General features: G+C 41.1%; 7 protein-coding genes and 6 long non-coding RNA genes across 15 annotated transcripts in view; 10 read left to right on the plus strand and 3 right to left on the minus strand.

Moving 5' to 3' along the window:
* The first annotated feature begins 3606 nt into the window (after positions 1-3606).
* Positions 3607-7811, plus strand: LOC128628618 (B-cell receptor CD22). The gene is made up of 6 exons (XM_053681826.1): positions 3607-3673; positions 5327-5362; positions 5698-5964; positions 6603-6887; positions 7038-7307; positions 7413-7811. Exons 1-6 carry the CDS (start codon positions 3607-3609, stop codon positions 7751-7753), a joined length of 1266 nt encoding a protein of 421 aa, XP_053537801.1. The 3' UTR covers positions 7754-7811.
* A 46-nt stretch (positions 7812-7857) lies between these two features.
* LOC128633100 (high affinity immunoglobulin gamma Fc receptor I-like) lies at positions 7858-10657 on the plus strand. The gene is made up of 5 exons (XM_053681827.1): positions 7858-7861; positions 8025-8318; positions 8975-9223; positions 9469-9585; positions 9977-10657. The coding sequence occupies exons 1-5, from the start codon at positions 7858-7860 to the stop codon at positions 10021-10023; spliced, it is 711 nt and encodes a 236-aa protein (XP_053537802.1). The 3' UTR covers positions 10024-10657.
* Positions 10658-12561: 1904 nt separating this feature from the next.
* si:cabz01036022.1 (carcinoembryonic antigen-related cell adhesion molecule 5) lies at positions 12562-21974 on the plus strand. Its single transcript, XM_053681828.1, has 7 exons — positions 12562-12589; positions 16690-16956; positions 17089-17361; positions 17916-18167; positions 19558-19824; positions 20496-20780; positions 20943-21974. The coding sequence occupies exons 1-7, from the start codon at positions 12562-12564 to the stop codon at positions 21260-21262; spliced, it is 1692 nt and encodes a 563-aa protein (XP_053537803.1). The 3' UTR covers positions 21263-21974.
* On the plus strand, positions 21316-44350 carry LOC108267273 (Fc receptor-like protein 5). Its single transcript, XM_053681829.1, has 20 exons — positions 21316-21329; positions 21412-21606; positions 21941-22221; positions 22938-23186; positions 23432-23548; positions 23931-23962; positions 31811-31959; positions 32542-32601; positions 36265-36353; positions 36492-36743; positions 36876-37148; positions 37710-37961; positions 39365-39631; positions 40269-40547; positions 40710-40982; positions 41088-41405; positions 41727-41993; positions 42685-42933; positions 43179-43295; positions 43672-44350. The coding sequence occupies exons 1-20, from the start codon at positions 21316-21318 to the stop codon at positions 43716-43718; spliced, it is 3780 nt and encodes a 1259-aa protein (XP_053537804.1). The 3' UTR covers positions 43719-44350.
* Positions 44351-45605: 1255 nt separating this feature from the next.
* Positions 45606-46173, plus strand: LOC128633019 (uncharacterized). Its single transcript, XR_008396706.1, has 3 exons — positions 45606-45722; positions 45818-45883; positions 46037-46173. It is a non-coding gene; the product is annotated as an uncharacterized LOC128633019 (long non-coding RNA).
* Positions 46174-49515: 3342 nt separating this feature from the next.
* On the plus strand, positions 49516-50697 carry LOC128633018 (uncharacterized). Of its 2 annotated transcripts, none has more exons than XR_008396704.1 (2): positions 49516-49974; positions 50229-50697. It is a non-coding gene; the product is annotated as an uncharacterized LOC128633018 (long non-coding RNA). The 2 variants fall into 2 exon arrangements; XR_008396705.1 differs by having other exon boundaries at positions 49516-49808.
* Positions 50698-56739: 6042 nt separating this feature from the next.
* LOC128633014 (Fc receptor-like protein 5) lies at positions 56740-67694 on the plus strand. The gene is made up of 8 exons (XM_053681494.1): positions 56740-59499; positions 62516-62551; positions 62690-62941; positions 63074-63346; positions 63918-64169; positions 67127-67243; positions 67339-67404; positions 67558-67694. The coding sequence occupies exons 1-7, from the start codon at positions 59469-59471 to the stop codon at positions 67395-67397; spliced, it is 1020 nt and encodes a 339-aa protein (XP_053537469.1). The 5' UTR covers positions 56740-59468; the 3' UTR covers positions 67398-67404; positions 67558-67694.
* LOC128633026 (uncharacterized) lies at positions 67639-71013 on the minus strand. Its single transcript, XR_008396715.1, has 2 exons — positions 70235-71013; positions 67639-70098 (listed from the first exon to the last, which is right to left on the minus strand). It is a non-coding gene; the product is annotated as an uncharacterized LOC128633026 (long non-coding RNA).
* Positions 71014-71145: 132 nt separating this feature from the next.
* Positions 71146-72209, plus strand: LOC128633017 (uncharacterized). Of its 2 annotated transcripts, none has more exons than XR_008396703.1 (2): positions 71146-71320; positions 71741-72209. It is a non-coding gene; the product is annotated as an uncharacterized LOC128633017 (long non-coding RNA). The 2 variants fall into 2 exon arrangements; XR_008396702.1 differs by lacking the exon at positions 71146-71320 and adding an exon at positions 71327-71486.
* A 24284-nt stretch (positions 72210-96493) lies between these two features.
* LOC128633021 (uncharacterized) lies at positions 96494-100272 on the minus strand. Its single transcript, XR_008396708.1, has 2 exons — positions 100083-100272; positions 96494-96931 (listed from the first exon to the last, which is right to left on the minus strand). It is a non-coding gene; the product is annotated as an uncharacterized LOC128633021 (long non-coding RNA).
* Positions 100273-114071: 13799 nt separating this feature from the next.
* On the plus strand, positions 114072-123386 carry LOC128628715 (Fc receptor-like protein 3; the record flags this gene model as incomplete). Its single annotated transcript, XM_053681499.1, has 9 exons — positions 114072-114318; positions 115479-115745; positions 116380-116664; positions 116844-117119; positions 117437-117754; positions 118133-118399; positions 122206-122454; positions 122700-122816; positions 123198-123386. Coding segments are annotated over 9 exons (2073 nt in total), but the record flags the coding sequence as incomplete, so codon positions are not given.
* Positions 123387-127187: 3801 nt separating this feature from the next.
* capn1 (calpain 1) overlaps positions 127188-144179 on the plus strand; it is a 24268-nt gene continuing 7276 nt past the window's right edge. The window contains 7 exon segments of the mRNA NM_001329270.1: positions 127188-127308; positions 133267-133691; positions 135981-136050; positions 137452-137570; positions 142120-142253; positions 143293-143461; positions 143826-143909. Coding sequence (NP_001316199.1) covers positions 133440-133691; positions 135981-136050; positions 137452-137570; positions 142120-142253; positions 143293-143461; positions 143826-143909 — 828 coding nt within the window. The 5' untranslated portion in view covers positions 127188-127308; positions 133267-133439.
* Positions 127307-129878, minus strand: LOC128633025 (uncharacterized). Its single transcript, XR_008396714.1, has 3 exons — positions 128380-129878; positions 127886-127948; positions 127307-127562 (listed from the first exon to the last, which is right to left on the minus strand). It is a non-coding gene; the product is annotated as an uncharacterized LOC128633025 (long non-coding RNA).

Here is a 144179-nt window from a genome sequence, read left to right on the forward strand (position 1 = left end):
AACAGAGGGGGTTGGTAACCGAGCACGCACTGGAAGGGGGTGAGATTGGTGGCCGAATGACGTTAGTGAGTTCTGGGCGTATTCAGCCCATGGCAAGAACTTGCTCCAGTCCTCTGGGTTGTTGGCACAAAAGGTGCGGAGGAAACGTCCCAGTTCCTGATTGACTCGTTCGGCTTGCCCATTGGCTTGTGGGTGATACTAGGAGGTGAGATTCACTGTTACTCCCAGCTTGGTCATGAAACTGGACCACACTCTGGAGGTGAACTGCGGGCCCCTGTCACTGACAATCTCCTCCGGAATGCCGTAATACCTGAACACATGCTGGAATAGCACTTCAGCTGTCCTGAATGCAGTGGGGAGAGCGGGTAAGGGAATGAAGCGTACGGACTTGGAGAACCGGTCCACTGCGACTAGATTAGTGGTATCTCCTTAGGATCTAGGCAGGTCTATTACGAAATCTACAGATATGTGTGACCATGGGCGTTCGGGGATAGGTAAAGGCTTGAGCCTCCCGGCGGGGAGGGTCCGAGGTACTTTACTTTGTGCGCACGATGAACAGGACTTCACCACCTTGTGTATGTCTCCTATCATGTTGGGCCACCAGTATTTCTCTTCCAGGAGATGGTGTGTGCGTTGTGTCCCAGGATGCCCCGTACCGAGTACCGTGTGTGCCCAGATGATGAGTTCTTGGCGGTACTCTTCAGGTACAAAGAGTCTGTCGGGAGGACACTTTACAGGAACTTGGGACTGGGGAATCTGCTCTAGTTCCACGTCCAGCTCCCACTCTAGTGCACTGATAACACATGAGGGATGAATGATGTATTCCTCCTGCTCGTCGATCCGTTCTGTCTGATCAAGACGAGACAGGGCATCCGCCTTTGTGTTCTTGGACCCGGGTCTGTAGGATAACGTGAATTGAAATCTAGTGAAAAATAGGGCCCATCGGGCCTGGCGTGGTGTGAGTCGCTTTGCCGTGTGAAGGTACTCCAGGTTCTTATGGTCCGTGAAGATAACAAATTGATGAGTAGCCCCCTCTAACCAGTGTCTCCACTCTTCCAGCGCTAACTTAACTGCCAAGAGCTCCCGATTCCCCACATCGTAGTTTCTCTCAGCTGGGGAAAGTTTTCGCGAGAAGAAGGCCACCGGGTGAAGTTCTGGTTTTTCTCCAAATCGTTGGGACAGAATGGCTCCTACCCCGGTTTCTGATGCGTCCACCTCCACTATAAACGGTCTGGATGGGTCTGGATGTTTGATGAGGGGTGCAGTGGTGAAGGCCTTCTTGAGCTTGTCGAAGGCAGATTGGGCAGTTGGATTCCATGCCAGACGCTTGGGTCTCCCCTTCAGCAGGGATGTGAGGGGGTTGGCGACGACACTGAAATTCCTGATAAATCTCCTGTAGAAGTTTGCAAATCCCAGAAACCTCTGTAGTTCCTTGATGGTCGTGGGTGTGGGCCAGCTTACGACCGCCTGGACCTTTTCTTGGTCCATGGAGATTCCCTCGGAGCTGATGACGTAGCCCAGAAACGTGATGGTGGTTTTGTGGAATTCACACTTCTCGGCTTTCACATATAGCTGGTGACGGAGCAGTCGCTGTAGCACTTGGCGAACGTGGTGAACATGGTCTTCCTGGGAGTCAGAGTATATCAGTAGGTCGTCGATGTAGGCGATCACATGGCGTCCCAGCATGTCACGTAACACATCGTTAATTAAACATTGGAAGACCGAGGGGGCGTTCGAGAGCCCATACGGCATGACCTGGTACTCGTAGTGGCCTGAGGTTGTGCTGAATCCAGTCTTCCATTCATCTCCCTCGCGGATCCGGACCAGGTTGTATGCACTGCGCAAGTCCAGTTTCGTGAAAATGGTGGCCGTGCGTAATTGTTCCAAAGCGGCTGGTACTAGAGGGAGTGGGTAGCGGTACTTGACGCAACATTGGTTTAGTCCTCGGTAGTCGATGCACGGTCGTAAACCTCCTCCCTTCTTCTCCACGAAGAAAAATCCCGCGGATGCGGGAGAAGTGGATGGTCGTATATATCCTTGGTGCAACGCCTCCTGAATGTACTCTTCCATGGCCTTTTGCTCAGTGATCGTTAGCGGGTAGACCCTCCCTCGTGGTGGTGTAGTGCCTGGGAGCAAATCAATAGCGCAGTCGTAATCACGGTGGGGAGGTAGTCCGCTCGCTTTCTTCCTACTGAATACCTCCATGAGGTCGTGGTAGACACTGGGGATCGGAATGTGAGCTGCCTTATCTGGGCTTTCAATGGAGGTGGATGCTACGGAGATCACCGGGACTTGAAAGCAGTGAGACATGCAGTGCGCTGACCGCGTGTGATCTCCCTTTGGTCCCACGAAATTTGGGGATTGTGATGTTCGAGCCAAGGGAGACCGAGTACCACGGGGTGTCGAGCCATCACTATGACATGGAACGTGATCGTCTCCTGATGAAGGGCGCTGGTTCGGAGGTTAACAGGTTTGGTGCAGTGGGTGATTATGCCATCTCCTATGGGGGCCCCATCAATGGCTTGATACGCGGCGGGGGGTGCGGAGAGGACGAACGGGGATATTATATTGGTGTATGGTCTCTTGGCTAATGAAGTTCCCCGCCGCTCCCGAGTCGATCAGTGCTTCTAAAACACAAGAAACCCTTGAATAACCCACAATAACGGGCAATACGAAGGCAGACTGAATACAGTGCTGGGTAATGGGTTCGGGACTCACCCCTGACTGAAGTGGTCTGGCAGTTTTGGCTTCCCCTTGGGTGGAGCCCTGTTTGAGAGGGCATTGCGGCACGAAGTGGCCCCTCTCACCACAGTAGAAACAACGGTGTTCACGGCGCCGTCGTTCTCGTTCCTGCGTGCTCACCCGAGTCTGTCCCAGCTGCATGGGTTCACTAGAGTACTCAGGTGTTGGTGCTTCCGCCTCACCACCTCCGGGGCAGCAGCTACGTAGTAGACGATCCAGGCGGATAGCTACGCTGATGAGTGAGTCAAGGGTCAAAAGGTCATCGCGGCACGCCAGCTCCGTTAGGATGTCAGCATTTAATCCCCGGCGGAACATGGCTTTGAGATTCCATCCGCTCCGGGCGGCGACAGTGCGAAATTCGAGGGCGTAATCCGCCACACTCTGTGATCCCTGCGCCATGGACAATAACTCCTCCCCAGTCTTCCGGCCATCTGGAGAGTGATCGAATACCGTGCGGAAGCGTGACGTCAGCTGCTCATACGTGCTGATGCTGTTCCCTTCCTGTTCCCATTCCGTGGTGGCCCAGAGGAGAGCTTTCCCGGTTAAAAGTTCCATGAAATGGATGATCTTCTGATTCTCCGTCATGTCTGGGTACTTGGAAAAAAACAGGGAGCACTGGAGTAAAAAACCCCGGCAGCGTGCGGGATCTCCATCATACTTCTCCGGCGCTGGAGTGGGAGGGAAGCGTGAGGTCGGCACCGTAGCAGGCTGCGCAGCCTGATTTAGCCGAGCTACCTGCTCAGTTAGGTAGGCGAGACGTTGATCATGTTCGCTAAGCATCCGGCCATGTCCCTCGATGGCGTTCGGCCAGCGATTTCCCGCTGCCTCCATTAATAGGCGAAGTATTCTGTCACGAACCTTGAGATGGTACGGAAGCAGGCGCGGGAGGCGAGTGAACCGAGTAGAGTCGGGAAGTTCCGGAAGCGTAGTGGTAGAGTCAGCAAGGGTCAAGCGATCGGGCGAACAATCCAAATGGGGATATCCAGATAGCGTAGTCGAGACGAGAAGCGAGGGTCGAAGATCATAAGAAACAATGAACTAGAAGAGCTTGGTAACGCAGCAAACTAAGTTACTGAGCGTATACTTCGCGCAGATCCCGGGTGGATGTCCTTCCTAAGTACTAGTGTGTGTGTGTGATAGGTGCCAGGTGTGTCTGATCAGAACTCCGGGGATGGTGAGCGCATACGTGCCTGAGAAGTGAGCATTGCATCTTGGGAATTTGAGTTCTGATCGGACCGCGCTGTGACAGTCACAGATTTGTGGTAACACAGACTTAACATAATATACTAGAGTAAATAATTTCAGAATATAATCAAGTCTAAAAAAGAAGAAATACATTCAGCATTACATTACCAATCAAATTCAAACCATAATAATACAACAAAGTCAAAACTTGCCAATACCTGGCATAGAAAACTACACACAGTGATTGTGTGGGAGATCTGCCTACAGATTCCCCGAATCTTTGCCCAGCTCTGCCCTAAATACCCAGACGCTCTGTGGTCCACCAAATGCTGCTGTTTGTGATTATAATTTGATGTTTGTGGAAGGATGTACCTTATTTACATACAGGAGGTAATTTTAGTGAGGGTCTTGGGAGGGTATGCCTTTAACGGCATGCAGTATTTTGCTTTGAACTGCTGTTGAGCGAATGAGACCATATTTTCCAGATGCACCGAGACCTTTTATATGATAGCAAACATGTATAGTCAACATCTTATTCACATTAAAACATGTTATGTAATGCATACAGATCTTGGGTGTGTTTAAGGTGATCTCGACACCGAGAGAGAAGGGTGTGAGGAGAGGAAGAAGGAAACAGTGTAGTGAGGATCTTCCAGTCTCCACTCATCATGATGTGCTAATTCTGTGAGAGAGATTGAGTTTTCATTCCCGTAGTAGTCCTTTGTCCTCAGAGAGTAGTTCTCTCCAGGTTCAGACATCTCACTACAAGCCTTACAGCGTGTTTAGCCATACTTTTTACCAAAATTGTTTTTGTAGTGCCTTCAAATATAGAAATGATTTAGGCACAGCCATTTGCTGGGAGCAAATTATACAAGTGGGGTTGTGGTTTATTTCCTAGAAGAAATATACAGTTGTATTTCCTCTGAAACACTCGAGAGTTATTGTCACAAATGTTTCTCTGACAGACATTTTTCAGCACGTTGCACAATCCTAGCCAGAGTGTGTTCATTAACCTGTGTGTGCTACTGAGATTGGGTTTTTCCTCATATATGACACATCATCCTGCAGGCTGTATGTATTACACCACAGCTTTAGTGCACAGGAGTGCCTTTCTCATGTGAGACACAGAGAAGGAAGTGTGTAATCCAGCTTCAGATTAGCAGATGTGGATCAGATTAAACATGAGACAGTAATGAGCAGCATAGTGACCTGAGTGAAAATAACTTTTTCTAAACTCCATTCATTATTGAAACAGGTCGATATATTGCATTTCTTATAGCTGAAGTGAAACTGAATATAGATTTTTGTTGCAGTATATGACATTGTTCTCATTTGTCTTCTTAAATAAAAGAATCAAGTCAGTGTTACATCATTTTCTCTGTTCCTCTTCCCTTTTTAGTGCTTATTTCACTTATCCGAGTCGGACAAGCTCAAGGTGAGACCTGGAGCCAGATCACATCAGGATCTCGAGTAATTGTAGGATTTTTTTTAAAGGATTAAAGGAATCTCCTGTTCATTTTATTAAATAAATCTGAATAATACTGTACTATAAATACATCTAACACAATACCAAATGATTATAATCAGGATCTGTAGAAGACGCTGGATTTTTTGGTGCAAGTGGTTATAACTTGTCCAAAACATTTTTCAGAGTTCCATGTGTAATGTTACATTCTTTTCCAAAATCTTCTAAACTCTCTACACTCATGAAAACCAATCAATCAAAAGCATACTAATTATTTCAGGAAATATTTTATTATCTTTGTACAGCGCTCCCAAAACTTGTGGTGTCCATAAATCCTGATGAACAGGTGTACAGAGGAGAGACTGTCACTCTCAGATGTGACATACAGGATGAAGAGGACTCTGACTGGATCTACAGCTGGAATAAAGATGGTTCTGGTGTCAGTATTGAACAGGAGTACAGAATCAGTAGTGCTGAAACATCTCATGCAGGTAAATACACCTGTAGAGGAAGAGAGAGAGGAGGCTCACACTCCTCACACACCAGTGATGCTGTTACACTGACTGTATCAGGTGAGTGTGATCATCTCTTCAGTACTCATTAACCTCAGGTTCACCTCAGCACTCAGTACTGGTGTAGATTAGAGCTGCACAATATGCATACAAAGTGTGATCTGCAGTAAAGATGTTGGACTTTGAGATGATGATGTGAAATGCAGTCGATGAAGACTAAAGATGTGATTTTTATTTATTTGCTGACTCAATGTGCTGCAAAATGCTGAACATGAAAATGCCCCAGGTTTATCCAATAATAAATAATATTAATGACAATATGTCTCTTCTTTTATTATTATTGCATTAAGTGTAAAATGAAATAATAAAATGCATTCTGCTGGTTCAAATATTTTCTATTGAAGGATGTTTTAAATAACAGTCAAACATAATGCAGTACATTTTGTCTTTACACTTTTTCTTGAATAAGAGAACAATGTACTTCACATTAAATCTACTCTCACAAAAACTAAATTACTTTGATAAATACCATAAAATATTTTGACAGATATTCATGAATAATTTGGCTGTGAGAGGAGTCTTTACAGTGTATCAGTAATAGTGTGTTTGTCTGTAGTAGTGATTAGTGTGTTAAACACTCTGAGAGCAGAACATGAACAGTTAACATCCTGAACTGTGTGTTTCATCTCCAACTGCAGAAAAACCTAAACCTGAACTCACACCAAGTCTCAAAGGAGCTGTACTGAAAGGAAACTCAGTGATTCTGTTCTGTACACTGAAGCTGCAGTCTGCTGGATGGAAGTTTTACTGGATCAAACCCACACAGAGCACTGAGACTGAAACTGAAGCTGAAACAGACTACTACACTAAAACATACAGTGCAGTTAGAATCTTTGATGGAGGTCAGTACAGGTGCAGAGCTGGAAGAGGAAACCCAGTCTACTACACACACTACAGTGATGCACTCTGGGTAAATGTTACTGGTGAGTAAAAACAGGTTGCAAAACACGGCATCATCACTAATCACTTAAATATATAGCAGTTGTAGTATTAGAACTGTACATTATTGAAGTGTGTTTGTATTTGGGTTAATAATAAAATAAAAATAAAATAATAAAATTATGTTTCTGTAGAGAGTCCTAAAGCTGTGGTGACCATAAAGCCTGATAAACATGTGTTCAGAGGAGAGACTGTGACTCTCAGATGTGAAATACAGGGAGGAGGAGACACTGAGTGGACATACAGCTGGTATAAGAAAGATAAAACATTCTACCCCACAACACAGGAGTTCAGCTTCAGCTCAGTTATAAATGATGACAGTGGTGAATACACCTGCAGAGGGAGGAGAAGCAGTGACTCTCAGAGCTCAGAGATCAGTGATGCTGTTACACTCACTGTATCAGGTGAGTGTGTGAGTTTGTTTTATCTCGTCATTAATTATATATAACAAGATTACCACTCTGTATGACTTTATTTGATTTTATTTATTTACATTTGTTGTCCATCAGATGCAGCAGAGGCAGTAGTGAGTGTGTCTCCACTGCGCTGGCTGACTGAAGGAGACTCAGTGACTCTAAGCTGTGAGGTTAAACACTCCTCTACAGGCTGGACATTCAGCTGGTACACAGAGGTTCCCTCCAGAGACAGTCAGGGTTCCCTCAGGTACAGTACAGCGCTCCTCTCAGACAGCAGCAGAGGATCTGGAGGCTCCTACACTCTCAGTCCTGTTACTGTGAATCACAGAGGAGTTTATATGTGCAGAGCAGAGAGAGGAGAACCAGTCTTTCACACACGGTTCAGCAACCTACAGCCACTGTGCATCACTGGTGAGGAAATAAATCAACAATAGTGTTGAGTTGGAGTGTAGCAAATGTCCATTTATTAATATTAAGTGTTGTATATGTGCTAATGTATTGTGTAATAACTGTTTATATTTAAACTCCTTAGTGAGGAATGTGTAAAGCAGCAGAATAAGCACCTGATAGTAGATTTTTATTCAGATATCATTGTCTAATCAGAGCAAGTATTAGTCCTGTGGTAATTTTAATGTTACACATGTTTACTAAACTGTACACTGAAATTAACATCATGATAAAATACATGTTAATTTTCAGAATAAGATCTGAATTGTAATGTGTGTGTTTCAGGTGAATCTCCTCCAGTGTCTCTGATCATCAATCCCAGCAGAACTCAACACTTTACTGCTGACTCTCTCTCACTGAGCTGTGAGGACCAGAGTGACTCTACTGGATGGACAGTGAGAAGATACACACACAGTGAGACAGTGTCTGACTGTCCTTCCGTTTCAGGATCTACATGTAACATCAGCTTCCTCTCTACATCACACACTGGAGTTTACTGGTGTCAGTCTGAATCTGGAGGACGCAGTAATCCTGTCAACATCACAGTGCACAGTGAGTCTTCAATGTTCTCATCAGTAATAGATGTACAATATACAGGAATAAAGATAACACTTTTATAATCTACTGAATTGTTGAAAAGAAATTATAATATTGTTATAAAGAAACTGAGTGCAGTTTCTAGGGTGACACAGATTTGATGTTATTCAGTCGATTCTAACAAAAGACCAACAGATAGCGCTGTGTTCAGGGCTGCAGAGATCTGAGACACAGGTTTATACACACATCTGCACACAAAGATCAGACTCAGAATAAAAAAGAGGAAAAAAGAATACAGAGAGATGAGACCTTTTGGATGTCAGTATCACCTTTATCACTAGCATAAAGAACAAGGTAGACAGAGATGAGCAGAACACACACACACACACACACACAGAGAGAGAGAGAGAGAGAGAGAGAGACTCGTGAAGACTAGTTTAGTTTCAGGATGTTAAGAATATTAGAGTGAAAGCTGCTTTCACATCTGAATGTTCCTGATAAAACTGGCATTTAAGCATATCTTCTCCTTCACACATGAAGACTCTGTGAGCGCTGCACTGTGTACACTCTCTCTGATATCTACCACTGATTTACTGTAGCTCTCTGTGTTAAAATCATTACTGTATTTTACACACTTTCTGATTTCAGTGTCTTCTTTCTCTTTCCTACAGATGGTGATGTGATCCTGGACAGTCCTGTCCATCCTGTGACTGAGGGACATCCTCTGACTTTACATTGTTTATCTCGCAACTCAAAGACCTCAGATTCTGGTGTTGATTTCTATAAAGATGGTTCAGTCCTGCAGAACAAGACTACAGGAGAGATGACCATCAGTTCTGTCTCAAAGTCAGATGAAGGTTTCTACCACTGTAAACACCCAGAGAGAGGAGAGTCACCCAAAAGCTGGGTTTCAGTCAGAGGTGAGAAATCACTTTATTTAGTTTATTTAGTAAGTAAACCTGACAGGGTTATGGGAAAATAATCAATGATGAGGTGATGTGACGCAGCCCAGTGTGAATCTGAGTTACTGTTTCCACCCTGAAGTTGATTATTTTCCAGTAACAGCATTTTTTATTAATAAGATTAGTTTTATCTTTAGACTATGTGGAGTGTTTAAGAATATTATCTTACACAATATTATAATGATTATTTTACTCCGTATCAGGTCGGTCACATGCAGAAGCTCCAATGTCAGTGCTCAGACTGATCAGTAGTCTAGTGACGGTCTCTGTGTATCTGCAGCTGACCATCATTCTGGCAGTGAAGTGTTACAGAGCTCGCGGTAAGAACATTTTCAATCACGTACATGATTCAGAAATAGTGCAGAAGGATATTGAATGATTTTGTAAACTCCATTACGCTGCCATGGAAATGTGTGTTATGTAATGAAGCTATTTTTGTACGATTTAGAAGGCAGGATGTTGATATGGCTTTAGGCAATCATTAAAAATGGGATGTTATAATTAAAAGAGAGTCACTGATCAACATTATTAATATAATTATTGTTTATTTTCAAACACTTAGTTCAACACATTCTCTTAGTACATTCCTAAAAAATATTCATGCTCAGGAATTGTGCTTAGAATAATATCAAATGCCATTTGAGGACTTTTATTTCATAAATACCTGTAATAAACTTTATGTGAACTCTTTTTTATTTCTTTATTCGACAGTTCAGACTGAGGAAGACAACACACAGAACGCTGTTATAGAGGAGTGAACAATGGTCATCTATAAAAAAAGAGGTTTTGTGATTGTGAAATAATATTGATTTGTCACTTGATAAATTATTTTCTCTACACTTTAGTTTTTCTGAAGCCTACACACCTCCTCATGGGGTCACGGTGGAACTAATTACATTGTGTGAACTCAATATTAAGGCCTACATGTTGCTAATGTCAAATTCCAAGTATTGAATAAAAGAAAAACAAATAGTAATAGTTAGTTTTTATAATTCGTGAGGCTTGTGCTGTGCTTCTCCAAAATACCCAGACAAAAGTCACCCAACATGGCTGTTGGGTGTGTTATAATTTTCCATATAGATATTTTTAAGTACTAACATAATCTTGGTTATCAATCTTGTTTAATATGTTTCATTATTATAATTGTAATAATAATAATAATAAGATTTTTTTTATCATCATCATCATCATTATTGTTATTGTTGTTATTTTTATTGTTATTATTACATGTTTATCCATCCATCCATCCATTTTTGATACTGCTTATCCTACAGGGTCGTGGGGAACCTCGAGCCTATCCCAGGAAGCATGGGGCACAAGGCGGGTACACCCTGGATGGGGTTATTATATGTTTGTTTTATTAAAAAGTTATTAAAAAGATTTGTTTATCAACTGTGTTGTCTTTGTGATGTTTCTCTATCTATCTGTCTATCTATCTATTTATCTACACACACACACACACACACACACACACACGCACACACACATTTGACAGTTGACCTGTAGACCCTGTTTTTATTTTAAATACAAAAACTAAAAGAGGCAAAAGTTTTGCATTGCTGTATTATACCCAGCATTATTTTTCTAGCCAGAATATTTTTTTTTATCTCTTTAGAATTTCTAGAGACTATTTTTAGTTAAAGCAGCCAAACAAACAAAGAATCACTTTGTTTGTACAAGCAAACAAATTTGCTTGTATTTTCTCATTTGTAAGTCGCTTTGAATGAAAGCATCTGCTAAATGAATAAATATAAATGTATCAACCTTGACAATGTCGGTACTTAAACAAGTCACTGTCTCCACTTAGCGTTTAATTGAGGAAGTGCAGGGTCCTGTAACTGCAACTGCGAGACTACTGACTGCAGGGCCACTGGATCAGTGGGAGGGCGAGCTGGCATTTGACCTGGCACTTTTCAAACTATTGGGGTGGTGACCCAGCACTTCAGGTAATAACAGACAGGTCTGATTTGGTTAAAAAACAATCAAAACTTCCAGTTCAGCTGTGGGGTGGGACATTCCTCCTAATGGGGATCTCTTATGAGTGATAAAGGCATGAATGCCAACATAGCAATTTTGTTTAGCGATGTTTAGCAACTCTTCAGACTACCCTGACAAATTATTTCCCCCCAAAAGCCCTTAGCAACAAATTTAGCTACTTTTGAACTTAACAACTTTTGAAAAGTGACTCAAACGCTAAAATTCACATTTTCTCTTTAAATGAAGCAAAAACCATTTTCTCTGCCACACACTCGGTCACAACACACGGTCTGTCTGCCTGTCTGTAAAAGTGCATTAGTGACACCAGCAGTAGTAACATCTGAGCTAGCTCAATAGCCAGGCACAGAGGCAGCAGCAGCAATCAATGTTAGCTGACTGCAGCTGCAACAGCATGTGTAGAATGAGACAAACTTCATTTTTTTGGTCAAATCTTTTAAACACATTCAGTTCAGACTACAATTGTTTGGTTGGGAAGTCACAATAAATTTAGAATTTCCTCCACAAAGTAGCATTAACAACCTGAAAAGGGCCAAAGCCTTCAGTAACATTATTACATGCTAGCACACTCACCTCAGATGAACATGACGCTAGTCTTGAAAAAGGTTTTCAACATTTCAAGAAAAATGTATTTCTCTGGTGTTTTGTTTGCTAAACTTACTTGATATGTTTGAATAGTTCACCAACCACAGTTAAAACTCAATGAATATAGTTGGTCATGAATGTTTGATCTTGAACAGAACTTACAACATCAGTAAACACGTCTCAATCAAAAGTGTACAGTCAGAAGTATGGAAAAGAGTGGGAGTCTGTAGCTGAATTTAAATGCTGGCTGAAGCCAGTAATTGAGGATGAGTCAGGCATACTGTGCGTACTGCAAATCAGATATGCTTGCAAAAATGTATGACATCAACAAACTGTGCTTGTGCTACAGCAAAGCATATAAATAAATAAAAAATGCAGAACTCTGCAAGCCAGTCTACATTATCACAGTTGGGTAAAAAAGTGGATAACTGCAAAAACACAGAAGTTACTATGGCGATGAGCACTGTTCACTCCTCAGATAGAAACTTGGCTTGAGAGGCCATCTCTTCGACCTCGAACAGGAACTTGGTTGAGAGGTCGCCTCTTCAACCTCGGACAGGGACTTGGCTTAAGAGGTTGTCCCTTTGACCTCAAACAGAAACATGGCTTGGGAGGACACCTCATTGACCTCTAGCAGGAACCTGACTTTATGCTGGAGCTCTGGGGATGAGACCACCTCATGGGTCTCACGTTGGAGCTCTGGGGAGGAGATCGCCATGTTGACCTCCGGTTGGAGATTGGCAGGTGAGACCACTTCTCGGGTCTCATGCTGGAGCTCTGGGGATGAGACCGCCTTGTGGGTCACCCAGTTTATCTGCTCATAATAGGTGGTGAACGGCAAGGCAGGTGTTTCTGTGAGGCAGGCCTCCTCCAAAAGATCCTCCAGGGTGGCCCCGGATTCTGGACTGCCGAACACCATTTCGAATAGTCCCACAGTCTGAGTTACATTTTCAAGTCTCCTGGATCCCATGGCTACTAGATGCTGTGCCCACTGGCAGGCTGGGCCAAAAACCCGGGACAACATGAACCTTAGCCATTGCTTCTTGCCGGGCTTTGGGTCTGCTAGGCATGAAAAACAGAGCTGAGAGTCAACAAGAAAATATACAGGGTAGGCAAAAATCCCATCATACAGATCTTGGAGATCTAGGAAAGCCCACTGAGGAAACTGGATTGAGTCCAAAGCTGAGATGGGTCGCTTGGTTTCCTTAGCGTGACGTCTCCTCCATCTTCCTACTGCATCCATGGTATGGTGAGGTATACTGTCACTTTTATAACGTAATGCAGGTTAGGACTGATGCAAATACAGATAAGAGGTTATTTAGAGAGAGACAGGCAGACAAATCCAATACATGAGACAATAGCATGGTCAAGAAACAGGCAATGGGTCAGGCGATTGGCAAACAGGCCTAAACTGAGCAAGGTTAGAATGGAGAACGAGAAATGAGAAGCAAGATCAAAGAACATGAAATAAAATGAGGAACAGGATACAAACGTTTTGGACAGTGATAACACTCAATACTTCGTGAAGTGCAAAGAGACACGAGGGGTTTAAATGACAAACGTAATCATGGGTGAAACACAAGACAGCTGAGGACAAAGTGACACCTATGGGAAACAACCAATGACAATACAGGGGCAGAGACAGGACATAAACCGTAACAAAAGCATGTGTCGAAAGTAAACAAAGTCAATGTCACTGAAGACCCAAAAGCGTGTATTCGCTAAGAGCTTGCGCATCAGGCTCGTGCTTCGGGTTTCTGAGGAGAAATCGTGACAATACCCAATAAGGACAAAGGTTCAATATTTCTTATTTTACAAATTTTACAAAGTTATCTTTAAAATACAGTCTCCTAAAAAAAGGATGTTTCTTTTTTTACTGAGTATATATTCATTAGTCCTCACTGAGCATTTTATCTTGGTCAGGGTCGCAGTGGATCTGGAGCCTATCCCAGGAACACTGGATGTGATTCAGGAATACACCCTCGATGGGACGTCAGCCCAGTGCAGGGCAACATGAACACACATTCACACCTAGGGGCAATTTAATGTATCCAATCTACCCGCCAGAATGTTTTCGGGAGATGGGAGGAAACCGGAGGAGCCCCCCCCCCCCCCCCCCCCCCAAAAAAAAAAAAAAAAAACCCCAGCAAAATTACAAAAACAACAAACCAATATGAACTTGAGGAGAACATGCAGTAACTCCACACAGACAGTATCCTGAGCTCAGGGTCGAACAGGAGATGCTGGAGCTGTGAGGTGGCAACTGCTACCTTCTGCACCACTGTGCCACCCACTGACACGCCTTAAATCTAAACCTAACTTAAATCTAACCTTAACCATAACCTTCACCTCAGTAACTAAATAGCTATTTCATATAGTTCATGCAGACCACACACTGTGCACAGGGCAGCATATCTCTGCTGGGGCCTCAAAAATAATCAGTTCATTAATTTAAAAAAAATTAATTAAAATATATATATATATTAATTTGTATGTTTAGTATGCATGTTTTCTTCATTTTTTTAACAATGTCCTCCATCAGTAATAAAAGAAAATGCCATTTCACTACCCCATTTTGTGACTAGCAGAAGCCCTGCCTCCCAGCTTCAGAGGAGGTTCTGACATCATGTCCAGTGAACTTTTCTGATCTTTATGGTCTGCATCAAACCCAAAACCTGAAGTAAATCTGACAGAATAGAAAAATTTCTTGATTTAGGAAAGACCTCATTCTTTTAAAAGAGTTAGCTTGCTTATTCAATCAAACAAGATAGAAAGCTTTCCAGAAAGTTCCACTGGATGTCTTGTTGAGATCAATTATGAACCTGAGTGAAGTAGCAGAGGAACTGTACAAGTTGAGGAGTTGAATAAAGTTATGTTCTGAAAATTGTTGGAATCACATAAAAAGTTGCATCAGATCAACTTGCATCAGAACGGAAGTCTTTCTCTCTATGTATAAGAACACAGGAAGTGTAGTGGCTTTAACACAGACCACTGATCAGTCAGTCCTTCATCAGTGTGACAGGATGGAGCTCCGTCCACTCCGTGTGATGATCTGTGAGTAAATGTTTCTTTGTGTCTTCATTAGAGTGAGTGGCGGCTTAAAACAATATGTTCAGATGAAGTCTAATGTCCTGTGTGATGAGATTAATATGTGATTTATACTTTAGAAAGATCACTTGGTCGTATCTGTGTATATCCATATCAGTTATGTGAGTTAGTTTATAGTTTATTGAGCCCTTGTGAGAATTTTTTATTTTAAAAAGCTTTTATTTTGGTTACTGAGGTTGAGGTGAGGCTTAGATTTATGTGTAGAATATTATTAATTACCTGTGGGAATTTGAGACAAACACGCATGCGTGTGTGTGTGTGTGTGTAGAACTTACATGTACTGAATGGTACAGTCTGTGTCACTGTTTTTACGCTCTCTTAATATCTGGTCAGTGTGATGACTAATTATCCATACTTAAGTTTCATGCCAGTTTGAATTCATCTGTTTCCATGGCACAGACTAAAGGACAATCGACATGTGATGGTATTAATTCTGCTGATGCAGGCATATAAGATTGTCTGAGTGTATAGACTGCTTTGTTTCTGCTAATGTTCTCCGTGACAGTGCTGCTGTTTAACAGATCCATGATGTGTCTCACAATAAAGGGGCTGCACCAATATATCCCATCCCTAGTCATTACCAATATGTGTTGTTAATTTTATAAGGTTTATACAAATCTGTGTAATTTTTTTAACAATAAACACAATGCAAATAAATTGCTTTAATCTTTTGGTTCATATTTGCTAGCCTTCACAGCAGCAGTTATTCATCTCATAATGATGAGTGAAAATCGACCGCTTCTGTCTGAGAGCTGCAGTTAGCTTTGTAAGGGTCCACTCACTGGTCCAACGACGCTATCCAGTGACGTAGTAGAAGGATTCCTGCGTGTTTCTGTCTTTTCGAAGCGATGTGAATACATTTAGATGATTAAATTTGTCATTCCAAATCTGTTTGACTCTCTCTTAAATTAAATCTGACTCCAACTGTAAAAACCTCAATGTTGTATTTGTTTCCTAGTTATTTGTAGATCACAGATCTGTAAATACTTTCGATCGTTTACATTTAATTAATTCTAGTCTCGCGCTGGTCGTGTACGCGGATGTCACGGTCACAAACTCACCAAGTGGGGTTGTGGTTTATTTCCTAAAAGAAATATACAGTTGTATTTCCTCTGAAACACTCGAGAGTTATTGTCACAGATGTTTCTCTGACAGACATTTTTCAGCACGTTGCACAATCCTAGCCAGAGTGTGTTCATTAGCATGTGTGTGCTACTGAGATTGGGTTTTTCATCATATATGACACATCATCCTGCAGGCTGTATGTATTACACCACAGCTTTAGTGAACAGGAACGCCTTTCTCATGTGAGACACAGAGAAGGAAATGTGTAATCCAGCTTCAGATTAGCAGATGTGGATCAGATTAAACATGAGACAGTAATGAGCAGCATAGTGACCTGAGTGAAAATAGCTTTTTCTAAACTCCATTCATTATTGAAACAGGTCGATATATTGCATTTCTTATAGCTGAAGTGAAACTAAATATAGATTTTTGTTGCAGTATATGACATTGTTCTCATTTGTCTTCTTAAAGAAAAGAATCAAGTCAGCGTTACATCATATTCTCTGTTCCTCTTCCCTTTTTAGTGCTTATTTCACTTATCCGAGTCGGACAAGCTCAAGGTGATTTATACATATTTTATTGCCTATGTTGTGTACATGCTGGATTTTTATTAAAGTGGAGAAGATTGTTTGTACATTGTCATGCAGAATTTAAGTCATTTACATTGACAGTGTGTGTTTGCTTTTTGACTTTTTTTCCAGTTCTGTCTGTGGAGCCGAATTCACCACAGATATTCAGAGGAGAGACGGTTACACTCACATGTAGGATTTCAGGAGGAAATGGACCGTACTACTGGAACAAAGATGGTGTTAATGTTCACAGTTCTGCTGAAAATTTCTACACTATAAAAGTAGATCAGAGTCACAAATACAGATGTTTCGGGTCTGTTGATGGACGGACAACAACAGGGAGTAATGAAGTGACTCTCTCAGTGATAGGTACATGTCTGATCTTACACTCCTGTAACATGCACTGATGCACATAATCATTACAAAACACACTGATTAAATATCAGATGGTCAGAGAAGTGTGTGTTTGATTGATTTGATGTATTTGTTGTAACTGTACAGAGAGACCAAAAGCCGTTCTGACTCTGCAGCCTGATGGACAGATATTCAGTGGACAGGAAGTCACTTTCACATGTGAAATACGAGGACATGTAGAGACTGAGTGGACGTACAACTGGTATAAAGATGGTGGCCAAATATTCTTCTACACTAAGAGCAGGCAATATTCATTCCGTCCTGTAGAGTCTCTCAGCGCTAAATACACCTGCACCGGATGGAGAAGAAGCGACTCTCAGACCTCAGAGACCAGCAACACTGTTACACTCACTGTGTCAGGTGTGTGTGTGTGTGTGTGTGTGTGTGTGTGTGTGTGTGTGTGTGTTTTAATCTCTTCCTCACACCAATATTTATTAACTTCAGCATCACATCACTACATGCAGTGTGGATTAAAGTCACAAGATTTATTTAAAATGTCACAGATCCGGAAAAAACCCCCCAATGTTTTCGTTACTTATCCTGTGTCTAGTATTGATTAATAGTGTAGTTGTACATTCACTGTGTTCAACATTCATAATCGTGAACACACTGATGAAGATGAATTCATTAAGAGTGTGAATTTATGCACCAATCATAAAGTACAATTTTTTAAGAAATTGTGTTTGTTCAGTTATGAACAATTTATTAAATTAATTCCATGTACAGTATATGTAGAGTATAATGATATTATAAGACCATGTTGTCCATGTAATAAAGTCGCACAACTGTAACTGTTTAACAAATGCAGAATATAAATGCATTATTAGACACAAATCATCTGATTAAGATGATAAAACTATTGTTTATGTTGTAAAGAGGAAAACTTTAATATCATCATCATTTCATATCAACAGAAAAACCCAAACTGACTGTGAGAGTGAATCCTCAGAGCTCCGTCTACACTGGAGACAGAGTTACTCTGAACTGTAATCTGCTGTCTAATGGATGGACTTTTCTCTGGTACAAAGATCGAGTCCAAGTAGCTGAAGACACCGACACACTCCATGATACAGTCTCTAATGCAGGAGAAACAGTGTATCAGTGTAAAGCACGCAGAGGAAACTACGACTCAGAGCTCAGTGATCCAGTTACAGTTACAGTTAGAGGTACGTCATGGTTTCTACTCTTTCACTGCATGTTTTAAGTTATTTCTTATTATATTTTAGATATTTATAAAGCCTGTCATTCATGAACAGTGAGAGCAAAAGTTAAAGTAAAGTACCGCTGAGTGTGTATTCATCAGGAAGAGAATCTCTGTTATAAGAGACACAGACGATCAGATATCAGTGTTATGTAGGGATAATAAATCTCATGGTAGGAGAAAGATGGAAATTATAATTACACAGCACTCATGTTAATCAGACTCATAATGGTGTTTATAACTGTAACTGAAACACAGACATTAGTGCTGAAACACTCACTACAAAATATAAAATTATGATCAATATAGAAAGAATGTACAGCGTGTTCAAGTAGCTTTATTATCATTTCAGTCAGATACAGCTGGTACAGTACACAGTGAAACGAAACAACGTTCCTCTAGGACCATGGTTCTACATAAAACACCACACTAACCACATGAGACGACACAGAACTAAATAAGATCTACAAACATTCTACATAAAGTGCACGTGCAGACGTGTGCTAACAACACAGGACAGTACAGTACAGCCGAACAGTACCCAGTTTTAGTGTGAAAGTTTCTGATATAACAGGTAGTGCAAAAGTTAGATGCCAAGGAGTAACAATATAATGTAAAAATTCTTTAAATGTAAACATAACATGCTATGATTTAGTATTCAGCAGATTAGATTATTCTAAACACGGACATAGCAGTTATAGTGGTAGCAGCCAGGTAAAGTGTATATACAGTGTATATAGTGATAAAAATTAGATACTATATTTTTTTATTATACAGTAGCAGCAAAAAATGCAAGAATGTGCAAATATTTCAAAGAGAGAGTGTGTGTGTGTGTGTCTTTGTGTGTATCAGTCCAGTCTCTGAGTACTGAGTCTGATACCAGAGGCCTTAAAGCTGTAAATAAATCACCTGCTTTGTCTCTATAAGTGCTGACTAATCACTTTGGAAATCATACATAAGAGACCTGGAGCCAGATCACATCAGGATCTCGAATAATTGTAGGATTTTTTTTCTGTTGCTCCACTCTGCTTCCTTATCAATGACCAAAACATGGAATTATACAGAATAAAATGTGATGGCAAATAAATGGGTTAAAGGAATCTCCTGTTCATTTTATTAAACAAATCTGAATAATACTGTACTATAAATACATCTAACACAATACCAAATGATTATAATCAGGATCTGTAGAAGACGCTGGATTTTTGGTGCAAGTGGTTATAACTTGTCCAAAACATTTACATGTGTAATGTTACATTCTTCTCCAAAATCTTCTAAACTCTCTACACTCATGAAAACCAATCAATCAAAAGCATACTAATTATTTCAGGAAATATTTTATTATCTTTGTACAGCGCTCCCAAAACCTGTGGTGTCCATAAATCCTGATGAACAGGTGTACAGAGGAGAGACTGTCACTCTCAGATGTGACATACAGGATGAAGAGGACTCTGACTGGATCTACAGCTGGAATAAAGATCGTTCTTTTGTCAGTAGTGAACAGGAGTACAGAATCAGTAGTGCTGAAACATCTCATGCAGGTAAATACACCTGTAGAGGAAGAGAGAGAGGAGGCTCACACTCCTCACACACCAGTGATGCTGTTACACTGACTGTATCAGGTGAGTGTGATCATCTCTTCAGTACTCATTAACCTCAGGTTCACCTCAGCACTCAGTACTGGTGTAGATTAGAGCTGCACAATATGCATACAAAGTGTGATATGCAGTAAAGATGTTGGACTTTGAGATGATGATGTGAAATGCAGTCGATGAAGACTAAAGATGTGATTATTATTTATTTACTGACTCAATGTGCTGCAAAATGCTGAACATGAAAATGTCCCAGGTTTATCCAATAATAAATAATATTAATGGCAATATGTCTCTTCTTTTATTATCATTGCATTAAGTGTTAAATGAAATAATAAAATGCATTCTGCTGGTTCAAATATTTTATATTGAAGGATGTTTTAAATAACAGTCAAACATAATGCAGTACATTTTGTCTTTACACTTTTACTTGAATAAGAGAACAATGTACTTCACATTAAATGAGAATAAGAGAACAATGTACTTCACATTAAATCTACTCTCACAAAAACTAAATTACTTTCATAAATACCACAAAATATTTTGACAGATATTCATGAATAATTTGGCTGTGAGAGGAGTCTTTACAGTGTATCAGTAATAGTGTGTTTGTCTGTAGTAGTGATTAGTGTGTTAAACACTCTGAGAGCAGAACATGAACAGTTAACATCCTGAACTGTGTGTTTCATCTCCAACTGCAGAAAAACCTAAACCTGAACTCACACCAAGTCTCAAAGGAGCTGTACTGAAAGGAACCTCAGTGACTCTGTCCTGTACACTGAAGCTGCAGTCTGCTGGATGGAAGTTTTACTGGATCAAACCCACACAGAGCACTGAGACTGAGACTGAAGCTGAAACAGACTACTACACTAACACATACAGCGCAGTTAGTGTCTCTGATGGAGGTCAGTACAGGTGCAGAGCTGGAAGAGGAAACCCAGTCTACTACACACACTACAGTGATGCACTCTGGGTAAATGTTTCTGGTGAGTAAAAACAGGTTGCAAAACACGGCATCATCACTAATCACTTAAATATATAGCAGTTGTAGTATTAGAACTGTACATTATTGAAGTGTGTTTGTATTTGGGTTAATAATAAAACAAAAATAAAATAATAAAATTAATAATAAGATTATGTTTCTGTAGAGAGTCCTAAAGCTGTGGTGACCATAAAGCCTGATAAACATGTGTTCAGCGGAGAGACTGTGACTCTCAGATGTGAAATACAGGGAGGAGGAGACACTGAGTGGACATACAGCTGGTATAAGAAAGATAACACATTCTACCCATACCGCACAACACAGGAGTTCAGCTTCAGCTCAGTTAGAAATGATGACAGTGGTGAATACACCTGCAGAGGGAGGAGAAGCAGTGACTCTCAGAGCTCAGAGATCAGTGATGCTGTTACACTCACTGTATCAGGTGAGTGTGTGAGTTTGTTTTATCTTGTCATTAATTACATGTAACAAGATTACCACTCTATGATTTTATTTCTTTTTTTTCATCTGTTGTCCATCAGATGCAGCAGAGGCAGTAGTGAGTGTGTCTCCACTGCGCTGGCTGACTGAAGGAGACTCAGTGACTCTAAGCTGTGAGGTTAAACACTCCTCTACAGGCTGGACATTCAGCTGGTACACAGAGGTTCCCTCCAGAGACAGTCAGGGTTCCCTCAGGTACAGTACAGCGCTCCTCTCAGACAGCAGCAGAGGATCTGGAGGCTCCTACACTCTCAGTCCTGTTACTGTGAATCACACAGGAGTTTATATGTGCAGAGCAGAGAGAGGAGAACCAGTCTTTCACACACGGGACAGTAACCTACAGCCACTGTGGATCACTGGTGAGGAAATAAATCAACAATAGAGTTTAGTTGGAGTGTAGCAAATGTACATTTATTAATATTAAGTGTTGTATATGTGCTAATGTATTGTGTAATAACTGTTTATATTTAAACTCCTTAGTGAGGAATGTGTAAAGCAGCTGAATAAGCACCTGATAGTAGATTTTTATTCAGATATCATTGTCTAATCAGAGCAAGTATTAGTGCTGTGGTAATTTTAATGTTACACATGTTTACTAAACTGTACACTGAAATTAACATCATGATAAAATACATGTTAATTTTCAGAATAAGATCTGAATTATAGTGTGTGTGTTTCAGGTGAATCTCCTCCAGTGTCTCTGATCATCAATCCCAGCAGAACTCAACACTTTACTGCTGACTCTCTCTCACTGAGCTGTGAGGACCAGAGTGACTCTACTGGATGGACAGTGAGAGGATACACACACAGTGAGGCAGTGTCTGATTGTTCATCAGTTTCAGGATCTACATGTAACATCAGCTTCCTCTCTACATCACACACTGGAGTTTACTGGTGTCAGTCTGAATCTGGAGGACACAGTAATCCTGTCAACATCACAGTGCACAGTGAGTCTTCAACGTTCTCATCAGTAATAGATGTACAATATACAGGAATAAAGATAACACTTTTATAATCTACTGAATTGGTGAAAATAAATTATAATATTGTTATAAAGAAACTGAGTGCAGTTTCTAGTGTGACACAGATTTGATGTTTTTATTCAGTCGATTCTAACAAAAGACCAACAGATAGCGCTGTGTTCAGGGCTGCAGAGATCTGAGACACAGAGGTTTATACACACATCTGCACACAAAGATCAGACTCAGAATAAAAAAGAGGAAAAAAAAAATACAGAGAGATGAGACCTTTTGCATGTCAGTATCACCTTTATTACTAGCATAAAGAACAAGGTAGACAGAGATGAGCAGAACACACACACACACACACACACACACACACACACACAGAGAGAGAGAGAGAGAGAGAGAGAGAGAGAGAGAGAGAGAGAGAGAGAGAGAGAGAGAGAGAGAGACTCGTGAAGACTAGTTTAGTTTCAGGATGTTAAGAATATTACAGTGAAAGCTGCTTTCACATCTGAATGTTCCTGATAAAACTGGCATTTAAGCATATCTTCTCCTTCACACATGAAGACTCTGTGAGCGCTGCACTGTGTACACTCTCTCTGATATCTACCACTGATTTACTGTAGCTCTCGGTGTTAAAATCATTACTGTATTTTACACACTTTCAGATTTCAGTGTCTTCTTTCTCTTTCCTACAGATGGTGATGTGATCCTGGACAGTCCTGTCCATCCTGTGACTGAGGGACATCCTCTGACTTTACATTGTTTATCTCGCAACTCAAATATCTCAGCTTCTGGTGTTGATTTCTATAAAGATGGTTCCGTCCTGCAGAAGAAGACTACAGGAGAGATGACCATCAGTTCTGTCTCAAAGTCAGATGAAGGTTTCTACCACTGTAAACACCCAGAGAGAGGAGAGTCACCGAAAAGCTGGGTTTCAGTCAGAGGTGAGAAATCACTTTATTTAGTTTATTTAGTAAGTAAACCTGACAGGGTTATGGGAAAATAATCAATGATGAGGTGATGTGACGCAGCCCAGTGTGAATCTGAGTTACTGTTTCCACCCTGAAGTTGATTATTTTCCAGTAACAGCATTTTTTATTAATAAGATTAGTTTTATCTTTAGACTATGTGGAGTGTTTAAGAATATTATCTTACACAATATTATAATGATTATTTTACTCCGTATCAGGTCGGTCACATGCAGAAGCTCCAATGTCAGTGCTCAGACTGATCAGTAGTCTAGTGACGGTCTCTGTGTATCTGCAGCTGACCATCATTCTGGCAGTGAAGTGTTACAGAGCTCGCGGTAAGAACATTTTCAATCACGTACATGATTCAGAAATAGTGCAGAAGGATATTGAATGATTTTGTAAACTCCATTACGCTGCCATGGAAATGTGTGTTATGTAATGAAGCTATTTTTGTACGATTTAGAAGGCAGGATGTTGATATGGCTTTAGGCAATCATTAAAATGGGATGTTATAATTAAAAGAGAGTCACTGATCAACATTATTAATATAATTATTGTTTATTTTCAAACACAGCATTCTCTTAGTACATTCCTAAAAAAATATTCATGCTCAGGAATTGTGCTTAGAATAATATCAAATGCCATTTGAGGACTTTTATTTCATAAATACCTGTAATAAACTTTATGTGAACTCTTTTTTATTTCTTTATTCGACAGTTCAGACTGAGGAAGACAACACACAGAACGCTGTTATAGAGGAGTGAACAATGGTCATCTATAAAAAAAGAGGTTTTGTGATTGTGAAATAATATTGATTTGTCACTTGATAAATTATTTTCTCTACACTTTTGTTTTTCTGAAGCCTACACACCTCCTCATGGGGTCACGATGGAACTAATTACATTGTGTGAACTCAATATTAAGGCCTACATGTTGCTAATGTCAAATTCCAAGTATTGAATAAAAGAAAAACAAATAGTAATAGTTAGTTTTTATAATTCGTGAGGCTTGTGCTGTGCTTCTCCAAAATACCCAGACAAAAGTCACCCAACATGGCTGTAACTGTGTGTTATAATTTTCCATATAGATATTTTTAAGTACTAACATAATCTTGGTTATCAATCTTGTTTAATATGTTTCATTATTATAATTGTAATAATAATAATAATAAGATTTTTTTAATCATCATCATCATTATTATTATTGTTGTTGTTGTTATTTTTATTGTTATTATTACATGTTTATCCATCCATCCATCCATTTTTAATACTGCTTATCCTACAGGGTCGTGGGGAACCTCGAGCCTATCCCAGGAAGCACGGGGCACAAGGCGGGTACACCCTGGATAGGGCTATTCTATGTTTGTTTTATTAAAAAGTTATTAAAAAGATTTGTTAATCTACTGTGTTGTGTTTGTGATGTTTCTCTATCTATCTGTCTATCTATCTATTTATCCACACACACACACACACACACACACACACACACACACGCACACACATTTGACAGTTGACCTGTAGACCCTGTTTTTATTTTAAATACAAAAACTAAAAGAGGCAAAAGTTTTGCACTGCTGTATTATACCCAGCATTATTTTTCTAGCCAGAATATTTTTTTTTATCTCTTTAGAATTTCTAGAGACTATTTTTAGTTAAAGCAGCCAAACAAACAAAGAATCACCTTGTTTGTACAAGCAAACGTATTTTCTTGTATTCTCTCATTTGTAAGTCGCTTTGGATGAAAGCATCTGCTAAATGAATAAATGTAAATGTAAATGAATCAACCTTGAAAATGTCGGTACTTAAACAAGTCACTGTCTCCACTTAGCGTTTAATTGAGGAAGTGCAGGGTCCTGTAACTGCAACTGCGAGACTACTGACTGCAGGGCCACTGGATCAGTGGGAGGGCGAGCTGGCATTTGACCTGGCACTTTTCAAACTACTGGGGTGGTGACCCAGCACTTCAGGTAATAACAGACAGGTCTGATTTGGTCAAAAAACAATCAAAACTTCCAGTTCAGCTGTGGGGTGGGACATTCCTCCTAATGGGGATCTCTTATGAGTGATAAAGGCATGAATGCCAACATAGCAATTTTGTTTAGCGATGTTTAGCAACTCTTCAGACTACCCTGGCAAATTACTTCCCCCCAAAAGCCCTTAGCAACAAATTTAGCTACTTTTGAACTTAACAACTTTTGAAAAGTGACTCAAACGCTAAAATGCACACATTTTCTCTTTAAATGAAGCAAAAACCATTTTCTCTGCCACACACTCGGTCACAACACACGGTCTGTCTGCCTGTCTGCAAAAGTGCATTAGTGACACCAGCAGTAGTAACATCTGAGCTAGCTCAATAGCCAGGCACAGATGCAGCAGCAGCAATCAATGTTAGCTGACTGCAGCTGCAACAGCATGTGTAGAATGAGACAAACTTCATTTTTTTGGTCAAATCTTTAAAACACATTCAGTTCAGACTACAATTGTTTGGTTGGGAAGTCACAATAAATTTAGAATTTCCTCCACAAAGTAGCATTAACAACCTGAAAAGGGCCAAAGCCTTCAGTAACATTATTACATGCTAGCACACTCACCTCAGATGAACATGACGCTAGTCTTGAAAAAGGTTTTCAACATTTCAAGAAAAATGTATTTCTCTGGTGTTTTGTTTGCTAAACTTACTTGATATGTTTGAATAGTTCAACAACCACAGTTAAAACTCAATGAATATAGTTGGTCATGAATGTTTGATCTTGAACAGAACTTACAACATCAGTAAACACGTCTCAATCAAAAGTGTACAGTCAGAAGTATGGAAAAGAGTGGGAGTCTGTAGCTGAATTTAAATGCTGGCTGAAGCCAGTAATTGAGGATGAGTCAGGCATACTGTGCGTACTGCAAATCAGATATGCTTGCAAAAATGTATGACATCAACAAACTGTGCTTGTGCTACAGCAAAGCATATAAATAAATAAAAAATGCAGAACTCTGCAAGCCAGTCTACATTATCACAGTTGGGTAAAAAAGTGGATAACTGCAAAAACACAGAAGTTACTATGGCGATGAGCACTGTTCACTCCTCGGATAGAAACTTGGCTTGAGAGGCCATCTCTTCGACCTCGAACAGGAACTTGGTTGAGAGGTCGCCTCTTCAACCTCGGACAGGGACTTGGCTTAAGAGGTTGTCCCTTTGACCTCAAACAGAAACATGGCTTGGGAGGACACCTCATTGACCTCTAGCAGGAACCTGACTTTATGCTGGAGCTCTGGGGATGAGACCACCTCATGGGTCTCACGTTGGAGCTCTGGGGAGGAGATCGCCATGTTGACCTCCGGTTGGAGATTGGCAGGTGAGACCACTTCTCGGGTCTCATGCTGGAGCTCTGGGGATGAGACCGCCTTGTGGGTCACCCAGTTTACCTGCTCATAATAGGTGGTGAACGGCAAGGCAGGTGTTTCTGTGAGGCAGGCCTCCTCCAAAAGATCCTCCAGGGTGGCCCCGGATTCTGGACTGCCGAACCCCATTTCGAATAGTCCCACAGTCTGAGTTACATTTTCAAGTCTCCTGGATCCCATGGCTACTAGATGCTGTGCCCACTGGCAGGCTGGGCCAAAAACCCGGGACAACATGAACCTTAGCCATTGCTTCTTGCCGGGCTTTGGGTCTGCTAGGCATGAAAAACAGAGCTGAGAGTCAACAAGAAAATATACAGGGTAGGCAAAAATCCCATCATACAGATCTTGGAGATCTAGGAAAGCCCACTGAGGAAACTGGATTGAGTCCAAAGCTGAGATGGGTCGCTTGGTTTCCTTAGCGTGACGTCTCCTCCATCTTCCTACTGCATCCATGGTATGGTGAGGTATACTGTCACTTTTATAACGTAATGCAGGTTAGGACTGATGCAAATACAGATAAGAGGTTATTTAGAGAGAGACAGGCAGACAAATCCAATACATGAGACAATAGCATGGTCAAGAAACAGGCAATGGGTCAGGCGATTGGCAAACAGGCCTAAACTGAGCAAGGTTAGAATGGAGAACGAGAAATGAGAAGCAAGATCAAAGAACATGAAATAAAATGAGGAACAGGATACAAACGTTTTGGACAGTGATAACACTCAATACTTCGTGAAGTGCAAAGAGACACGAGGGGTTTAAATGACAAACGTAATCATGGGTGAAACACAAGACAGCTGAGGACAAAGTGACACCTATGGGAAACAACCAACGACAATACAGGGGCAGAGACAGGACATAAACCGTAACAAAAGCATGTGTCGAAAGTAAACAAAGTCAATGTCACTGAAGACCCAAAAGCGTGTATTCGCTAAGAGCTTGCGCATCAGGCTCGTGCTTCAGGTTTCTGAGGAGAAATCGTGACAATACCCAATAAGGACAAAGGTTCAATATTTCTTATTTTACAAATTTTACAAAGTTATCTTTAAAATACAGTCTCCTAAAAAAAGGATGTTTCTTTTTTTACTGAGTATATATTCATTAGTCCTCACTGAGCATTTTATCTTGGTCAGGGTCACAGTGGATCTGGAGCCTATCCCAGGAACACTGGATGTGATTCAGGAATACACCCTCGATGGGACGTCAGCCCAGTGCAGGGCAACATGCACACACATTCACACCTAGGGGCAATTTAATGTATCCAATCTACCCGCCAGAATGTTTTCGGAAGATGGGAGGAAACCGGACGACCCCCCCCCCCCCCAAAAAAAAAACAAAAAACAAAAAACAAAACAAAAACAAAACAAAACAAAAAAAAACAGCAAAATTACAAAAACAACAAACCAATGTGAACTTGAGGAGAACATGCAGTAACTCCACACAGACAGTATCCTGAGCTCAGGGTCGAACAGGAGATGCTGGAGCTGTGAGGTGGCAACTGCTACCTTCTGCACCACTGTGCCACCCACTGACATGCCTTAAATCTAAACCTAACTTAAATCTAACCTTAACCATAACCTTCACCTCAGTAACTAAATAGCTATTTCATATAGTTCATGCAGACCACACACTGTGCACAGGGCAGCATATCTCTGCTGGGGCCTCAAAAATAATCAGTTCATTAATTTAAAAAAAATTAATTAAAATATATATATATTAATTTGTATGTTTAGTATGCATGTTTTCTTCATTTTTTAAACAATGTCCTCCTTCAGTAATAAAAGAAAATGCCATTTAACTACCCCATTTTGTGACTAGCAGAAGCCCTGCCTCCCAGCTTCAGAGGAGGTTCTGACATCATGTCCAGTGAACTTTTCTGATCTTTATGGAATGCATCAAACCCAAAACCTGAAGTAAATCTGACAGAATAGAAAAGTTTCTTGATTTAGGAAAGACCTCATTCTTTTAAAGGAGTTAGCTTGCTTATTCAATCAAACAAGATAGAAAGCTTTCCAGAAAGGTCCACTGGATGTCTTGTTGAGATCAATCATGAACCTGAGTGAAGTAGCAGAGAAACTGTACAAGTTCAGGGGTTGAATAAAGTTATGTTCTGAAAATTGTTGGATTCACATAAAAAGTTGCATCAGATCAACTTGCATCAGAACGGAAGTCTTTCCCTCTATGTGTAAGAACACAGGAAGTTTAGTGGCTTTAACACAGACCACTGATCAGTCAGTCCTTCATCAGTGTGACAGGATGGAGCTCCGTCCACTCCGTGTGATGATCTGTGAGTAAATGTTTTCTTTGTGTCTTCATTAGAGTGAGTGGTGGTTTAAAACAATATGTTCAGATGAAGTCTAATGTCCTGTGTGATGAGGTTAATATGTGATTTATACTTTAGAAAGATCACTTAGTCGTATCTGTGTATATCCATATCAGTTATGTGAGTTAGTTTATATGAGTTGAGCCCTTGTGAGAATTTTTTATTTTAAAAAGCTTTTATTTTGGTTACTGAGGTTGAGGTAAGGGTTAGATTTATGTGTAGAATATTATTAATTACCTGTGGGAATTTGAGACAAACACGCATGCGTGTGTGTGTGTGTGTGTGTGTGTGTGTGTGTGTGTGTGTGTGTGCGTGTATGTAGAACTTACATGTACTGAATGGTACAGTCTGTGTCACTGTTTTTACGCTCTCTTAATATCTGGTCAGTGTGATGACTAATTATCCATACTTAAGTTTCATGCCAGTTTGAATTCAGCTGTTTCCATGGCACAGACTAAAGGACAATCGACATGTGATGGTATTAATTCTGCTGATGCAGGCACATAAGATTGTCTGAGTGTATAGACTGCTTTGTTTCTGCTAATGTTCTCCGTGACAGTGCTGCTGTTTAACAGATCCCTGATGTGTCTCACAATAAAGGGGCTGCACCAATATATCCCATCCCTAGTTATTAACAATATGTGTTGTTAATTTTATAAGGTTTATTCAAATCTGTGTAATTTTTTAACAATAAACACAATGCAAATAAATTGCTTTAATCTTTTGGCTGATATTTGCTAGCCTTCACAGCAGCAGTTATTCATCTCATAATGATGAGTGAAAATCGACTGCTTCTGTCTCAGAGCTGCAGTTAGCTTTGTAAGGGTCCACTCACTGGTCCAACGATGCTATCCAGCGACGTAGTAGAAGGATTCCTGCGTGTTTCTGTCTTTTCGAAGCGATGTGAATACATTTAGATGATTCAATTTCTATTTCCAAATCTGTTTGACTCTCTCTTAAATTAAATCTGACTCCAACTGTAAAAACCTCAATGTTGTATTTGTTTCCTAGTTATTTGTAGATCACAGATCTGTAAATACTTTTGATCTTTTACATGTAATTAATTCTAGTTTATTCTATACTCTAAATTGTGCTCATTCATTCGGATTCGATGTCGCTCAGTCTCGCGCTGGTCGTGTACGCGGATGTCACGGTCACAAACTCGCCAGTCTTGGTCATTAGCCAGAGGTAATTGACTAATACTATTTACATGGCTGCCCATGCTTGCCCTTTTCTAAAAAATTGTTTTTGTAGTGCCTTCAAATATAGAAATTATTTAGGCACAGCCATTTGCTGGGAGCAAATTAAACAAGTGGGGTTGTGGTTTATTTCCTAGCAGAAATATACAGTTGTATTTCCTCTGAAACACTCGAGAGTTATTGTCACAGATGTTTCTCTGACAGACATTTTTCAGCACGTTGCACAATCCTAGCCAGAGTGTGGTCGTGTACGCGGATGTCACGGTCACAAACTCGCCAGTCTTGGTCATTAGCCAGAGGTAATTGACTAATACTATTTACATGGCTGCCCATGCTTGTCCTTTTCTAAAACGTAGTTTGTTAAGTCCCCTTAGATAGTAACGCTTAATTATTGTAACGTTATTTCTAGCCAGAGGTCATGACCAATAAAATTTACAGAGATAAACCAATAATATCGGAGTTAAAATTAGCTTTATATAATCATGCCGCAGTTTCCTATGTACACATTAACTAGGAAATATTACAATAATCAGAGGTTTAGACTTCACCCTATTTAGATTTGGTCAATCAACTTTACGTTGTCCTAAATGGAAATTTCCTATCGAGTCTGTAGAATCTACGTACACTTAACTAAAGTCATTAGCCTGGACTCTAAAATCTCAGTTGGCGTGCCCCAATGCTCCACCTACACCTGGATTTTAGCCTGTACTAACCTGGTCACTGTCACGAACCTTGAGATGGTACGGAAGCAGGCGCGGGAGGCGAGTGAACCGAGTAGAGTCGGGAAGTTCCGGAAGCGTAGTCGTAGAGTCAGCAAGGGTCAAGCGATCGGGCGAACAATCCAAATGGGGATATCCAGATAGCGTAGTCGAGACGAGAAGCGAGGGTCGAAGATCATAAGAAACAATGAACTAGAAGAGCTTGGTAACGCAGCAAACTAAGTTACTGAGCGTATACTTCGCGCAGATCCCGGGTGGATGTCCTTCCTAAGTACTAGTGTGTGTGTGTGATAGGTGCCAGGTGTGTCTGATCAGAACTCCGGGGATGGTGAGCGCATGCGTGCCTGAGAAGTGAGCATTGCATCTTGGGAATTTGAGTTCTGATCGGACCGCGCTGTGACAGAACCCCCCCCAAAGGGCTCACTCCGGGAGCCGAGTTCTTTCTTGGCCTCCCCCGGGATCGTGGACCTGGGAGATGAGGATGAGTGACGTGAAAGTCCTTGGTGAGCTGTGGATCCAGTATATCCTGTTTGGGCACCCAGCACTGTTCCTCCGGTCCGTAACCCTCCCACTCGACCAAATACTCCAGCTTGCCCCTCCTGCGTCTAGATTTGAGGATGTTTTTGACGCGGTAAGCCGGTTGTCCATCAATCTCCAGAGGATTCGGAGGAGTCTCAGCTGGTACTTCGGTGGCTAGAGGACCGTTAACAACAGGTTTGAGACGTGATACGTGGAATGAAGGGGAGATGCGGCTGTGCCGTGGCAGTTCCAGACGGTAGGTGACCCCATTGACCCGCTTGAGGATCTTGAATGGTCCAGTATACCTTGGCGCTAGTTTTTTACAACCGTGGGCTTGTCTCAAGTCTCTTGTGGACAACCATACCCGGTCGCCTGGTTGGTAGTTAGGGTGTTCTTTGCGGCGGCGATCTGCCTTGTGTTTATACGTCTCTGTCGTCTCCTTCAGGCATCGATGGGTGTCAGCCCAGACATGCTCACTACGTTTGAACCAGTGGTCAACGGCCGGAGCTGCGGTGGGGGTTGCGTTCCACGGGAACAGAGGGGGTTGGTAACCGAGCACGCACTGGAAGGGGGTGAGATTGGTGGCCGAATGACGTAATGAGTTCTGGCCGTACTCAGCCCATGGCAAGAACTTGCTCCACTCCTCTGGGTTGTTGGCACAAAAGGTGCGGAGGAAACGTCCCAGTTCCTGATTGACTCGTTCGGCTTGCCCATTGGCTTGTGGGTGATACCCGGAGGTGAGATTCACTGTTACTCCCAGCTTGGTCATGAAACTGGACCACACTCTGGAGGTGAACTGCGGGCCCCTGTCACTGACAATCTCCTCCGGAATGCCGTAATACCTGAACACATGCTGGAATAGCACTTCAGCTGTCCTGAATGCAGTGGGGAGAGCGGGTAAGGGAATGAAGCGTACGGACTTGGAGAACCGGTCCACTGCGACTAGAATAGTGGTATCTCCTTGGGATCTAGGCAGGTCTGTTACGAAATCTACAGATATGTGTGACCATGGGCGTTCGGGGATAGGTAAAGGCTTGAGCCTCCCGGCGGGGAGGGTCCGAGGTACTTTACTCTGTGCGCACGATGAACAGGACTTCACCACCTTGTGTATGTCTCCTATCATGTTGGGCCACCAGTATTTCTCTTCCAGGAGATGGTGTGTGCGTTGTGTCCCAGGATGCCCCGTACCGAGTACCGTGTGTGCCCAGATGATGAGTTCTTGGCGGTACTCTTCAGGTACAAAGAGTCTGTCGGGAGGACACTTTACAGGAACTTGGGACTGGGGAATCTGCTCTAGTTCCACGTCCAGCTCCCACTCTAGCGCACTGATAACACATGAGGGATGAATGATGTATTCCTCCTGCTCGTCGGTCCGTTCTGTCTGATCAAGACGAGACAGGGCATCCGCCTTTGTGTTCTTGGACCCGGGTCTGTAGGATAACGTGAATTGAAATCTAGTGAAAAATAGGGCCCATCGGGCCTGGCGGGGTGTGAGTCGCTTTGCCGTGCGAAGGTACTCCAGGTTCTTATGGTCCGTGAAGATGACAAATTGATGAGTAGCCCCCTCTAACCAGTGTCTCCACTCTTCCAGCGCTAACTTAACTGCCAAGAGCTCCCGATTCCCCACATCGTAGTTTCTCTCAGCTGGGGAAAGTTTTCGCGAGAAGAAGGCCACCGGGTGAAGTTTTGGTTTTTCTCCAAATCGTTGGGACAGAATGGCTCCTACCCCGGTTTCTGATGCGTCCACCTCCACTATAAACGGTCTGGATGGGTCTGGATGTTTGATGAGGGGTGCAGTGGTGAAGGCCTTCTTGAGCTTGTCGAAGGCAGATTGGGCAGTTGGATTCCATGCCAGACGCTTGGGTCTCCCCTTTAGCAGGGATGTGAGGGGGTTGGCGACGACACTGAAATTCCTGATAAATCTCCTGTAGAAGTTTGCAAATCCCAGAAACCTCTGTAGTTCCTTGATGGTCGTGGGTGTGGGCCAGCTTACGACCGCCTGGACCTTTTCTTGGTCCATGGAGATTCCCTCGGAGCTGATGACGTAGCCCAGAAACGTGATGGTGGTTTTGTGGAATTCACACTTCTCGGCTTTCACATATAGCTGGTGACGGAGCAGTCGCTGTAGCACTTGGCGAACGTGGTGAACATGGTCTTCCCGGGAGTCAGAGTATATCAGTAGGTCGTCGATGTAGGCGATCACATGGCGTCCCAGCATGTCACGTAACACATCGTTAATTAAACATTGGAAGACCGAGGGGGCGTTCGAGAGCCCATACGGCATGACCTGGTACTCGTAGTGGCCTGAGGTTGTGCTGAATCCAGTCTTCCATTCATCTCCCTCGCGGATCCGGACCAGGTTGTATGCACTGCGCAAGTCCAGTTTCGTGAAAATGGTGGCCGTGCGTAATTGTTCCAAAGCCGTCGTTCTCGTTCCTGCGTGCTCACCCGAGTCTGTCCCAGCTGCATGGGTTCACTAGAGTGCTCAGGTGTTGGTGCTTCCGCCTCACCACCTCCGGGGCAGCGGCTACGTAGTAGACGATCCAGGCGGATAGCTACGCTGATGAGTGATGAGTGAGTCGAGGGTCAAAAGGTCATCGCGGCACGCCAGCTCCGTTAGGATGTCAGCATTTAATCCCCGGCGGAACATGGCTTTGAGAGCGGGTTGATTCCATCCGCTCCGGGCGGCGACAGTGCGAAATTCGAGGGCGTAATCCGCCACACTCCGTGATCCCTGCGCCATGGACAATAACTCCTCCCCAGTCTCCCGGCCATCTGGAGAGTGATCGAATACCGTGCGGAAGCGTGACGTCAGCTGCTCATACGTGCTGATGCTGTTCCCTTCCTGTTCCCATTCCGCGGTGGCCCAGAGGAGAGCTTTCCCGGTTAAAAGTTCCATGAAATGGATGATCTTCTGATTCTCCGTCATGTCTGGGTACATGGAAAAAAACAGGGAGCACTGGAGTAAAAAACCCCGGCAGCGTGCGGGATCTCCATCATACTTCTCCGGCGCTGGAGTGGGAGGGAAGCGTGAGGTCGGCACCGTAGCAGGCTGCGCAGCTTGATTTAGCCGAGCTACCTGCTCAGTTAGGTAGGCGAGACGTTGATCATGTTCGCTAAGCATCCGGCCGTGTCCCTCGATGGCGTTCGGCCAGCGATTTCCCGGTGCCTCCATTAATAAGCGAAGTATTCTGTCACGAACCTTGAGATGGTACGGAAGCAGGCGCGGGAGGCGAGTGAACCGAGTAGAGTCGGGAAGTTCCGGAAGCGTAGTCGTAGAGTCAGCAAGGGTCAAGCGATCGGGCGAACAATCCAAATGGGGATATCCAGATAGCGTAGTCGAGACGAGAAGCGAGGGTCGAAGATCATAAGAAACAATGAACTAGAAGAGCTTGGTAACGCAGCAAACTAAGTTACTGAGAGTATACTTCGCGCAGATCCCGGGTGGATGTCCTTCCTAAGTACTAGTGTGTGTGTGTGATAGGTGCCAGGTGTGTCTGATCAGAACTCCGGGGATGGTGAGCGCATGCGTGCCTGAGAAGTGAGCATTGCATCTTGGGAATTTGAGTTCTGATCGGACCGCACTGTGACAGTCACAGATTTGTGGTAACACGGACTTAACATAATATACTAGAGTAAATAATTTCAGAATATAATCAAGTCTAAAAAAGAAGAAATACATTCAGCATTACATTACCAATCAAATTCAAACCATAATAATACAACAAAGTCAAAACTTGCCAATACCTGGCATAGAAAACTACACACAGTGATCGTGTGGGAGATCTGCCTACAGATTCCCCGAATCTTTGCCCAGCTCTGCCCTAAATACCCAGACGCTCTGTGGTCCACCAAATGCTGCTGTTTGTGATTATAATTTGATGTTTGTGGAAGGATGTACCTTATTTACATACAGGAGGTAATTTTAGTGAGGGTCTTGGGAGGGTATGCCTTTAACGGCATGCAGTATTTTGCTTTGAACTGCTGTTGAGGGAATGAGACCATATTTTCCAGATGCACCGAGACCTTTTATATGATAGCAAACATGTATAGTCAACATCTTATTCACATTAAAACATGTTATGTAATGCATACAGATCTTGGGTGTGTTTAAGGTGATCTCGACACCGAGAGAGAAGGGTGTGAGGAGAGGAAGAAGGAAACAGTGTAGTGAGGATCTTCCAGTCTCCACTCATCATGATGTGCTAATTCAGATGGAGTTGCTAATTCTGTGAGAGAGATTGAGTTTTCATTCCCGTAGTAGTCCTTTGTCCTCAGAGAGTAGTTCTCTCCAGGTTCAGACATCTCACTACAAGCCTTACAGCGTGTTTAGCCATACTTTTTACCAAAATTGTTTTTGTAGTGCCTTCAAATATAGAAATGATTTAGGCACAGCCATTTGCTGGGAGCAAATTATACAAGTGGGGTTGTGGTTTATTTCCTAAAAGAAATATACAGTTGTATTTCCTCTGAAACACTCGAGAGTTATTGTCACAGATGTTTCTCTGACAGACATTTTTCAGCACGTTGCACAATCCTAGCCAGAGTGTGTTCATTAACCTGTGTGTGCTACTGAGATCGGGTTTTTCATCATATATGACACATCATCCTGCAGGCTGTATGTATTACACCACAGCTTTAGTGAACAGGAGCGCCTTTCTCATGTGAGACACAGAGAAGGAAGTGTGTAATCCAGTTTCAGATTAGCAGATGTGGATCAGATTAAACATGAGACAGTAATGAGCAGCATAGTGACCTGAGTGAAAATAACTTTTTCTAAACTCCATTCATTATTGAAACAGGTCGATATATTGCATTTCTTATAGCTGAAGTGAAACTGAATATAGATTTTTTTTTTTGTTGCAGTATATGACATTGTTCTCATTTGTCTTCTTAAAGAAAAGAATCGAGTCAGCGTTACATCATATTCTCTGTTCCTCTTCCCTTTTTAGTGCTTATTCCACTTATCCGAGTCGGACAAGCTCAAGGTGATTTATACATATTTTATTGCCTATGTTTTGTACATGCTGGATTTGTATTAAAGTGGAGAAGATTGTTTGTACATTGTCATGCAGAATTTAAGTTATTTACATTGACAGTGTGTGTTTGCTTTTTGACTTTTCCAGCAGAGATTATACCAGTTCTGTCTGTGGAGCCGAATTCACCTCAAATATTCAGAGGAGAGACGGTTACACTCACATGTAGGATTTCAGGAGGAAATGGACCGTACCACTGGTACAAAGATGGTGTTAATGTTCACAGTTCTGCTGAAAATTACTACACTATAAATGTAGATCACAGTCACAAATACAGATGTTACGGGTCTATTAATGGACGGTCAACACCACTGAGTAATGAAGTGACTCTCTCAGTGATAGGTACATGTCTGATCTTACACTCCTGTAACATGCACTGATACACATAATCATTACAAAACACACTGATTAAATATCAGATGGTCAGAGAAGGGTGTGTTTGGCTGATTTGATGTATTTGTTGTAACTGTACAGAGAGACCAAAAGCCGTTCTGACTCTGCAGCCTGATGGACAGATATTCAGTGGACAGGAAGTCACTTTCACATGTGAAATACGAGGACATGCAGACAATGAGTGGATGTACCACTGGTATAAAGATGGTGTCCAAATATTCTTCTACACTGAGAACAGTAAATATTCATTCACTGCTGTAGAGTCTCTCAGCACTAAATACACCTGCAGCGGACGGAGAAGAAGCGACTCTCAGACCTCAGAGACCAGCAACGCTGTTACACTCACTGTGTCAGGTGTGTGTGTGTGTGTGTGTGTGTGTGTGTGTGTGTGTGTGTGTGTGTGTGTGTGTGTTAATCTCTTCCTCACACCAATATTTAGTAACTTCAGCATCACATCACTACATGCAGTGTGGATTAAAGTCACAAGATTTATTTAAAATGTCACAGATCCGGAAAAAACCCCAATGTTTAGTTACTTATCCTGTGTCTAGTAATGATTAATGGTGTAGTTGTACATTCACTGTGTTCAACATTCATAATCGTGAACACACTGATGAAGATGAATTCATTAAGAGTGTGTGTTTATGCACCACTCATAAAGTACAATTTTTTAAGAAATTGTGTTTGTTCAATTATGAACAATTTATTAAATTAATTCCATGTACAGTATATATAGAGTATAATGATATTATAAGACCATGGTGTCCATGTAATAAAGTCGCACAACTGTAACTGTTTAACAAATGCAGAATATAAATACATTATTAGACACAAATCGTCTGATTAAGATGATAAAACTATTGTTTATGTTGTAAAGAGGAAAACTTTAATATCATCATCATTTCATATCAACAGAAAAACCCAAACCGACTGTGAGAGTGAATCCTCAGAGCTCCGTCTACACTGGAGACAGAGTTACTCTGAACTGTAATCTGCTGTCTAATGGATGGACTTTTCTCTGGTACAAAGATCGAGTCCAAGTAGCTGAAGACACCGACACACTCCATGATACAGTCTCTAATGCAGGAGAAACAGTGTATCAGTGTAAAGCACGCAGAGGAAACTACGACTCAGAGTTCAGTGATCCAGTTACAGTTACAGTTAGAGGTACGTCATGGTTTCTACTCTTTCACTGCATGTTTTAAGTTATTTCTTCTTATATTTTAGATATTTATAAAGCCTGTCATTCATGAACAGTAGAGCAAAAGTTAAAGTAAAGTACCGCTGAGTGTGTGTTCATCAGGAAGAGAATCTCTGTTGTAAGAGACACAGACGATCAGATATCAGTGTTATGTAGGGATAATAAATCTCATGGTAGGAGAAAGATGGAAATTATAATTACACAGCACTCATGTTAATCAGACTCATAATATATAACTGTTTTTAACTGTAACTGAAACACAGACATTAGTGCTGAAACACTCACTACAAAATATGAAATTATGATCACTATAGAAAGAATGTACAGTGTGTTCAAGTTCAAGTGGCTTTATTATCATTTCAGTCAGATACAGCTGGTACAGTACACAGTGAAACGAAACAACGTTCCTCTAGGACCATGGTTCTACATAAAACACCACACTAACCACATGAGACGACAAAGAACTAAATAAGATCTACAAACATTCTACATAAAGTGCACGTGCAGACGTGTGCTAACAACACAGGACAGTACAGTACAGCCGAACAGTACCCAGTTTTAGTGTGAAAGGTTCTGATATAACAGGTAGTGCAAAAGATAGATGCCAAGGAGTAACAATATAATGTAAAAATTCTTTAAATGTAAACATAACATGCTATGACTTAGTATTCAGCAGATTAGCTTATTCCAAACACGGACATAGCAGTTATAGTGGTAGCAGCAGGTAAAGTGTATATACAGTGTATATAGTGATAAAAAATGAGATACTATATTTTATTTATTATACAGTAGCAGCAAAAAATGCAAGAATGTGCAAATATTTCAAAGAGAGAGTGTGTGTGTGTGTGTCTTTGTGTGTATCAGTCCAGTCTCTGAGTACTGAGTCTGATACCAGAGGCCTTAAAGCTGTAAATAAATCACCTGCTTTGTCTCTATAAGTGCTGACTAATCACTTTGGAAATCATACATAAGAGACCTGGAGCCAGATCACATCAGGATCTCGAGTAATTGTAGGATTTTTTTTTCTGTTGCTCCACTCTGCTTCCTTACCAATGACCAAAACATGGAATTATACAGAATAAAATGTGATGGCAAATAAATGTGTTAAAGGAATCTCCTGTTCATTTTATTAAACAAATCTGAATAATACTTTACTATAAATACATCTAACACAATACCAAATGATTATAATCAGGATCTGTAGAAGACGCTGGACTTTTTGGTGCAAGTGGTTATAACTTGTCCAAAACATTTACATGTGTAATGTTACATTCTTCTCCAAAATCTTCTAAACTCTCTACACTCATGAAAACCAATCAATCAAAAGCATACTAATTATTTCAGGACATATTTTATTATCTTTGTACAGTGCTCCCAAAACCTGTGGTGTCCATAAATCCTGATGAACAGGTGTACAGAGGAGAGACTGTCACTCTCAGATGTGACATACAGGATGAAGAGGACTCTGACTGGATCTACAGCTGGAATAAAGATGGTTCTGTTGTCAGTAGTGAACAGGAGTACAGAATCAGTAGTGCTGAAACATCTCATGCAGGTAAATACACCTGTAGAGGAAGAGAGAGAGGAGGTTCACACTCCTCACACACCAGTGATGCTGTTACACTGACTGTATCAGGTGAGTGTGATCATCTCTTCAGTACTCATTAACCTCAGGTTCACCTCAACACTCAGTACTGGTGTAGATTAGAGCTGCACAATATGCATACAAAGTGTGATCTGCAGTAAAGATGTTGGACTTTGAGATGATGATGTGAAATGCAGTCGATGAAGACTAAAGATGTGATTTTTATTTATTTGCTAACTCAATGTGCTGCAAAATGCTGAACATGAAAATGTCCCAGGTTTATCCAATAATAAATAATATTAATGGCAATATGTCTCTTCTTTTATTATTACTGCATTAAGTGTAAAATGAAATAATAAAATGCATTCTGCTGGTTCAAATATTTTATAATGAAGGATGTTTTAAATAACAGTCAAACATAATGCAGTACATTTTGTCTTTACACTTTTACTTGAATAAGAGAACAATGTACTTCACATTAAATCTACTCTCACAAAAACTAAATTACTTTGATAAATACCATAAAATATTTTGACAGATATTCATGAACAATTTCGCTTTGACAGGAGTCTTTACAGTGTATCAGTAATAGTGTGTTTGTCTGTAGTAGTGATTAGTGTGTTAAACACTCTGAGACAGAACATGAACAGTTAACATCCTGAACTGTGTGTTTCATCTCCAACTGCAGAAAAACCTAAACCTGAACTCACACCAAGTCGTGAAGGAGCTGTACTGAAAGGAACCTCAGGGATTCTGTTCTGTACACTGAAGCTGCAGTCTGCTGGATGGAAGTTTTACTGGATCAAACCCACACAGAGCACTGAGACTGAAGCTGAAACAGACTACTACACTAAAACATACAGTGCAGTTAGTGTCTCTGATGAAGGTCAGTACAGGTGCAGAGCTGGAAGAGGAAACCCAGTCTACTACACACACTACAGTGATGCACTCTGGGTAAATGTTTCTGGTGAGTAAAAACAGGTTGCAAAACACGGCATCATCACTAATCACTTAAATATATAGCAGTTGTAGTATTAGAACTGTACATTATTGAAGTGTGTTTGTATTTGGGTTAATAATAAAACAAAAATAAAATAATAAAATTAATAATAAGATTATGTTTCTGTAGAGAGTCCTAAAGCTGTGGTGACCATAAAGCCTGATAAACATGTGTTCAGAGGAGAGACTGTGACTCTCAGATGTGAAATACAGGGAGGAGGAGACACTGAGTGGACATACAGCTGGTATAAGAAAGATTACACACTCTACCCATACCGCATAACACAGGAGTTCAGCTTCAACTCAGTTATAAATGATAAGAGTGGTGAATACACCTGCAGAGGGAGGAGAAGTGACTCTCAGAGCTCAGAGATCAGTGATGCTGTTACACTCACTGTATCAGGTGAGTGTGTGAGTTTGTTTTATCTTGTCATTAATTATGTATAACAAGATTATCACTCTATATGACTTTATTTGATTTTATTTATTTATATTTGTTGTCCATCAGATGTAGCAGAGGCAGTAGTGAGTGTGTCTCCTCTGCGCTGGCTGACTGAAGGAGACTCAGTGACTCTAAGCTGTGAGGTTAAACACTCCTCTACAGGCTGGACATTCAGCTGGTACACAGAGGTTCCCTCCAGAGACAGTCAGGGTTCCCTCAGGTACAGTACAGCGCTCCTCTCAGACAGCAGCAGAGGATCTGGAGGCTCCTACACTCTCAGTCCTGTTACTGTGAATCACACAGGAGTTTATATGTGCAGAGCAGAGAGAGGAGCACCAGTCTTTCACACACGGTTCAGCAAACTACAGCCACTGTGCATCACTGGTGAGGAAATAAATCAACAATAGTGTTGAGTTGGAGTGTAGCAAATGTCCATTTATTAATATTAAGTGTTGTATATGTGCTAATGTGTTGTGTAATAACTGTTTATATTTAAACTCCTTAGTGAGGAATGTGTAAAGCAGCTGAATAAGCACCTGATAGTAGATTTTTATTCAGATATCATTGTCTAATCAGAGCAAGTATTAGTGCTGTGGTAATTTTAATGTTACACATGTTTACTAAACTGTACACTGAAATTAACATCATGATAAAATACATGTTAATTTTCAGAATAAGATCAGAATTATAATGTGTGTGTTTCAGGTGAATCTCCTCCAGTGTCTCTGATCATCAATCCCAGCAGAACTCAACACTTTACTGCTGACTCTCTCTCACTGAGCTGTGAGGACCAGAGTGACTCTACTGGATGGACAGTGAGCGGATACACACACAGTGAGACAGTGTCTGATTGTTCATCAGTTTCAGGATCTACATGTAACATCAGCTTCCTCTCTACATCACACACTGGAGTTTACTGGTGTCAGTCTGAATCTCGAGGACGCAGCAATCCTGTCAACATCACAGTGCACGGTGAGTCTTCAATGTTCTCATCAGTAATAGATGTACAATATACAGGAATAAAGATAACACTTTTATAATCTACTGAATTGGTGAAAAGAAATTATAATATAGTTATAAAGAAACTGAGTGCAGTTTCTAGTGTGACACAGATTTGATGTTTTTATTCAGTCGATTCAAACAAGAGACCAACAGATAGCGCTGTGTTCAGGGCTGCAGAGATCTGAGACACAGAGGTTTATACACACATCTGCACACAAAGATCAGACTCAGAATAAAAAAGAGGAAAAAAGAATACAGAGAGATGAGATCTTTTGGATGTCAGTATAAACTTTACCACTAGCATAAAGAACAAGGTAGACAGAGTTAAGCAGAACACACACACAAACACACACACACACACACACACACAGAGAGAGAGAGAGAGAGAGAGAGAGAGAGAGAGAGAGAGAGACTCATGAAGACTAGTTTAGTTTCAGGATGTTAAGAATATTACAGTGAAAGCTGCTTTCACATCTGAATGTTCCTGATAAAACTGGCATTTAAGCATATCTTCTCCTTCACACATGAAGACTCTGTGAGCGCTGCACTGTGTACACTCTCTCTGATATCTACCACTGATTTACTGTAGCTCTCGGTGTTAAAATCATTACTGTATTTTACACACTTTCTGATTTCAGTGTCTTCTTTCTCTTTCCTACAGATGGTGATGTGATCCTGGACAGTCCTGTCCATCCTGTGACTGAGGGACATCCTCTGACTTTACATTGTTTATCTCGCAACTCAAATATCTCAGCTTCTGGTGTTGATTTCTATAAAGATGGCTCCGTCCTGCAGAAGAAGACTACAGGAGAGATGACCATCAGTACTGTGTCAAAGTCAGATGAAGGTTTCTACCACTGTAAACACCCAGAGAGAGGAGAGTCACCCAAAAGCTGGGTTTCAGTCAGAGGTGAGAAATCACTTTATTTAGTTTATTTAGTAAGTAAACCTGACAGGGTTATGGGAAAATAATCAATGATGATGTGACGTGACGCAGCCCAGTGTGAATCTGAGTTACTGTTTCCACCCTGAAGTTGATTATTTTCCAGTAACAGCATTTTTTATTAATAAGATTAGTTTTATCTTTAGACTATGTGGAGTGTTTAAGAATATTATCTTACACAATATTATAATGATTATTTTACTCCGTATCAGGTCGGTCACATGCAGAAGCTCCAATGTCAGTGCTCAGACTGATCAGTAGTCTAGTGACGGTCTCTGTGTATCTGCAGCTGACCATCATTCTGGCAGTGAAGTGTTACAGAGCTCGCGGTAAGAACATTTTCAATCACGTACATGATTCAGAAATAGTGCAGAAGGATATTGAATGATTTTGTAAACTCCATTACGCTGCCATGGAAATGTGTGTTATGTAATGAAGCTATTTTTGTACGATTTAGAAGGCAGGATGTTGATATGGCAATCATTAAAAATGGGATGTTATAATTAAAAGAGAGTCACTGATCAACATTATTAATATAATTATTGTTTATTTTCAAACACAGCATTTTCTTAGTACATTCCTAAAAAAATATTCATGCTCAGGAATTGTGCTTAGAATAATATCAAATGCCATTTGAGGACTTTTATTTCATAAATACCTGTAATAAACTTTATGTGAACTCTTTTTTATTTCTTTATTCGACAGTTCAGACTGAGGAAGACAACACACAGAACGCTGTTATAGAGGAGTGAACAATGGTCATCTATAAAAAAAGAGGTTTTGTGATTGTGAAATAATATTGATTTGTCACTTGATAAATTATTTTCTCTACACTTTTGTTTTTCTGAAGCCTACACACCTCCTCATGGGGTCACGGTGGAACTAATTACATTGTGTGAACTCAATATTAAGGCCTACATGTTGCTAATGTCAAATTCCAAGTACTGAATAAAAGAAAAACAAATAGTAATAGTTAGTTTTTATAATTCGTGAGGCTTGTGCTGTGCTTCTCCAAAATACCCAGACAAAAGTCACCCAACATGGCTGTTGGGTGTGTTATAATTTTCCATATAGATATTTTTAAGTACTAACATAATCTTGGTTATCAATCTTGTTTAATATGTTTCATTATTATAATTGTAATAATAATAATAATAAGATTTTTTATCATCATCATCATTATTTTTGTTGTTGTTGTTATTTTTATTGTTATTGTTACATGTTTATCCATCCATCCATCCATTTTTGATACTGCTTATCCTACAGGGTCGTGGGGAACCTCGAGCCTATCCCAGGAAGCACGGGGCACAAGGCGGGTACACCCTGGATAGGGTTATTCTATGTTTGTTTTATTAAAAAGTTATTAAAAAGACTTGTTTATCTACTGTGTTGTCTTTGTGATGTTTCTCTATCTATCTGTCTATCTATCTATCTATCTACACACACACACACACACACACACACACACACACACACACACACACACACACACACACACACACACACACATTTGACAGTTGACCTGTAGACCCTGTTTTTATTTTAAATACAAAAACTAAAAGAGGCAAAAGTTTTGCATTTTGTTGATGAAGCGGTCGAAGGAAGTACAACCTGTGTATTAAGTTGCAATGTAAATTGTGTTCATTTCTATTTTTATGCACCTGTTGTCTGTTCCTTTATTTTTTTTAGTAAGCTTTTGGAATTTGTTTGGCTCCATACTTTCACTTGTAAGTGAACAAGAGTTTTTTATCACAGTGCCCACACTCTCACTGAAGGTTTCTTCGTACCTTTTACATCTCGTGCACTGGTCATTTTTGTAGGCTACATACCGTCTTATTAATTCTTTAATTTTTAACTGTAGGAAGAGCAACAATAGCTTTCTGAATAAAACACAACACAAGCATTATAATAGTGCTGCTGTATTATACCCAGCATTATCTTTCTAGCCAGAATATTTTTTTTTATCTCTTTAGAATTTCTAGAGACTATTTTTAGTTAAAGCAGCCAAACAAACAAAGAATCACGTTGTTTGTACAAGCAAACGTATTTTCTTGTATTCTCTCATTTGTAAGTCGCTTTGAATGAAAGCATCTGCTAAATGAATAAATGTAAATGTAAATATAAATGAATCAACCTTGAAAATGTCGGTACTTAAACAAGTCACTGTCTCCACTTAGCGTTTAATTGAGGAAGTGCAGGGTCCTGTAACTGCAACTGCGAGACTACTGACTGCAGGGCCACTGGATCAGTGGGAGGGCGAGCTGGCATTTGACCTGGCACTTTTCAAACTACTGGGGTGGTGACCCAGCACCGGAGACACAGAGGTTTATAAACACATCTGCACACAAAGATCAGACTCAGAGAATAAAAAAGAGGAAAAAAGAATACAGAGAGATGAGACTTTTTGGATGTCAGTATCACCTTTATTACCAACATAAAGGCAAATATTACTGCCCTAATGTTCAGTTAAATGTATGTGGTTAAAGAAACATTAAGTTACAGACAACTTTTCAGACTCATATCTTCACATGTAACTTAAATGTATGATCTGTAATGTATGCTTTATATATGATTAATTATAATCTATTATTATGATGATTATATAATTATTTTATTATCCATGGTATTTTTCCCTGCAGTTCCATCAGATAGAAAAGTTCCACTGTCGGTACTGAAGCTCCTCAGCAGTGCAGTAGCGGCCTCTCCGTATGTGCTGGTGACCATCATTCTGGCAGTGAAGTGTTACAGAGCTCGAAGTAAGAACTCACAGTGTTCTTCATTAGCCATAAAATTAAACCCTGACATTTAATAAGAGGCTGATTTGAAGTGTTCATGATTGTGTATTTTACAGCTGACCCTGACGAGGACAACAGACCGTATAGAGTGATAGAAGCTGAAGCATCTGTCTGAGTCTCAGGTTTTCACATTATTTTTCATCATCTAGCTTTTAAATAACAGCAGCTCCGAGTGCAGCAGAGAACACTGCATTCAGCCCATGGAGCTGTAACGTGATGAACGAACGACTCTGACCCGAAGACTCGAGAGCTGAACTAATCATTTCTGTTTCCAGGGAACAGACGTGAGAAATGCGACATGACAAAAGAAAGAACGACTCAGATCGGGAGGTGAGGTGAACTAACAGACTGTATAGCCTGAAGACCTAATGCTAAGCTATTAATTAATCATTTCTGTTTCTCATAATTTGGCCTTGGCTGCAATAGCCTATATTTTATTTTTAATTCCAAATGTGATCGTTTGTGCAAGTACTAGATGTGTTGGTGAATTTAATATGTAACATTTTAATTATATTCTGCGGAAATGAAAGAAATGACTTGAAAAAAGATTTGTTAATTTTGCTGAACGAGATTCAAAGATCCGAGTCAGTAAAATGGTCTGAACTTCCCATCACTACTGCTCACTGCAGAGCCAAATAGATGGAGCTGGACGTCTAGCTCCACCTCTCTTGATCTAGTCTAGTAATTTATGGATCTAGTCTAGTTCCACCTCTATGGCTCATTTCGCCATCTACTGGCTGTTAACGTCAATGCAAGCCCTTCATTAGATCAAACTTACTCAAAGGGGAAAAAATGTTGATTGTTAATGCACGAAGGTTAGGTCAAAGTAACCATGAGACTTGCATGGAACTGGAGATGCTGGCATAGCTAATATTGCCTTATCTTTAACATTTTTCATGATTTCATGAATTTTCTGCACTGTTTCTGTGACAAACTGCACGACTAGACTACTTTCTTTTTCCCCACTGTATTAAGGCTATGTAGGCTATTTGTGAATTTCCTAAGTCATATGTGATTCATTAATGTAATAAAGTGTGCTCCTAATATGCTCTTTGCTTTTAAACATGGGAACTGAGTTGCCCTTGCAGGTGTGATAAATAAATAAATAAAATGATCACCTATCTGCTTGTCTTATCTCTTTTGTTGCTTTTAAATGTACACTTCGGGTCTCCCAATCATGAAAGAAAAATGAATGCATGTACAACAAGAGTATCATTGTGAATATAATTTAGATGGAAATATGTGAATATAATGTTGGATGGACTCGGTCCACATGTGATTGTCTTCATCAAATGGTAATAAGTGTCACGAATCGTGACGGAGCAGAGATAGGACGGATGCAAGTGCAGGATGAACAGTTGTTTATTTGAAAGAGAGACAGGCAGACAAATCCAAAACGTGATCCACAAACATGCAAGAGGTCAGGCGATTGGCAAACAGGCAAACAGTGGGCAAGGCTGGAATCTAGGTCGTGGTCACGGAAAACAGGGTCGATAAACAAAACGAGAAACGAACTATGACGAGGGACTGGAAGCGGATAATCCAGCGCGAACGAACTCGTGACTGTGCCACGAACTAAACTAACTCTATGACATTAATCTTCCGCGTTGTGTGCTGGGAGGCGCGCGGTATATATGCGGACATGATCAGCGTCTAAACCGCTAGCAGCTGAGAGCAATACAGACCCACGTGAAATCCCAGCCAATGACAGAACAGGGAGGAGACACGACAGAAACATAAACAAAACACACGTGTCCAGATGTCACTACGGTCAACAACGGAAAAGCAGGTGCTCGCGCATTCGCACATAGAGCACACTGCTTCAAGGGGGAATCGTGACAATAAGCACCTTGTCTTGTAGTCTGAATACAGCCATGTGTCACACTAAAGAACAAAACAAGAGGACATGTGTGCTCTGAGACTGGCAGAAAGACAACCAACTCCATGAACATTTGGTAGTAGACTGGGAGTGTTACTTAATTTACAATTTATTAGTCACATACTCCACTGCCCTCAAGTGTTGCTGAATTTATTTTATTTCTATTCAGCTTTATTAGCTAAATGTACATCTAACATAAAAATCAATCTTCACTCTAGGAAAAAAAAAAAAAAATATGATAAAAGATACAAAATAAAATTTTAGTATATTAGATTTCAAGAACACATTTTTTCCCCACAACACTTTAATGGGTAAAAAAAAACATTTTACAAAACCTAAAACTACACATAAATTTTTTTTTCACAGATCTACCCCACTAATTAGCTTGTTAGCGGTGAGGGTTGTGCAGGCAAGACACATGAATATTTCTTTTATCGTATGTTTCCTGCATGAAAAACTCCATGTCCTCTAATCTCTCGAAGGTGAAAAGGAAGGGAGCCTGGATTTTCTCTTCGTCCATTTCACTTTCATAAAAAATAGTGTTGATAAACAGGTCCTGCATTGTGATGGCCAACAAGGCATCATCCTCGTTCATCCTCATGATCCGTGGTAAGTGAACTTTCCCAGCAAAGTGGAGTCTGTTCTCCTCCACCCACTCACAGGCAAGCAGAGTCTGTTTCATCACCGCCGAGTCCTTTGTACAAAAAGTTAAGACATTTCAATAATCATGTAATTAGTCAAGTGCTGCTCAAACACTTTTATGAAACAAGAAAGGTAATTACATAAACAAACAATAGTCAAACAATACATAAACATTCCCTGTATATACATGGATTCTCTGTGTTGGGGTGACCTCCATGAGGTCTGGCACAGATGGGGTGACCTCCATGATGTTTAGCTCCAGTAAGATTGTTTGTTTGGTGACTGACTGTTGGACTTGACTTTGAAGAAAAAGTGACAAAACAGTAAAAAAAAAATTCCAGTGTACATTATTTTTTATTTATTACAAATGACCTGCATACTGGGAATGCACATAATGGACATCTTCATCCAAACTATAGTTATGAGTATCATACCTTGCCAGAGGAAATGCCTGTAGTAACTGATGGCACCGCCACCTCCTGATTACAGGCATGTCAGAATGATAAACGATGACAATTGAAAATCTTAATCATAAAATTGTAGTTGTGTTTACGGTCCTTTTGCTGAAAAAAATAACCATAAATTGATAAAAACTCACAGCTGAAAAATCAAAGGGCTTTGCAAGGGTCACATACAGGGCGTACTGAAATACAAAATCAAAACTCTGATGTTATATTAACAAATGCAGTGTTTAGCACACACAGAGGCAATGGTATAGCAATTATATGACCACTTACCATCAACATGAATATCCCACAGTCCGTCCCTCCAAGCTGAAGTGGTGTCCCTGTTAATTAAGAGTGGAATAAGAACAGATACTGTACATACAGTCTATAGTGTACTGTGAATGTAGTATATGATGACACTCCACTGCTGATAATAATGGTTTACATGCAAAAAAGTTAAAAGCTGACCCTCACAGTCTCTCAGTAAAGACATAGTCTATAATAAAACAATAAATACAATACATTTCATTATTATACAACAATATATCTTCTGGAGCAGTCACATGTAAGCAGAATACAAAGTTGATCATAATGTATTACACCATGGTCAGTCTCAATACTGGATTCTGATTGGTTAGAAGCTGGTGTGCATTAAGACACCACACTATCTAGCACAGATGGGGTGACCTCCATGAGATATAGCACAGATAGGGTGACCTCCATAATGCTGCACAAAGTTACTGCACAGGCAGTTCCAGAGAGCTTGCATAGACAGATACTGACAGTGTCTTCCCAAAATTAATGAGAGAGAGAGAGAGAGAGAGAGAGAGAGAGAGAGAGAGAGAGAGAGAGTGTGTGTGTGTGTGTGTGTGTGTGTGTGTGTGTGTGTGTGTGTGTGTGGCAGGATAAGTGATCTACCCTATTGACCTGCTCGGGGTATGGCTTTGGCAGATCAATAAGGTCGGAGCTACCCTATTATTTAAGGACCTTTATTTTGGCAGGCGCAACCGTGTATTGGTGATTCAGAATTCCTCGCTCCCTGGCATTTCCGGTTCAGTTTCAGTTCCCGGTTCAGTTCAGGTACGTTGAGGCTTTGCTCAGAGTGTAATGAGGTGAACATCTCAAGGCTAATTTGTTTATTTATAGTTTTGGAGCGGCGCTGGTGGCGCGTGCGTTCAGTGATAGTAACATTAGCCGCGCGTGCGTAATCATACAACTTCGTGTTTGGTGTTTGTTCAACCCAATAGTAAGTGCACCTCTCCCTTTTTCACATTGGGACTTGGTAGATTTAGTTTGACTCTCTGATATTTGTGTTGAGGTGAGAGTGGGGAGTTGGGAGTTGAGCATCTAAATCTCCTCTAAGACAAATCCCTAGCTGAAGACGCTACCTGTGACACTGTTGATGGGGTGTATGTTGTGGCTTTGTCCTATTGTCTCCATACTATAGTGGCTATACTTTTCATTTTATTTAGTGTTAACAATAATTCTGGTTCTGTTCAGGAGCTGTTTAACTTCCTCTATTTCATGTGGTGGTGTCAGTGGGCCTGAGTGTTCTAGCCACCACATCACAGTGTCTGTAATATTTTAGTTTTTCTTTCTTTGCTTATTGTTTAGTGTATTGTGTAATTCTGGGTTAATTGGTGTTTTTCTTTCTCTCCAGGAACCAGTGAGTCTTGGTGGACAGGGGAAGCTAGCTGCCTTCATTCGGTGGTGTGTGCTTCACAGCGTGCTCAGTGTGCCAGCACAACAACTTCCTTATGGTGTAGGTAGTGTTTAATGATTTGGTTTTAATTAAGGTGGGTTTGGATGACCTCCCAGGAAGTAACTGGCCTGCCTTGTTCCCACCAAGCCTGGGCCTGGAGAATTGCTTAGTTTTAAAACTCTTATTGTGCTTCATGGGAGAGCGACTTTATATTTATAAGTTTTAAAGATGCTTAAGTGTGATAATAAAATGTAACTTTTATTGATACTCATGTCTCACTCTCATGTTCTTTGCCTTCAATCGGTAAAACTTATTTGGGAGTATTTCCCTGGTTCTCCCCCAGGGTGGCGTAGTCGGATTTACTAAACTGTGAATAACAGTTCCTTCCGTGCAGGATTGATATACAATATAAATCCAAGAACATTACTGAACTAGAGGCCACTTCTCATGAGGAATGGGCTGAGATTCCTCAGGACCGCCGGCAGAAGCTCTGCATCTCGTTATCAGCAGGTCATAACAGCAAAAGCGTGCTCTACTAAGTACTAAAAATGCCATGAAGGGGTTGAATAATTTTTAGACTGGAGAAGTCATTATAAGTTGCATTTTCTGTTGAATTTGGGGAAACCATTTGAAGCATTCGTTGTGTTGAACTATTTCAATTGCTTTTGTTTGATGTGTTCATTGCAAACAGCTGAAAGTCTGTAAATTTTGACAATAAACCTGATTTGCAATGGAGGTTGAGTAATTTTGATTGCAACTGTACGACTATACTTATCATGATACACAGTGCCTACACTTGCTAAAAGTTGCCAAAGGCAGTGTCCACATGTGTCGGGTTATTGAAGGCCACTGTTTTGGTAGGGGATGGGATGGATGTTAGCTAGCTCATTTAATGCCAATTGTATGAATCGGTTATAATAGACAGTGTTAACATTAGCTGAGACAAAACTTAAAATGTGTCACTGAACCACAAATTATCTATATTTAGCTTCTGATTTTTTGATGCTATGGAAACATTTTACACACGTCTCAAAGTTCAATTTATCTTTAGAGTTCAGTTTTACATACTGCCATTATGTTGAATTGTCTGTGACTGTCAGACTGAGTGAACATTTCCCACAATGTTCATCACTGGGCTTTAAAGCGGTTGTTGTGTTTTGCTTTTCTCAGCAGTGTGAGTTAAACAGTGAGAAAGAGACAGGAGGTGCTAAACTGTTTTTGCACTGCTGATCCATCATTTCACATTCTCAGGCTAAATGAAGAAAAAAAATATTTACATGATGGTGAAAATAAATGAATATTGACAAAATATATATCTTGACTATAACTTGATAATAATTTTATAATTAGACTGGATTGCTTTTTCAAAAAAGTTCACAATATTAATACTTTTGAAGACACTACTCTCACATCTAACTCCACACGAACCAGCAAACTAACCCCTGCATGTAGTGATGGCCAGTTCTTGAATGAATTGTTCTTTTGAGCTGATTCTCCAGAAGTAATCAGTTAAGCTGGTTCACAAAATCAAACTGAATCGAACTTTAATTCCGGGTTGATGACGCAAGATGCACAGCTGTAGTAGCACGCACAGCATGTCCGACTCAAAAAGAACCATATGAGCCGGTTCAACTAACTGTCGAGGTTTGCCGAGGATTACCGAGGATTCAGACAAGTGAGTTGCTGACACTATGCACATGACTTGAACAAGCCTGATGTGAAATGTAAGTTTCTTTAATAACAAACAAAACGTATTGGAAATATGCTTATGACTAGTTTTATTGAATACTTTATTAAAATATGGAAAATCCTTTCTAACAAGAAATATAAATGAATTTTACTATAGCTTATTGTGTATGCAGATTATATTTTAAGTTGTTAAAATAAATCATGGAGTTTATAAGACTAGTTTATTCTTTCCTTATACTTTAGACACGTAGAACATATCTGCGTTTGTACATCAGTGTATGTTATGTGTGCTGTAGGTGCAAAACATTAATGGAGGAAACTTGTCCAAGATGTGGCCTACTCAATATTGGTCAGTCGAATCCGACATGAAGGATCAGCAAATTAAACTGTGAACACAAACACCATTATCTTAGGTTAATAAAAGGCAATAATCAGCAATATGCGTTCACACAAATGACTTTATTTGAAGGTTTCATTGATACAACATGACACTGACACATGCACATCGAAACAAACCGTCCGAAAGAACCGGTTCGTGGAAATGAATCGGACTTTCCATCAGCCCCCGCGTGTAGGGTAGCAGCCCACTTATAAAGCTGAAGCCCCGCCCATTGGGCATGAACCATTATAAAGAATAAATATCAGGTAAGTATGAACACAACAACGTCACACATAAAGATAAGTATACATCATCATAAACATATACATATAAACATATAATATGCTCATAATGTGAACATACACACATATTAACCACCTTCCTCATGTTCATTTCAATAAAAGTTCCCCTTTTCCCCCAGACACATAAACACTGGTGCAGAAATAGGACCGGAGTTTATCTCCTCCCTCTTGCTGTAGTCTCGGCGGACTGGACCCGGAAGACGGACGCGGACAATCTACAGCACAAACAAAGACGGACTATACAAATATACAGATACGTAAAAAGATGTTCTGTTTTAAACTTATCTGGTGTGTGTAGTGTGATTATTGGGGATGTGGATCAGCAGGGAGAAGTAATATGTGATAAAAACCTGTGTGTGTGTGTGTGTGTGTGTGTGTGTGAAATGGAGCTGTAGCGCAGACCCACGTGTGCAGTCTAGACAATGTCTAAACTACTGCGTGTGTGGGGAGATGATGTGAAGTTAACTAGATGGGCGGAGTGTGAGTGCTGTCTTGTCTTCTGTCACACAAACTTCTATGGGAGGTCCAGATGACTTGTAATGAAAAATGAAATAAGAAAAGGAGAATATAATATTATTGTGAATGAAGCAGCTTCACACAGATATAAACCAGTCAAGTTCATTTCACCAAATACTGTAATAAATAAAAGGGATAGATCAGGGGTGCCCAATACGTCCGGTCGATCGCAAAGGAAGTGCTGGTAGATCGCCATTCAAAAAAAAAAAAAAAAAAAAAAAAAAAAAAAGATGTTAGATGATGTAGAGGGCAGCCAGTCTGAGATCTCGTCTTTTCTCTCACCATGCTTGTGCGATCAAACGCGCCGGTGCTAAAGGCTATGGAGCGAAATCACTGAGTTAACTTTCCAATTTATTCCTACTGAAGAAAGGGTACAAAATGAGTGAGGTAGCGGGATCAAGCATGAAACCGAAGACTTATCACTTCCATGCGGAATGGGAGGATGATTTTTTTTCACGATGTTATATTCGAAGTGCGTTTGTCTGATCTGCCAAGCTACCATTGCTATTCCGAAAAAGGGAAATGTGGAGCGGCACTTCAGGACTGTTCATAAAAACTACGATACTGACTACTTTTACATGGACAGCAGTAATCTAATTATCGACCTTACTCTGAGTAAGATAATAATGTGATTAAGGTGTTTACGCTTTTAGGACACTCCTGTCATGTTCCCGTTTTACATGTTATAGAACATAATTAGATTAACGGCCCGCGTCATTACGTCAACGCAACACGCCGTCCGACGTCCCTCCAGAATTTCACGTGTCAACATAGAGTTCGTCTTCGTTATGGTACCGTATACAGTTGTGGGTGTTTTTTATTTTTATTTCACGAACGCTTTAAGTGCAGTTAATTATTTGTCATGGTGTACGTGCTAATAGACAACTGCTTGAAGCCGTGGTCTGCGTCTCAAACCGCGTAGTTACCGTCTATATAGTAGCCGAGATACATGTATTTTTCCCCACTACAGGCCTATAGTAGGAAAGTATGCGGTTTGGGACGCGGCCGAACTCTCTTGTTCGCCGTAAAACGTAAAACTGCCGTGTGTGATCGTGTCCTGTCGCAAAATGCGGTGCAAACTCTCACACGACGTTCATAATGTGATTAAGGTGTTTACATGTCTGTAATACTCGTCCGTAATGCGACTAAAACAGCAGTACTCCACCTGTCTTAATTCGATTAGAGCTTAATTCGAGTATGACCTTAATTAGATTTAGGTAAGTAAAAATTGCTGTTTACATGGTAGTTTCTTAATAAAAGTAGGGTCTTAATCTGTTTAAGAGTGGATTATTGTTGTCCATGTAAACGCAGCTATTTTTCTCACGACTAACTTCAAATGCTAAGGCAGCCACCGAAGCATCGTTCCGGGCGAGTCACTCCATCATTAAACACAAGAAGTCATTCCAAGACGGAGAGATGATAAAGAGGCATTCGTAGACGCAGCTGACTCGTTGTTTCGGGACTTTAAAAACAAAACCGAAATATTATCTTCAATCAAAGCTCTCCAGTTATCAATAAGTACATTTACACGGCGCTGTGAAGTCATGGCCGAGGATTTGACACAACAGCGTTGGAAGGACATCACAGATGGCGCGTGTTTCTCACTGCAATCGGACGAGTCTACGGACGGAAGTGATTCAGCCCAGTTGTGCGTTTTTATTCGGATGTTGTTTACAGATATGACTTCAAAAGAAGAGTTGTTAGCAATACTGCCCATGAAAGAAGACACGTGGGGAGAGGACATTTTTCAGTCTTTTAAAGACTTCACTGACAAAACCCAGCTCCCAGTGTGCAAATTGATATCAGTCACCACGGACGGTGCGCCCGCAATGGTTGGCAGCGCAAATGGATTCATTGCCAAGTGCAGGGAAGACGATGCTTTCCCTGACTTCCTTAACTACCACTGCATAATACACCAACAAGCCTTATGCGCAAAAATGCTAAACATGAAAGAGATCGTGGATGTGGCAACAAAGGTCGCCTGTTCTATACGTGCTAGATCACTTCAAAGACGGCTGTTCGTGCGCATCTGGAGAAGGCAGACTGCGACCACTCTGAGCTCCTGCTACACACTGACGTGAGATGGCTTAGTAGGGGTAAATTCCTGCAGAGATTTCGAGAGCTCTGTCCGGAGATCACGAGTTTCTTTTTGCTGTTAAACATGCAGAATGCACCCAACTCAATGATGATCAGTGGCTGCTGGACTTGGCATTATTAACCGATCTGACCAACATGTTAAATTAGCTTAATTTGGAGCTGCAAGGAAGAGACAAAACCGTGGTCAATATGATCAGCTCATTTAATGCCTTTAAATGAAAAATGCAACTCCTGTCCTCAAAGCTGCAGCGCCATGATTCTGGGAACTTCCGAAACCTCGCGTCAGATCTGGAGACGCAGCGGAATTGCGGCTTGTGCGCAGTTGAACATTGCACGCTGCACGGAGCAGATTGACAGCTGTCGGTCAGAGTTTGACAGACGCTTTCAAGACTTTGCTTTACTGGAACCAGTCGCTACATTCATGTGCTACCCATTCAGGGACAATGTTGAGGTTGATTCACTCGCATCGAAAATTGCAACGCTGTTTCACCTGAACTCGTCTGAAGTGGAGGATGAGATTTTGAAACTACAGACTGACATTCAGCTGAAGTCCAGGGCTCATGGACAGTTTTGGAACTTACTCACAGGGGAAAAGTACCCAAACATGAGGAAATGTGCAACCTCCTTGACTGCATTATTTGGCTCTACTTATTTATGTGAGTCAGTCTTTTCCCACATGAAGATTATTAAGTCCAAATACCGTTCCCCAATGACTGATCATCATTTGGAGGCCTGCTTGAGGCTGGCTACCAGCAGCTACTGTCGGACTATGCAACCCTGGCTGATTCTATTCAGTGCAAGTCATCAGAGTAGGGTAATGACCAAAATGTACTGAATTGTAGTGTGCCATAAGGGCTCATGCAGTTATGCAAGGTACATGAACATATATTGTGTGTGTATACATATTTGAAGTATATTCAGTATATATATATGAGTAAATATATGTTTCGCATTTTTAGCGTAGGTAGATCTCTTGGACTGGTCATGTTAAAAGTAGCTCGCAAGTCAAAAAAGTGTGGGCACCCCTGGGTTAGATTATTAGACATCATACACATTTACCATGACTTCATGAGTATATAGTATATTTAATAAAAAACATAATGATAACTCTCGGTTCATATTTGAAGCTCAGTACCTCAGTAAAGCCACATTCATTGCAGTTACAGTGCCCATTAATATTGGCATCCTTGGTAAATATGAACAAAGAAGGCTGTGAACAATTGTCTTTATTTTTCAACCTTTTGATCTTTTGTTAAAAAAAAATAAAATCACGAAAAATACTCTGCTCTCATGGATATCAAACAATTGCAAACACAGCACAGGTTTATCCAAAATATATCTGTGTTAAATATAGGTGTGCAACAATTATTGCCACCCTTATGAATTCATGTAAGAAAATTATATGTGAAGTATATTCCCGTTGATATTTTACATTTTTAGTACACCTGGGTGAGGTAACACATAGGCCAAATTCAATTAGTCATTCATGACAATTGGTAAGACCAAGCAACATAGCTGGGATGTGCGGCAAAAGGTTGTGGAGCTTCACAAAATGGGAAGTGGCTATTAGAAAATAGCACAAGCATTGAAAATGCCCATTTCCACCATCTGAGCAATAATTAAGAAGTTTCAGTCAACTGGAAATGTTATGAATCAATCTGGAAGAGGACGTGTGTCTATATTGTCTCAGTGCACTGTGAAGAGGACGGTTCGAGCGGCCAAAAAATCTCCAAGGATCACAGCTGGAGAGTTGCGGGAGTTAGTTGCGTCTTTGGAGTCAGAAAGTCTCCAAAACTACAATCCGAAGTCACCTACATCACCACAAGTTGTTTGGAAGGGTTTCAAGAAAAAAGCCTCTACTCTCATCCCAAAACAAACTCAAGCGTCTTCAGTTTACCAGACACCACTGGAACTTCAAATGGGATCAGGTTCTATGGTCAGATGAAACTAAAATAGAGCTTTTTGGTAATAAACACCAGAGGTGGTTTTGGCACACACAGAGAGGTAGACTTATGGAACAGTCCCTCATGCCCACGGTTAGATATGGTGGTGGCTCTTTAATGTTTTGGGGCTGTTTTTCTGCCAGAGAACCTGGACATTTAGTTAGGATACATGGCGTCATGGACTCTATCAAATATCAAGAAATATTGAATGAAAACCTGACTGCCTCTGCCAGAAAGCTTCAAATGGGCTGTGTTTGGATCTTACAGCAAGACAATGATCCAAAACATACATAAACAAAAAAAAAAAACCTGTGGGGTGAACTGAAGAGGAGAGTCCACCAGCGTTTGAAGGATCTGCCGTGATTCTGTACGGAGGAACGGTCTCAGATCCCTTGCCATGTATTCTGCAACCTCATCAGGCATTATAAGAGAAGACTCTTGTCTGTTATCTTGTCAAAGGAGGTAGCACAAAGTATCAACTTAAAGGGTGCCAATAATTGGTGCACACCTATATTTAACAAAGATATTTTTATATGAACCTGTGTTTTGTCTGCAATTGTTTATCCATGATATCCAGAGAATTTTTGTGAATTTCTTTAACAAAATATAAAAGTTTTTCACAGCCTTCTTTGCTCATATTTACCAAGGGTGCCAATATTAGTGGAGGGCACTGTAAATCATGTTTTTACTTGCAGTACCCTGTAGAGCCAGTAGGTTCAAAGAGCACAGCTGAGCTTCCGATGTGCAGACTCTAATCTATGAACGATAATGTTTTTGCAAATGGCAGCAGTGATACAGTTTAAGACTTCCTGCTTCATTATTAGTCTTATCTGAAAACTGTACACAACTGCGAATTAGCTCACATCATTCATTTCAGATTTGATTTACATTTAAAAATAACCATTTATATCTAGCAATGAATGGTGTGATTAATTGACGTTACTACACAGAGTTTATTTGTTCTTATTTGTTCGCCAGCAGATATGTGATTTTAAATGATTTTAATGATTACACATTTTAAATGATTAGCAGTCAAGACATGAAACATTATTGTGGTTTGGTTTCTGTTCTAGCTGAGCTGTGTGAGAAATGAGGAAATGCTGTCTTTCACATTCTCAGTAAAGCGAAAGTTAAAACAGCCACACCTATATGTTCTCACTCTAGTTTCTGTGGCAAACACTAACAGCACTCAGTGAGCTCAAGGTCCTGGTTCGCTATGGTCATTAAAAATCCCAGGACACTTCTTGTAAGGAGTAGGGGTGTAACCCTGGTGTCCCGGTGAAATTCCCTCATTGGCCCTTATCTATCATGACACCCTAATAATCTCCATCTCTGAATTGGCTACATCACTCTCTTCTCCTCTCCACCAGTGGATGATGTGTAGTGGGTGTTCTGTCGCATCATACACACTGGTGGTGGTTGAGAAGACCCCCGCCCCCCCCACACACACAATGTAAAGTGCTTTGAGTGCCTAGTAAAGCGCTATATAAGGAATTATTATTATTATTATTATTATTATTATTATTATTATTATTATTATTATATACAAATAAAATGAATGAAAATACACACAGATTTATTGGAAAAATCTAAGTCTTAGAATCCCTTTCACTGATCACATCTAGGTTGTACATTTAAGAACAACATTTTGTGACTAGCAGAAGCCCTGCCTCCCAGCTTCAGAGGAGGTTCTGACATCATGTCCAGTGAACTTTTCTGATCTTTATGGACTGCATCAAACCCAAAACCTGAAGTAAATCTGACAGAATAGAAAAGTTTCTTGATTTAGGAAAGACCTCATTCTTTTAAAAGAGTTAGCTTGCTTATTCTATCAAACGAGATAAAAAGCTTTCCAGAAAGTTCCACTGGATGTCTTGTTGAGATCAATTATGAACCTGAGTGAAGAAGCAGAGGAACTGTACAAGTTCAGGAGTTGAATAAAGTTATGTTCTGAAAATTGTTGTTGTAATTTCTGGGTTCATATAAAAAGAGCACATCAACTTTGACCAGAACGGAAGTCTTTCTCTCTTTCACTCTGTGTGTAAGAACACAGGAAGTGTAGTGGCTTTAACACAGACCACTGATCAGTCAGTCCTTCATCAGTGTGACAGGATGGAGCTCCGTCCACTGCGTGTGATGATCTGTGAGTAAATGTTTTCTTTGTGTCTTCATTAGAGTGAGTGGTGGTTTAAAACAATATGTTCAGATGAAGTCTAATGTCCTGTGTGATGAGGTTAATATGTGATTTATACTTTAGAAAGATCACTTAGTCGTATCTGTGTATATCCATATCAGTTATGTGAGTTAGTTTATATGAGTTGAGCCCTTGTGAGAATTTTTTATTTTAGCTTTTATTTTGGTTACTGAGGTTGAGGTAAGGGTTAGATTTATGTGTAGAATATTATTAATTACGTGTGGGAATTTGAGACAAACACGCATGCGTGTGTGTGTGTGTGTGTGTGTGTGTGTGTGTGTGTGTGTGTGTGTGTGTGTGTGTGTGTGTGTGTGTGTGTGTATGTAGAACTTACATGTACTGAATGGTACAGTCTGTGTCACTGTTTTTACGCTCTCTTAATATCTGGTCAGTGTGATGACTAATTATCCATACTTAAGTTTCATGCCAGTTTGAATTCAGCTGTTTCCATGGCACAGACTAAAGGACAATCGACATGTGATGGTATTAATTCTGCTGATGCAGGCATATAAGATTGTCTGAGTGTATAGACTGCTTTGTTTCTGCTAATGTTCTCCGTGACAGTGCTGCTGTTTAACAGATCCCTGATGTGTCTCACAATAAAGGGGCTGCACCAATATATCCCATCCCTAGTCATTAACAATATGTGTTGTTAATTTTATAAGGTTTATTCAAATCTGTGTAATTTTTTTAACAATAAACACAATGCAAATAAATTGCTTTAATCTTTTGGCTGATATTTGCTAACCTTCACAGCAGCAGTTATTCATCTCATAATGATGAGTGAAAATCGACTGCTTCTGTCTCAGAGCTGCAGTTAGCTTTGTAAGGGTCCACTCACTGGTCCAACGACGCTATCCAGCGACGTAGTAGAAGGATTCCTGCGTGTTTCTGTCTTTTCGAAGCGATGTGAATACATTTAGATGATTCAATTTCTATTTCCAAATCTGTTTGACTCTCTCTTAAATTAAATCTGACTCCAACTGTAAAAACCTCAATGTTGTATTTGTTTCCTAGTTATTTGTAGATCACAGATCTGTAAATACTTTTGATCTTTTACATTTAATTAATTCTAGTTTATTCTACACTCTAAATTGTGCTCATTCATTCGGATTCGATGTCGCTCAGTCTCGCGCTGGCCGTGTACGCGGATGTCACGGTCACAAACTCGCCAGTCTTGGTCATTAGCCAGAGGTAATTGACTAATACTATTTACATGGCTGCCCATGCTTGCCCTTTTCTAAAACGTAGTTTGTTTAGTCCCCTTTGATAGTAACACTTAATTATAGTAACGTTATTTCTAGCCAGAGGTCATGACCAATAAAATTTACAGAGATAGACCAATAATATCGGAGTTAAAATTAGCTTTATATAATCATGCCGCAGTTTCCTATGTACACATTAACTAGGAAATATTACAATAATCAGAGGTTTAGACTTCACCCTATTTAGATTTGGTCAATCAACTTTACGTTGTCCTAAATGGAAATTTCCTATCGAGTCTGTAGAATCTACCTACACTTAACTAAAGTCATTAGCCTGGACTCTAAAATCTCAGTTGGCGTGCCACAATGCTCCACCTACACCTGGATTTTAGCCTGTACTAACCTGGTCACAGATTTGTGGTAACACGGACTTAACATAATATACTAGAGTAAATAATTTCAGAATATAATCAAGTCTAAAAAAGAAGAAATACATTCAGCATTACATTACCAATCAAATTCAAACCATAATAATACAACAAAGTCAAAACTTGCCAATACCTGGCATAGAAAACTACACACAGTGATCGTGTGGGAGATCTGCCTACAGATTCCCCGAATCTTTGCCCAGCTCTGCCCTAAATACCCAGACGCTCTGTGGTCCACCAAATGCTGCTGTTTGTGATTATAATTTGATGTTTGTGGAAGGATGTACCTTATTTACATACAGGAGGTAATTTTAGTGAGGGTCTTGGGAGGGTATGCCTTTAACGGCATGCAGTATTTTGCTTTGAACTGCTGTTGAGGGAATGAGACCATATTTTCCAGATGCACCGAGACCTTTTATATGATAGCAAACATGTATAGTCAACATCTTATTCACATTAAAACATGTTATGTAATGCATACAGATCTTGGGTGTGTTTAAGGTGATCTCGACACCGAGAGAGAAGGGTGTGAGGAGAGGAAGAAGGAAACAGTGTAGTGAGGATCTTCCAGTCTCCACTCATCATGATGTGCTAATTCAGATGGAGTTGCTAATTCTGTGAGAGAGATTGAGTTTTCATTCCCGTAGTAGTCCTTTGTCCTCAGAGAGTAGTTCTCTCCAGGTTCAGACATCTCACTACAAGCCTTACAGCGTGTTTAGCCATACTTTTTACCAAAATTGTTTTTGTAGTGCCTTCAAATATAGAAATGATTTAGGCACAGCCCTTTGCTGGGAGCAAATTATACAAGTGGGGTTGTGGTTTATTTCCTAAAAGAAATATACAGTTGTATTTCCTCTGAAACACTCGAGAGTTATTGTCACTGATGTTTCTCTGACAGACATTTTTCAGCACGTTGCACAATCCTAGCCAGAGTGTGTTCATTAGCATGTGTGTGCTACTGAGATTGGGTTTTTCATCATATATGACACATCATCCTGCAGGCTGTATGTATTACACCACAGCTTTAGTGAACAGGAGCGCCTTTCTCATGTGAGACACAGAGAAGGAAGTGTGTAATCCAGTTTCAGATTAGCAGATGTGGATCAGATTAAACATGAGACAGTAATGAGCAGCATAGTGACCTGAGTGAAAATAGCTTTTTCTAAACTCCATTCATTATTGAAACAGGTCGATATATTGCATTTCTTATAGCTGAAGTGAAACTGAATATAGATTTTTGTTGCAGTATATGACATTGTTCTCATTTGTCTTCTTAAAGAAAAGAATCAAGTCAGCGTTACATCATATTCTCTGTTCCTCTTCCCTTTTTAGTGCTTATTCCACTTATCCGAGTCGGACAAGCTCAAGGTGATTTATACATATTTTATTGCCTATGTTGTGTACATGCTGGATTTGTATTAAAGTGGAGAAGATTGTTTGTACATTGTCATGCAGAATTTAAGTTATTTACATTGACAGTGTGTGTTTGCTTTTTGACTTTTCCAGCAGTGTTTAAACCAGTTCTGTCTGTGAAGCCGAATTCACCACAAATATTCAGAGGAGAGACGGTTACACTCACATGTAGGATTTCAGGAGGAAGTGGACCGTACTACTGGAACAAAGATGATGATAATGTTCACAGTTCTGCTGAAAATTTCTACACTATAAAAGTAGATCAGAGTCACAAATACAGATGTTACGGGTCTGTTGATGGACGGACAACAACATGGAGTAATGAAGTGACTCTCTCAGTGATAGGTACATGTCTGATCTTACACTCCTGTAACATGCACTGATACACATAATCATTACAAAACACACTGATTAAATATCAGATGGTCAGAGAAGGGTGTGTTTGGCTGATTTGATGTATTTGTTGTAACTGTACAGAGAGACCAAAAGCCGTTCTGACTCTGCAGCCTGATGGACAGATATTCAGTGGACAGGAAGTGACTTTCACATGTGAAATACGAGGACATGCAGACACTGAGTGGATGTACAACTGGAATAAAGATGGTGTCCAAATACTCTCCTCTGTTGAGAACAGTAAATATTCATTCACTGCTGTAGAGTCTCTCAGCGCTAAATACACCTGCAGTGGACGGAGAAGAAGCGACTCTCAGACCTCAGAGACCAGCAACACTGTTACACTCACTGTGTCAGGTGTGTGTGTGTGTGTGTGTGTGTGTGTGTGTGTGTGTGTGTGTGTGTGTGTGTGTGTGTGTATGTGTTAATCTCTTCCTCACACCAATATTTAGTAACTTCAGCATCACATCACTACATGCAGTGTGGATTAAAGTCACAAGATTTATTTAAAATGTCACAGATCCGGAAAAAAACCCAATGTTTAGTTACTTATCCTGTGTCTAGTAATGATTAATAGTGTAGTTGTACATTCACTGTGTTCAACATTCATAATCGTGAACACACTGATGAAGATGAATTCATTAAGAGTGTGTATTTATGCACCACTCATAAAGTACAATTTTTTAAGAAATTGTGTTTGTTCAGTTATGAACAATTTATTAAATTAATTCCATGTACAGTATATATAGAGTATAATGATATTATAAGACCATGTTGTCCATGTAATAAAGTCACACAACTGTAACTGTTTAACAAATGCAGAATATAAATGCATTATTAGACACAAATCATCTGATTAAGATGATAAAACTATTGTTGATGTTGTAAAGAGGAAAACTTTAATATCATCATCATTTCATATCAACAGAAAAACCCAAACCGACTGTGAGAGTGAGTCCTCAGAGCTCCGTCTACACTGGAGACAGAGTTACTCTGAACTGTAATCTGCTGTCTAATGGATGGACTTTTCTCTGGTACAAAGATCGAGTCCAAGTAGCTGAAGACACCGACACATTCCATGATACAGTCTCTAATGCAGGAGAAACAGTGTATCAGTGTAAAGCACGCAGAGGAAACTACGACTCAGAGCTCAGTGATCCAGTTACAGTTACAGTTAGAGGTACGTCATGGTTTCTACTCTTTCACTGCATGTTTTAAGTTATTTCTTATTATATTTTAGATATTTATAAAGCCTGTCATTCATGAACAGTAGAGCAAAAGTTAAAGTAAAGTACAGCTGACTGTGTGTTCATCAGGAAGAGAATCTCTGTTATAAGAGACACAGACGATCAGATATCAGTGTTATGTAGGGATAATAAATCTCATGGTAGGAGAAAGATGGAAATTATAATTACACAGCACTCATGTTAATCAGACTCATAATGGTGTTTATAACTGCAACTGAAACACAGACATTAGTGCTGAAACACTCACTACAAAATATTAAATTATGATCAATATAGAAAGAATGTACAGCGTGTGTCTGATACCAGAGGCCTTAAAGCTACACTGTAAATAAATCACCTGCTTTGTCTCTATAAGTGCTGACTAATCACTTTGGAAATCATACATAAGAGACCTGGAGCCAGATCACATCAGGATCTCGAGTAATTGTATGGTTTTTTTTTCTTTTGCTCCACTCTGCTTCCTTAACAATGACCAAAACATGAAATTATACAGAATAAAATGTGATGGCAAATAAATGGATTTTAAAAACAACAATTACAGTGAGGGAAAAAAGTATTTGATCCTCTGCTGATTTTGTACATTTGCCCACTGACAAAGAAATGATCAGTCTATAATTTTAATGGTAGATTTCTTTGAACAGTGAGAGACAGAATAACAACAAGAAAATCCAGAAAAACGCACATCAAAAATGTTATAAATTGATTTGCATTTTAATGAGGGAAATAAGTATTTGACCCCCTCTCAATCAGAAAGATTTCTGGCTCCCAGGTGTCTTTTAAACCGGTAACGAGCTGAGATTAGGAGCACACTCTTAAAGGGAGTGCTCCTAATATCAGTTTGTTATCTGTATAAAAGACACCTGTCCACTGAAGCAATCAATCAATCAGATTCCAAACTCTCTACCATGGCCAAGACCAAAGAGCTCTCCAAGGATGTCAGGGACATGACTGTAGACCTACACAAGTCTGGAATGGGCTACAAGACCATTGCCAAGCAGCTTGGTGAGAAGGGGACAACAGTTGGTGCGATTATTCGCAAATGGAAGAAACCCAAAAGAACTGTCAATCTCCCTCGGCCTGGGGCTCCATGCAAGATCTCACCTCGTGGAGTTGCATTGATCATGAGAACAGTGAGGAATCAGCCCAGAACTACACGGGAGGATCTTGTCAAGGATCTCAAGACAGCTGGGACCATAGTCACCAAGAAAACAATTGGTAACACACTACGCCGTGAAGGACTGAAATCCTGCAGCGCGCGCAAGATCCCCCTGCTCAAGAAAGCACATATACATGCCCATCTGAAGACTGCCAATGAACATCTGAATGATTCAGAGGACAAACTGGGTGAGAGTGTTGTGGTCAGATGAGACCAAAATGGAGCTCTTTGGCATCAACTCAACTCGCCGTGTTTGGAGGAGGAGGAATGCTGCCTATGACCCCAAGAACGCCATCCCGACCGTCAAACATGGAGGTGGAAACATTATGCTTTGGGGGTGTTTTTCTGCTAAGGGGACAGGACAACTTCACCGCATCAAAGGGACGATGGACGGGGCCATGTACCGTCAAATCTTGGGTGAGAACCTCCTTCCCTCAGCCAGGGCATTGAAAATGGGTCGTGGATGGGTATTCCAGCATGACGATGACCCAAAACACACGGCCAAGGCAACAAAGGAGTGGCTCAAGAAGAAGCACATTAAGGTCCTGGAGTGGCCTAGCCAGTCTCCAGACCTTAATCCCATAGAAAATCTGTGGAGGGAGCTGAAGGTTCGAGTTGCCAAACGTCAGCCTCGAAACCTTAATGACTTGGAGAAGATCTGCAAAGAGGAGTGGGACAAAATCCCTCCTGAGATGTGTGCAAACCTGGTGGCCAACTACAAGAAACGTCTGACCTCTGTGATTGCCAGCAAGGGTTTTGCCACCAAGTACTAAGTCATGTTTTGCAGAGGGGTCAAATACTTATTTCCCTCATTAAAATGCAAATCAATTTATAACATTTTTGACGTGCGTTTTTCTGGATTTTCTTGTTGTTATTCTGTCTCTCACTGTTCAAATAAATCTACCATTAAAATTATAGACTGATCATTTCTTTGTCAGTGGGCAAACGTACAAAATCAGCAGGGGATCAAATACTTTTTTTCCCTCACTGTACTTATTTCGTGTGGTTATATCTTTTTTTTTTTTTTTTTTTTTTTCTATCTTGGCAATTCTTATGTACATGTTTGCACAGAACAAAAAGGAGTGGCTCTTAATTTCATTGTACATGTGTATAGTGACAATAAAAGGCATTCATTCATTTAATGTTATTAATGTCTGAATCTGGAGGACGCAGTAATCCTGTCAACATCACAGTGCACAGTGAGTCTTCAATGTTCTCATCAGTAATAGATGTACAATATACAGGAATAAAGATAACACTTTTAATCTACTGAATTGTTGAAAATAAATTATAATATTGTTATAAAGAAACTGAGTGCAGTTTCTAGGGTGACACAGATTTGATCTTTTTATTCAGTTAATTCTAACAAAAGACCAACAGATAGCGCTGTGTTCAGGGCTGCAGAGATCTGAGACACAGAGGTTTATACACACATCTGCACACAAAGATCAGACTCAGAATAAAAAAGAGGAAAAAAGAATACAGAGAGATGAGACTTTTTGGATGTCAGTATCACCTTTATTACTAACATAAAGGCAAATATTACTGCCCTAATGTTCAGTTAAATGTATGTGGTTAAAGAAACATTAAGTTACAGACAACTTTTCAGACTCATATCTTCACATGTAACTTAAATGTATGATCTGTAATGTATGCTTTATATATGATTAATTATAATCTATTATTATGATGATTATATAATTATTTTATTATCCATGGTATTTTTCCCTGCAGTTCCATCAGATAGAAAAGCTCCACTGTCGGTACTGAAGCTCCTCAGCAGTGCAGTAGCGGCCTCTCCGTATGTGCTGGTGACCATCATTCTGGCAGTGAAGTGTTACAGAGCTCGAAGTAAGAACTCACAGTGTTCTTCATTAGCCATAAAATTAAACCCTGACATTTAATAAGAGGCTGATTTGAAGTGTTCATGATTGTGTATTTTACAGCTGACCCTGACGAGGACAACAGACCGTATAGAGTGATAGAAGCTGAAGCATCTGTCTGAGTCTCAGGTTTTCACATTATTTTTCATCATCTAGCTTTTAAATAACAGCAGCTCCGAGTGCAGCAGAGAACACTGCATTCAGCCCATGGAGCTGTAACGTGATGAACGAACGACTCTGACCCGAAGACTCGAGAGCTGAACTAATCATTTCTGTTTCCAGGGAACAGACGTGAGAAATGCGACATGACAAAAGAAAGAACGACTCAGATCGGGAGGTGAGGTGAACTAACAGACTGTATAGCCTGAAGACCTAATGCTAAGCTATTAATTAATCATTTCTGTTTCTCATAATTTGGCCTTGGCTGCAATAGCCTATATTTTATTTTTAATTCCAAATGTGATCGTTTGTGCAAGTACTAGATGTGTTGGTGAATTTAATATGTAACATTTTAATTATATTCTGCGGAAATGAAAGAAATGACTTGAAAAAAGATTTGTTAATTTTGCTGAACGAGATTCAAAGATCCGAGTCAGTAAAATGGTCTGAACTTCCCATCACTACTGCTCACTGCAGAGCCAAATAGATGGAGCTGGACGTCTAGCTCCACCTCTCTTGATCTAGTCTAGTAATTTATGGATCTAGTCTAGTTCCACCTCTATGGCTCATTTCGCCATCTACTGGCTGTTAACGTCAATGCAAGCCCTTCATTAGATCAAACTTACTCAAAGGGGAAAAAATGTTGATTGTTAATGCACGAAGGTTAGGTCAAAGTAACCATGAGACTTGCATGGAACTGGAGATGCTGGCATAGCTAATATTGCCTTATCTTTAACATTTTTCATGATTTCATGAATTTTCTGCACTGTTTCTGTGACAAACTGCACGACTAGACTACTTTCTTTTTCCCCACTGTATTAAGGCTATGTAGGCTATTTGTGAATTTCCTAAGTCATATGTGATTCATTAATGTAATAAAGTGTGCTCCTAATATGCTCTTTGCTTTTAAACATGGGAACTGAGTTGCCCTTGCAGGTGTGATAAATAAATAAATAAAATGATCACCTATCTGCTTGTCTTATCTCTTTTGTTGCTTTTAAATGTACACTTCGGGTCTCCCAATCATGAAAGAAAAATGAATGCATGTACAACAAGAGTATCATTGTGAATATAATTTAGATGGAAATATGTGAATATAATGTTGGATGGACTCGGTCCACATGTGATTGTCTTCATCAAATGGTAATAAGTGTCACGAATCGTGACGGAGCAGAGATAGGACGGATGCAAGTGCAGGATGAACAGTTGTTTATTTGAAAGAGAGACAGGCAGACAAATCCAAAACGTGATCCACAAACATGCAAGAGGTCAGGCGATTGGCAAACAGGCAAACAGTGGGCAAGGCTGGAATCTAGGTCGTGGTCACGGAAAACAGGGTCGATAAACAAAACGAGAAACGAACTATGACGAGGGACTGGAAGCGGATAATCCAGCGCGAACGAACTCGTGACTGTGCCACGAACTAAACTAACTCTATGACATTAATCTTCCGCGTTGTGTGCTGGGAGGCGCGCGGTATATATGCGGACATGATCAGCGTCTAAACCGCTAGCAGCTGAGAGCAATACAGACCCACGTGAAATCCCAGCCAATGACAGAACAGGGAGGAGACACGACAGAAACATAAACAAAACACACGTGTCCAGATGTCACTACGGTCAACAACGGAAAAGCAGGTGCTCGCGCATTCGCACATAGAGCACACTGCTTCAAGGGGGAATCGTGACAATAAGCACCTTGTCTTGTAGTCTGAATACAGCCATGTGTCACACTAAAGAACAAAACAAGAGGACACATGTGCTCTGAGACTGGCAGAAAGACAACCAACTCCATGAACATTTGGTAGTAGACTGGGAGTGTTACTTAATTTACAATTTATTAGTCACATACTCCACTGCCCTCAAGTGTTGCTGAATTTATTTTATTTCTATTCGGCTTTATTAGCTAAATGTACATCTAACATAAAAATCAATCTTCACTCTAGGAAAAAAAAAAAAAAATATGATAAAAGATACAAAATAAAATTTTAGTATATTAGATTTCAAGAACACATTTTTTCCCCACAACACTTTAATGGGTAAAAAAAAACATTTTACAAAACCTAAAACTACACATAAATTTTTTTTTCACAGATCTACCCCACTAATTAGCTTGTTAGCGGTGAGGGTTGTGCAGGCAAGACACATGAATATTTCTTTTATCGTATGTTTCCTGCATGAAAAACTCCATGTCCTCTAATCTCTCGAAGGTGAAAAGGAAGGGAGCCTGGATTTTCTCTTCGTCCATTTCACTTTCATAAAAAATAGTGTTGATAAACAGGTCCTGCATTGTGATGGCCAACAAGGCATCATCCTCGTTCATCCTCATGATCCGTGGTAAGTGAACTTTCCCAGCAAAGTGGGGTCTGTTCTCCTCCACCCACTCACAGGCAAGCAGAGTTTCATCACCGCCGAGTCCTTTGTACAAAAAGATAAGACATTTCAATAATCATGTAATTAGTCAAGTGCTGCTCAAACACTTTTATGAAACAAGAAAGGTAATTACATAAACAAACAATAGTCAAACAATACATAAACATTCCCTGTATATACATGGATTCTCTGTGTTGGGGTGACCTCCATGAGGTCTGGCACAGATGGGGTGACCTCCATGATGTTTAGCTCCAGTAAGATTGTTTGTTTGGTGACTGACTGTTGGACTTGACTTTGAAGAAAAAGTGACAAAACAGTAAAAAAAAAAATTCCAGTGTACATTATTTTTTATTTATTACAAATGACCTGCATACTGGGAATGCACATAATGGACATCTTCATCCAAACTATAGTTATGAGTATCATACCTTGCCAGAGGAAATGCCTGTAGTAACTGATGGCACCGCCACCTCCTGATTACAGGCATGTCAGAATGATAAACGATGACAATTGAAAATCTTAATCATAAAATTGTAGTTGTGTTTACGGTCCTTTTGCTGAAAAAAATAACCATAAATTGATAAAAACTCACAGCTGAAAAATCAAAGGGCTTTGCAAGGGTCACATACAGGGCGTACTGAAATACAAAATCAAAACTCTGATGTTATATTAACAAATGCAGTGTTTAGCACACACAGAGGCAATGGTATAGCAATTATATGACCACTTACCATCAACATGAATATCCCACAGTCCGTCCCTCCAAGCTGAAGTGGTGTCCCTGTTAATTAAGAGTGGAATAAGACCAGATACTGTACATACAGTCTATAGTGTACTGTGAATGTAGTATATGATGACACTCCACTGCTGATAATAATGGTTTACATGCAAAAAAGTTAAAAGCTGACCCTCACAGTCTCTCAGTAAAGACATAGTCTATAATAAAACAATAAATACAATACATTTCATTATTATACAACAATATATCTTCTGGAGCAGTCACATGTAAGCAGAATACAAAGTTGATCATAATGTATTACACCATGGTCAGTCTCAATACTGGATTCTGATTGGTTAGAAGCTGGTGTGCATTAAGACACCACACTATCTAGCACAGATGGGGTGACCTCCATGAGATATAGCACAGATAGGGTGACCTCCATAATGCTGCACAAAGTTACTGCACAGGCAGTTCCAGAGAGCTTGCATAGACAGATACTGACAGTGTCTTCCCAAAATTAATGAGAGAGAGAGAGAGAGAGAGAGAGAGAGAGAGAGAGAGAGAGAGTGTGTGTGTGTGTGTGTGTGTGTGTGTGTGTGTGTGTGTGTGTGTGGCAGGATAAGTGATCTACCCTATTGACCTGCTCGGGGTATGGCTTTGGCAGATCAATAAGGTCGGAGCTACCCTATTATTTAAGGACCTTTATTTTGGCAGGCGCAACCGTGTATTGGTGATTCAGAATTCCTCGCTCCCTGGCATTTCCGGTTCAGTTTCAGTTCCCGGTTCAGTTCAGGTACGTTGAGGCTTTGCTCAGAGTGTAATGAGGTGAACATCTCAAGGCTAATTTGTTTATTTATAGTTTTGGAGCGGCGCTGGTGGCGCGTGCGTTCAGTGATAGTAACATTAGCCGCGCGTGCGTAATCATACAACTTCGTGTTTGGTGTTTGTTCAACCCAATAGTAAGTGCACCTCTCCCTTTTTCACATTGGGACTTGGTAGATTTAGTTTGACTCTCTGATATTTGTGTTGAGGTGAGAGTGGGGAGTTGGGAGTTGAGCATCTAAATCTCCTCTAAGACAAATCCCTAGCTGAAGACGCTACCTGTGACACTGTTGATGGGGTGTATGTTGTGGCTTTGTCCTATTGTCTCCATACTATAGTGGCTATACTTTTCATTTTATTTAGTGTTAACAATAATTCTGGTTCTGTTCAGGAGCTGTTTAACTTCCTCTATTTCATGTGGTGGTGTCAGTGGGCCTGAGTGTTCTAGCCACCACATCACAGTGTCTGTAATATTTTAGTTTTTCTTTCTTTGCTTATTGTTTAGTGTATTGTGTAATTCTGGGTTAATTGGTGTTTTTCTTTCTCTCCAGGAACCAGTGAGTCTTGGTGGACAGGGGAAGCTAGCTGCCTTCATTCGGTGGTGTGTGCTTCACAGCGTGCTCAGTGTGCCAGCACAACAACTTCCTTATGGTGTAGGTAGTGTTTAATGATTTGGTTTTAATTAAGGTGGGTTTGGATGACCTCCCAGGAAGTAACTGGCCTGCCTTGTTCCCACCAAGCCTGGGCCTGGAGAATTGCTTAGTTTTAAAACTCTTATTGTGCTTCATGGGAGAGCGACTTTATATTTATAAGTTTTAAAGATGCTTAAGTGTGATAATAAAATGTAACTTTTATTGATACTCATGTCTCACTCTCATGTTCTTTGCCTTCAATCGGTAAAACTTATTTGGGAGTATTTCCCTGGTTCTCCCCCAGGGTGGCGTAGTCGGATTTACTAAACTGTGAATAACAGTTCCTTCCGTGCAGGATTGATATACAATATAAATCCAAGAACATTACTGAACTAGAGGCCACTTCTCATGAGGAATGGGCTGAGATTCCTCAGGACCGCCGGCAGAAGCTCTGCATCTCGTTATCAGCAGGTCATAACAGCAAAAGCGTGCTCTACTAAGTACTAAAAATGCCATGAAGGGGTTGAATAATTTTTAGACTGGAGAAGTCATTATAAGTTGCATTTTCTGTTGAATTTGGGGAAACCATTTGAAGCATTCGTTGTGTTGAACTATTTCAATTGCTTTTGTTTGATGTGTTCATTGCAAACAGCTGAAAGTCTGTAAATTTTGACAATAAACCTGATTTGCAATGGAGGTTGAGTAATTTTGATTGCAACTGTACGACTATACTTATCATGATACACAGTGCCTACACTTGCTAAAAGTTGCCAAAGGCAGTGTCCACATGTGTCGGGTTATTGAAGGCCACTGTTTTGGTAGGGGATGGGATGGATGTTAGCTAGCTCATTTAATGCCAATTGTATGAATCGGTTATAATAGACAGTGTTAACATTAGCTGAGACAAAACTTAAAATGTGTCACTGAACCACAAATTATCTATATTTAGCTTCTGATTTTTTGATGCTATGGAAACATTTTACACACGTCTCAAAGTTCAATTTATCTTTAGAGTTCAGTTTTACATACTGCCATTATGTTGAATTGTCTGTGACTGTCAGACTGAGTGAACATTTCCCACAATGTTCATCACTGGGCTTTAAAGCGGTTGTTGTGTTTTGCTTTTCTCAGCAGTGTGAGTTAAACAGTGAGAAAGAGACAGGAGGTGCTAAACTGTTTTTGCACTGCTGATCCATCATTTCACATTCTCAGGCTAAATGAAGAAAAAAAATATTTACATGATGGTGAAAATAAATGAATATTGACAAAATATATATCTTGACTATAACTTGATAATAATTTTATAATTAGACTGGATTGCTTTTTCAAAAAAGTTCACAATATTAATACTTTTGAAGACACTACTCTCACATCTAACTCCACACGAACCAGCAAACTAACCCCTGCATGTAGTGATGGCCAGTTCTTGAATGAATTGTTCTTTTGAGCTGATTCTCCAGAAGTAATCAGTTAAGCTGGTTCACAAAATCAAACTGAATCGAACTTTAATTCCGGGTTGATGACGCAAGATGCACAGCTGTAGTAGCACGCACAGCATGTCCGACTCAAAAAGAACCATATGAGCCGGTTCAACTAACTGTCGAGGTTTGCCGAGGATTACCGAGGATTCAGACAAGTGAGTTGCTGACACTATGCACATGACTTGAACAAGCCTGATGTGAAATGTAAGTTTCTTTAATAACAAACAAAACGTATTGGAAATATGCTTATGACTAGTTTTATTGAATACTTTATTAAAATATGGAAAATCCTTTCTAACAAGAAATATAAATGAATTTTACTATAGCTTATTGTGTATGCAGATTATATTTTAAGTTGTTAAAATAAATCATGGAGTTTATAAGACTAGTTTATTCTTTCCTTATACTTTAGACACGTAGAACATATCTGCGTTTGTACATCAGTGTATGTTATGTGTGCTGTAGGTGCAAAACATTAATGGAGGAAACTTGTCCAAGATGTGGCCTACTCAATATTGGTCAGTCGAATCCGACATGAAGGATCAGCAAATTAAACTGTGAACACAAACACCATTATCTTAGGTTAATAAAAGGCAATAATCAGCAATATGCGTTCACACAAATGACTTTATTTGAAGGTTTCATTGATACAACATGACACTGACACATGCACATCGAAACAAACCGTCCGAAAGAACCGGTTCGTGGAAATGAATCGGACTTTCCATCAGCCCCCGCGTGTAGGGTAGCAGCCCACTTATAAAGCTGAAGCCCCGCCCATTGGGCATGAACCATTATAAAGAATAAATATCAGGTAAGTATGAACACAACAACGTCACACATAAAGATAAGTATACATCATCATAAACATATACATATAAACATATAATATGCTCATAATGTGAACATACACACATATTAACCACCTTCCTCATGTTCATTTCAATAAAAGTTCCCCTTTTCCCCCAGACACATAAACACTGGTGCAGAAATAGGACCGGAGTTTATCTCCTCCCTCATGCTGTAGTCTCGGCGAACTGGACCCGGAAGACGGACGCGGACAATCTACAGCACAAACAAAGACGGACTATACAAATATACAGATACGTAAAAAGATGTTCTGTTTTAAACTTATCTGGTGTGTGTAGTGTGATTATTGGGGATGTGGATCAGCAGGGAGAAGTAATATGTGATAAAAACCTGTGTGTGTGTGTGTGTGTGTGTGTGTGTGTGTGAAATGGAGCTGTAGCGCAGACCCACGTGTGCAGTCTAGACAATGTCTAAACTACTGCGTGTGTGGGGAGATGATGTGAAGTTAACTAGATGGGCGGAGTGTGAGTGCTGTCTTGTCTTCTGTCACACAAACTTCTATGGGAGGTCCAGATGACTTGTAATGAAAAATGAAATAAGAAAAGGAGAATATAATATTATTGTGAATGAAGCAGCTTCACACAGATATAAACCAGTCAAGTTCATTTCACCAAATACTGTAATAAATAAAAGGGATAGATCAGGGGTGCCCAATACGTCCGGTCGATCGCAAAGGAAGTGCTGGTAGATCGCCATTCAAAAAAAAAAAAAAAAAAAAAAAAAAAAAAAAAAAAAAGATGTTAGATGATGTAGAGGGCAGCCAGTCTGAGATCTCGTCTTTTCTCTCACCATGCTTGTGCGATCAAACGCGCCGGTGCTAAAGGCTATGGAGCGAAATCACTGAGTTAACTTTCCAATTTATTCCTACTGAAGAAAGGGTACAAAATGAGTGAGGTAGCGGGATCAAGCATGAAACCGAAGACTTATCACTTCCATGCGGAATGGGAGGATGATTTTTTTTCACGATGTTATATTCGAAGTGCGTTTGTCTGATCTGCCAAGCTACCATTGCTATTCCGAAAAAGGGAAATGTGGAGCGGCACTTCAGGACTGTTCATAAAAACTACGATACTGACTACTTTTACATGGACAGCAGTAATCTAATTATCGACCTTACTCTGAGTAAGATAATAATGTGATTAAGGTGTTTACGCTTTTAGGACACTCCTGTCATGTTCCCGTTTTACATGTTATAGAACATAATTAGATTAACGGCCCGCGTCATTACGTCAACGCAACACGCCGTCCGACGTCCCTCCAGAATTTCACGTGTCAACATAGAGTTCGTCTTCGTTATGGTACCGTATACAGTTGTGGGTGTTTTTTATTTTTATTTCACGAACGCTTTAAGTGCAGTTAATTATTTGTCATGGTGTACGTGCTAATAGACAACTGCTTGAAGCCGTGGGCTGCGTCTCAAACCGCGTAGTTACCGTCTATATAGTAGCCGAGATACATGTATTTTTCCCCACTACAGGCCTATAGTAGGAAAGTATGCGGTTTGGGACGCGGCCGAACTCTCTTGTTCGCCGTAAAACGTAAAACTGCCGTGTGTGATCGTGTCCTGTCGCAAAATGCGGTGCAAACTCTCACACGACGTTCATAATGTGATTAAGGTGTTTACATGTCTGTAATACTCGTCCGTAATGCGACTAAAACAGCAGTACTCCACCTGTCTTAATTCGATTAGAGCTTAATTCGAGTATGACCTTAATTAGATTTAGGTAAGTAAAAATTGCTGTTTACATGGTAGTTTCTTAATAAAAGTAGGGTCTTAATCTGTTTAAGAGTGGATTATTGTTGTCCATGTAAACGCAGCTATTTTTCTCACGACTAACTTCAAATGCTAAGGCAGCCACCGAAGCATCGTTCCGGGCGAGTCACTCCATCATTAAACACAAGAAGTCATTCCAAGACGGAGAGATGATAAAGAGGCATTCGTAGACGCAGCTGACTCGTTGTTTCGGGACTTTAAAAACAAAACCGAAATATTATCTTCAATCAAAGCTCTCCAGTTATCAATAAGTACATTTACACGGCGCTGTGAAGTCATGGCCGAGGATTTGACACAACAGCGTTGGAAGGACATCACAGATGGCGCGTGTTTCTCACTGCAATCGGACGAGTCTACGGACGGAAGTGATTCAGCCCAGTTGTGCGTTTTTATTCGGATGTTGTTTACAGATATGACTTCAAAAGAAGAGTTGTTAGCAATACTGCCCATGAAAGAAGACACGCGGGTAGAGGGCATTTTTCAGTCTTTTAAAGACTTCATTGACAAAACGCAGCTCCCAGTGTGCAAATTGATATCAGTCACCACGGACGATGCGCCCGCAGTGGTTGGCAGCGCAAATGGATTCATTGCCAAGTGCAGGGAAGACGATGCTTTCCCTGACTTCCATAACTACCACTGCATAATACACCAACAAGCCTTATGCGCAAAAATGCTAAACATGAACGAGATCGTGGATGTGGCAACAAAGATCGCCTGTTCTATACGTGCTAGATCACTTCAAAGACGGCTGTTCGTGCGCATCTGGAGAAGGCAGACTGCGACCACTCTGAGCTCCTGCTACACACTGACGTGAGATGGCTTAGTAGGGGTAAATTCCTGCAGAGATTTCGAGAGCTCTGTCCGGAGATAACGAGTTTCTTTTTGCTGTTAAACATGCAGAATGCACCCAACTCAATGATGATCAGTGGCTGCTGGACTTGGCATTATTAACCGATCTGACCAACATGTTAAATTAGCTTAATTTGGAGCTGCAAGGAAGAGACAAAACCGTGGTCAATATGATCAGCTCATTTAATGCCTTTAAATGAAAAATGCAACTCCTGTCCTCAAAGCTGCAGCGCCATGATTCTGGGAACTTCCGAAACCTCGCGTCAGATCTGGAGACGCAGCGGAATTGCGGCTTGTGCGCAGTTGAACATTGCACGCTGCACGGAGCAGATTGACAGCTGTCGGTCAGAGTTTGACAGACGCTTTCAAGACTTTGCTTTACTGGAGCCAGTCGCTACATTCATGTGCTACCCATTCAGGGACAATGTTGAGGTTGATTCACTCGCATCGAAAATTGCAACGCTGTTTCACCTGAACTCGTCTGAAGTGGAGGATGAGATTTTGAAACTACAGACTGACATTCAGCTGAAGTCCAGGGCTCATGGACAGTTTTGGAAATTACTCACAGGGGAAAAGTACCCAAACATGAGGAAATGTGCAACCTCCTTGACTGCATTATTTGGCTCTACTTATTTATGAGAGTCAGCCTTTTCCCACATGAAGATTATTAAGTCCAAATACCGTTCCCCAATGACTGATCATCATTTGGAGGCCTGCTTGAGGCTGGCTACCAGCAGCTACTGTCGGACTATGCAACCCTGGCTGATTCTATTCAGTGCAAGTCATCAGAGTAGGGTAATGACCAAAAATGTACTGAATTGTAGTGTGCCATAAGGGCTCATGCAGTTATGCAAGGTACATGAACATATATTGTGTGTGTATACATATTTGAAGTATATTCAGTATATATATATGAGTAAATATATGTTTCGCATTTTTAGCGTAGGTAGATCTCTTGGACTGGTCATGTTAAAAGTAGCTCGCAAGTCAAAAAAGTGTGGGCACCCCTGGGTTAGATTATTAGACATCATACACATTTACCATGACTTCATGAGTATATAGTATATTTAATAAAAAACATAATGATAACTCTCGGTTCATATTTGAAGCTCAGTACCTCAGTAAAGCCACATTCATTGCAGTTACAGTGCCCATTAATATTGGCATCCTTGGTAAATATGAACAAAGAAGGCTGTGAACAATTGTCTTTATTTTTCAACCTTTTGATCTTTTGTTAAAAAAAAAATAAAATCACGAAAAATACTCTGCTCTCATGGATATCAAACAATTGCAAACACAGCACAGGTTTATCCAAAATATATCTGTGTTAAATATAGGTGTGCAACAATTATTGCCACCCTTATGAATTCATGTAAGAAAATTATATGTGAAGTATATTCCCGTTGATATTTTACATTTTTAGTACACCTGGGTGACTACGAACAGGAAATTGTTCAACCAAGATAAATATGAGGTAACACATAGGCCAAATTCAATTAGTCATTCATGACAATTGGTAAGACCAAGCAACATAGCTGGGATGTGCGGCAAAAGGTTGTGGAGCTTCACAAAATGGGAAGTGGCTATTAGAAAATAGCACAAGCATTGAAAATGCCCATTTCCACCATCTGAGCAATAATTAAGAAGTTTCAGTCAACTGGAAATGTTATGAATCAATCTGGAAGAGGACGTGTGTCTATATTGTCTCAGTGCACTGTGAAGAGGACGGTTCGAGCGGCCAAAAAATCTCCAAGGATCACAGCTGGAGAGTTGCGGGAGTTAGTTGCGTCTTTGGAGTCAGAAAGTCTCCAAAACTACAATTCCGAAGTCACCTACATCACCACAAGTTGTTTGGAAGGGTTTCAAGAAAAAAGCCTCTACTCTCATCCCAAAACAAACTCAAGCGTCTTCAGTTTACCAGGCACCACTGGAACTTCAAATGGGATCAGGTTCTATGGTCAGATGAAACTAAAATAGAGCTTTTTGGTAATAAACACCAGAGGTGGTTTTGGCACACACAGAGAGGTAGACTTATGGAACAGTCCCTCATGCCCACGGTTAGATATGGTGGTGGCTCTTTAATGTTTTGGGGCTGTTTTTCTGTCAGAGAACCTGGACATTTAGTTAGGATACATGGCGTCATGGACTCTATAAAATATCAAGAAATATTGAATGAAAACCTGACTGCCTCTGCCAGAAAGCTTCAAATGGGCTGTGTTTGGATCTTACAGCAAGACAATGATCCAAAACATACATTAAAAAAAAACCTGTGGCGTGAACTGAAGAGGAGAGTCCACCAGCGTTTGAAGGATCTGCTGTGATTCTGTATGGAGGAACGGTCTCAGATCCCTTGCCATGTATTCTGCAACCTCATCAGGCATTATAAGAGAAGACTCTTGTCTGTTATCTTGTCAAAGGAGGTAGCACAAAGTATCAACTTAAAGGGTGCCAATAATTGGTGCACACCTATATTTAACAAAGATATTTTTATATGAACCTGTGTTTTGTCTGCAATTGTTTATCCATGATATCCAGAGAATTTTTGTGAATTTCTTTAATAAAATATAAAAGTTTTTCACAGCCTTCTTTGCTCATATTTACCAAGGGTGCCAATATTAGTGGAGGGCACTGTAAATCATGTTTTTACTTGCAGTACCCTGTAGAGCCAGTAGGTTCAAAGAGCACAGCCGAGCTTCCGATGTGCAGACTCTAATCTATGAACGATAATGTTTTTGCAAATGGCAGCAGTGATACAGTTTAAGACTTCCTGCTTCATTATTAGTCTTATCTGAAAACTGTACACAACTGCGAATTAGCTCACATCATTCATTTCAGATTTGATTTACATTTAAAAATTACCATTTATATCTAGCAATGAATGGTGTGATTAATTGACGTTACTACACAGAGTTTATTTGTTCTTATTTGTTCGCCAGCAGATATGTGATTTTAAATGATTTTAATGATTACACATTTTAAATGATTAGCAGTCAAGACATGAAACATTATTGTGGTTTGGTTTCTGTTCTAGCTGAGCTGTGTGAGAGGTGAGGAAATGCTGTCTTTCACATTCTCAGTAAAGCCAAAATTAAAACAGCCACACCTATATGTTCTCACTCTAGTTTCTGTGGCAAACACTAACAGCACTCAGTGAGCTCAAGGTCCTGGTTCACTACGGTCATTAAAAATCCCAGGACACTTCTTGTAAGGAGTAGGGGTGTAACCCTGGTGTCCCGGTGAAATTCCCTCATTGGCCCTTATCTATCATGGCCCCCTAATAATCTCCATCTCTGAATTGGCTACATCACTCTCCTCTCCTCTCCACCAATGGATGGTGTGCAGTGGGTGTTCTGTAGCATCATACACACTGGTGGTGGTTGAGAAGACACCCCCCCCCCCCCCCCACACACACACACACACACAATGTAAAGTGCTTTGAGTGCCTAGAAAAGCGCTATATTGACCTAAGAAATGATTATTGTTATTATTATTATTATTATTATTATTATTATTATTATTATTATTATTATTATTATTATATACAAATAAAATGAATGAAAATACACACAGATTTATTGGAAAAGTCTAAGTCTTAGAATCCCTTTCACTGATCACATCTAGGTTGTACATTTAAGAACCCCATTTTGTGACTAGCAGAAGCCCTGCCTCCCAGCTTCAGAGGAGGTTCTGACATCATGTCCAGTGAACTTTTCTGATCTTTATGGAATGCATCAAACCCAAAACCTGAAGTAAATCTGACAGAATAGAAAAGTTTCTTGATTTAGGAAAGACCTCATTCTTTTAAAAGAGTTAGCTTGCTTATTCAATCAAACAAGATAGAAATCTTTCCAGAAAGTTCCACTGGATGTCTTGTTGAGATCAATTATGAACCTGAGTGAAGAAGCAGAGGAACTGTACAAGTTCAGGAGTTGAATAAAGTTATGTTCTGAAAATTGTTGTTGTAATTTCTGGGTTCATATAAAAAGAGCACATCAACTTTGACCAGAACGGAAGTCTTTCTCTCTTTCTCTCTGTGTGTAAGAACACAGGAAGTGTAGTGGCTTTAACACAGACCACTGATCAGTCAGTCCTTCATCAGTGTGACAGGATGGAGCTCCGTCCACTGCGTGTGATGATCTGTGAGTAAATGTTTTCTTTGTGTCTTCATTAGAGTGAGTGGTGGTTTAAAACAATATGTTCAGATGAAGTCTAATGTCCTGAGTGATGAGGTTAATATGTGATTTATACTTTAGAAAGATCACTTGGTCGTATCTGTGTATATCCATATCAGTTATGTGAGTTAGTTTATATGAGTTGAGCCCTTGTGAGAATTTTTTATTTTAAAAAGCTTTTATTTTGGTTACTGAGGTTGAGGTAAGGCTTAGATTTATGTGTAGAATATTATTAATTACCTGTGGGAATTTGAGACAAACACGCATGCGTGTGTGTGTGTGTGTGTGTGTGTGTGTGTGTGTGTGTGTGTGTGTGTGTGTGTGTGTGTTGAACTTACTTGTACTGAATGGTACAGTCTGTGTCACTGTTTTTACGCTCTCTTAATATCTGGTCAGTGTGATGACTAATTATCCATACTTAAGTTTCATGCCAATTTGAATTCATCTGTTTCCATGGCACAGACTAAAGGAGAATCGACATGTAATGGTATTAATTCTGCTGATGCAGGCATATAAGATTGTCTGAGTGTATAGACTGCTTTGTTTCTGCTAATGTTCTCAGTGACAGTGCTGCTGTTTAGCAGATCCATGATGTGTCTCACAATAAAGGGGCTACACCAATATATCCCATCCCTAGTCATTACCAATATGTGTTGTTAATTTTATAAGGTTTATTCAAATCTTCGTGATTGCGAGTCGCTATGTCGCTGAAAACACGCACGGAGTCCGTCTTGTCGCTACGATATTCTCCTCTCTCGTACGGCCGGAAGCACGCCCTTTTATCCTCCTCCGCCATCGCCTGAGTGGTTCGGCAGGAAGCTGCCCACGTCGTGCCGGTGCGGCAGTTGGAGAAGGAGCGATTTCCTTCTTGTGTGTGCCGGCACTCTGCCGGTCGCGACGGTACCCCCCCCTCAGCTCCGAGCCTACTGCCGCTCGGTGGTGGGCCCAGAGGGTGTCTCGTCGTGAGAGCCCATCCGCGTTACCATGCTGGGCCCCCGCCCGGTGCTTAACCTGAAAGGAGAAGTCTTGTAAGGCGAGGAACCAGCGAGTTACCCGGGCGTTGGTGTCCTTCGCCTTGGCCATCCACTGCAGGGGGGCGTGGTCTGTTATGAGGACGAAGTGCCTACCCGCCAGGTAGTATCTCAGCTCCTCGATGGCCCATTTTATTGCTAGTGCCTCCCGCTCGACCGCCGCATACCTCCTCTCGGCCAGTGACAGCTTCCGGCTGATGTAGAGGACCGGGTGTTCTTCCCCGTCGAAGGTCTGGGAGAGGACTGCGCCCAGCCCAGTCTCGGAAGCATCATTATGTACGGTGAACGGGAGGTCAAAGTCCGGGTTGCGGAGTACCGGTGTGCTGGTGAGGGCTCCTTTTAGGGTCTGGAAGGCCCTTTCTGCATCGGCTGTCCACCTCACCTGGTCTGGCTGGCCCTTCTTTGTAAGGTCTGAGAGGGGAGAGGCTACAGCAGAAAAATTAGGCATGAACCTGCGGTAGTAGCCCGCCAATCCCAAGAAGGCACGTACCTGTTTTTTCGATGTCGGACGCGGATAGTCCTTCACAGCCTCGATCTTCTTTAGTTGGGACTTCAGCATTCCCCGTCCGATGCGGTATCCCAGGTACTGGGCTTCCGTCAGCCCTAGGTGGCATTTCTTTGGGTTCGCCGTCAGGCCGGCCTCCCGGAGGGCTTTCAGGACCTCCCTGAGGTGGAACAGGTGGTCGGCCCAGGTGGAGGAGTGTATGACCACGTCATCCAGGTAGGCCGCTGCAAACTGTCGGTGGGGCCGCAGGAGGATGTCCATTAGCCGCTGGAACGAAGCCCAAAGGGGAGAACCCGATACTGCCAGTGGCCGGTGGCCGTGCTAAAGGCCGTCTTGGGCCTTGCCTCCGGTGCGAGCGCCACTTGCCAGTAGCCTTTGGTGAGGTCCAGGGTCGATATGAATCGGGCTCTCCCCAGCCTCTCGACCAGGTCGTCCACTCTGGGGAGGGGGTAGCTGTCGAACTCTGACACCTGGTTCAGCCTCCGGAAGTCGTTGCATAGCCTCATGCTCCCATCCGGCTTCGGCACGACGACGATGGGGCTGGACCAGGGGCTGCTGGACTCCTCGATGATGTGGTCCCGCAGCATGCGACTGACTTCCTTCTCGATGGCCTGGCGCAGGGCCTCGGGGACACGGTATGGCCTTTGTCTCACCACTACACCGGGAGGAGTCTTGATTTCATGCTGGACCAGCTGAGTCATCCCCGGGGAAGTCGAAAACACATCTGCAAACTGGTCGATCAGCTCGGTAAGCTCCTGTCTTTGTGCGGGGGTGAGGTCCTCCCCAAAGCCGACCAAGGTACCCTTGCCCTGGTCCGAGTCCTGAGCTGCGAACGGCGACACCACCGGGGCTGGTTCCACCCACTTTTTCAGCAGGTTTACATGGTATAACTTCTCATCCGTCGGCCTACCGGCCTGCTGTAGGCGGTAGTTGACCGGGCCCTGGCGCTTGAGGACGGTGTATGGACCTTGCCACCGGGCGAGGAACTTGCAGGCGCTGCTGGGCACTAACAGGAGGACCCGGTCCCCCGGCTGGAATTCCCGGGGCTGTGCGGGGCCGTGTGCATGTGCTCCTGGACGATGGGGCCCACCCTGTCAATCCTTGCTTGCATGTCCTGCACGTACTCGACGACGGAGCGGAAGGGGGATGGTTGCTCCTCCAAGGCTTCGCGGGCTACGTCCAACAACCCCCGTGGGCGCCGCCCGAGCAGGAGCTCGAAGGGCGTGAAGCCTATGGACGCCTGGGGGCACTCCCGAACGGCGAAAAGTACGTAGGGGAGGAGGAGGTCCCAGTTCCTCCCCTCCTCGTCCACCACCTGGCGCAGCATCCGCTCGAGAGTCTGATTGAACCTCTCGACCAGCCCGTCGGTTTGGGGGTGGTAGACGGACGTCCGGAGGTGCTTCACCTGCAACAGACGACACAAATCCGCCATTAGCTTCGAGACAAAAGGCGTACCTTGGTCGGTCAGCACGTCCTTGGGGATCCCCACTCGACTGAAGAGGAGTACCAGCTCCCTGGTGATGTTTTGCGAGGTGGCCTTGCGGAGTGGCACCGCCTCGGGGTACCGAGTGGCGTAGTCGACGAGGACCAGGATGTACTCATGGCCCCGGGCCGACTTGGGTAAGGGCCCCACGAGGTCCATGCCCACTCGCTCAAACGGGACGCCGATAATGGGCAGTGGGATCAGGGGCGCCGGCGGGGGCCTCCGCGGGGCCGTGCGTTGGCACTGCGGGCACTGTTGGCAAAAGGCCCGGACCTCCGCGTCCATCCCGGGCCACACGAAGCAGTCCCGCAGTTTCTCCAGGGTATTTCGGGCCCCCAGGTGGCCGCCGAGAGGATGAGTGTGGGCTAGGTGTAATAAGACGGCTGTCTTGGCTCGGGGCACCACCAGTAGGTCTACCTGCTCCCCGCGGCAGCAGGCCCGTTGGTATAGGAGCCCCCCTCGGATGAGGAAGTACGATGTGGGGAGCCTCAGGTCTGGACTCTGGTCGATCCCCTCTATCACCCGTACCTGGGCCCAACAGTGCTTCAGCCGGTCGTCCTCCTTCTGCTCCCGGCCGAACTTCCCCTCCCGGTTTACCTGGGGAAAGACAGATGACAGAGGGTTAGTAGTTTGGGGGGTCTTACCTTCTGAGGTGGCCTCTCCGTCGTCCTGGGCCAGATAGGCCGGCCGGGCTGGGATCCCCTTCACACGTCGCCGCGATCTCCGGGGCTCGACTCTCGGTACCACCCGGAATCCGGGCCAGTCTCGTCCCAGGAGGAGGGGCACGGGGAGTTCGGGGATGATTCTGACCTGAAGGGGCCAGGTGCCGGCTTCGCCCCGGATCTGGACCTCAGCTGCGGGGACTTCCCGGGTGTCCCCATGGACGCAGGTCACGGTGAGCGTCCAGCTTGGGCGGTGCCCGTCAGGCAGGATGGAGGGCTGGGCGAGGGTCACCATGCTCCCGGTGTCCAGTAGGGCGGTTACCGGTCTCCCTTCGACCCACACCGTCAAGGAGGGCGCCTCTGGCGGTTGCTGCTGATGGAGGGCGCAGCCTGCGAGCCATGGTTTTGTCAGCAGCCGGGCGGCTTCCCTCTCCGGCTCTGTAGGCATGGGCTCATCTCGGGGGTGTTCACAAGTGGGCGCCCTCTGGGGGTTCCTCCAGGTGCGGGGCCGGGTCTGGCGGTCGGACCGGGGGCCCTGGGCACCGAGGGGCCGATCGAGGTGCTGCTGCTCCCCGGGGTTGAGCTCCAGGGTGGCCAAGGTTCGCTCCAGGACAGTCAGGAGTTCCTGGGGCGTAGTTGTGGCGTGTGCCCCCACGGCCTGTCTCTCTGCCCGTGGTAGCGCCCTCAGGAAACGGTCGACCGCCACTTTCTCTGCCACCTCCGAGGCGGTATGCCGATCCGGCCGGAGCCATCGTTTGGTGATCCGGATGAGGGCGCTCATCTGGCACCGTGGTCGGGCACCTGGTCGATAAACCCAGCGATGGAATTCAGTAGCTGCCTGGCCAGTGGTTCGGCCACACCATGCCAGGACTCCCTCCTTCATCGCCAGGTAGTCTGCGGCCTCCTCCGGCTCGAGGGCATAGTAGGCTGTTCGGGCCTCTCCTGTGAGTAGTGGGCCAAGGGCGCGTGGCCAATCGTCACAGTCCCACCCCTCCCGGCGGGCGATACTCTCGAAGGCTTCGAAGTACGCCTCGAGGTCCTCTCCGGGGCCGAGGGGGGGTAGTAGGCGGCGGATCTCACTGCTTGCGTCGGGGAGAGGCACGGAGGCGGCGGGGGCCTCAGTCCTCATGGCGATCAGTGTCTGTGTGGCGACCTGAAGCTGCTGTGTCACAGCATGCTGCTGGAGGCTGGTCTCCAGCAGGTGTTGCAGGGTGTGGTCCATTCTGTGGGGTTTCCCTCTTGTGTTTTTTTTTTTTTTTTTTTTAATATAATTTTTTTTTTTCTTCTCTCTCTGGTTTTTTTTTTTTTATTTTTTTTTTTATAGGCGAGTCTGTACTATACCTGCATCCTCCACCAGTTGTGAGGGATTAGCCCGGGGAAGGGCGGCGTACAGACCCACAGGAGGCAGAAGAACGTTCAAAACGGTGATTTATTGGTGCAAGGGTGAGGTGAGTGGGGTGTGAGGGGATGTGTGCGGGGTTTTGTGGAGGCATGACTGCCGGTGTACTCGTGGCGGAGGCGGGGGTTTCCCCGGGTCGGCGTCCTCCGCGCTTGCACCTTTTGTAGAGGGAGAGAGCGAGAGAGAGAGAGAGAGAGAGAGAGATTAGCGTGGGGCGTGAGGTTACCGTCGTGGTCGGTGATTGCGAGTCGCTATGTCGCTGAAAACACGCACGGAGTCCGTCTTGTCGCTACGATATTCTCCTCTCTCGTACGGCCGGAAGCACGCCCTTTTATCCTCCTCCGCCATCGCCTGAGTGGTGGCATTTCTCCGTTGGGTCCGCCAATCGCCGGCCGGTGTCGCGTCAGTCCCGCCCTGCCGCGGCGGTCCTTCCGGCTGGCGGAATGTTCGGCGGGAAGCTGCCCACGTCGTGCCGGTGCGGCAGTTGGAGAAGGAGCGATTTCCTTCTTGTGTGCGCCGGCACTCTGCCGGTCGCGACACCAGTTTTAGTGTGAAAGTTTCTGATATAACAGGTAGTGCAAAAGATAGATGCCAAGGAGTAACAATATAATGTAAAAATTCTATAAATGTAAACATAACATGCCATGACTTAGTATTCAACAGATTAGCTTATTCCAAACACAGACATAGCAGTTATAGTGGTAGCAGCCAGGTAAAGTGTATATACAGTGTATATAGTGATAAAAAATGAGATACTATATTTTTATTAATTTTTTTATTTATACAGTAGCAGCAAAAAATGCAAGAATGCGCAAATATTTCAAAGAGAGAGAGAGTGTGTCTTTGTGTGTATCAGTCCAGTCTCTGAGTACTGAGTCTGATACCAGAGGCCTTAAAGCTGTAAATAAATCACCTGCTTTGTCTCTATAAGTGCTGACTAATCACTTTGGAAATCATACATAAGAGACCTGGAGCCAGATCACATCAGGATCTCGAGTAATTGTAGGATTTTTTTTCTGTTGCTCCACTCTGCTTCCTTACCAATGACCAAAACATGGAATTATACAGAATAAAATGTGATGGCAAATAAATGGATTAAAAAAACAACAACAATCAATTATATTAAAAATCTTAACCCCCTGTTCATTTTATTAAACAGATCTGAATAATACTTTACTATAAATACATCTAACACAATACCAAATGATTATAATCAGGATCTGTAGAAGACGCTGGATTTTTTGGTGCAAGTGGTTATAACTTGTCCAAAACATTTTTCAGAGTTACATGTGTAATGTTACATTCTTTTCCAAAATCTTCTAAATTCTATACACTCATGAAAACCAATCAATCAAAAGTATACTAATTATTTCAGGAAATATTTTATTATCTTTGTACAGTGCTCCCAAAACCTGTGGTGTCCATAAATCCTGATGAACAGGTGTACAGAGGAGAGACTGTGACTCTCAGATGTGAAATGCAGGGAGGAGGAGACACTGAGTGGAAATACAGCTGGTATAAGGATGATAAAACACTCTACCCCACAACACAGGAGTTCAGCTTCAGCTCAGTTAGAAACGATAACAGTGGTGAATACACCTGCAGAGGGAGGAGAAGCAGTGACTCTCAGAGATCAGAAATCAGTGATGCTGTTACACTCACTGTATCAGGTGAGTGTGTGAGTTTGTTTTATCCTGTCATTAATTATATATAACAAGATTACCACTCTGTATGACTTTATTTGATTTTATTTATTTACATTTGTTGTCCATCAGATGCAGCAGAGGCAGTAGTGAGTGTGTCTCCACTGCGCTGGCTGACTGAAGGAGACTCAGTGACTCTAAGCTGTGAGGTCAAACATTCCTCTACAGGCTGGACATTCAGCTGGTACACACAGGTTCCCTCCAGAGACAGTCAGGGTTCCCTCAGGTACAGTACAGTGCTCCTCTCAGACAGCAGCAGAGGATCTGGAGGCTCCTACACTCTCAGTCCTGTTACTGTGAATCACAGAGGAGTTTATATGAGCAGAGAGAGGAGAACCAGTCTTTCACACACAGGACAGTAACCTACAGCCACTGTGGATCACTGGTGAGGAAATAAATCAACAACAATGTTGAGTTGGAGTGTAGCAAATGTCCATTTATTAATATTAAGTGTTGTATATGTGCTAATTGTCACAGCGTGGTCCGATCAGAACTCAAATTCCCAAGATGCAATGCTCACTTCTCAGGCACGCATGCGCTCACCATCCCCGGAGTTCTGATCAGACACACCTGGCACCAATCACACACTAGTACTTAGGAAGGACATCCACCCGGGATCTGCGCGAAGTATACGCTCAGTAACTTAGTTTGCTGCGTTACCAAGCTCTTCTAGTTCATTGTTTCTTATGATCTTCGACCCTCGCTTCTCGTCTCGACTACGCTATCTGCTACCTGCTACGCTATCTAACCCTAACCCTAACCCCCATTTGTATTGTTCGCCCGATCGCTTGACCCTTGCTGACTCTACGACTACGCTTCCGGAACTTCCTGACACTACTCGGTTCACTCGCCTCCCGCGCCTGCTTCCGTACCATCTCAAGGTTTGTGACAGAATACTTCGCCTATTAATGGAGGCAGCGGGAAATCGCTGGCCGAACGCCATCGAGGGACACGGCCGGATGCTTAGCAAACATGATCAACGTCTCGCCTACCTAACTGAGCAGGTAGCTCGGCTAAATCAGGCTGCGCAGCCTGCTACGGTGCCGACCTCACGCTTCCCTCCCACTCCAGCGCCGGAGAAGTATGATGGAGATCCCGCACGCTGCCGGGGTTTTTTACTCCAGTGCTCCCTGTTTTTTTCCACGTACCCAGACATGACGGAGAATCAGAAGATCATCCATTTCATGGAACTTTTAACCGGGAAAGCTCTCCTCTGGGCCACCGCGGAATGGGAACAGGAAGGGAACAGCATCAGCACGTATGAGCAGCTGACGTCACGCTTCCGCACGGTATTCGATCACTCTCCAGATGGCCGGGAGACTGGGGAGGAGTTATTGTCCATGGCGCAGGGATCACGGAGTGTGGCGGATTACGCCCTCGAATTTCGCACTGTCGCCGCCCGGAGCGGATGGAATCAACCCGCTCTCAAAGCCATGTTCCGCCGGGGATTAAATGCTGACATCCTAACGGAGCTGGCGTGCCGCGATGACCTTTTGACCCTCGACTCACTCATCAGCGTAGCTATCCGCCTGGATAGTCTACTATGTAGCCGCCGCCCCGGAGGTGGTGAGGCGGAAGCACCAACACCTGAGCACTCTAGTGAACCCATGCAGCTGGGACAGACTTGGGTGAGCACGCAGGAACGAGAACGACGGTGCCGTGAACACCGTTGTTTCTACTGTGGTGAGAGGGGCCACTTCGTGCCGCAATGTCCTCTCAAACAGGGCTCCACCCGAGGGGAAGCCAAAACTGCTAGACCACTTCAGTCAGGGGTGAGTCCCAAACCCATTACCCAGCACTGTATTCAGTCTGCCTTCGTATTGCCCGTTATCGTGGGTTATTCAAGGGTTTCTTGTGTTTTAGAAGCACTGATCGACTCGGGAGCGGCGGGGAACTTCATTAGCCAAGAGACCGTACACCAATATAATATCCCCGTTCGTCCTCTCTGCACCCCCCGCCGCATCCAAGCCATTGATGGGGGCCCCATAGGAGATGGCATAATCACCCACTGCACCGAACCTGTTAACCTCCGAACCAGCGCCCTTCAGCAGGAGACGATCACATTCCATGTCATAGTGACGGCTCAACACCCCGTGGTACTCGGTCTCCCTTGGCTCCCTTAACATCACACTCCCCAAATTTTGTGGGACCAAAGGGAGATCACACGCTGGTCAGCGCACTGCATGTCTCACTGCCTTCAAGTCCCGGTGATCTCCGTAGCATCCACCTCCATTGAAAGCCCAGATAAGGCAGCTCACGTTCCGATCCCCAGTGTCTACCATGACCTCATGGAGGTATTCAGTAGGAAGAAAGCGAGCGGACTACCTCCTCACCGTGATTACGACTGCGCTATTGATTTGCTCCCAGGCTCTACACCACCACGAGGGAGGGTCTACCCGCAAACGATCACTAAGCAAAAGGCCATGGTAGAGTACATTCAGGAGGCGTTGCACCAAGGATATATGCGACCATCCACTTCTCCCGCATCCGCGGGATTTTTCTTCGTGGAGAAGAAGGGAGGAGGTTTACGACCGTGCATCGACTACCGAGGACTAAACCAATGTTGCGTCAAGTACCGCTACCCACTCCCTCTAGTACCAGCCGCTCTGGAACAATTACGCACGGCCACCATTTTCACGAAACTGGACTTGCGCAGTGCATACAACCTGGTCCGGATCCGCGAGGGAGATGAATGGAAGACTGGATTCAGAACAACCTCAGGCCACTACGAGTACCAGGTCATGCCGTATGGGCTCTCGAACGCCCCCCTCGGTCTTCCAATGTTTAATTAACGATGTGTTACGTGACATGCTGGGACGCCATGTGATCGCCTACATCGACGACATACTGATATACTCTGACTCCCGGGAAGACCATGTTCACCACGTTCGCCAAGTGCTACAGCGACTGCTCCGTCACCAGCTATATGTGAAAGCCGAGAAGTGTGAATTCCACAAAACCACCATCACGTTTCTGGGCTACGTCATCAGCTCCGAGGGAATCTCCATGGACCAAGAAAAGGTCCAGGCGGTCGTAAGCTGGCCCACACCCACGACCATCAAGGAACTACAGAGGTTTCTGGGATTTGCAAACTTCTACAGGAGATTTATCAGGAATTTCAGTGTCGTCGCCAACCCCCTCACATCCCTGCTAAAGGGGAGACCCAAGCGTCTGGCATGGAATCCAACTGCCCAATCTGCCTTTGACAAGCTCAAGAAGGCCTTCACCACTGCACCCCTCATCAAACATCCAGACCCATCCAGACCGTTTATAGTGGAGGTGGACGCATCAGAAACCGGGGTAGGTGCCATTCTGTCCCAACGATTTGGAGAAAAACCAAAACTTCACCCGGTGGCTTTCTTCTCGCGAAAACTTTCCCCAGCCGAGAGAAACTACGATGTGGGGAATCGGGAGCTCTTGGCAGTTAAGTTAGCGCTGGAGGAGTGGAGACACTGGTTAGAGGGGGCTACTCATCCATTTGTCATCTTCACGGACCATAAGAACCTGGAGTACCTTCACACGGCAAAGCGACTCACACCACGCCAGGCCCGATGGGCCCTATTTTTCACTAGATTTCAATTCACGTTATCCTACAGACCCGGGTCCAAGAACACAAAGGCGGATGCCCTGTCTCGTCTTGATCAGACAGAACGGATCGATGAGCAGGAGGAATACATCATTCATCCCTCATGTGTTATCAGTGCGCTAGAGTGGGAGCTGGATGTGGAACTAGAGCAGATTCCCCAGTCCCAAGTTCCTGTAAAGTGTCCTCCCGACAGACTCTTTGTACCTGACGAGTACCGCCAAGAACTCATCATCTGGGCACACACGGTACTCGGTACGGGGCATCCTGGGACACAACGCACACACCATCTCCTGGAAGAGAAATACTGGTGGCCCAACATGATAGGAGACATACACAAGGTGGTGAAGTCCTGTTCATCGTGCGCACAGAGTAAAGTACCTCGGACCCTCCCCGCCGGGAGGCTCAAGCCTTTACCTATCCCCGAAAGCCCATGGTCACACATATCTGTAGATTTCGTAACAGACCTGCCTAGATCCCAGGGAGATACCACTATTCTAGTCGCAGTGGACCGGTTCTCAAAGTCCGTACGCTTCATTCCCTTACCCACTCTCCCCACTGCATTCAGGACAGCTGAAGTGCTATTCCAGCATGTGTTCAGGTATTACGGCATTCCGGAGGAGATTGTCAGTGACAGGGGCCCGCAGTTCACCTCCAGAGTGTGGTCCAGTTTCATGACCAAGCTGGGAGTAACAGTGAATCTCACCTCCGGGTATGACCCACAAGCCAATGGGCAAGCCGAACGAGTAAATCAGGAACTGGGACGATTCCTCCGCACCTTTTGTGCCAACAACCCAGAGGACTGGAGCAAGTTCTTGCCATGGGCTGAGTACGCCCAGAACTCACTACGTCATTCGGCCACCAATCTCACCACCTTCCAGTGCGTGCTCGGTTACCAACCCCCTCTGTTCCCGTGGAACGCAACCCCCACCGCAGCTCCGGCCGTTGACCACTGGTTCAAACGTAGTGAGCGTGTCTGGGCTGACACCCATCGACGCCTGAAGGAGACGACAGAGACGTATAAACACAAGGCAGATCGCCGCCGCAAGGAACACCCTAACTACCAACCAGGCGACCGGGTATGGTTGTCCACAAGAGACTTGAGACAAGCCCACGGTTGTAAAAAACTAGTGCCAAGGTATACTGGACCGTTCAAGATCCTCAAGCGGGTCAATGAGGTCACCTACCGTCTGGAACTGCCACGGCACAGCCGCATCTCCCCTTCATTCCACGTATCACGTCTCAAACCTGTTGTTAATGGTCCTCTAGCCACCGAAGTACCAGCTGAGACTCCTCCGAATCCTCTGGAGATTGATGGACAACCGGCTTACCGCGTCAAAAACATCCTCAAATCTAGACGCAGGAGGGGCAAGCTGGAGTATTTGGTCGAGTGGGAGGGTTACGGACCGGAGGAACAGTGCTGGGTGCCCAAACAGGATATACTGGATCCACAGCTCACCAAGGACTTTCACGTCACTCATCCTCATCTCCCAGGTCCACGATCCCGGGGGAGGCCAAGAAAGAACTCGGCTCCCGGAGTGAGCCCTTTGGGGGGGGGTTCTGTCACAGCGCGGTCCGATCAGAACTCAAATTCCCAAGATGCAATGCTCACTTCTCAGGCACGCATGCGCTCACCATCCCCGGAGTTCTGATCAGACACACCTGGCACCAATCACACACTAGTACTTAGGAAGGACATCCACCCGGGATCTGCGCGAAGTATACGCTCAGTAACTTAGTTTGCTGCGTTACCAAGCTCTTCTAGTTCATTGTTTCTTATGATCTTCGACCCTCGCTTCTCGTCTCGACTACGCTATCTGGATATCCCCATTTGTATTGTTCGCCCGATCGCTTGACCCTTGCTGACTCTACGACTACGCTTCCGGAACTTCCCGACACTACTCGGTTCACTTGCCTCCCGCGCCTGCTTCCGTACCATCTCAAGGTTCGTGACACTAATATGTTGTGTAATAACTGTTTATATTTAAACTCCTTAGTGAGGAATGTGTAAAGCAGCTGAATAAGCACCTGATAGTAGATTTTTATTCAGATATCATTGTCTAATCAGAGCAAGTATTAGTCCTGTGGTAATTTTAATGTTACACATGTTTAATTTTCAGAATAAGATCAGAATTATAATGTGTGTGTTTCAGGTGAATCTCCTCCAGTGTCTCTGATCATCAATCCCAGCAGAACTCAACACTTTACTGCTGACTCTCTCTCACTGAGCTGTGAGGACCAGAGTGACTCTACTGGATGGACAGTGAGCGGATACACACACCGTGAGACAGTGTCTGATTGTTCATCAGTTTCAGGATCTACATGTAACATCAGCTCCCTCTCTACATCACACACTGGAGTTTACTGGTGTCAGTCTGAATCTGGAGGACGCAGTAATCCTGTCAACATCACAGTGCACAGTGAGTCTTCAATGTTCTCATCAGTAATAGATGTACAATATACAGGAATAAAGATAACACTTTTATAATCTACTGAATTGGTGAAAATAAATTATAATATAGTTATAAAGAAACTGAGTGCAGTTTCTAGTGTGACACAGATTTGATGTTTTTATTCAGTCGATTCTGACAAAAGACCAACAGATAGTGCTGTGTTCAGGGCTGCAGAGATCTGAGACACAGAGGTTTATACACACATCTGCACACAAAGATCAGACTCAGAGAATAAAATAGAGAAGAAAATGAATACAGAGAGATGAGACCTTTTGGATGTCAATATCACCTTTATCACTAGCATAAAGAACAAGGTAGACAGAGATGAGCAGAACACAAAGAGAGAGAGAGAGAGAGAGAGAGACTCATGAAGACTAGTTTAGTTTCAGGATGTTAAGAATATTAGAGTGAAAGCTGCTTTCACATCTGAATGTTACTGATAAAACTGGCATTTAAGCATATCTTCTCCTTCACACATGAAGACTCTGTGAGCGCTGCACTGTGTACACTCTCTCTGATATCTGCCACTGATTTACTGTAGCTCTCGGTGTTAAAATCATTACTGTATTTTACACACTTTCTGATTTCACTGTCTTCGTTCTCTTTCCTACAGATGGTAATGTGATCCTGGACAGTCCTGTCCATCCTGTGACTGAGGGACGTCCTCTGACTTTACATTGTTTATCTCGCAACTCAAAGACCTCAGCATCTGGTGTTGATTTCTATAAAGATGGTTCAGTCCTGCAGAACAAGACTACAGGAGAGATGACCATCAGTTCTGTCTCAAAGTCAGATGAAGGTTTCTACCACTGTAAACACCCAGAGAGAGGAGAGTCACCGAAAAGCTGGGTTTCAGTCAGAGGTGGGAAATCACTTTATTTAGTTTATTTAGTAAGTAAACCTGACAGGGTTATGGTGTGAATCTGAGTTACTGTTTCCACCCTGAAGTTGATTATTTTCCAGTAACAGCATTTTTTATTAATAAGATTAGTTTTATCTTTAGACTATGCGGAGTGTTTAAGAATATTATCTTACACAATATTATAATGATTATTTTACTCCGTATCAGGTCGGTCACATGCAGAAGCTCCAAAATACCCAGACAAAAGTCACCCAACATGGCTGTAACTGTGTGTTATAATTTTCCATATAGATATTTTTTAGTACTAACATAATTTTGGTTATCAATCTTGTTTAATATGTTTCATTATTATAATTGTAATAATAATAATAATAATAAGATTTTTTTATCATCATCATTATTATTGTTGTTGTTGTTATTTTTATTGTTATTATTACATGTTTATCCATCCGTCCATCCATTTTTGATACTGCTTATCCTACAGGGTCGTGGGGAACCTCGAGCCTATCCCAGGAAGCACGGGGCACAAGGCGGGTACACCCTGGATGGGGTTATTCTATGTTTGTTTTATTAAAAAGTTATTAAAAAGATTTGTTCATCAACTGTGTTGTGTTTGTGATGTTTCTCTATCTATCTGTCTATCTATCTATTTATCTACACACACACACACACACACACACACACGCACACACATTTGACAGTTGACCTGTAGACCCTGTTATTATTTTAAATACAAAAACTAAAAGAGGCAAAAGTTTTGCACTGCTGTATTATACCCAGCATTATCTTTCTAGCCAGAATATTTTTTTTTATCTCTTTAGAATTTCTAGAGACTATTTTTAGTTAAAGCAGCCAAACAAACAAAGAATCACGTTGTTTGTACAAGCAAACGAATTTGCTTGTATTCTCTCATTTGTAAGTCGCTTTGAATGAAAGCATCTGCTAAATGAATAAATGTAAATGTAAATGAATCAACCTTGAAAATGTAGGTACTTAAACAAGTCACTGTCTCCACTTAGCGTTTAATTGAGGAAGTGCAGGGTCCTGTAACTGCAACTGCGAGACTACTGACTGCAGGGCCACTGGATCAGTGGGAGGGCGAGCTGGCATTTGACCTGGCACTTTTCAGTCAGTTTTCGCGGTTATAATGCGACTCAAAAAAAAAAAAAAGGATGAGCCAGTTCAACTAACTGTTGAAGTTTGCCGAGCATTAGCGAGGATTCAGACGAGTGAGTTGCTGACACTATGCACATGACTTGCACGGGCCTGATGCGAAATGTAAGTTTCTTTAATAACAAACAAAACGTTCTGGAAATATGCTTATGGCTAGTTTTATTAAATACATTCTTATTAAAATATGGAAAATCCTTTCTATTGAGAGATATAAATGAATTTGACTATAGTTTATTGTGTAGGCAGATTATATTTTAAGTTGTTAAGCTAAATCATGGAATTTGTAAGAACAGTTTATTCTTTCCTTATACTTTAGACACGTAGAACATATCTGTGTTTGTACATCGATGTCTATTATGTGTGTGTAGGTCCAAAACTGTAATGGAGGAAACTTGTCCAAGATGTAGGCTACTCAATATTGGTCTGTCGAATCCGACATGAAGGATCAGCGAATGAAACTGTGAACACAAACATCATTAACTTAAGTGAATAAAAGGCAATAATCAGAAATATGCGTTCACACACATGACTTTATTTGAAGGTTTCATTGATACAACATTCAATTCAATTCAATTTTATTTGCATAGCGCTTTTTACAATAGACATTGTCAGCTTTACAGAAATATCAACACGGTATACAGATATTAAAAGTGCGAATTTATCCCAACTGAGCAAGCCACTGTGTGGCGACAGTGGCAAGGAAAAACTCCCTAAGATGTTTTAAGAGGAAGAAACCTTGAGAGGAACCCGACTCAGAAGGGAACCCATCCTCATCTGGGTAACAACAGATAGTGTGAAAAAGTTCATTATGGATTTATATGAAGTCTGTTTGGCCTTAGAAGCAGCCGTAGTCCCAGCAGTCTGGAATTGGAATAGATGAGAGCTCCATCCAGAGGTAGGACATCCGAAACGGATCAGGCAGGTCCGGAGAGCAGAAAGGATCAGGATCTCTAGTATCTCCATAAAATTGTGTGTTGCTCGGCAGAAGGAGAGAGAGAGAGAAGAGACTGTTAGGACTGTGCTCAGCATTATAGAAAGTCTAGTCAGGGTAGGCTTGACTAAACAAATAGGTTTTAAGCCCAGACTTAAACACTGAGACTGTGCCTGAGTCCCGAACACTAATTGGAAGACTGTTCCATAACTGTGGGGCTCTATAAGAGAAAGCTCTTCCCCCTGCCGTAGCCTTCGCTATTCGAGGTACCGTCAGATAGCCTGCATCTTTCGATCTAAGTAGGCATGGCGGATCATAGAAAACCAAAAGGTCGCTTAGATACTGTGGCGTGAGACCGTTTAGTGCTTTATAAGTTAATAATAATATTTTATAATCAATGCGAGATTTCACTGGGAGCCAATGCAGTGTTGATAAGATCGGGGTGATGTGGTCGTATCTTCTGGTTCTAGTTAGGACTCTAGCAGCTGCATTCTGGACTAACTGGAGTTTGTTTATGCTCCTACTGGAACATCCAGACAGTAAGGCATTACAGTAATCTAATCTAGAGGTCACGAAAGCATGAACTAGTATTTCTGCATCATGTAGAGACATTCTATTTCTTATCTTTGAAATATTTCTGAGATGAAAGAAGTCTACCCTAGTAATATTATCTACATGAGCATCAGTTGATAAACTGGGGTCAATAATCACTCCAAGGTCTTTTACTGCTGTACATTATGAAACAGAAAGACCATCCAGAGTAACCATGTGATCAGAAATCTTACTTCTAGCTACACGTGGTCCTAATAAAAGCATTTCTGTCTTATCAGAATTAAGTAAAAGGAAGTTAGTTAGCATCCAACGTCTAATGTCCTTTACACATTCTTCATCTTTACTAAGCTTATGTCTGTCCTCTGGCTTCGCTGAAACATACAACTGTGTATCATCAGCATAACAGTGGAATCTAATTCCATGTTTACGAATAATTTGACCTAGAGGTAGCATATATAAGGTAAAAAGCAGTGGGCCTAAAACAGCGCCTTGTGGAACACCAAATTTAACCTCGTTATGCATTAAGAAGTTTCCATTTACATCTATGAACTGATACCGATCTGTCAGATAAGACCTGAGCCAGGAGAGGACTGTTCCCTTAATGCCAACAACATTTTCTAATCTATCAAGGAGAATAGTGTGATCTATAGTATCAAAAGCTGCACTAAGGTCAAGTAACACAAGCAATGAGACACAACCCTGATCAGAGGCCAGTAGTAGGTCATTTACTACTTTAACTAATGCTGTCTCTGTGCTATGACGAGGTCTAAATCCTGACTGATACATTTCATGAATGTTATTCCTATGTAAGTATGAGCATAGCTGCTGTGCTGCAACTTTTTCTAAGATATTGGAGATGAAGGGGAGATTTGATATAGGTCTATAGCTGGACAGTTGAGAGGGGTCAAGGTCAGGTTTTTTAATCAGGGGTTTAATAACTGATAATTTAAGTGATTTTGGTACATAGCCAGTGCTAAGGGAAGAACTGATTATATTTAAAAGTGGTTCAATTACTCCAGGACAAATCTGTTTAAAGAAACATGTAGGTACAGGATCTAGTATGCACGTTGATGAATTTGCTGAAGAGATTAATGAAGCTAGTTCGGTCTCTCTAAGGGGAGCAAAACACTCTAAACATTGATCTGATATTGCTATATTATCATCTAATGGGTTAGTTATAATACTGTCTGATTTTAATTTAATAGCCTGAATTTCACATCTAATATTTTCAATTTTAACAATGAAAAATTTCATGAAATCTTCACTGCTATGTAATGACTGAGTGCTTCTTTCTGTAGTGGTTTTATTCCTAGTTAATTTTGCTACTGTGTTGAATAGAAATCTAGAATTGTTTTTGTTGTCTCCTATCAGGGTGGAGAGATAGACTTTTCTAGCATCGCTAAGAGATTTTCTATAGTTCAGGAGGCTCTCCTTCCATGCTGTTTGAAATATTACCAATTTGGTTTGACGCCATTTACGTTCTAATTGTCGAGTGGTCTGTTTTAAGGTACGCGTTTGATCATTATACCAGGTTGGTAGTTTTTTCTCTCTAATTATTTTTCTTTTGAGTGGAGCCACTCTATCTAGCGTGTAGCGAGGTGTTGACTCTAAGCATTCAGTCGCCTGATCGAGTTCTATAGGATCAGACAGTGATCCAAATCTAATTGATGTCTCTGAGAGGTTATTTATGAAGCTCGGTGCAGTAGCTGATGTGAAAGTACGTTTTACGCAGTAGCAAAGCGAGGTGGAAATATTACGATCAATACGTACTATGAACGAGATAAGATAATGATCTGAGACAACTTCACACTGAATTACAAAAAAAAAAAATTACAATATTTTCTATATTTAATCCATATGTTAGTATGAGGTCAAGAGTATGACCACCATTATGAGTAGGTCCGATTACGTTCTGATTAATCCCTACTGCATCTAAGATGGACACAACCGCTATTCTCAGAGGGTCTTCCAGGTTAGCAAAAAATATTAAAATCACAGACGATTAATGCTTTATTTACAGACACAACCAGGTTTGAGATAAAGTCTGCAAATTCTCTATGAAAATAGAGTGGTCCTGGGGGTCTGTAAATAATAATTAGAGGAATTGACTTATTTTTTGTGGCTACATAAGTTATGCTGGTATAAAGAAGTCCAAAAGAATTAAATTTATGACTAGGTTTTTGTGTGACGCCTAGATTTTGACTATGGATGAGACCAAGACCTCCTCCTCTACCAGTTGAACGAGGCTGATGTAAATAACTGTATCCAGGACGACTGGCTTCATTTAATGCTATGTACTTGTTTGGTTTAATCCAAGTTTCCGTTAAACACATTAAATTACATTCCTGATCGGTAATGATTTTGTTAACAATAAGAGCCTTAGACGCAAGAGATCTAATGTTTAATAGTCCTAGCCTCAGATCAAAAGTGCTGGATGTGCATTCATTATGATCTAATTTTATGTTAATTAGGTTACTAAAAAAGACTTTCCGAAATTTTCTATGTATTTGTATAGCTCGGGGAACAGACACAGTCTCTATAGTATGTACTACAGGTGTTGGACTATTAATTGAAAATTGCTTATTATGAATGTTGTTATTATATAAAGATATACTTACAGTAGGCAGTCACTTGGTGTGTAGCGCCTTGGAAATGTTGCTAGACAGCAGTTCTGCTCCGAGGTTGCTGGGGTGCAGGCCATCAGGATGAAACAACCTAGGATGCTCACAGAACAGATTCCAGTTATTAACAAACACCAGATTCTGTTCAGTACACCAAGAAACTAACCAGTCATTTAAAGCTAGAAGTCTACTGAACTTTTAAGCTCCACGTCTGTATGTGGGAAGAGGTCCAGAGACGATGATCTTCGCGGTGGGTGATCTGCCTCGTACCGTCTCGATCAGGCTGGCGAAGTCCCTCTTCAGAACCTCCGTCTGCCGCAGCCTGATGTCATTCGCCCCCGCGTGCAGCACAACCGCTCCAATGCGCTCGTCCTTCTTCAGGATCCCAGATACCTGCACAGCAAAATCAAGGACAGGAGCATCAGAAAAACAATGTGTGTGCACCTTACTCTTTGTTGAAGCGATGCAGACGTTTTGCACAATGTAGTCCCCGATGATCAGAGCGTTTGGTCTGGTCTGACGGAGAGGGGCGAAGCAGTTCCTGGTTGGGATCTCGAACACTGAAGGGGGGAGGTCCTCGCCCAGGGTAAGGCTCTCGCCTTTCGCAACTGGTGCACCCAAGGTCCGTGGTGAGTCGGCCAAAAGTCTTGGGTGCACGGTCCCTGCAAAGAGAAACACATGGCGTAAAGGGGCTTGGAGTGGAAATACCATGCTGCGTGCTTACAAGATGTTTCTAGCACGGTTCTTTGCTCCAACAGCTGGGCCTGCTTGTCGAGTAGACTGCGGATCTGTTTCTCCACATCCTCCAGTTCCAACAGCACCATGTGAAGCTCGAGAGAATCCTCAGCTGCACTCAAAAGCGGAACGACAACAGACATATTTGCTTTTTAAACAAAACAGCGGTAAATGAGATAGATGTGAAATGTAAACATGGCTAGCGGTAAGGTGTGCTAGAGGGGTACAAGCTAGTTGCGGATGTTTGTAAGAACCGATAAAATTTTGCGACAGCGCAATGTTACGATTGTTTTATCTAAAGTAGTGTCAGTTATATTTGTGCAATGTAAAAAAAAACCCCAAAACTATATATATATATATATATATATATATATATATATATATATATATATATATATATATATATATATATATATATATATATATATATATATATACAGTATCTCACAAAATTGAGTACACCCCTCACATTTTTGTAAATATTTGATTATATCTTTTAATGTGACAACACTGAAGAAATTACACTTTGCTACAATGTAAAGTAATGAGTGTACAGCTTGTGTAACAGTGTAAATTTCCCCTCAAAATAACTCAACACACAGCCATTAATGTCTAAAATGTCTGGCAACAAAAGTGAGTACACCCCTAAGTGAATATATATATATATATATATATATATATATATATATATATATATATATATATATATATATATATATATATAATTTTAAAGTATAGAAATTAGAAGAATAGCCTCAGCTCGAAGGACACTGCTTCCTGCTTCCTGCAACATGACACTGAGCTGTGATACAAGAAATATGTAGTGACGCCATTGCTTGACAAGGTAAAGGAACCAATGAACCGGTTCATTGAAACAAACCGTCCGAAAGAACCGGTTTGCGGAAATGAATCAGACTTTCTATCAGCCCCCGCATGTAGGGTAGCGGCCCGCTTATAAAGCTGAAGCTCCGCCCATTCGGCATGAACCATTACAAAGAATAAATATCAGGTAAGTATGAACACAACAACCTCACACATATAGATAAGTATACATCATCATAAACATATACATATAAACATATAATATGATCATAATATGAACATACACACATATTAACCACCTTCCTCATGTTCATTTCAATAAAAGACCCCCTTTTCCCCCAGACACATAAACACTGGTGCAGAAATAGGACAGGAGTTTATCTCCTCCCTCTTGCTGTAGTCTCGGCGGACTGGACCCGGAAGACTTACATTAAAAATAGCCATATCTAGTAATGAATGTTGTGATTAATTGACATTATTACACAAAGAGTTTATTTGTTTTTCAGCAAATATGTGATTTTCAGTTTAAATGATTAGCAGTTAAGACATGAAACATTATTGTGGTTTGGTTTCTATTCTAGTTGAGCTGTGAGAAATGAGGAAATGCTGTCATTCACATCCTCAGTAATGCCAAAATTAAAACAGTCACACCTACATGTTCTCACTCTAGTTTCTGTGGTAAACACTAACAGCACTCAGTGAGCTGAGCTAATAATAAAAGAAGAACATATTGTTAGATGTCACTGCAGCCTCTTATCTCATCTTATGACACATTACTTTGTGCTACCAATAAATGCATCTAAACACAAACATCGGCTACATCACTCTCCTCTCCTCTCCACCAATAGCTGGTGTGTACTGGGTGTTCTGGCGTATCCAAGTGCTACACACTGGTGGTGGTTGAGGAGATTTGACCCCCCCCCCCCCCCCCCTTAAAATGTAAAGTGCTTTGAGTGCCTAGAAAAGCCCTATATTGATCTAAGGAATTATTATTATTATTATTATTATTATTATTATTATTATTATTATTGTTATTATTATTACTATTATTATTATTATTATTATTATTACTACTACTACTACTACTATCCAAAATAAAATGTAGGAAAATACACACAGATTTATTGGAAAAATCTCAATCTTGGAATCCTTTTCACTAATCACATCTTGGTTGTACATTTAAGAACCCCATTTTGTGACTAGCACAAGTCCTGCCTCCCAGCTTCATAGGAGGTTCTGACATCATGTCCAGTGAACGTTTCTGATTTTTATGGAATGCATCAAACCCAAAACCTGAAGTAAATCTGACAGAATAGAAAAATTTCTTGATTTAGAAAATACCTCATTCTTTTAAAAGAGTTAGCTTGCTTATTCAATCAAACAAGATAGAAAGCTTTCCTCAAAGGTCCACTGGATGTCTTGTTGAGATCAATCATGAACCTGAGTGAAGAAGCAGAGGAACTGTACAAGTTCAGGAGTTGAATAAAGTTATGTTCTGCAATTTGTTGTTATAATTTCTGGGTTCACATGAAAAGAGCACATCAACTTTGACCAGAACGGAAGTCTTTCTCTCTTTCTCTCTGTGTGTAAGAACACAGGAAGTCTAGTGGCTTTAACACAGACCACTGATCAGTCAGTCCTTCATCAGTGTGACAGGATGGAGCTCCGTCCACTCCGTGTGATGATCTGTGAGTAAATGTTTTCTTTGTGTCTTCATTAGAGTGAGTGGTGGCTTAAAACAATATGTTCAGATGAAGTCTAATGTCCAGTGTGATGAGGTTAATATGTGATTAGAACATTTTTGTAAGAGTCTCTGATATGTTGTTGGATCAGTGTACATCCATATCAGTTGTGTGAGTTAGTTCATTTGAGTTGAGCCCATGTGAGAACTATTTTATTATTTGGTTACTGAGGATAAAGTAAGGGTTACATTTATATATTTATATTTTTATATTAAATAGTATTAATTAGTTGCATTAATAATGATATCAGTGGGAGTGTACAGTACAGTCCCCTCTGAAACTATTGGAACGGCAAGGCCTATTCATTTGTTTCTGCTGTACACCAAAGACATTTGGATTTGTGATCAAAAGATGGATATGAGACAAGAGTTTAGGATTTCAGCTTTTATTTCCTAGTATCTACCAATTGGGTGGTCTGAAAGATATGTGCTATGTTCTATGTCGTTTAACACGTCTACATATAAATACCAGGAAACAGAAGCTGAAATTCTAACCTCTCTTCTCCTTTTCATCTTTTGATCTCAAACCCAAATGTCTTCAGTCTGCAGCAATAACAATAACTTGGCCTGCTGTTCCAATGGTGTCGGAGGGACTAAATATTTTTTGTTTTCAGCATGTTTATGTGGATTGCTATTAATTTGTGTGTCCTCACTGCAGCCTGTAGTGTAATGACATTAGATTAGATATACTACGTATTGGATGTTCTAACCTTAACTCTAACCCCAACCCTAACCATAGATGGATAACAGTGATGTACTGTGTCTGCAGTATTAATGATCTGTGTCTGCAGTTGGTGCATGCATGTTACAACATGCAGTACCTAGTGGATAAAATACAATGTGTCATCACACTTCAGACTGCAGTGAGGACCTTTTGGTCCATTTTAGTGCATATGTGTAGAATCTAAAATCTACCATCTTCAGGATTTGTGTGTTATTTGGGGTTGTAGAGTGTCTGAGGTGACATGGAGTTTTTTCTGAGCGTGAATCAGATTTTGGTTCGTGATATTTTTGTGGGCTTTTATCATGGATGAACATTTTCGGTTTCTTATAATGTATGAAAGGAAGAGTACATGATCAGAGTGTTATGTTGCTACTTTTAAATAAATAAATAAAAGATAGTGTTGATAATGTTGTTGTATTCAAAAAGTTTATAATATGGTGGAATATTTAAGGTGATTATAGAGATATTTAGAAATGTAGTTGTTATGCTTGTAATTGTATGGGTTTGTATCAGCTATCTTTAACTTTATTTTCAGTATAGCTGTCAGCTTTGGTGGTGTAAGTGTGTTCTTTTACACACACATATAATCCAATGTCCAAGTGTTGTAGATGCATTTTGGGTTGAAGTATTTTCAATATATACATGAATTAGAAGAGTTTACCGTAGCTATGTCTGTGAGCCTGTGCACGTGCGTGAGCTTGTGTGTGGTAAGAACTGCGGCTGTATCTGAAATGGCATACTGTGACAGGTCTACTGCATCAGATTCAGTACCTACTGCATTAGATTCAGTACCTAAAGCTTGGCCGTTGATACAGTAGAGTACTGATCAGTATATGTGGTAAGCATTAATACAAACCGGACCTACTCCCCGGTGCCGGTTCTGAAAACTCTTCCGTGCCAGTCCCGTTGCATTGTGGGATAGCACAGTGGTATTATTTTTGGCGTACTACCATAGGCTGAATATCCCTATTACCCTACTACACAGTAGGAGAAAAGCAGTACATCAAAGTAGTAGCATGTCAGAATTCTCAGTATTCATAAAACAGTAGGTGAGAAATACCCGGATGACCTTCTGATTCTGAAGTATGGATCCAGTGGACACTGTGGATACTGCACTATCCCATAATGTAACGGAATTGGCTATGTACTGTATCAACGAGCTGTAGGTACTGAATCTAATGCAGTACGTACTGTCATGGTATGAGAGAGGGCCGTTTCTAAGCAGAGGTGAAACGGTGGTCGCTTAGGGAGACACCAGCTTGGAGGCGCCGATGCGCACCACAACGCTCCCTTCCCCACCCGATTCAGCCACCCACGAGAAAGAGAGTACCTGGCCTGGGCATTCGGGGCTGTAGTCCAGAAGATTTTTTCTTTAGCCCCAAATAATTCAGTAGTGAATAATTCACCTAGTGAGCAGTTTGTCACTACGTGACCGAACATCAGTAAAAGACTGAAGTGTTGTAATTTTATCTTCAGTGAATGAAGTGTTGTATTTTATCTTCAGTGAATGGAGGCGAGACCAATCAGACAGGGTTTACAGGAAATACTTGTGTCTTATTGGCTGACAGCTCTCAACTCTGCCAAACGCCATCTCACACAGTCAATGTGAGGGAAAAATGGATATACACAGATTTTTATTTATTTATTTTTAAGCGGTAAAGAGGCTGAAACTGAAACACTAACATCCTCTGATGTGTAAATGTCTACATGAGTTCCAGTTTATGTGAACATGATATGAGCAGAGCACAAGGACATATAATGTACTCTGTATAGCTCTGTAGCGACTAAACCCATACAATGATAGCTTAGTTAGCTTAGCTTATTTAGTTTAGCTTGGCTAGCAACATCCAACTAGCCTAGTCTCATGTTAGGTAGCCAAAAATTTTATTGATCTGGTAGTCCTGCAAACAGTGATAACACCCGAGGAAAGTTTTATGATAAATCCAACTTTTTATCTCATTATGTCATATATTGACAGGTAAATTACCACAGCACACAACCACAATCATGGGGAAGATGAAAGTAAAATTAGCATTGTGAAGTTTCCATAGTCAGTGATGATTTGAGGTGCCATGTCATCTGCTGGTGTTGCTCCACTGTGTTTTCTCAAGTCGAGAGTCGATGCAGCGTCTACCAGCAGATTTTAGAGCACTTCATGCTTCCACCTGCTGACAAGCTTTATGGAGATGCTGATTTCCTCTTCCAGCAGGACTTGGCACCTGCCCACAGTGCCAAAACTACTCATACTCCTACTCATAATGGTGGTCACACTCTTGACCTCATATTAACAAATAGGTTAAATATAGAAAATATTGTAATTTTTCCACAGTCTGAAGTTGTCTCAGACCATTATCTTATCTTGTTCATAATACGTATTGATCATAATATTTCCATCTCGCCTCGCTACTGCGTAAAACGTACTTTCACATCAGCTACTGCACCGAGCTTCATAAATAACCTCTCAGAGACATCAATTAGATTTGGATCACTGTCTGATCCTATAGAACTCGATCAGGCAACTGAATGCTTAGAGTCAACACTCTGCTACACGCTAGACAGAGTGGCTCTACTCAAAAGAAAAATAATTAGAGAGAAACTACCACCCTGGTATAATGATCAAACGCGTACCTTAAAACAGACCACTCGACAATTAGAACGTAAATGGCGTCAAACCAAATTGGTAATATTTCAAACAGCATGGAAGGAGAGCCTCCTGAACTATAGAAAATCTCTTAGCAATGCTAGAAAAGTCTATCTCTCCACCTTAATAGGAGACAACAAAAACAATTCTAGATTTCTATTCAACACAGTAGCAAAATTAACTAGGAATAAAACCACTACAGAAAGAAGCACTCAATGATTACATAGCAGCAAAGATTTCATGAAATTTTTCATTGTTAAAGTTGAAAATATTAGATGTGAAATTCAGGCTGTTAAATTAAAATCAGACAGTATTATAACTAACCCTATAGACGATAATATAGCAATATCAGATCAATGTTTAGAATGTTTTACTCCCCTTAGAGAGTCCGAACTAGCTTCAATAATCTCTTCAGCAAATTCATCAACTTGCATACTAGATCCTGTACCTACATGTTTCTTTAAACAGATTTGTCCTGGAGTAATTGAACCGCTTTTAAATATAATCAATTCTTCCCTTGCACTGGCTATGTACCTAAATCACTTAAATTATCAGTTATTAAACCCCTGATTAAAAAACCTGACCTTGACCCCTCTCAACTGTCCGGCTATAGACCAATAGCAAATCTCCCCTTCATCTCTAAGATATTAGAAAAGGTTGTAACAGAGCAGCTATGCTCGTACTTACATAGGAATAACATTCATGAAATGTACCAGTCAGGATTTAGACCTCATCATAGCACAGAGACAGCATTAGTTAAAGTAGTAAATGACCTACTACTGGCCTCTGATCAGGGTTGTGTCTCGTTGCTTGTTTTACTTGACCTTAGTGCAGCTTTTGATACTATAGATCATACTATTCTCCTTGATAGATAAGAAAATGTTGTTGGCATTAAGGGAACAGTCTTCTCCTGGCTCAGGTCTTATCTGACAGATCGGTATCAGTGTGTAAATGTAAATGGAAACTTCTCAATGCATAGCAAGGTTAAATTTGGTGTTCCACAAGGTTCTGTTTTAGGCCCACTGCTTTTTACTTTATGTATGCTACCTCTAGGTCAAATTATTCGTAAACATGGAATTAGATTCCACTGTTATGCTGATGACACACAGTTGTATGTTTCAGCGAAGCCAGAGGACAGACAGCAGCTTAGTAAAGTTGAAGAATGTGTAAAAGACATTAGACATTGGATGCTTACTAACTTCCTTTTACTTAATTCTGATAAGACAGAAATGCTTTTATTAGGACCACGTGTAGCTAGAAGTAAGCTTTCTGATCACATAGTTACTCTGGATGGTCTTTCTGTTTCATCATGTACAGCAGTAAACGACCTTGGAGTGATTATTGACTCCAGTTTATCAATTGATGCTCATGTAGATAATATTACTAGGATAGCCTTCATTCATCTCAGAAATATTTCTAAGATAATGAAATATAATGTCTCTACATGATGCAGAAATATTACTTCATGCTTTCGTCACCTCTAGACTAGATTACTGTAATGCCTTACTGTCTGGATGTTCCAGTAGGAGCATAAACAAACTCCAGTTAGTCCAGAATGCAGCTGCTGGAGTCCTAACTAGAACCAGAAGATACGACCACTTCACCCTGATCTTATCAACACTGCATTGGCTCACAGTGAAATCTCGCATTGATTATAAAATACTATTATTAACTTATAAAGCACTAAACGGTCTCATGCCACAGTATCTAAGCGACCTTTTGGTTTTCTATGATCCGCCATGCCTACTTAAATTGAAAGATGCAGGCTATCTGACGGTACCTCGAATAACGAAGGCTACAACAGGGGGAAGAGCTTTCTCTTATAGAGCCCCACTGTTATGGAACAGTCTTCCAATTACTGTTCAGGACTCAGACACAGTCTCAGTGTTTAAGTCTAGGCTTAAAACGTATTTGTTTACTTAAGCCTACCCTGACTAGACTTTCTATAATGCTAAGCACAGTCCTAATAATCCTTTCTCTCTCTCTCTCTCCTTCTGCCGAGCCACACACAATTTTATGGAGAGATCCTGATCCTTTCTGCTCTCCGGACCTGCCTGATCCGTTTCGGATGTCCTTCCTCTGGATGGAGTTCTCATCTATTCCAATTCCAGATTGCTGGGACTACGGCTGCTTCTAAGGCCAAACAGACTTCATATAAATCCATAATGAACTTTTTCACACTATCTGTTGTTACCCAGATGAGGATGAGTTCCCTTCTGAGTCTGGTTCCTCTCAAGGTTTCTTCCGCTTAACATTTTAGGAAGTTTTTCCTTTCCACCATCGCCACACAGTGGCTTGCTCAGTTGGGATAAATTCGCACCTTTAATATCTGTATACCGTGTTGATATTTCTGAAAGCTGCTTTGAGACAATGTCTATTGTAAAAAGCGCTATACAAATGAAATTGAATTGAATTGAATTGAATTAAAAAGCTAGTAGTAACTGGTTTACTGACCATGGTATTACCTGAACCCCATAGAGAATCCAAGGCTGATCGCCTCCATGCTACACCGCATTGATGCAGTAATTCTTGCAAAAGGATTAAAGCCCCAACCGAGTACTGAGTGCATAAATTAACATACTTTTCAGAAGGTCGACATTTCTGTATTATAAATTCTTTATTCTAATATTTTGAGATACTGGATTTTTTATTTCCTTGAGCTGTAAACCATAATCAGATTAAAAGAAAAATATTGTGTACCGTGGCTGAATATGGAAGCAGATACAGGCGACAGACTCAGGCAGAATAATCCAAAGGAATAGACAAAGTTCGTAGTCGAGAAACAGGCAGGGGTCAGGCGATCAGGCAAACAAAACAAAACAGGGCAAGGCAGTAATCGAAGTCGGGAACGTAAACAATGGTCAAAGTCACGTTGTCAAAAACACGAGAGATAAGGCTTGGAAAACGGGAGAGAACAAGTCAGCTGAATGTTTACTTCGCAAAGTCAGTATGCATCCAAAGTCTCTAATATGCTGTGGTAAGTGTGTGATGGTGACTGGCTGCAGGTGTGCATGATTAGAACTCTGGGGAAAGAGAGCGCATGCGTGTGTGGGAAGTGTAGTCCTCGGCAGCCATGTTTGAAGTAAGCGGTGTTTCCCTAGAAACTGAGTCGTGGCTGGGCTGAGATATGACAGAACCCCCCCCCCCCCCCAAAGGGCTCACTCCGGGAGCAGAGTCCTTTCTGGGCTTCCCCTGGGGTCATGGACCTGGAAGTTCAGGGTGTGCTACATGGATGTCCTTACAGAGCTGCGGGTCCAGGATGTCTTGCGTTGGAACCCGGCATTGTTCTTCTGGTCTGTAGCCCTCCCACTCGATTAAACATTCCAGCTTACCCTTCCTGCGCCTAGAGTTGAGGATATTCTTGATCAAGTATGCAGGTTACCCATCGATCTCCAGTGGTACAGGAGGGGTTTCGAAGGGCACCTCCGTGGCTAGCGGTCCTGTGATGACGGGCTTGAGTCATGACACATGGAAGGAGGGAGCTATGCGACTGTGTTGAGGTAATTCCAGACAGTAGGTGACCTCATTGATTTGTTTTAGGACCTTGAATGGCCCCATGTACCTTGGGGTGAGTATTTTTGCAGCCATGTGGTTGTCTCAAGTCCTTTGTGGACAACCAAACCCTATTGCCGGGCTGGTACTGTGGATGCTCGCTGCGGCGGCGATCAGCTCTACACTTGTAGGTGTGTGCCGTCTGTCACAGGCGCTGGTGTGTGTTGGACCAAACCTGTTCGCTCCTCTGGAACCACTGATCTACTGCTGGTGATTCCGTGGGGGTCGCATTCCAGGGGAACAGTGGTGGTTGGTAACCTAGTACGCACTGAAACGGTGTGAGGCCTGTGGCTGAGTGACGTAGTGAATTTTTGCGTATTCGGCCCACGGGAGGAATATGCTCCAGTCCTTAGGGTTTGAGGCACAGAATGTCCTGAGGAACCGGCCTAAATCCTGGTTGACTCGTTCCACTTGGCCGTTAGCTTGTGGATGATAACCAGATGTGAGATTGACTGTGATCCCCATTTTTTTCCATAAAATTGGACCATACCCTGGATGTGAATTGAGGTCTCCGATCACTGACTATTTCCTCCATTATGCCTAAGTACCTGAATATATGCTTAAATAGTAATTCGGTTGTCATGAATGCTGTGGGCAGGGCGTGTAGTGGAACTAGCCTTACTGACTTCGAAAATCGGTCCACCGTTACCAGAATGGTTGTGTTACCTTGGGACTCGGGTAGGTCTGTAACAAAGTCAATGAAGATAGGTGACCATGGACGTTCTGGTACGGGTAGAGGTTTGAGCTTGCCGGCTGGGAGTGTCCGTGGCACTTTACTCTGAGCACACGATGAACATGATGTCACTATTCTGTGTATCTCCCTCTCCATATTAGGCCACCAGTACTTTTCTCGTAACAGATGGTAGGTGTGTTGTGCCCCTGGGTGAGCTGTGCCAACCGCCGTATGGGCCCAGACGACGAGTTCCTGTTGGTACCGTTTGGGCACAAATCGTCTTCCCGAAGGGCATGTTGCGGGAACCTGTGACTGGGGAATGTTCTCAAGCGTTTGATCTAGCTCCCACTCCAGGGCACTAATAATACATGAGGGTGGTAAGATATAATCTTCGTTGTTCCTCAGAACCTCGGTGTTGTCCAGACGAAACAGGGCGTGAGCCTTAGTGTTCTTGGATCCAGGTCGGTATGACAGGGTGAACTGGAACCTGGCGAAAAATAGTGATCATCGGGCTTATCATCGGGTGATAACCTCTTGGTTTTTACGTAGATATTCTAGGTTCTTGTGATCGGTGAATATGACCGATCATATGACCGAAAGGGTGTGTAGCCCCCTCCAGCCAGTGTCACCATTCTTCCAGGGCTAGCTTAATGGCCAAGAGTTCTCTATTGCCCACATCGTAGTTTCGTTCTATCGGAGATAGTTTAAGTGAAAAGAATGCCACAGGATGGAGTTTGGGCTTCTCTCCGAAACGCTGTGAGAGGACAGCTCCTGCACCTGTCTCTGATGCATCGACCTCTACCACGAACGGTTTGAATGGGTCTGGGTGCTTAATAATGGGAGTGGTTGTGAAGACCTTCTTGAGCTGATCTAGTGCTGTTTGGGCAGCTGGGTTCCATGGCAGGTGTTTGGGCTTTCCTTTCAACAAGGACGTCAGTGGGTATGCTATGGAGCTGAAATTTTGGATGAATCTTCTGTAGAAATGGGAGAAACCCAGGAATCTCTGTAGCTGCTTCACGGTTGCAGGTGTGGGCCAGTCTACTACTGCTTTGACGTAAAGCTAAAAATTTTTAAATGCACCTGTATCTATAATGGCTCCTACACACCGACCCCATAATTGTTGGTGTGCAACTACAATCCATTAAATTACCAAAGGAGCCAGAATATGTATGTGTGTTTATATCTTCTTTAGAGACCAGTACTTAGTGTCTTCTAAAAACAGATTTTAAACACAGGTCTGTCCAGTAATCCTGTTTTAGTTTTGAGTTGTGCAGATCATACTAGTCCTCATTTGTCAGGATATGTTTGAGTTATTTTGTCTAGTAGCCAAGAAACTCGTGGAGCTGCTAGATCCATGATGATCACAATATCACCAACAGCGAAGCTTCTGTGTGGTTTCATCCACTTCTGATATTCCTGTAGCAGTGGAAGGAATTCTCTGATCCACCTTTTCCAAAAAAGATCAGACAAGTATTGGACTTGTCGCTGTTTACATCTGATGTACAGATCACCTTCTTTAAAAAGCCATGGTGGAAGAAATGGTTTTGATCTCAGCTGTAAAATGTGATTGGGCGTAAGAGCTTCCAAGTTGTTTCAATCATCAGAAAGCTTTGTGATGGGGAGGTCATTAAGAATAGCTTCAATTTCACAAAGGATAGTGTGAAAATTCTCATCATCCAACGATTGTTAGTGGAGAGTGGAGTACAGGACCTTCTTTACCAGATGAATGAGCCGCTCCCATACGCCACCGTGATGCGATGCAGCAGGGGGATTAAAGGTCCATTTGAGTCCCTCAGATAGAAACATGTACGCAGGATTTAGTCATGATCCAGTGTGTTCAAAGCTGTCTGGAGCTCTCTTTCTGCTCCAATGAAATTTGGTCCATTATCAAACTTTAATGCATGAGTCGTCAGCCATTGTTTGTTCTCCCATCTTGCCCTGTAGACGTTGACAGACAACGAATTCTGAAATTATTTTTGTATAGGCAGAGTACATTTATAAAACATTACCTTTTTCAAAGTGTTGACATGTGGTTTCGTCCAGCATGACCTAGTTTTTATGAACATGTGGCCAGATGAGTTTGGACACATGGTGTTCCTTTAACAAGATAACAGGACGTTTCATCTCTTCTGGCATCACTGCTCTACTAAGTCCTCCACCAACTTTGAGCACACCATCCATCAACACTGGATGAAGGTTACGAATATCACTGCTCCTCTTTACTCCAGATCTTCCATTTCGCAAGGCAGCAATCTCTCCCTTGTGTGTTTCTTACACTTATTTCAGAACAAAGTGAAGACTGAATGAACCTTCTATGTTGTCTTGGCTTTAAGAGAACATCTTTGAACTTTAAAAGCCACGCAAGCTTTCAGTTTTACACTCGACAGTCATTCTCATAGATGTTTCTGTGAGAGACATTTTTCAAGACATTGCACAATCTTAGCCTGAATGTGTTCATTAACCTGTGTGTGTTCATTAGCCTATATGTGCTACTGAGATCGGGTTTTTCCTCATATATTACACATCGTTTAACACATTAGTCCTGTATGTGAGACACAGAGAAGGAAGTGTTGTAATCCAGCTTCAGATTAGCAGATGTGGATCAGATTAAACATGAGACAGTAATGAGCAGCATAGTGACCTGAGTGAAAATAGCTTTTTCTAAACACCATTCATTATTGAAACAGGTCGATATATTGCATTTCTTATAGCTGAAGTGAAACTAAATATAGATTTTTGTTGCAGTATATGACATTGTTCTCATTTGTCTTCTTAAAGAAAAGAAACAAGTCAGCGTTACATCATATTCTCTGTTCCTCTTCCCTTTTTAGTGCTTATTTCACTTATCCGAGTCGGACAAGCTCAAGGTGATTTATACATATTTTATTGCATGTTGTGTACATGCTGGATTTGTATTAAGGTGGAGAAGATTGTTTTTACATTGACATTGTGTGTTTGCTTTTTGACTTTTCCATCAGTGTGTTACCACCTGTGCCACAGCCATAGACATAAATCATATGATTAAGATGATAAAACTATTGTTTATGTTGTAAAGAGGAAAACTTTAATATCATCATCATTTCATATCAACAGAAAAACCCAAACTGACTGTGAGAGTGAATCCTCAGAGCTCCGTCTACACTGGAGACAGAGTTACTCTGAACTGTAATCTGCTGTCTAATGGATGGACTTTTCTCTGGTACAAAGATCGAGTCCAAGTAGCTGAAGACACCGACACACTCCATGATACAGTCTCTAATGCAGGAGAAACAGTGTATCAGTGTAAAGCACGCAGAGGAAACTACGACTCAGAGCTCAGTGATCCATTTACAGTTACAGTTAGAGGTACGTCATGGTTTCTGCACTTTCACTGCATGTTTTAAGTTATTTCTTATTACATTTTAGATATTTATAACGTATGTCCTTCATGAACAGTGAGAGCAAAAGTTAAAGTAAAGTACAGCTGAGTGTGTATTCATCAGGAAGAGAATCTCTGTTATAAGAGACACAGACGATCAGATATCAGTGTTATGTAGGGATAATAAATCTCATGGTAGGAGAAAGATGGAAATTATAATTACACAGCACTCATGTTAATCAGACTCATAATGGTGTTTATAACTGTAACTGAAACACAGACATTAGTGCTGAAACACTCACTACAAAATATAAAATTATGATCAATATAGAAAGAATGTACAGCGTGTTCAAGTAGCTTTATTATCATTTCAGTCAGATACAGCTGGTACAGTACACAGTGAAACGAAACAACGTTCCTCTAGGACCATGGTTCTACATAAAACACCACTCTAACCACATGAGACGACACAGAACTAAATAAGATCTACAAACATTCTACATAAAGTGCACGTGCAGACGTGTGCTAACAACACAGGACAGTACAGTACAGCCGAACAGTACCCAGTTTTAATTTAAAATATTAAATTATGATCAATATAGAAAGAATGTACAGTGTGTGTCTGATACCAGAGGCCTTAAAGCTACACTGTAAATAAATCACCTGCTTTGTCTCTATAAGTGCTGACTAATCACTTTGGAAATCATACATAAGAGACCTGGAGCCAGATCACATCAGGATCTCGAATAATTGTAGGATTTTTTTTCTTTTGTTCCAGTCTGCTTCCTTACCAATGACCAAAACATGGAATTATACAGAATAAAATGTGATGTCAAATAAATGGATTAAAAAAACAACAATTATTTATTTTAAAAATCTTAATCTCCTGTTCATTTTATTAAATAAATCAGAATAATGCGTTACTATAAATACATCTAACACAATACCAAATGATTATAATCAGGATCTGTAGAAGACGCTGGACTTTTTCGTGCAAGTGGTTATAACTTGTCCAAAATATTTTTCAGAGTTACATGTGTAATGTTACATTCTTCTCCAAAATCTTCTAAACTCTCCACACTCATGAAAACCAATCAATCAAAAACATGCTAATTATTTCAGGAAATATTTTACTATCTTTGTACAGCGCTCCCAAAACCTGTGGTGTTCATAAATCCTGATGAACAGGTGTACAGAGGAGAGACTGTCACTCTCAGATGTGACATACAGGATGAAGAGGACTCTGACTGGATCTACAGCTGGGATAAAGATGGTTCTGGTGTCAGTAGTGAACAGGAGTACAGAATCAGTAGTGCTGAAACATCTCATGCAGGTAAATACACCTGTAGAGGAAGAGAGAGAGGAGGCTCACACTCCTCACACACCAGTGATGCTGTTACACTGACTGTATCAGGTGAGTGTGATCATCTCTTCAGTACTCATTAACCTCAGGTTCACCTCAGCACTCAGTACTGGTGTAGATTAGAGCTGCACAATATGCATACAAAGTGTGATATGCAGTAAACATGTTAGACTTTGAGATGATGTGAAATGCAGTCGATGAAGACTAAAGATGTGATTTTTATTTATTTGCTGACTCAATGTGCTGCAAAATGCTGAACATGAAAATGTCCCAGGTTTATCCAATAATAAATAATATTAATGGCAAATTATCGCTTCTTTTATTATTATTGCATTAAGTGTAAAATGAAATAATAAAATGCATTCTGCTGGTTCAAATATTTTCCATTGAAGGACGTTTTAAATAACAGTCAAACATAATGCAGTACATTTTGTCTTTACACTTTTACTTGAATAAGAGAACAATGTACTTCACATTAAATCTACTCTCACAAAAACTAAATTACTTTGATAAATACCATAAAATATTTTGACAGATATTCATGAATAATTTGTCTATGACAGGAGTCTTTACAGTGTATCAGTAATAGTGTGTTTGTCTGTAGTAGTGATTAGTGTGTTAAACACTCTGAGACAGAACATGAACAGTTAACATCCTGAACTGTGTGTTTCATCTCCAACTGCAGAAAAACCTAAACCTGAACTCACACCAAGTCGTGAAGGAGCTGTACTGAAAGGAAACTACGTGACTCTGTCCTGTACACTGAAACTGCAGTCTGCTGGATGGAAGTTTTACTGGATCAAACCCACACAGAGCACTGAGACTGAGACTGAAGCTGAAGCTAAAACAGACTCCTACATCTTCAGATCAGTTAGAGTCTCTGATGGAGGTCAGTACTGGTGCAGAGCTGGAAGAGGAAACCCAGTCTACTACACACACTACAGTGATGCACTCTGGGTAAATGTTACTGGTGAGTGAAAACAGGTTGCAAAACACTGCCACTTCTTAACAGACTTTATATATTATTATGTAAATATACACTGCATCATCACTAATTTCTTAAATATACAGCAGTTGTCATATTAGAACTGTACATTATTGAAGTGTGTTTGCATTTGTGTTGTTAATAATAAAATTATGTTTCTGCAGAGAGTCCTAAAGCTGTGGTGACCATAAAGCCTGATAAACATGTGTTCAGTGGAGAGACTGTGATTCTCAGATGTGAAATCCAGGGAGGAGGAGACACTGAGTGGAAATACAGCTGGTATAAGAATGATAAAACACTCTACCCATACCCCACAACACAGGAGTTCAGCTTCAGCTCAGTTATGAATTATAACAGAGGTAAATACACCTGCACAGGGAGGAGAAGCAGTGACTCTCAGAGCTCAGAGATCAGTGATGCTGTTACACTCACTGTATCAGGTGAGTGTGTGAGTTTGTTTTATCCTGTTATTGATTATATGTTTAATTATATGTATATGGTTACTGATCAGAAGGTTAGGAGTACAAGCCCCAGCACTGCCAAGCTACCACTGTTGGGCCCTTTGGCAAGGCCCTTAATCCTCAATTGCTCAGTTGTATAAATGAGACAAATGTAAGTTGCTCTGGATAAGGGCATCTGCCAAATTCCATAAAATGTTAAATAAATAAATAAATAAATAAATAAATAAAATTATTTAGATGTAAGAGCATTATCACTCTGTATGATTTTATTTTATTTTACATTTGTTGTCCATCAGATGCAGCAGAGGCAGTAGTGAGTGTGTCTCCACTGCGCTGGCTGACTGAAGGAGACTCAGTGACTCTAAGCTGTGAGGTTAAACACTCCTCTACAGGCTGGACATTCAGCTGGTACACAGAGATTCCCTCCAGAGACAGTCAGGGTTCCCTCAGGTACAGTACAGCGCTCCTCTCAGACAGCAGCAGAGGATCTGGAGGCTCCTACACTCTCAGTCCTGTTACTGTGAATCACACAGGAGTTTATATGTGCAGAGCAGAGAGAGGAGAACCAGTCTTTCACACACGGGACAGTAACCTACAGCCACTGTGCATCACTGGTGAGGAAATAAATCAACAATAGTGTTGAGTTGGAGTGTATCAAAATGTAGCATATCTGAATGAAAGATCAGATAGATAAATAATATTTATTAATTAGTATTCATTAATATTTATTAATATTAGGTGTTGTATATGTGCTAATGTGTTGTGTAATAACTGTTTATATTTAAACTGCTTAGTGAGGAATGTGTAAAGCAGCTGAATAAGCACCTGATAGTAGATTTTTATTTGGATATCATTGTCTAAACAAAGCAAATATTAATCCTGTGGCTATTTCACACATGTTTACTAAACTGTATAGTGAAATTAACATCACGATTACATCTAAATATATTTTAATTTTCAGAATAAGATCTGGATTATAATGTGTGTTTCAGGTGAATCTCCTCCAGTGTCTCTGATCATCAATCCCAGCAGAACTCAACACTTTACTGCTGACTCTCTCTCACTGAGCTGTGAGGACCAGAGTGACTCTACTGGATGGACAGTGAGAGGATACACACACAGTGAGACAGTGTCTGATTGTCCTTCAGTTTCAGGATCTACATGTAACATCAGCTCCCTCTCTACATCACACACTGGAGTTTACTGGTGTCAGTCTGAATCTGGAGGACGCAGTAATCCTGTCAACATCACAGTGCATCGTGAGTCTTCAATGTTCTCATCAGTAATGCATGTACAATATACAGGAATAAAGATAACACTAAGAATCTACTGAATTGTTGAAATTATATATATATCCAAATTGTGAAACAGAGGCATAGTCAAAAACAGGCAATGGATCGGGCGATCAGCAAACAGGCATATACTGGGCTAGGCAGGAATCCAAAACGAGGTCACAATAAACAAGGTCAAAACACAAAGCATGAAACGGGAACTGGTAAATGAAAGTAGAGAAACAAAAGCATGGAAACGAGAAAACATTGTTAAACTAAACTATCTATCTAACTAGTGAGGTATCTTTGAATGTATCTATGTAATACTCCGCCAAGTGTACTGTGAGGCGAGGGGTATATATCCCAAACGTAATCGTCGTTAAGTGCTCGAACAACACCCTCAAACAACCAATGAGAAAACAGGGAGGAGACAGAACAGAAACAAAATAAACGCACGTGTCCATAGTAAACAATGTCACAGTTATCAACAATCGAAGAGCGCGCGCTCGCTGAGCACTCATGCACTTGGCTCGTGTACGCGCTCGCCCTCCGGTACTCCAAGCATGCTACAGGCTGCAGTTCTGACTAAAGGGGAGATCGTGACATAAAACACTCTCCATTGGCGATCCTGGCCCCCTCGGCAAAATGTCCCCAGGTGAACCAGGAGACTGAGCGGCGTCCTCAACGGAGCAAGAAAGCAAAACCACATTCTTAGCGGAACAGGTAAGCATAGTGACGTCCTCAGTGGAACAGAAAAGCAGGGCACCATCCTCAGTGGTACAGGAAAGCAGAGCGCCATCCTCAACGGAACAGAAAAGCAGAGCGGCGTCCTCAGCGGAACAGAAAAGCAGAGCGGCGTCCTCAACAGAACAGAAAAGTAGGAGTGCCGTCCTCAACGGAACAGGAAAAAAGAGCACCATCCTCTGTGGAACAGGAAAGCAGAGTGCCGTCCTCAGTGGAGCACGAAAGCAGAACTACGTCGTCAGCTGAGCAGGAAGGCGGAGCGTCGTCCTCCATTGACTTTGCAGGCTGAAATTGGTTGGCTGTGTTACAGACTTGTGTGTGAGCAGAGCTTGGTTGTCTATGTCAGCAGACTCAGACGTGAGCGGAACTTGGAACCTGGTTGGTCATGACGTCAGCTTCAACCTGGGACAGGAACTTCATGTAAGCAGAGCTTGGCTTGGCCGTCTCTTCGACCTGGGACAGGAACTTAGCATGAGCAGAGCTTGGGTTGGCAGTCTCTTCGACCTCAGGCATGAACATGACTTGGGAGGTCACCTCGTTGACCTCTAGCAGGAACTTGACTTTAAGCTTGAGCTCTGGAGCTGAGACCCCCTCATTGGTCCCAGGCTGAAACTCTGGGGCTAAGGTCACCACGTTGACCTCTGGCTGGAGCTCAGCAGGTGAGACCTCTTCGGAGGTCACAAGCTGGAGCGCTGAGGTCGCCATGTTGACTTCTGGCTGGAGGTCAGCATATGAGACCTCCTCGTGGGTCTCAAGCTGGAGCTTTGAGGTCGCCACATTGACCTCTGGCTGGAGCTCAGCAGGTGAGATCTCCTTGTGGGTCTCATGCTGGAGCTCTGAGGTCACCACGTTGACCTCTGGCTGGAGCTCAGCAGGTGAGATCACCTCATAGGTCTCCAGCTGGAGCTCTGGGGTTGCCATGTGAGTCTGCTGATCATATGTCGTAAATGGCACGTCCGGTTCAACTATGAGGCATGGCTGCCCCACAAAATCTTCAAAGATCGCCCAGGATTCTGGGCAGCTGTACACCCTCATGACCAGTCCCACAAACAGATTGACACTTTCCAGTCCCCAGGATCCCATGGCTGCTAAATGCTGTGCCCACTGGTGTGCCGGACCGCAAAACCGGGACAACAGGAACCATAGCCATTGCTTCTCGCCGGGCTTGGGGAAATCCAAAACGAGGTCACAATAAATGAGGTCAAAACACAAAGCATGAAACGGGAACTGGGAAACGAGAGGCAGGAAACAAAAGCATGGAAACGAGAAAACTAAACTTCCTTAAACTAAACTATCTAACTATCAAGGTATCTTTGAATGTATCTAACTACAAAATACTCCGCAAAGTGTACCGTGAGGCGAGGGGTATATATCCCGAACATAATCAGCATTAAGTGCTGACAGCTGAAAACAATGAGAACATCCTCGAACAACAACAACAACCAATGAGTAAACAGGGAGGAAACAGAACAGAAACAAAACAAACACACCTGTCCATAGTAAACAATGTCACAGTTATCAACATTTGAAGAGCGTGTGCTCGCTGAGCACTCTCACACCTGGCTCGTACACGCGCACGCCTTCCAGCACTCCAAGCGCACTGCAGGCTGCAGCTCTAAGTAAAGGGGAGATCGTGACAGGGTGACACAGATCTGATGTTTTTATTCAATCGACTTCAACAAAAGACCAACAGAGAGTCAAAGAGAGAATACCACAAGAAATGGGAGCAGTTGACAACACCCAAGCAGAACCAGAATTATGGTAAACAGTACAAATGACAATTATGGCCACTATAGCATGGAGACAGTAAGGCTTAACATACACCCTCTCAGTAGTAAAGTGGTTAGATGGAACAACAAACCTGAAACAGGTTTGAGGCTAGGAAACACTCATTTTACCACTCTCAGACTACTCACTTTCTTACTATATGTGGTTATAATACAAACCAGACATACATCCAAAACTAAAGTAAAACAAAATACATAAAACCATGAAGCAAAACAGTACATTAAGCAAAACAATTATTGGAGTAATAAAGCAAAACAGCAGCGGCGTCACATGTAGCGTCTTCGACTAGAGATTTGTCTTAGAGAAGACTTAGCTCAACTCCCCACTCTCACCTTAACACAAAGATGAGAGAGTCATCCTAAATCTACCAAGTCCCAATGTGAAAAAAGGGAGAGGTGCAGTTACCATTAGATTGAACAAACACCAGACACGAAGTTGTATAATTACTCACAGGTACGGCGGCTCGACATACACACATATATACACATATACACATACATATACACATATACACATACATATACACATACATATACACATATACACATATACATATACACATATACACATATACATATACACATACACATACACATACACATACATATACACATACACATACACATACACATACACATACACATATCACTCAACCACTGGCTAAATGTTGCGATCACTTTATGTGATCTCCGGCACCAATTCGCCTAAATGCACGCACCACCAGCGCTGCTCTAAGACTATAAAAATTACAAATTAGCCTTGAGGTACTCACCTGATTACGCCGTGACAAAGCCTGAACGTACCTGAACGGAAGCGGGAAGCCGGAAGCGGGAAGCCGGAAGCGGGAAGCCGGAAGCGGGAAGCCGGAAGCGGGAAGCCGGAAGCGGGAAGCCGGAAGCGGGAAGCCGGAAGCGGGAAGCCGGAAGCGGGAAGCCGGAATGCCAGGAGAGCGAGGGACTCGGAATCACCAAGACACCTATCTGCTTACCAAAATAAGAGTCCTTAAATAATCGGGTAGCTCTCATCCTATTGATCTGCCGAACCTATATCCCAAGCAGAGCCAATAGGACAGCCAAATCACTTACCCTGTCACACTGGCATTTAAGCCTATCTTCTCCTTCACACATGAAGACTCTGTGAGCGCTGCACTGTGTACACTCTCTCTGATATCTACCACTGATTTACTGTAGCTCTCGGTGTTAAAATCATTATTGTATTTTACACACTTTCTGATTTCAGTGTCTTCTTTCTCTTTCCTACAGATGGTGATGTGATCCTGGACAGTCCTGTCCATCCTGTGACTGAGGGACATCCTCTGACTTTACATTGTTTATCTCGCAACTCAAATATCTCAGATTCTGGTGTTGATTTCTATAAAGATGGTTCCGTCCTGCAGAAGAAGACTACAGGAGAGATGACCATCAGTACTGTGTCAAAGTCAGATGAAGGTTTCTACCACTGTAAACACCCAGAGAGAGGAGAGTCACCGAAAAGCTGGGTTTCAGTCAGAGGTGAGAAATCACTTTATTTAGTTTATTTAGTAAGTAAACCTGACAGGGTTATGGGAAAATAATCAATGATGAGGTGATGTGACGCAGCCCAGTGTGAATCTGAGTTACTGTTTCCACCCTGAAGTTGATTATTTTCCAGTAACAGCATTTTTTATTAATAAGATTAGTTTTATCTTTAGACTATGTGGAGTGTTTAAGAATATTATCTTACACAATATTATAATGATTATTTTACTCCGTATCAGGTCGGTCACATGCAGAAGCTCCAATGTCAGTGCTCAGACTGATCAGTAGTCTAGTGACAGTCTCTGTGTATCTGCAGCTGACCATCATTCTGGCAGTGAAGTGTTACAGAGCTCGCGGTAAGAACATTTTCAATCACGTACATGATTCAGAAATAGTGCAGAAGGATATTGAATGATTTTGTAAACTCCATTACGCTGCCATGGAAATGTGTGTTATGTAATGAAGCTATTTTTGTACGATTTAGAAGGCAGGATGTTGATATGGCTTTAGGCAATCATTAAAATGGGATGTTATAATTAAAAGAGAGTCACTGATCAACATTATTAATATAATTACTGTTTATTTTCAAACACAGCATTCTCTTAGTACATTCCTAAAAAATATTCATGCTCAGGAATTGTGCTTAGAATAATATCAAATGCCATTTGAGGACTTTTATTTCATAAATACCTGTAATAAACTTTATGTGAACTCTTATTTATTTCTTTATTCGACAGTTCAGACTGAGGAAGACAACAAACAGAACGCTGTTATAGAGGAGTGAACAATGGTCATCTATAAAAAAAGAGGTTTTGTGATTGTGAAATAATATTGATTTGTCACTTTATTAATGATTCACTATACACTTTTATTGTTCTGAAGTCTACACACCTCCTCATGTGTTCAAATTATATATATATATATATATATATATATATATATATATATATATAGAGAGAGAGAGAGAGAGAGAGAGAGAGAGAGAGAGAGAAAGAGAGAGTACTGTGCAAAAGCCACATGCAAAGAAATGCTGCAGAGTAAATATGCCTTCAAAAATAATTGAATTAGATGTTTATCCATTTAAAAGAATATTATAAAGAGCAGTAAACAGTAATAAATTAAACAAAGGCAATATTTGGTGTGACGGCCCTTTGCTTGAAAAAAACAAAAAAAACAACGTAGTCTCCGGTAGGTTTAGTGTAGTTTTATAAGGAAATGAGCTGTAAGTTCTATTGAGCATCCAGCAGCTTTCAATGTGTTTTTTTCTTCTTAAAAGTGGTCTCTTATGTAATATGCTGCTTTCTTTACTGACTTTCTATACTGACATTTTGCACAGTACTCTATAAATACACACTACCGGTCAAAAGTTTAGAGACACTTGACTGAAATGTTTCTCATGATCTTAAAAACCTTTTGATCTGAAGGTGTATGATTAAATGTTTGAAATCGGTGTTGTAGACAAAAATATAATCGTACCAACGAATTAATTTCTTTCACTAAAAAACTAACATTTTATTTACAAAAAAAAGGATTTTTAAACGGGTGACTTGGAGTGAAATATTCTGAAAAGCAGCCGATAAGAGTCCAGCGTAGGTGTGAACTCCTTTAATACTGTTTAAAAAGCTTCTCAGAGAAATTCCTCAAGAAATCAGGTGAGAAAATGCCCAGAATACATTTCTGGAAATTCTAGGCAAAAAGGACGTTTACTTTGAAGATGATAAAATATTTAATTATTTTGATTTATTTTGGATTTTTTTTTTTTATCACAACATAATTCCCATAGGTACATTTGTGTCACACCTGAGTGTTGATGACTTTATTATTATTCTAAAATGTGGGAATAAATAAATAAAAATAAATAAATTAGGGGTCTGTCTAAAATAATAAACGTGTCTAAACTTTTGACATATATATATATATATATATATATATATATATATATATATATATATATATATATACACACACATATATATATATATATATATATATATATATATATATATATATATATATATACATATATTTGACATGTATAACCATGATGAAAAATTACATTAAAAATTTTAAATGTAAAAATTAGAGATGAATTAGCTGCAATAATAATGTGAGTGGAAAGAAAAGAATAGTAAGCAAAGTAAGTAATTGTGGGCATGTGTCGTTGCTGTTTAAATGCTAATAATAATCATAATAATTATAATAATAATCATCATAATAATCATAATAATCATAGTAATAATAAATCTTTATTTATATAGCATCATATAAAAGTAGTTCAAAATGCTTTACAAAGTGACATTTATATAAAACAGTAAAAACAGATGTCAGTTAAAAGAAGAAATAAAAGCATTTAATAAAAGTAGAGTTTAAATAAAACATTAGCCAATTAATTAAAAAACTCAATCATACTCAATTTTCCTCTTTGACAAATCAGACACTTCTGAATGACATGTGAACTGTTCACAGCAGATACATTGGTGGCTCTGTGGCTAAGGTGTTGGACTACTGCTCAGAAGGTCATGAATTCCAACCAGACCACCAAATTACCACTGGTGGGCCCTTGAGCTAGGCCCTTATCCCTCAACTGCTCATATGAAAAAAATGTTAGCAGTTCTGGATAAGAATGTAAATGCTTCATTTGGTGCTGCTGAGAATTTCTAGCAGTAGAGCATCTCTTTGGCGAGTGTCCACTGTACACCATCAGTATCAGTGTCAGTTTAAAGGACACTGTCACCAAGCAAATAAATTATTTTATTGTGTCCATCTGTATCCATACAGATTTGTGTCTCCTACCATCAAATACAAATAATAAAATAGTATTTCAAATTTGTGTGAAAACATCCTGCCCAGCCCTCTCTCCGCATATCTCTTATGAGATAAATAAATGCTAGGACATGAGAATCTGTATTACGGCTTTATCCAACAAATGCCAAGTGCCCTGGAGCTAACCCATCTGTGGACGCAAAGTATGGTGGAAATGTTCATTTAGTTATTTCTTCAACTTATTATTATTATTATTATTATTATTATTATTATTATTATTGTTATTGTTATTGTTGTTGTTGTTTTAGGATAGGTTTGTTTGGGTAGATGTTCATTGTACTGTGTGTTCTGTGTAGAATCTAAAATCTACTATCTTCCAGATCTGTGTGTTATTTGAAGTGACTGACTCTCTGAATAAAATTAAAAAATCATATTTCACTGTTTTAAAATATAGTATTTAATTAGGAGCTATGATTTCAAACTGATGTGTGATCTGTAATTATGATGATGTGTCTTGATGCCTCTGAGCATGGTTCAGATTTTCGTTCATTGTTCTTTTGTGGCCTTTAATCATTGATGAGTTTTCTCTGCTTCTTAGGAAGTTAAAGAACAAGACTATAAGATTTTATGTAAGTTTATATATATATATATTTTTAACTTTGTGTAGAGAAGTGTTACTGGTTCATATTTTTTAAAATTAGATTATGTGGGTAGAATTGTACTAATGTTTTACAAGTGAATTCAAGTCCATATGTGTGAATGTGATCACGTGAAAATGAATGAATCCTGTGAGAAATAAAATCACATCCCCCACCTGTATAAAGTTTATCTTTGAAAATGAAAGATTGGGGGGGTGGGGGGGGGGTGGCGTAAGAATAAACAGAAGAATAAGTGTTTAATGTAATTTATTGAATTCTTAGAGCAGGTACAGGCGTAGAATAAACCTCTATAATAAAAGTGTGTGTGTCCAGGATAATTCTCACACAGGTTCTGAAGATGAATGAATACGAATGAATATACTGCACCTCACGTTGCCTAGCTGTGTTATTAATGTATATAGCCAAAAGGTGTCGCTGTTGAGTGGCGTTTCAAACAACTGAAACGGTTTTCCGAGAGAGTCGGTTCAAACGTGTCGATTCGTCTGGAAGATTCATTTCTGCCATTATCAGTTTTTAAGGGGTTTAAATTTAGGCTACTTTATGAGCTAAATGTTAAACTGCAACTCTGTGAAAATGTCACATAATTTTCTTAAAAAGGAGTGATTAAAGAAAGCGGGCATTTTAAGCGACCGCGGTAGAAACTGTAGTGTGAACATATACGGGGTTTTACGGTAATCGCCAGGCTCCAAGTCAGAGCGCGTTGTTTATTTATTTTTTTATTCTTGCTTTTTTTTTTCCTTCCAAAATTGTCACAGTAAACTGGTTTCATATTAAATAACAGTAAAGGACAGCTCTTACCATTAATAAATCCTTTATTTAATCTAGTTATTATAAAATATAAAGCTAAGTTTAACGAATATTGTTTTGTATATTTACATAAACAAATATTGTTTTCGAGGAAAGGGGAAAAATACAAAAGGAACATTCTATACTATGAAAAAGATGTAACGTAAAATAACCGATAAAGTGTGCATGTAAACTTTTGTCTAGATGTCAACAGACTCAAGACGAAGAGATGCTTTCGTGTTTACCATAAAACCCCGCATAGACTCGCAGTCAGGTTTCTACAGCCGTAAGAGGGCACGCATTAGTTACTAACCTCAGTTTGTACTGCATGAAAAAAAACATGCATGCAAATGACATACTAGTCTATTAATGTTTGCAAAAACGCTTTCATAGTGCTTTCATACTAATACGCATTTCAAAATAGTGCATATATCTATGTTGGAATACTATTTAGTAGTAAAATAGGATGCAACAACTTTGGCTTGTAGGAATGATTCGACTGCGCATGCGCACAGAGTTAGGGCGGTTCTGACAGCAGGGCTTCACGTTGGTGGTGTGGAAATCTCTGGATGGGACTATAAAACCTAAAACTCTTTATTACTAACGCTTTTGTTCAGGGAAGTGAAGCAGAAAGGCTTGGGTAAGTTTTGGTATCTATTTTTATTTTATTTTTGTTTATCTTCCTCAGTTGCTAGGTTTTTTTTTTCTTTTTCTTTTTTTTCTTCTTCAATCCAGTGTTGACTCAAAAGTTAGAAACTATGTAGCCCGAGGAATGCCTTTATTTATTTGTTGCATGGACATCTTGCTGTTTTGACAATACGTCCTTTTAGTCAAGATAATAAGATGTCATTTTAGCCACTTGTAGCAGCTGAGATGTTTTGCAGGACAGTCTGTCTAAAAAAACAAACAAACAAACAAACAAACAAACAACAACAACCCATCTAGATTAGGTTTCTGTGCTCAGTTTGATGAACAGCCCCTTATTAAGTTTATCAGGGAATACTATTAAGGAAGTGGAAACATTTTGACCTGACACAAGCCCTTAAAATAGCAGTCATATTTCTTATCTCTTCTGCACACTCCACACTGCCTTTTAAGCAAGAACCCTCAGACATACCCGTGTTACACTAATGTGTCATTATTTACACAGTCACCCTCAGTTACATCTAGTGATCATTTTGGACCACATTTCACTTGTTTACTTCTCTCCACCTCACCAGGAAGTGTGGGCTTTTGTCAGGGTGTGTTGCTGCTTTTGGCACAGGCTGCTCAGCTTTACTCTGTAGAGATATAGATCAGTTATTAGAGCACACGTTAACAGTTTTTGGTACATTTCTCAGTATCGGCTGATGCCCAAGACTGAGCCTATACTGCTAAAGGATCCTGCAAGAGTTTGTTTTTAAGGCATGTGAAACATTACGGGCTTGATGCCAGCATCAGGGGCATCCTCTTTAATGGCAGATTTATACACTGAGACCTTCACCCTGGAAAGTTTTTATTCTCTAGGACAGGGGTATTCAACTAAAATTTGTAAAGGTCCAGCTACATGAGATTTCTGGTTTACTAAGGTCTGAATAAACAACTAACATTGCTGAGTAGTGACACCAGTGACAATGTAATGCCTTAATGATTGTTGCTACACTACAAAATAGTTTACAGTTTTTACAGCCCATGTTCTGTGTATTTATTGTTATGTAAACAATACACTCACCTCACACTGTTGTGTAGTGCACTTTATGTAGACTTGCGTACTGAGCTGTGTTGCACCGTGGTCCTGGAGAAATGAAAGTTTTTCTAACATGATCTATACAAGTTATACAGAGGAATGACAATAAAAAAAAAAAAAAGTACTTGACTTAATTTTAGATAGTTTTAAGGTAGTTATGTTTTGTTTTGCACTGGTGCTCTACGTTCCCACTTTTGACTAGAGCCATGGGCGCTGAACGGATGGGACACCTGAGACCCAAGATAAAAAAGAAATGTATACTTTTATCCATTCGTCTTTACATGTTCAGTCAATATTTTTTTAATAAGTCATGTCATGAGTTTGCTGATTAAACAGAGAGGGTAAATAACAGAAAAAATCATTGGAAGTGTGCGTGCACGTGTGTGTGAGATGACCTTTGGTCGACTGGTGTCCCATTCAGGGCGTACTCCCACCTCATTCCCAGTGTTCCTGGGATTCCTGATCCTCATAAGATTGATTGAAAGAATGAATATAATTGCTTATGATCCAACCTAAGACCTGGGATTGATGCCAATTCATAAAAAGTTCACTCTTTTGTCTAAATAAAGAATCTGGTCCAGACTGTCAGCCACTATTACACTGGGAAAAAAACAGAAGTTCATTTGATCAGTGTGATTTCCTGGATTTTGTGTATGTCAGTATGAGAAGTGGTAAAGGTTTCGTCTTTTCATCTTTGGCTTACAAGTGCACGCAAGCCTGCAGCAACATAATCGCCTGAAGTCTCAGCTTCATAGAGTCCACACCCAGAAGTAAACTTTACTCACATATATGGAATCCAGGAAGTACGATACGATCGTATTAATGCAGTGATCTGTACGTGTTGTGCATGTGAATTTGTTTTTATGTGGATGTGCACACGTGAATATGTGTAGTGTGGGTGTTTAATTTTGGATCACCAGTTGTTATAAGCTGAAAACAGTTATGCAAGCCGAGACATGAGCTGGTGTACCGGTGTCCGTCTATTTTATAATTAGTCATCATCTAATGTTGCATTGTTTATCATGTCTAATAATGCATGACTTTTTAAGTAGATTGTAAATTAAAGGCACAGCTGCCTGGATAGATCATAAAGAAGCTGTTATCAGGCCTATAGACTGCCTATTTTAGGGGATGACTGAATCATTTAGCCAGCTACACATGTTGCTTATTAGCCATGCATCTGTGAGTAGTTCTTGCTTTTTCAGCTCTTGTATGAAAACCTGTACTGCTCTCCGTGTGTGTGCATGTTTGTTCGCGTTTGTGTGAATATATATCAGAGGTTGTGCAATGTGTATGAACTCGCTCTAATATGGGTGGCTGCGGATTGAACGGGTTGCCCACTAATTGTAGGGCTGGTGGTTCGATTCCCAGCCCACATGACTCCACATGCCGAGGTGTCCTTGGGCAAGCCACTGAACCCCAAAGTTGATCCCAATGGCAAGCTAGTGCCTTGCTCTACTGTCTTTGGTGTGAGTGTGTGAGTGAGTGTGTGAGTGAGTGTGTGAGTGAGTGTGTGAGTGAGTGTGTGAGTGAGTGTGTGAGTGAGTGTGTGAGTGAGTGTGTGAGTGAGTGTGTGAGTGAGTGTGTGAGTGAGTGTGAGAGTATGTGTGTGAGTGTGAGTATGTGTGTGAGTATGTGTGTGAGTATGTGTGTGAGTATGTGTGTGAGTATGTGTGTGAGTATGTGTGTGAGTGTGTGTGAGTGTGTGAGTGTGTGAGTGTGTGAGTGTGTGAGTGTGAGAGTGTGTGAGTGTGAGAGTGTGAGAGTGTGAGTGTGTGAGTGTGTGAGAGTGTGAGTGTGTGAGAGTGTGAGAGTGTGAGAGTGTGAGTGTGTGAGTGTGTGAGAGTGTGAGAGTGTGTGTGAGAGTGTGTATGGGTGAATGAGAAACAGTATAAAGGGCTTTGTAGAACCGCTAAGGTTAAAAAGCGCGATATAAGTGCAGACCATTTACCATAATAACTGTGCCATTACACAGTCCTCACAATATGGTGCAAAAAAAGCCTCTTAAGTTGTTGTTAATGCTTAGATTCTGGCCTGGGAGGATGATTGCATCTGTTTTATAAGTGAAAATATCATACCTGAATGGATTATAATGTAGAGTTGAGGTGCGAGGTGTCATTTGTGAACAACACTTTTAAGTAAACTTTGATAGCCGACTTAAATATATGAGCCAACTGGGGTTTCCTGTTTTCCTGCAACGTAATGTTATTTTTTTTAATTCGAAGGCAAAGATTTCAAATCACAATTTCAGCCACAGTTAACCAAACACAAATAGTCACTAGTGAAAATATCACAAGTTTTGTCCAATATTGGACAAAATAACTGATGAGCCATTTGGAAGTCAAAGGAGTTCTTAGTAGTGAGCTGAGTCAAATGATCTGACTCACTGAAGTCATTATAAAGGATTAAAACATGTTGCTGTTTAGAGCGTTGCACGACAGCGATTGCTGCAATGAGAAGTTGTGGCTTGTGGTCTAAACCTGCTGTTCGTCTTCAGCCAATAAGAGTGAGTAACAAAAATATCTGCAAGACCAGCTGAAAAAAAGAGAGAGAGAGAGAGAGAGAGAGAGAGAGAGTAGGAAAGTTAAGACTAAGGAGTACAAACATGGATGAATTGCATTCATGGAAAAAAGTACTCAGATCTCCGGTTGTTGGCAGCTATTAGCTTCTGATGCAAATTCATTGTGCAAATAATCTTTGCAGTATACTCCAAGCGCGCACACACACACACACACACACACACACACACACACACAGACATGGCATCTATTCAGCTATCCATGTGAGAACACCACACCCTCCCAGCTGCTTTAGCTGCTTGGTATTGTCTATGAGAAGTCCCAGCTTAGCACAGCAGTTTGAACAGTGACTAATCAATCAGTATTTCAGGTCTTGGCAGTACAAACTGGGCCAAGGAATCAGGGAATGAATAACAAAAGAAAGAAAACAGGCTTGGCTTGAATTCCAAAAAAGCATTTTCCAAGCCTGTTGAGTCCCTCCTTCAGCTCCCATGCAGAGCCTTTTTAAGACAACTGAATGGTATTGCCAACTACTTGACATTAAGAACTCATTAACAATAACCTGTATTCACACACTTACTGCTGTGTTGTAGAACTGTATTTTTGCTTCTGGGTACAGTATGTGCATGTTGAGACAGGCTGTAGTGAAACTGCACAAAGTTTTGTTGCCTGGGACAGCTAGGAAAATGTGCTTTCCTTTAAACAAGCACTCAGATGGTCTTTGTATAAGCTAAGACAAATTGTATATATCGGCAGACATTATTATATATGACCTCAAGCAAGCTAAAACTCCGGTGTTCTGCCCGGTCTTTTTTTGTTCATCAGTTTTTCCATATCCAATGGAAGTCTTGCTGCTTTGGTTAAAAAAGGAAAAAGTTTATCTGTTATCTGTGAAAGCTAATTGTAAAGTAAAAAATTATTCAAATAGTGCAGACCAAAGATCAGAACACATCTTTGACCGTTTTGTGTAGTACTGGAACTTGTTGCATATAAAAATATACTGTAAATATTTAGTAAAAATAGTTTCTGAAAGTCAGTAGGGAGTTTTTTTCACTCACTTGTCAGTGGATGGGATTAAAAAGGCTGTGAAGTAAAGCATAGTGGTGGTAGCATTGTGTTGAGATTTACTCTTGTCCTCTTGGTTGTGTCTCTGGCCAGTCCTCTGTTAAACTGGTGTATGACTTTTGGACACAAAAATTGATGCAGTGCTGATCTGCAGGTGTTCAGAATTTGGGAAATTACAGTAACCATTCCTTGACTGATACCTTTCCAGGATTTATTTTGATTGCTCCTTCGAGATTTTGATGCTGTTTGGTTAGGTATGTTCTCTAACAAACTCTTGGGCTTTCTAGGAACTGGAGTCTTTCTATTTATGTGACATAGATGTGATAGTTTAATTGCCGAAGGTGGATTCCAATTCAACTAATCACGTGACTGGTTGACAACTGGTTGGACCAGATGGCCTATTTTATGTAGATTCATGACCTATAAATCCAATTAAGTGTATTTCAGTTCCAGGTTTTAAAGCTATCACATGTGGAAAAGGTCAAGTGGGGTAAATACTTATGCAAGCCACTGTATTTATTAATACCAAACCTATCTAGCCACCACTCAATTTCTAAAAATAAGATAAAATAATAATAGCCCAGACAAATCGTCTACTTTTCACGGGCAAGCCAAGCTAATGATCTAACATGTGAGGGTTTGAGGTGGCTCATATAGCAACAGTGACTAGCAGAGAGTTGGACCTGTTGGACCCTTAAGCGAGACTCTTGCCAGCTGTTCAGCTCTTGACTGTATTGTCTCACTGCTAAGTTTGTTTTGGATAAAAATGTCTTTTAACTTAATATATGTAAATGATATGCATGTAAATGACTGTACTAAGGCATTACACTTCAGTCTAGCGACTGAGTTTGAAAAATAGGTACACTAGTATTTTTGCAGTAATTTGAGGAACAGCAACACTCTCTTGTCTGATTATTTTGCATGGTGAAGGTGATTTTGTATCCAGTGTATAAGAAAACAGATCTATGCAGATTGCACATGCTGTGTATATTTGTTCACAGACCCTTTGGTTGACACTGAAGTGGCATTTGATTATTTAATTGGGTTTGGCTTAAACAGAGCTGAATTTGAGGTCACTGACTAATCAGAAGCTTTTTTTTTTCTTTTTTAAAACTTGGAATACATTTCAAATGTAATTTAGCATTTACAGCCACATTGACATGCCGTTATTAAAATTTGATCATTTGACTATGTTGCAAGTCAAATCAGTGTTCAAGGAAATGTCACATTGATCAGATTTGACACCCTATCTAAACTTGGTTTCATGTTTTCTTGTCTGTTATTTCAGGACCAGCCTTCACCTTTTTCACCACATGAGCCAGCTTCAACCCTTTCCTTCACTCTTCAATCCCTAAAACAGTGACTGGGCCATCCGGATCCTCATTGGCTTAACCTTGCCCAGCCTACTGTGTTGTCAACTCTTAACGTAAATTTTTTGGACATCTCGGATCTGCGGCAGTCATGGAGCCCATTTACGCTACGGGAGTGGCAGCCAAGCTGCGCAGTCAGTGGGACCGAAATGAAGGCTTGGGCCAGAACTATAATGCTGTCAAGTTTTTGGGGCAGGACTACGAGATGCTTAGGGCGCAGTGCCTCCAGAGCAGGACCTTGTTTGAGGACTCCTACTTCCCTGCCACTGCCTCTTCTCTGGGCTTTAATGAGCTCGGACCCCGCTCCTCCAAAACGAGTGGTGTACGCTGGATGAGGCCACCGGTAAGGGACTATATACTCATTCTGCTTAAACAAATTGAGTGAAAATAAAGATGCTAGCCAAACTCTTATATTGTTTTTATATACATTGTGAGAATAAAGCACCATAGCATATAGCCGAAAGGACTTGCTAACTTTTTTTTGTTAAGGCAGCAAATGTGCTACATTAGAATTTTTTTAAAAAGAGAGAATAAAGAATATAGCTATTCAGAGTCCTCCATCCCTGAGGAATTCATATTGCCATTTCTTTCTCTTCGTCAGCACATTGGTGCTTCCACGTGCATAAATGAATGATTTCTTCACCCCGTAAGGGATTTCATTTCTTTATTCAACCGGTATTTGCCAGCATTTTTTTTTTTCAAAACAAGAAGCCATCTTTGATTGCCCTGTATACTGTATATATTGCACACATTTCCACCAATGTTATAGAACTGTTTAAGGAATTAACTGGTTCTCAAACACTCTGGTGAAACGCACAAGTTTCAGATGATCTCTGCAATCATTTAAATACAACAACACATCGAACATGGAAGCGGTTGAGATTGGAGTCATGTTCTGTTTTGTTTTGCTGCACAAATATGATGTTAACTCACCATCTGTGGAAAAAACAGAAATATTCTTGTTAGGTAAACACAGTATCTCCAAATCACGTGTAAGAAAGTTAGTTTTTCTGTGATGCTTGGGTTTGGAAAACTTTGATTGTAAGCTCTACCGCTGTAGTTCCTGGTTTGCAGGAAAGTACATACACTGGAGCAGGAAGATAAAAGGTTCCTGGTACTGTGGTCCAAGACTGAAATACAGTCCTGGTTTCTTTTAATTGGAGGAGCTTAAAATTTTTCAAAGTTACAGCAGATTTTGGCCAATCATCTAACATCTTCACAACGCATATTCAGCCAAAGCCCTCTTCGATTCATATGTGTTAAAAAAAAAAAAAAAGTCTAATTTACTAACAAACATTACTGTGATAGACCATGCAAAACAATTCAGTTTAGTTGCAATTTCACTAATTCAAGTAGTTTCCTGCAAAAAAAAGCACAAATCACATAGGCCGCAGCAAAATCAAGCACTTTTGGCCACAACAATCACAAAACCTCTGCAAAATTCCGTATGGACTGATTTCTTAAGTCCTTGACAAAGAACTTTACAGCACCTTACTGCATGACAGCTGCCTCGGTTAGCAGTCAGACCTGCCTTATTGTTATGGATGAGTGTGGGAAAGAAAGAAGGCAGAGTATGGGTGTGGGTTATGGTCCATGCCAAGCTCTAAGTGATTTGTGGGAAAGGAAAAGGAATCGGTGCTGCTCTGGTACTGATTTAGCTAAATGACTTGTGGGCTCATTCTGAGAGCAGAGCTGCCGCAGCAGGACTAAGAGTTGGCCAAGTGCCAATAATAGAGCCATTCAGAGTAGGTTTTGATTTTGCAGTACAATTCCAAGGAAATGTGTAAGGGGTGTGTGAGGAAAGGCTGGCGAATGCTTTCAAACATATAAGGAAGTCATAAAAGTACTTGGTGAGGTGAAGGTTTACTTACGCCACTCCTCAAAACAGAAATATGCTGACTCTCTCCCCCAGTAGTGATGTATGAAAGAGGTGGGATATGATTTGATTCTGAAGCTCCGATGAGATCAGGAGTGTATCCAAATTTGGAATTAACAGATATTGTGTTCAAAACAGATACAGACAAGAGATGCACTATTTTTTTTTTTGAAGCTTTACAGTAAGGTTTACATCTGGTTGAGAATAGAGGTGAGCATCATGACTGGGATCCCATGGGACACAAAAAACTATGCAAGTGGGAGGTTTTTTCTTTCATGAAGTTATATGCGAGCGGTCAGGTATGAAGCTTGCAGGACTAAATAAAGATGTGTGTGCAGCATTTCCGCTTTGACTCATTCAGCTTTGGTTGTGGTGGTGTAAATAAGGCCAATATATAACGCCAATGTAGATGAGGTTGATGAACTGTAAGAGTAAGTATGGAGAAAGAAAGAAGGGAAAACCTTCTGGGTTAGCTAACACCCCTTTGGGTTTAAAGCCAGATACAGATAGTGGCATTGCATTACACACCTAGATAACATGAACAATTTTGAGGAAATTTTCAGCACTTTGGGTGTTTCTCATGAGCACCTCTTACGAAGCATAAACCAACATTGATAATCTGTGTTTCTGCTGTGCTAGTGTTGGTGTTGCTCGACAATATGGCTGACCACAATGACTTTCTTTCCTTTTGTGTGCTCATTTGTTTCCTCTTGTGTCCTCATTTGTTAACATATAGAATTGTGTGTGTGTTTACAGGAGATCTGCTCTCGTCCCCAGTTCATCACGCAAGGAGCCACACGCACAGATATCTGTCAGGGAGCACTGGGTGAGTCTTTTACAGTAGATCAGCCAGACAGAATTATGTAAGTCCTGTCAGGTGAATTTAAAAGAAATTAAGTGTCTTAGTAAGATTTTGGGCCACCACAATCCCAAACAGTTTCAATGCAACTTGGCACAAATTCAACAAGTCTCTGAAACTGTACTGACGAACTTCGTTCTTCCAAAAGATATTCCTTCAGTTGGTGTTTTGATGATGGTGGTGAAAAACGTTATCTAACTCATCGCTCCAAAATCCCTTGTAGGTGTTCAGTGGGGTTGAAAGCTGATGCTTGTGAAGGCCGTAGCTTATGGCTTGCGTCACTTTCATCCTCATCATTAAAGGAACATTAACGGCACTCCTCGTACCTTGTTAAAAGGGACGGAAGGAGGATAATGTTGATCAGTTCGAAGAACTTTGTATTGATTTGCTGTGACGCTTCCCTCTAAGGGAACCAGTGGACACAGACCATCAAAAATAAATAAATGCCCTCTACAACATAACTGAGCAAACGTATTTTCCTTTAATTTGTCATCCTTGGAAAGAAGGCTGCCTTTTTTCCACAGTTTCCTTTATTATGTTGTGGAGCTACACTAAAGTGCCTACATCTACAACAGTTTCATTACCGAAGAGGTTGGGTGTAATTAATGTTTCTGCATCTGGAGACCTGCCTCATCTTGTTTATAACCCTGGCACTTAATGTATTAACTGCAAGCCAAATCACCACCTCTGTTTCTTGGGTTACATCCCAGATTCTTGCTGGCTGAGCCCTTTTGATGAGCCTTGATATAATTACTGTCATATTTTGGTGGTGAATATTGATTGATAAATTTACACAGGACATCCTATTTTTGCACAGTCCAAAATGTCCAGTTGCTCTGTCTATATTTGGAAGCATAGTAGTTCATCCCTTGTTAAAGTGCTCAGACAGCATGGTATGTAAACAGTAAAGGCAGAAGACACTTGGAAAAGTGAATTCATTAATTAGTAGATGGACAGGCACACTGTTGATCTGTTTCAGTGGACTACACCTAAATGATTATTCATATGAACTAAATACATTACATACAGTGTAGACTTGCACCATCTGTAACAAAATCCTTAAAGTAAACATGAGTCGGTAATTTTCGTTGTCTTGTGTTTACAAGTGCTCTTTTGGATCATGTTGGTCTGAAACAGCATAAAAAAGCATGACGGATCTTGTTAAACAGTGCACCTGGCCATAATTATAATAACTCTTCCAAGTAAGCACTTTGGTATCCCATTCCAGCTCTTTTCTGATAGAGCAGATTCAAAAATTAGGTGCATTGGAGTACCGGAAGAGTACACACTCTTCAATTTTACCAACTCTGAATGAATTAATGTGTGTGTGTGTGTGTGTGTGTGTGTGTGTGTGTGTGTGTGGTGCAGGTGATTGTTGGCTGCTGGCTGCTATTGCATCTCTCACTCTTAATGATAATCTGCTGCACCGTGTGGTTCCACATGGACAGAGTTTCAGCGAGGGCTATGCTGGTATCTTTCACTTCCAGGTACACACACACACACACACACACACACACACACACACACACACACACACACACACAGAGATAGACTAAACTTTACTTAAGAGATGTTAAAGCCAATGATGTGGGTAGAATGGAACAGAATAAAATGAATCAGAAATGAATGGGATAAATTAGAATGTATTTGATGGGGGAGAATAAAATGGAATATAAATAGAAAGGAATTGAACCGAAACTGGTAGAATTAAATGGAATGGATAGAAGTGAATGGACTAGAATAGATAATATGGAATGGAAGGGAATAGAAATATGGAATGGAAGGGAGCATAGAATGAGTGGAATGGGAGTTTATAAGCAGGTGAACAGAAAAGAATGGAATACAGTGGAAGTAAATGGAACTGAATGCATAGTGGAATAGAATAGGAAAGAATGGAACTTAGTAAAAGTGAAATAGAATGCAAAGAAATAGAATTGAATAGACAACAGTGGAATTAAATGGAATGGATTGAAAGGAAGGGGACAGAATAGAAAATATGGAATGGGAATAGAAATGAATGGACTGGAAAATAGAATGGTTTGGGATAGGTGAGAATAAAAAGGACTTTTAGAGGATAAATAGAGTAGATTAGAATGGAATGGAATTAAATTGAATAGAATGGAAAGTATTGGAATAGAACAGGGAAGAACAAAGCTAACTGGACTAGAATAGAATTGAACGAAATAGAATGGAATTGAGCAGAAACCAGGGGAATTAAATGGAATGGATAGAAAGGAATAGAATAGAGAATAGAACAGATGAAACACTGTGAAACGAGAGTAGAATCGAAAAGAATGGAGTGGAATGAAAATGAAATGGAATAGAATATAAATGATTGAAATGGAATGAAAAGGAACAGAATAGAATACAAATGAAATAGAATGGGGTTGCAGGAAGTAGAATGGAGAGCAGAGAACACAATACGATATAGTAAAATAGAAAAGAACGGTTAGAAAGTGGAATAGATTGGAATAGAATTATTCATTAGGGTAACAGGTTGGGAGTTTAAACCGCGCACTCGCCCTGGACTGTGTGTCACTTGTAGCTGATTTTGGACATAATTATCAGAGTTTTGTGGCAGAAAAGCAGGTTTAACTCGTGCACTGATGTGAGAATAATCATGTAAAATGTAATTAAAGTTATTCAGCAATATGAACAAGCTCGAGCTTCACTCTTAACCCATTCAGTGCACTTCATGCATGTACATGTGAAACTGACCTGTGTGTAAGTAGCTGTAAATGGGTGTGTCCTCCTCCAGGCTGTTTCACACAGGCTGAGAAACAAAAAACATGGACAAAGCTAGTTATTTCAGTTGTGCAGCCTTTGGTGTTTTTACTGCTGTGTGTGTGTGTGTGTGTGTGTGTGTGTGTGTGTGTGTGTGTGTGTGCGCGTGTGTGTGTGTTTGCATTAGTACAGTAGTAAGAGAATGTAGTGTTTCTACTCAAGTCAGCTGAAATTCAGCTACTTTGATCATTCAGAGTTGCCATGTCATAGCCAGAGGCGTAAAAAAATCCACCTCTATCGACTCGCTCTTAGATGCACTAGCCTTAAAATAAGGTCTATGCTCTGACTGACAAGAGACTTACTTCGTTTACGTTTACTCATGCTGTCACTGTGCACACTAATTCTGCTTGTTAAACATAGTGTTATTTGTCATGCAGGAAGAATGTTACTGGAAAAAAAAAAGAGATGAGGGAAGAACTGGACAAGGAGAGCAGCAGGCATACAGACTACAGAACAGTGTAGCATGTAGATAACATAAAACAGTACAGCATTGAGCAGAGTAATAACCATATACTGGAAATGCTTTTTGGAGTCTGATTTTCTATTTTGCTGAAGGCGTCAATTTGTTAGCACAGCACACAGTTGATATTTTCTCATTTAAAACCAAGACGTTCTCAGAATGTATGTATTCTAGGACATGGCTGTGTATTCGCTTATTTTGTGACGTCACAGAACATCATGTCCGATATGCCGGTTATTAGAAAATAATGTGAAGTTAGTTCCTTTTCGTTAAAGCTAAATAGTTGTTCTCAATTTTTTTCTGTCTTGAAGTTAAATAAGATTTTAAGCGTGAGAAACTGCAAAGTTCACTGTCCTGAAGACCAAGTTACAGCTTTACCCTGACTGTTGCACAGCACTGACACTGGAGACTCCTTCCAACAATGACAAGTAATCACCTCCTCACAGAAAACTTCACCATATCAACAATTACACATTTGTGTTTGTATATAGAAACTGTAATGTATTAGATCAAGCACATTTAATATAAGCCTTGCAGCTGCAACTAGTGTCAAAGCCTCTATTATAGAAAATTTATCAACACCTTCTGACCAATCACATTAGAGAATTCAGCATCACTGTGGTATAATGGTAAACAATTTACTGAGCGTATGGTGATGTTATTATCTCCTAGTGTGTGTATCGAGACTAAAAACACACAGAAGAAAATAGTTTCCTGTCCCTAATCCCTAATCCAGCCTGCCACCAAGCCACTTACAGCATTAGTATCTGCTCAGTGCAGTCTGACCTCCTCCAGTGTGCTGTTGGTTCATACTGGGTGTGACACCATCTTGTATTTCATAAGCCTGGTGCTGCTTTAGGAGGACAATGAATGACACAGCTTTGTTACGTTGAGATCTTAAAGTTGACAAGTAATAGGGTGGAGTGCTGCAGAATATATATATTTTTTCCTTCAATGTCCGTATTAAATAACTTTATTTTTGTGGATGTTAATAAAAGTATAATTATTTGACACTGTATAATAAGTCATCATCAGAGGGCTCTCATCATTGGATACATTTTTCAATATTTATTTCAATATTAAGAAAAAAATGTAAACACTATCTGATATACGTTAACATTTATTCTTTGTCATTTAAAGAAGTTGATATATTTTGAGTATTCTGGTAAAATGTACTTGTCGCCATATGGCAACAGCATGCGATAATGGAACTGTGGTATGTCGTGAATTGAAACAGGCCTACAAAAAAGAAAAACTAGTCTAGGCTAATTTATATCCAGATAAGGAGGACATATTGATGTACCCCAAGTTGACGAATTGAAATTGCAAGTTGCAACTTCCACTCGAAGTGCAAATATTGTGAGAAAAAAGTGTCAGAGGTAAAGGTGTCATTTTAGACTTTCCGGCACCGAGAAAGGCTTCAGGGTGGATCACTTCAGGACTTGTTTGCGTTTTGCAGTTTCTCTGTAATGAGACCACAATGCTTTTGTTTTGTTTCTTTTTTTTCTTCTTTTTGGTGTATTATTAACTTAAAGAGAGAAGCAAGTAGTGGAACGACTATTTGTAGTTGCCATATAGTAACACAAGTCATAACAGGATCAAACTTGTTTCACGGACATTCCCCAAGATTACGCCCCATGTAATTATAAAATTTTAAAAAGTCATACCCGTCGCTCATCGATCAATAAATAAACAATTGTAATCTCTAACAAATTGTTGTAATCGCTGGTGAAAGCATGTCAATACATGCTTCGAGTGGAACAGCTCCGCTTCACATTGGGCGTCGTCACACTAGAACATCGCGCCCTCGAGTGTTTTGTTCCTTACACACCACACACCTTTGTTAGTATCCAACATGGAGATTTTGTCATGGATTATGTTTCATGTAGTGCTAAAGTTATATACGTTTCAAACAGTGAAATGGGGGGGGGGGGGGGGGGGGTGTTATTATTTGATTATTATTAAAATCAAATAATTTTATTTGATTAGTAAATCATTTACGTTTATAGCATTTGGCAGATGGCCTTATCCAGAGGGACTTACAGAAGCGCTTTAAAGTCTCACTAGGCTCACTAGGTGTACTATCAGTATAAAAACCCTGTTGCGGAGGTAATATAGTATGAAAAACACACATGATGATGATAAAATTTATTATTGTACACCAAAGGTCAGAGTTTAGATGCCGTTATAAACTCCCAGCGTAACATCATGGAATAAAACGACTATGCAACGCTTAGTAGCATGCACTGGAGCAGAAAGGATTTAATGACTTGGCATGTGAGTGGGAAGAGTACAGCGAGGCGTGAGAGTCAGAATGAAGCTTTCCAGAGACACAGTGTAACTCTACACAGATGTCCTGCTGAGAGAGATCAGTACAGCTGCTCAGAGACGACATGATCGTAGGATTTTATTATGAGATCAGTATCGGATTATTTGTGTCTCCTGCTTCTCTTGCTGACAGTGAGGTGCAATCATTGTCTCAGAGCAAGCGAAATGACCCCTCACACACTTCACATAGTCCGCTAGCTTCAGCGTGCTCTAATGCCGGTTTAAATTCTGCTCTGAATTGTCTCCTGTTTGAGTGATCTGCCCCTCGGCGATGGTACTTGAAAAGTTAATTGACATTCGTAAGAGTGCTGGTTTGGTCAGAATGCAAATGTGGGTGTGGGTGTGGGTGTGTGTGTGCTTGCGCATGCAACTTCACAAATGACTGACATTCTGCCACCTGGTGGTTGTTGTCTCCTTGCTTCTCTGTTTTGTCTCTCTCATACACTCTCTCTCTCTTTTCGTAGTTCTGGCAGTTTGGTGAGTGGGTTGATGTGGTGATTGACGACAGGCTGCCGTTTAAAGACGGGAAGCTGCTGTTCGTGCACTCGGCGGAGGGCGGCGAGTTCTGGAGCGCTCTGGTGGAAAAGGCCTACGCCAAGTACGACAAGGAGCACACACACCAAAAAATAAATAAAAAATCGTAGACCGCGATACCAAACGTTTCCTAGACATACACTCCGAAACTGGCTAAGTGTGTTGACATTTACAGATTTTCAGGTTGAGCTGGGAATCATGTCCTGGAACATCAAAAAAAAAAGTAACCACGATGTGAGTTTAGGCAATTGTGCAGCAGGATTCTGTGGGACATGACGTTTTTATTCTCATGCATGTGGGAGCAGTTAGACACGATTAATACAGGACAACCAGGTTGAACATAAAGCCATTGTGACGGCTACTTACTAATGACCAGTTTCTTCTTCTTTTTCTTTTTTTCTTTTTTTTTTAAAGAAAAAAACTACGTTGGCTTGTTCTTACAAGTTTTATTCATTCCTTATACATAACAGGGTTTAAATGACTTGTTTTCATTGTTTTTTTTAAACCTGGGCCAAGTTCACGAGCAGAAAGCGTGAATTTAAAAACAGGCCCCCACACTGCTCTGGTTCAGGCAATGGGATCAGTTTAAAAACTCTGGAAAGAGTAGATTTAGGTCAGTTGAAAAAATTTTGAGTCTTTGTTTTATTGGAAGCAATCTGGGTCTAAATGGAAATGGATTGCTCGGTCTAAGTAGGTACTTGAAGCACATAGCATTTATAAACAGAGATTTACAGTGATACTATCACTTTCTTTTAGTTTTTATCTATAAGTTTAACTGTTTTCCTTCACATTGAGGTTAATAAAACGGAGCTGAAAGGTTTGCACTTCCTCAAAAACACTTTACACCCAAGACTCTCTCTTATACCTGTATAATAGGTTCCGGTTTTGAGTCTGGTTCCTCTTAAGTGTACTTTCAGGTATTCTTTCATCGTGGTCACCTCTGGTTTGCTCAGTGTAGCTTAAAGCTGCTTTGTGACCGTGTATCTTGTTAAAAGAGCTATACAAAGAAAATTGTTCCTTATTTAATTGTCATGCTTAGTATTATATTTTGTCTGTGGCGCTAATAGTGATTAAGTGGTCTATATGGTGTGTGTGTATGTCAGGCTGAACGGCTGCTATGAGGCCTTGTCAGGCGGCAGTACGTCAGAAGGCTTTGAGGACTTCACGGGTGGTGTGACGGAGATGTACGAGCTGAGCAAACCTCCCGCTGATCTTTACACCATCATAAAGAGGGCCGTGGAGAGAGGATCTCTGCTGGGCTGCTCCATAGATGTCAGCATCACATACTTGCACACATTCTCCACCCATTTATATTTAAAAAAATATATATTTTCAGAACAGGACTGACGACTTGGGTCCTGGACGTGCAACACTCTGCACACTTCGGGGTTTTTTCTTTAATCTCCCATCAGACGTGATTCATTTTAAAAGAAACATGGGTCTTATACCGGACCAAAATCACATAGATTTAAAGTCCAATCAGTCCAATACACATAAGAAGTACTGAATTGTCATTTCTTTAAAATATATTTGTCTTCCCTGATTTGATGAGTAGGTCCCTGTATTCAGTGACTAGTAACAAATATCAGAACTCTGTAATCAGCTATTTCTGTCTTGTTTTATTTGTTGCCTGTAGATCAGCAATACTCGTGACATGGAGGCCGTCACCTTCAAGAAACTGGTTAAAGGCCACGCCTACTCTGTGACAGGAGTGGAAGAGGTGAGTTAAGTGACAGCTGGTCGTGACATTAGACGTGAGGACTGAAATATTATCTATAAATAGCTATGTTTGGGTTGCGCAATGCATTAACTCACAAGGTTTTGTCAGTGGTATGATAAGAATGATACAAAGACAGCTGCTTTCGGAAGTATTTCAAGTCTATAACGCTCTACTGGGTTCATGCTGTCTTTTCTCCGAATTCCAGCAGAAAGCTTTAACCCCATCGTTCAAACCAAAAAAAACCCACTAAACTTAGAATGGTCATTTGTG

This window comes from Ictalurus punctatus, chromosome 7 (assembly GCF_001660625.3).
Source record: "Ictalurus punctatus breed USDA103 chromosome 7, Coco_2.0, whole genome shotgun sequence".
Taxonomy (NCBI): Eukaryota; Metazoa; Chordata; class Actinopteri; order Siluriformes; family Ictaluridae; genus Ictalurus; species Ictalurus punctatus.

What these genes read in the sequence shown, in the direction of transcription:
- LOC128633014 (XM_053681494.1), top strand. Translation starts at nt 59,469, where the DNA reads ATGGAGCTCCGTCCACTGCGTGTGATGATCT. An exon ending in TGTTACACTCACTGTGTCAG is followed by an intron (nt 63,347 to 63,917) that starts GTGTGTGTGTGT and finishes TCATATCAACAG; the next exon opens with AAAAACCCAAACCGACTGTG. An exon ending in AGTTACAGTTACAGTTAGAG is followed by an intron (nt 64,170 to 67,126) that starts GTACGTCATGGT and finishes TTTTCCCTGCAG; the next exon opens with TTCCATCAGATAGAAAAGCT.
- LOC108267273 (XM_053681829.1), top strand. An exon ending in AAGCTGGGTTTCAGTCAGAG is followed by an intron (nt 23,187 to 23,431) that starts GTGAGAAATCAC and finishes ACTCCGTATCAG; the next exon opens with GTCGGTCACATGCAGAAGCT. An exon ending in ACTCTGGGTAAATGTTTCTG is followed by an intron (nt 40,548 to 40,709) that starts GTGAGTAAAAAC and finishes ATGTTTCTGTAG; the next exon opens with AGAGTCCTAAAGCTGTGGTG.
- si:cabz01036022.1 (XM_053681828.1), top strand. Translation starts at nt 12,562, where the DNA reads ATGTTGACCTCCGGTTGGAGATTGGCAG. An exon ending in CTCCGGTTGGAGATTGGCAG is followed by an intron (nt 12,590 to 16,689) that starts GTGAGACCACTT and finishes TTACATTGACAG; the next exon opens with TGTGTGTTTGCTTTTTGACT. An exon ending in AGTTACAGTTACAGTTAGAG is followed by an intron (nt 18,168 to 19,557) that starts GTACGTCATGGT and finishes ATCTTTGTACAG; the next exon opens with CGCTCCCAAAACCTGTGGTG.
- LOC128633100 (XM_053681827.1), top strand. An exon ending in TGTCAACATCACAGTGCACA is followed by an intron (nt 8,319 to 8,974) that starts GTGAGTCTTCAA and finishes TCTTTCCTACAG; the next exon opens with ATGGTGATGTGATCCTGGAC. An exon ending in AAGCTGGGTTTCAGTCAGAG is followed by an intron (nt 9,224 to 9,468) that starts GTGAGAAATCAC and finishes ACTCCGTATCAG; the next exon opens with GTCGGTCACATGCAGAAGCT.
- LOC128628618 (XM_053681826.1), top strand. Translation starts at nt 3,607, where the DNA reads ATGGTACGGAAGCAGGCGCGGGAGGCGAGTGAACCGAGTAGAGTCGGG. An exon ending in GAAGTTCCGGAAGCGTAGTG is followed by an intron (nt 3,674 to 5,326) that starts GTAGAGTCAGCA and finishes TTCCCTTTTTAG; the next exon opens with TGCTTATTTCACTTATCCGA. An exon ending in CCGAGTCGGACAAGCTCAAG is followed by an intron (nt 5,363 to 5,697) that starts GTGAGACCTGGA and finishes ATCTTTGTACAG; the next exon opens with CGCTCCCAAAACTTGTGGTG.